Consider the following 142,872-nt stretch of genomic DNA (forward strand, 5'->3'; position numbering starts at 1 on the left):
TTGGACAACCAGGAGGTCAAATCACTCAATTCTTAAAATCATTAATTCACCAGAAAGTGAAATACTGAAGCTGAAGCTTAAATATTTTGGCCACATAATGAGAAGATGGAATTAACTGGAAAAAGACCTTGATGTTGGGAAAGATTGAAAGCAAAAGGGGAAGGAGAAAGGAACAGAAGAGTATGAGATGGATAGATAGTATCATGGGAAGCAGTAAACATGAAGCTATACAGATTTCAAAAGTGAGTGGAAGAAAAAAGTGTCTGTCATGCTAAAGTCCTGAGTTTATGAAGAATCAGACTTGATTGAATGAATCAACAACTGAAAAACATGAGTCCAAGAGTGGGCCTTTTATGGTAGAAAAGTTCCATAATTTGTCTTATCATATTGTCTCCCTCTGAATGGCTAGAACTTTAGAGAGCTCAAGAAAAGCATACAAATAAAACAAGATTTTATTGGGTTATATATAGATGAAGAAACAAGCCCAGAGATAAATGGGTAAGCTACTTATAGAATCCAGGTCTTCTGACTCTCAGCCTTGAAGTAGTATAAAAATGCAAATATTTATTATATTAGCACAAACTGCCTAATTAACAGAGTTCATAAACTCATTGGGTCTCAGATATAGAGGCAGAAGAGACCTCAGACTTCATCTAACCCAAACTTTTCATTTTATGGGTGGGGAAACTGAGACCTGAGGAATTTAGGTGACCAAACAAAGATCGCCTAGTAAGTTTTAGATGTCATACTTGAATCCAGGTTCTCTCACTCCAGAGCAATAGCTCTTTCCACTCTACATACAACTCTTCCCTTTTTAATAAAAATGAAATGGGCAGCTTTTATAGGTAATGAAATTCCCATCACTGGAGATCTTCATAAAAAAAAGCAATTAATTCATACTTCAATTAATGTTGGATTACATGACTTTTTAGATTCTTTACTACACTAAGCCCTATGACAAGATTAATTTTTTTTCCTAACAGTCACTGACAATGGGAAAGTGCTCTCTACCTCTTGACTTAAGATCTTTATATTCCTTGTATGAAAAATGTATGCCCCTGGAAGATATTAATTAATTAGCATGAGTTTCTAAACATGGTTTGAGTGCAAAATTGAAAGATATTACTGAAGTCTGGCTCACTTCTCTCTTAGAGAGACTGTGCCTTCTCACTCACTTAGGGTTTCTTTGTCTCTCCTATACCCTTCCTGAGACCATTCTTATACTCCCTAATTGGTGCTCTATACCTTTTGACTATACAGTATAGTTAATAATTGACCAAGGAAGATAAGTAGTATAGTGATGGAATGGAGTGTTAGAACTGAAGCCTGGAAACTTTCTGTATATTCCAGCTGTAACATTTACTAGCTATATTGCCATGATTTTGTTACTTAAAGTCTCTAGGTCATAATTTCCTCATCTTCAATTTAAAGATGATAATATCTGTACTACCTCTTTCTCAGGCATTTACTAAATTTTAGACTACTATAGAACTATTTCATATGCACACACATAACATATATATATGTATATGTATATGTATATGTATATGTATATGTATATGTATGTATGTGTGTACTAAGCATATCTTATATCTACCATATAGTTATAAAATATATACATACAAATAAACATACATATGTATGTATAGATGATAAAATGGAGATTGGATTAAGGGAAGCAGTGGTAAGAAGCAAAACAGACTTCTGAGGAGGTACAGGATAAAAAGTTAGAGAAGGATAAATAGAAAAAAGATGGTGGAAAACATAATCATAACTGGAAATGAGATGTGGTCATTCATACAATGGAAGTGAATAGAAGAATAGATTAGAAACCAGAATCCAACAATATGTTGTGTTTAAGAGACATTTTGAAGCAGAAAGAGAAACACAGTTAAAATGCTGGATCTACTGTGTTCCAGTAAAATAAAAAAGACAAAGGTAGAAATCATGATCTTTGACATAACAAAAGCAAAAATAGTCCTAATTAAGAGACAATCAAGAAAACTATATTTTGCTAACGGGTACCATAGATGATGAAGTGATATCAAAAAAAATTTGAACTAAGTTTCTCTGCTAAAGGCCTAATTTCTCAAATATATGGAGAACTGAATCAAATATATAAAAAAGCTATTTCCCAATTGAAATTTTCAGAAGAAGAAATCAAAGCTATCAACTGTCTTATGAAGAAAATGCTTTAAATCACTATTGATCGGAGCAAAGTAATTGAAAACAGCTTCGAGATATCACATAACACTTATCAGAAATTTAAAAAATGCTAGGAAAGATGAGATAAAATTGGTAGACATAAATTGTTGATGTAATTGTGAACTATTGCAACCATTCTGGAGAACAATTTGGAAATATACCCAAGGATTATAAAACTGTATATGCCCTTTGACCCAGAAATGCCATTATTAGAGAGCTGTATCCCAAAGATATCAAAAGAAAAAGAAAAGGACCCATTCATACAAACATTTATAACAACTCTTTTTGTAATGGTCAAGAACTAGCAATTAACAAGATGATTGTCAATTGGGGAATGGATAAACAAATTGTGTTCTATGAATGTGATGAAGTATAAGTCCTAATAAGAAATGAAGAGGAAGATAGTTTCAGGTAAAACTGGGGAAATCCCTATATTAATTGAAGCAAAGTGAAGTGAAGAAGAACTGGGAGATTATGTAACTACATGTAATAATCTGCAAATGAAAGACTTGTCCATTCTGATCAATACAGTGAACCAAGACAATTTCAAAGGACTCATGAGAGAGAACTGATGGACTCTGAGTGTAAATTGAAGTATCATTTTCTCACTTTATTTTTCTTGCTTAAAGAAACATAAATCATGGTTAATACAGAAATATATTTTACATGATTTTACAAATATGATTAATATTTTGCTTGCCTTCTCAGTGGGTGGAAAAGTGGTAGGAGGGAGGAAGAGGATTTTAAACTCAATTTTAAAATAAAAACTGTTTAAAATTTTTAAAAAACTTCTTTTTCCTCCAAAAAAGAATAAATTGCAGGTCATTAATTTCATAAGATATATATATATATATCTTTATATATATATATATAGTAGTTTCTGTGACAAACTATTCAGTCAGGACCCTGGAGAGAAATGGCTATCAAATTGTCCAACAGTCAACCCCCCACTGGGCTTAAAAGGATCTGAGATTGAGTAAACAAAGTATAAATCATTCAATTAACAGTTTATTCCACCATCCAATTTACAACCCTGCTTTCCTTGTTATTGTTCTTCAGTGGTGTCAGACTGTGACCCCATTTGGGTTTTTCATGGCAAAGATATTAGAGTGTTTTGTTTTCTTCTCTAGCTCATTTTATAGATGAAGAAACCAAGCCAATAGGGTTAAATGATCTGCTAGTATGTGTCTGAGGTCAGATTGGAACTCAGATCTTGCTGATTCCAGATCTGGCTCTCTATGTACTGCATCAATCTCCTGTCCCGTGCTTTCATTCCTTTCCAACTTATTATATCAATCAAAAACACTGTGCAAAGATCTTATTATCAGTAATCATTTTAACAAGGAATTAAGGTGTAGTAAAATGTAAAGTAACACACATACATCACAGAAGCTTAAAGCATCACAACTTCCCTGACATTCCTTATGTTGGATTTTCACTGGAGCCATTTCACATTTCTGGTGAAAGAGAAAAGTAGTGTGTAAAGCAAATCTCCTGTCATCCATACATGCTAAGGACAGATTCTGTCACTATTCATGATAGAGTTGTAGCAGTTCCTTAGAAACTGTGTAGTGGTATCTCAGTTTCTTAATTTGCATTTCTCTGATCAATAGTGATTTGGAGTACCTTTTCATATGATTAGAAATAGTTTCAATATTTCATCTGAAAATCACCTGTTCATATCCTTTGACCATTTATCAATTGGAAAATGGCTTGATTTCTTATAAATTTGAATTAATTCTCTATATATTTTAGAAATGAGGCCTTTATCAGAATCTTTGAATGTAAAAATGTTTTCCCAATTTATTGCTTCCCTTCTCATCTTGTCTGCATTAGTTTTGTTTGCATAAAAATTTTTAAACTCAATATAATCAAAATTATCTATTTTGTGATCAATAATGATCTCCAGTCCTTTGATTACCTCAGTTTTTTCATTTGCAAAATGAGGTTAATAATAGCATCTTCCTCCTAGGGTAGCTGTGAGGATAAAATGGAGTAATATTTAAAACATGCATTGCAACCCTTAAGGCACTTTATAAATGTTATGTTGTTACATTTATTTATTTATTTTATGTTATTATTTTTATAACCATAGAGTGCTCCATTATATTGATAGATCACAATTACCTTAACCAATTTTTATTGTTATATTGGGCACTTTAACTATTTCCAGTTTGTTTGTTTATTAAGCAACAGCAGAAATACTTTGCAATAACTAGTATTTTCATCTTTTATATTAATTCCTCAGTATATATTTTCCTCAGTTGGAAAATAATGAGATCAAAGGATATGACCATTTTTATAGCCTCCATTGGATATTGCCAAATTGTTTTTTGGAGAAATTGTACCAGATTTCAGTAATCACTAGCAATATTCAACTCTATCTCCTAAAATCTCCAGTCACATCATATTTTACCATTTCTATTTTTTTTTAAATCAATTGATGAGTAGGCAATGTGGACTCACAGTCACTTCAATGTATACTTCTTTAAATATTAGTGAGGCTCAACCATTTTTAATTGTTTATTCACTGCTTTGTCTTTTATTCACTTTCTCTTCATATCTTTTTATTTGTCTGTAGGAACTAGGTAATAAATGCCCTTGTAGAGTTGTAGCAGTTCCTTATAAATTCTGGCAGTCATGATTTCATCTGAAGAAATGACAGAAACTTCTCTACCACTTTATGCATTTCCCTTTTCATTATCCTTTTAACACTTTTCTTACTTAAAAAGTTCAAGAGAGACTCAGGCAAAGACTAGTTTCTGTATTTTCTTCCAATGTCTCATACTATCTAAGCAAAAAACCAAATCCCCAAATTTTCTACATTGTGTTTAGGATTAAATCTGTTTAGAATCAGAATTTCATTGTATATATAACACAGTTTGCAAGAGAGTGATCTCCAAAATTGGACATATTAACACCATGCAATCAGAGAGAGCTCTGAGTAATAAACATGAATTAGTAGTTTTTATATATTCAGAGTATTCTAGAGAGTTCTTTCTGGCTTATCACTTATGTAAAATGTTACAGATTAGGACAGACTGTTTATTTCAAGAAAGCACTTTCTTTTTTCCCCCCTTAAAATAATAGTTTATTGAAAAGAGGAAAACAGAGCTTTCTGAATAAATGCATGTATATAGGTAATTCACTTGGGACTAAAAAAAAAGATAATTATAGCTGATATATATAGTAATGATTGTTCAATTATCTTGCAATATTCTAAAAATTTTACATGAGATTTTTGCTATTATAAAATATATGCATATACAAATCATACAATTACATACAAAATATTATAAACATAATATATGCTTATGTTATTCTAAAATGTTAAATTCATAACTTGTATGTAACATGATCTGCAGCATTTTAAATAGTAGTAATCTGTAAATCACATACACATATATATCATATTGGTGAGGCCTCAGTCAAACTGAGAGCTTTTGAAGTTCTTAGCTTAAAAAGTCCAGGGTCTCCCATTGCATCCAGGGCCATCTCCAGTCATCTCGATCTATATCTTGCCACTGGATCCAGAAAGTTCTGGAGGGAAAAATAAGGCATGTAACCTTGCACAGCCCTCCCTCACTTAAATTCAATTCACTTGCATGTCATGGAATCACCTCCCTGATGACATGGTCCTCTTCGAGAACAAAGGATAAACAACAATAATTTCCATCTGAGGAAGAAGGGAAAAAATTCAAATCAAACTATTATAAAAGTAAATGTTGAAAACCAATAATACATTTAAAAAAAAGAAAATGCTCTTCTATCATCTTTACATGTAATTGAAAAATATGATACAATTAAGTGGAAATTAAAATTGAAATAAAAAAGAAATTGTGTAGTATTTTTACTCATTTGGGGAGAGGATGAGGAATCTACTCTTTCTCCCTCCTCCCTCAGATGTCAATCAATATGATACAGGTTATATACATAGAATCATATTAAACATTTCCACATTAGACATGTTGTAAAAGAATTAGAACAAAAGGGAAAAACAATAACAACAAAAAAGAAAAAACAACATAAAATGAAAAAAGTATGTTTCAATCTGAATTCAGACTCCGTAATTCTTTCTCTGGATGTGAATGGCATTTTCTATCATAAATTTTTTGGAATTTCCTTAGCTCATTTTATTGTTGAGAAGAAGTCTCTCAAAGTTGATCATCCACACAATGTTGCTGTTATTGTATACAGTATTCTCCTGTTTCTGTTCACTTCACTCAATAGCAGTTCATGTAAGTCTTTCCAGGTTTTTCTAAAATTTGCCTGCTCATCATTTCTTATAGAACAGTAGTATTCCATTACATTCATATACCACAATTTCGTTCAGCCATTCCTCAATTAATAGTTATTCCCTCCATTTCCAATTCTTTGTTACAACAAATACAGCTGTTATAAACATTTTTGTATAGGTGGGTCCTTAGAAAAGTATTTTTAAAAACGAAATGAACAATTTTCAGATGATAAAATTAAAACTATTTCCATATGAAAGAGTGTTCCACTATTGATCAGAGAAATGCAAATTAAGACAACTCTGTATACCACTACACACTTGTCAGATTGGCTAAGATGACAAGAAAAAATAATGACGAATGATGGAGGGGATGCAGGAAAACTGGGACACTGATGCATTGTTGGTGGTACTGTGAATGGATCCAACCATTCTTGAGAGCAATCTGGAATTATGCCCAAAAAGTTATCAAATTGTGCATACCCTTTGATCCAGCAGTGTTTCTATTGGGCTTATATCCCAAAGAGATACTAAAAAAGGGAAAGGGACCTGTATGTGCCAAAATGTTTGTGGCAGCCCTGGTTGTAGGGGCCAGAAACTGGAAAATGAATGGATGCCCATCAATTGGAGAATGGTTGGGTAAATTGTGGTATATCAATGTTATGGAATATTATTGTTCTGTAAGAAATGACCAGCAGGATGAATACAGAGAAGCTTGGAGAGACTTACATGAACTGATGCTAAGTGAAATAAGCAGAACCAGGAGATCATTATATACTTCAACAATGATACTATATGAGGATATATTCTGATGGACGTGGATTTCTTCAACAAAGAGAAGATCTAATTCAGTTTTAATTGATCAATGATGGACAAAAGCAGCTACACCCAAAGAAAGAACACTGGGAAATGAATGTAAACTGTTTTCATTTTTGTTTTTCTTCCCAGGTTATTTTTTACCTTCTGAATCCAATTCTTCCTGTGCAACAAGAGAACTGTTCGGTTCTGCACACATATATTTTATTTAGGATATACTATAACATATTTAAGATGTATAGTACTGCTTGCCATCTGGGGGAGGGGGTGAAAAGAGGGAGGGGAAAAATTGGAACAGAAGTGAGTGCAAGGGACAATATTGTAAAAAAATTACCCAGGCATGGGTTCTGTCAATAAAAAATTATAATTATTTAAAAAAAGAAACTAGGCATGGACTCACACTTAACACCGTATACCAAGATAAGATCAAAATGGATTCATGACCTAGGCATAAAGAATAAGATTATAAATAAATTAGGAGAACATAGGATAGTTTACCTCTCAGACCTGTGGAGGAGAAAGGAATTTGTGAACAAAGAAGAACTAGAGATTATTGATCACAAAATAGAAAATTTTTATTATATCAAGTTTAAAAGTTTTTGTACAAACAAAACTAATGCAGACAAGATTAGAAGGGAAGCAATAAACTGGGAAAACATCTTTACAAGGTTCTGATAAAAGCCTCATTTCCAAAATATATAGAGTATTGACTCAAATTTATAAGAAATCAAGCTATTTTCCAATTGATAAATGGTCAAAGGATATGAACAATTTTCAGATCAAAAATCTGAAACTATTTCTAATCATATGAAAAGGTGCTCCAAATCAGTATTGATCAGAGAAATGCAAATTAAGAAACTCTGAGATACCACTATTCACCTCTCAGATTGGCTAAGATGACCAATGGAGGAGGGGATGTGGGGAAAACTGGGACGCTAATACATTGTTGGTGGAGTTGTTCTCTATTCTGGAGAGCAATTAGGAACTATGCTCAAAAAGTTGTCAAACTACATAACTTTGATCCAGCAGTGTTGCTACTGGTGTTGTATTTCCAAGAGATATTAAAGAAGGGAAAGGGACCTGTGTGTGCCAAAATGTTTGTGGCAGCCTTGTTTGTAGTGGCTAGAAGCTGGAAAATGAATGGATGTCCATCAATTGGAGAATGGCTGGGTAAATTGTGGTATATGAATGTTATGGAATATTATTGTTCTGTAAGAAATGACCAGCAGGATGAATACAGAGAGGCTTGGAGAGACTTACATGAACTGATGCTAAGTGAAATTAGTAGAATCAGGAGATCATTATATATTTCATTCAACAACAATACTATATGATGATCAATTCTGATTGAAGTGGCTCTCTTCAACAATGAGAGTATCCAAATCAGTTCCAACTGATCAGTAATGAACAGAACCAGCTATACCCAGCGAAAGAACACTGGGAACAAGTGTGGACTACAACAGCATTTACACTCTTTCTGTTATTGTTTGTTTGCATTTTTGTTTTTCTTCCCAGGTTATTTTTACCTTCTTTCTAAATCCGTTGTTTCTTGTGTAACAAGACAACTGTGTATATATATATATATAGTATTTAACATATACTTTAACACATTTAACATGTATGGGACTGCCTGCCATCTAGGAGAGGGAGTAGAGGGAAGGAGGAGAAAAGTTGGAACAGAAGTTTTCGCAAAGGTCAATATTGAAAAATTATCCATGCATATGTTTTGTCAATAAAAAGTTATAATAGTAAAAAAAAAACCTAATGCATATATCACCTTTTAAAAAAGTTATTGACGCCTTTTGTTTTTATATCATAGTCACTTGCTGGTACAGTTTCCCCTGAACAAATTGAATCACCCCTTGTAACAAATAAAATGTTAAATAAAATCAATCATCAGAGCAACCATGTCTGAACATAATATATGCAACATTCCATACTCATCCTCTCTCTAGACAAGAGGGAGGAGAGATTCATCACTTGTTCTCTAAGAATGACATTTCTTCAACCTTCATCTTGTGAAGAGGATAAAGAAATTCTTAAGAAGAGATTTTGTTTCCTACCTTGAGTCAACTGAATGGTTGCACCATTCATGTTCCAGAAATAAGATATAGTTACAATGATGGTTAGAGGTCTCTATGTGATTTTTCTCACAGCTGAAATATTATAGATAATTATGTATCATGTTTATTAAGACACTGTAGGAGATGCCATTTGAAATAAGAGTTAAAGTTGGGTAGAGTTTTTTTTTGTATTTATGTTTTTACTGATTATGTTGCTAACAAATTTAATTAGTAACTCTAATACTGAGTTAATCCTAGGAGATTAGGAATTCATAAAAAATTGCAATATATCTATGTATATACATATACATATATAACACACACCCACATATGTGTGTGTGTGGGGCGGGGCTGGGAGGGTGTGTGCATAAGGATTAGGATTAGGGTTAGGATTAGAACAATGGATAGAGCCCTAGGATTGAATTCAGGAAGACTCACCTTCCTAAATTCAAATTTGGCCTCAGATACTTAAATAGCTATGTTACTCTTGTTAGCTTCAGTTTCCTTATCTATAAAATGAGTTGGAGAAGGAAATGACAAACATATCCAGTATCTTTACCAAGAAAATCTCAAATGGGGTCACAAAGAGTCAGATGGGACTGAAATAGTTGAACAACAAAAATATATGTGCATATGCACACATATTAATTGGTTGGTTGGTTGATGTCCTTTGTTCTCAAACAGGGCCAAAATGACAACACTGTGTTGCAGTCAAAGTAGTGTGTCTGGCTGTGGCTGATTGAACCACTATGAACTTGGAAGGCTCTGCCACAAGTCAGGCAAAAATAGTCCCTATGAACATTTAGGTGGATTCTCTAATTTTGTGCATCTCGTGTTTCTTCTGAGCTAATTCAATTCTGCTTTGTTCATAAAGCATAGCACCTTCTCTAATGAGGTCATACCATGCTGGGTGCTCTTCTTATGCCAGTGTCTTCTAAGTCATACAATCAATTCTAAAGATCTTCAGAGAGACCTTGAGGGTATCCTTGTATCACTTTTTCCGATCGCCTTGTGAATGCTTGTGCTGTATGAATTTTCCATAATATAGTCTTTTTGGAAAGCATACATTTGGCATTTGAATAATGTGGCTAGCCCAATGGAGTTGTGCTCTCTATGGTAGTGTTTGAATGCTTGGCAATTTAATTTGGGAAAGGACCTCAGTGTTTGATATCTTCTCCTGCCATGTGATTTTCAGAATCTTAATCAGACAATTCACATGAAAGCACTTCAATTTCCTGGCCTGGAGATGGTGTACTGTCTAGGTTTCATAGGCAGACCACAAGGAGGTCAGCACAGCAGCTTTGAGGATCTTCAGTTTGGCTGTCAGTCTGATACTTCTCTCCTCTCACACTTTCCTTCAGAGTCTCTCAAACACTGAGCTACCACTGGCAATGCATGTGCCAACCTCATTATCAATATGTACATCCTTGGAAAGTATAATGCCAAGATAATTGAACTTATCCATAATATTCAGAACTTCTCCATTTACTGCAACTGATGATTCCACCTATGGATGGTGTGGTGCTGGCTAATGGAATATCAGTGCTTTTATGTTAGATCAAAATTAGTACAAGCAGCAGAGAATCAATCTATACTTGTTGCATCTTAACTTCCGAGGCTGCATTGAGTACACAATCATTTGCAAACAAAAAATTATGTACCAATACTTCCTCCACTTTCAGCAATAAAGTGAAACAAGACTCCATGCTGATGATTACAAGCATGTTGTTAGACACCTTCAATGAGGACAAACATGGAAATCAAAGTCAGCAGCTGCACTGTTGGTAAAGTTTGAGAGCATGAGCCATCGTCCAGAATTCTGGCAAAGCAGGTCATCACAAAATTAATGTAATATAAACTTCTTTGGGCAATTAAATTTCGATATGTTCTATAATCCCTCATCACTAATAGTATCCAAGGCCTTGATCAGATCTATAAATGTTGTATACAGACCTCTATTCTGATCTTGGCATTTCTCCCAGCAATGTCAGGCAGCCAATACCATATCAACTGTTCCTTGGCCCCTTCTGAAGTCACACTGGCTCTGTAGTAGATGATCTTCTTCCAGATTAGGATCAACCTATTAAGGAGAACTCTGGCAAAAATCTTGCCAGCAGTCACAGAGATCTGTCACTCTGCCTTCCCTTAACCTCCCCCTGAGCCAGGATTCTCACAGGACAATCCATTTCCTTTATCTTAACAGAGATGTACAATGGAGGTATTCTTGTACTCTGAGGCATAATCTTTTTTTGCTGTAAAATCTAAAAAAATTTCAGTTAGCTTTTGTATGAAAAGTGGACACCCCTCCAACTTACTTTGTAAATCTCAGCTGTAATAGAATCAGCACCAGGTGCTTTGCCATACAAAAGTATACTAATAGCATTCAAAACCTCTTTTTCAGTTGAATTTCAACCTGAAATCAATGACTGCAGCATTGATTGATGATAGTCTGTTGAACACTATGAAGTATTTAGCCCATCTTTCTAGGATCATGTGCTTATCTTTAATCAAAGGGGCTCCATCAGCATTGCATAGTTGAGATGTACCATAGGTCTTTTGGCCCTAAATAGTCTTCAGTGCCTCATAAAAGCACTTTGGATTGTTACTATCAGTTTGAAACTGAATTTCATTTTTCTTCTTACTGAGCCAAGAATCCTGAATCTCTCTAAGTTTTGATTGTACTTTACTTTTAGTGGAACTGAATGCTACCTTTTTAGAGATGGATGAACTATCTTGCTGATATACTCTATGTAGTATATTCTCATTTTTGATTTAGTAGCTTCTGAATTTCCCCATCATTTTTGTCAGGTCAATTTTGATTTTTCTTTTTCTTTTTTTTTTTTTAGACTTTTTATTGACAGAACCCATGCCAGGATAATTTTTTACAACAGTATCCCTTGCACTCACTTCTGTTCTGATTTTTCCCCTCCCTTCCTCTATCCCCTCCCTGAGATGGCAAGCAGTCCTATATATGTTAAATAGGTTGCAGTATATCCTAGATACAATATAAGTGTGCAGAACCGAACAGTTCTCTTGTTGCACAGGGAGAATTGAATTCAGAAGGTAGCAAGAATCCGGGAAGAAAAACAAAAATGCAAACAGTTTACATTCATTTTCCCAGTGTTCTTTCTTTGGGTATAGTTGCTTCTGTCCATCATTGATCATCAATTTTGATTTTTCAAGTATTTTGACCCATATGAGCAAATGAAGTGCTGTACGCCAAACCTCTGAAAGCCTTCCACTCCTTTTCTGCTCCACTGTGTGTTGAGTCAACTTACCTTCCAAATTAGTTCCTTTTCAGAGATGCTCTAATCTCTAATCTGTTGACATTAATTCTTCTAGTAGTCTTTTTTCACTGGGTTGCTGGCTTTTGTTGACAGCAAATATTCATCTAGGAAAGGATGTTTACGATTGTCCAGCACTCTGCACCTCACATTGCTTTCATCAGTCTTATATCCTGTATTTCTCTTCTCCTTACAATCACATAGTCTTTTAAATGCCAGTGTTTGCTGCAAGGGAGCAACCATGAAGTTTTGTTGCATTTAGGTAAAAAGGAAGACAATATTGGTGATGAGAAGGTCATGAGATACATAAGTCTTCAGAGGTAAATGACCATTGCTGCTGCTGTTTCCAACTCCATTCCTCCCAAGGATTCCCTTATATATTTGGCAGCCGGAGCCGACTCCAGCATTAAAGTCGCTCAGAATTATAAGCCTGCTCTGTTTTGGCACATTGATAATAAAGGTCTCCGGGTCTTCACAAAATTTTTCTCTGATTGTATCTTTATGGTGGAAGCTTAGGTGCTGATGATGGTGACATGACATTTTCTTGCAAATGACAATCACATTGTCATAAGCCTGTCATTCGCTCCATTGGGAAGTTGTGTAATGGGCCAGAAGTCTGTACTTGAAACCAGGATTCTTACAAGGTGCTAACTCAGTGGAATTGATGAGACAATGGTTATCTAGTTTAGCCTGGTGATTAATAGTTCTCTAGTTCAGTACATGTGCTTGTACTTAATATAGCCCTACAAGATTCACATCTATGATAATGTAATTAGAATAGAGTGTATAACAGCCAGCGGGGACTGAGAGCCAGATTCATTCCGTCGTCCACCTTTGTGGTGGCTGGAGGCTGGAGCACAAGCCCTGGGACTCAGAACCAGGTTCCTTCACTTCATCTCACATCACTGTGGTGGCCGGTCTCCTGCTCTTCCCCCACTGAGACCAAGGCCGGTCTGAAGGGCCTCCAGAAAGCTGCCCAGCCCAGGCAAGGAGACAATAAAGAATTTGGACTTTATCCCTGGCTATTCTGGTGGTGATTACTCTACTGAAACTAAGGCTGGTCCAGGGACCTCCGGAAAACCAACAACAACATTACAGATGAATTTTAATTGCAAAACCTACACCAGCTTCACAGCATTCCTCTTCATTACAGCTACTTCAGAAAAATGTTTATCTGATTTTAATTTCAATAAGCTGGCCTTCATTCACCAACCTTGCTTCATTTAGGGTTGCTCTTTGGATGCGATACCTGTTGAGTTTTCTTGCAATAAGAGTGGTTCATTTTTCAGGTCTATTGGATTTTGCGTTCTCTATGTGTGAGCACATATTCCAAGTATTGATGAGTAGAATTAATTTTGGAGGAGTTTTTGTACCTTTTTAGTGTCTTGACCATGGGTGGGATTCTGTTTACCATAGTAACCAGGCCAAGATTGGATAAGCAAACACTTTTAAACGCATCTTTTGTAGCTCCTTCCTTACATTTGGAAGTGAGCAGTGCAGTCCTTAAAAGTCTTCTGAGACACCCAAGGGGCTGCTGGATCCTACTGCTGTTTCCGATGAAAAGAAGGCCATGTGGCCCGGGCCACCTGTTTGCAGGGTGGTGATCACAACTCCCTGCTACTCTTTCACTTGCCTGTTGCCACTGGATTTTCAGGTGGGAAGAAATGGTAAGATAGTATGGTGGTGTCTTTTGATTTGAATTCAAATGAGGCAGAGTTAGATGAAGATTCATTAACCTCACTCTCTCAGAATCATCACTGTCCAGTGACAGAACAGAGTCAAGATGACTGAGGATGACCCTTTATGGGGAATAAGGTTTCTCCAGTTTATTGAATAATATCTAATACATTTGGTTGGTGGTTCTGAGCTAACTTGATTAACTAATGATAAAATGTTAGTGATTTTGTTAATTAATTAGAAAATATTTTTTAAAACCTACAAAAAAGATATTTGAAATAAAAAAATTATTGATGTTAGAAAAAAAAGAAATCAAATTACTTAATGTTATAGTTTCATTAATTAGCTTTGTGTGATTAATTATTTTTCATGTATAAAAGTCCATCTCCCCTGATATTCAAGTTCTAGACCTAAGATGAAGAGTTCTGGTTAGTGTTCCTTTCTTAGGAAATTGGCATATGTTGCTTAATAAATCAATATCAGAAAATTGGAAAAAAAATATCCAAACATTCATCTGGATTACCCTAGAATTCGGGATAATGAAAATGACCATGGAAGTGTATCAAGTAGTAAGCTGAGAAGTAATAATTAAGTAGATTTGTGAGGTTTGTCAACTCATGTAATCTACAAAAAATATATTATATGGATATACATGCACATGTGAATAGCATTATTTCAGAATAATAATAATAATAATAATATAAGAAGTTGTTTGTTTCTTTTACTAAATTTTTTTTTAAAGAAATAGGTATATCAGATTTCATAAAATAATGTAAGGATGGGGCTCTGCTGAGTAAATCAATCAAATCACTCCCAATCACATCTAGACTTTGGGAAAGTCTAGAAAACTGTGGAAAGTACTTGGAATTAAAGTGTTCAGATCCAGGGGTCATATATAAAATATCAAGCTACTTGAAGAATTCTTCCAGAGATGACATAGAGTGTGGCATGGTTATAAAATCCCTATTGGAGAAATTATTTGGGATATATCTGGACTGGGGCCTCGGCTTTGTTGTGTACCTTGATCTTTTTTTTTTCTTCCTCTCGTTTTGGCCAGAAGAGGACCTTGAGAGTTTCAGAGTGTGAAGGATTTTGGATTTCCCATCTGTTTCCTCGTGTCATCCTTAGATCAGTTGAGAGTATTGTTTACATTGGAAGACAAAAAACCCTCACAGATTTGAAGCTCCACAAGGAGACCAGCAAACTACATAATAACTCATTCGAATACTCTGCAATGTAAAGAAAAGGACAGTTTTCCTTGGACTCTGTATGCATTGATGGAAATGTGTCACAGACTTGTGATGGGAAATTCTTTGTACCAGTTGTTCTTACTGGTACATCTTCATAAATACTGTTTTCTAAAAGCTACTTCAGGCTGGCTGACTAAAATGATTCCTAGCTGACCATCTTGAGGAGAAGCATGCTAATGGGGATGCATGAGTTTTAGAAGATATATTTCACAGAACCTAAGCCCCTCAAGCTAACTCTAGAACCTGATAGGATATAGTTCCAGAGACTTAACTCATCAGCATTAGTTGGATTTTAAATACCTCAGAGCATTCACTGCTTATAGTAGCAAAATTCCTTAGATTTCCTACTACAATCTTGAGCATTTTTATTGATGTTGGGAGAGACTTAGCTCCCACCAGCCAGGATATAGCCTGGAGGTACAGATCTTGATGAGATAAGTCAAAAGCTCAAGATTTTGGGAAATTAAAAGCAAATTCTTCCAAGATTCTAGTAAAAACTGATGATGGTAGTATTAATGGCATGTATAACACAGTTCCTGAAAAAAAGCTGCCATTTCATAAATGTTGTGTAAACTTAGCAATAACTGAACACAGACTGAATGGTTTCAATTTTGGAGACTTATCACTAGCTTCCCAGTTAAATCTAGAAATACCAAAAATTAGCTCCCTCAAAGAAAAAAAATAATAATAAAGTTAGGTCCCTTCTGAATCATTCAATTTTATTTTCCTGATAGCAACCAAATACTAAGCTTAGCATTTAAAAATATATTTTTTATTACAAAAAGAGATAAAGTATTATATGGGACTCAGATGCAATCTAGTAACAAGAAACAATTTCCCCAGCAATAAAGATGTTCCTACAGTGTGGATGAAATTTGGAAGTGTGCTAAAGCTAGCTGGTAATTGTTAAATTTTCAGCATGAGCATTTACACCTTAGAAATGAGCAAACTATACATCAAGGCTTAATTTATTGTTTTGTATCTTAAAAATAATGGGGAAATATTAGTAATGAGGGTTAAATTTAAAAGTGTGTCTGTATACATTTTCCCCTGGAGGCCTAGTTGTTGAACATTTACTAGCATTTACTCATTTTTTAGGTGAAGGTATTCCTTCTTGTATGTGATCCTCCCTGTATCTTCTGATTTCCCTTTGCAGTCTCACTTGAGTTAGTCTAAGATCTTAGAGAAACTAAGTCATTTCTCTTCTTTTTCATTGGCTTATGACTTCTTCCAGATAAATCTTAGAACACCAGAAATATTCCAAGAAAAAATGTGAAAAAAGAGAAAAAAAAATCAGTGAAACCAATAAATACATTGAAAAAAAATCTGAAAAAATATATAACATCTGTACCCATGAATTTCCACCTCCTTATTTTCATTGTGGCATATGAATATACTATGATTGTGTCATAAGAAATGATGAATAAAATAAATATAGAGAAGCATGAGAAAACATGTGAATGGACAATGAGTGAAGTAAGCAGAACAAAAGAAAAAATACATGACTGTAATAATAAAAATAACAATAAGAAAAAGTGCACTCAAACTGAATGTTGTATAATTATAATGACCCAGTTTGATCCTAAGAAGAAAATTCTGAGGTGGTATAAAATGTGGAATATTGTATCTGTCAAATTTTATTGCTGCATTTGATTTTACTGAACTGCTTTTTCTTTTCTTTCTTTCTTTCTTTTTTTTTTTTTGCTTCTAATCAAACAGAGTTTATTGTATTAAATACTGTACTTCACAAGGATTCTGAACACTTTACTACTGAAAAAAGCCATTTCTCTCTCTCTTTAAAGCCACCAATATTCTTATAGTATTGCTTTTTGTATTTAAATCATGGTCATTAAACCATGATCTCAAAACAATTACTATTATAAATGACCCTCAAAGCAATAGAAAGATGCATCATGAAAATAAGTAGATTATTGCATATTACTAACAAAAACTAGCATGCAAGGAATGGTATAAAAAACATAGTTGAGACTATGGATGACCAAAAAAGAAGTGGGATAGTCATCTGAATTGTGGAGAAAAGACTCCATTCAGTCAGAATGCCAGACTTTAATTATTAGTTCTCTTCCCACTTACTAAGTTACCAGTGTGAAATGGAGTTAGGAAGTCACCTTCCTTCTCTGGGACTCAGTTTCTTCACTTGTAAAATAGTGGGGCTGGATTAGATAACATGCAAAGATTTAAGCCCTAAATCTTTGAACATATGCAAATAGATAAATGACTTGATACACTTGTGGCCCTTCAAAATATAAAAGATAAAAATGCCTCATATGCTTTGGGTAGATCTTCAAAGCAAGACCTAAAAGAGCACATGAAGAAGAATTTTACAAGATGGGATGACATCGAAGAGTTAACAATCTGATTGTATTCATGCACACACTAATAAAATCACAGATTTTTCAAAGTATCAAAGAACCTGTATTATGATAAGCATTGTGAATTACATATTTCTTCACTCTCAAACTTGTGTCACTGACCTCTTATTGTCATATGTTTAATCTTATAAATTCCAAAATCCAAGATGGGGTGCATTGACTATGCAAATAGGAAAAGAGACAATCTTTACTCTCAAGGAGCTCACAATCTAATTGGATGAAACTATGCATATAATAGAGTTCAATTGAGGGGCAAAAAAAAGCCTAAAAAATCTCCCATAAGGTTTTAGTGGTTAAATGAACGTTAAGGCTCAAGGATCCTTTTTGGTAGGCCAAAAGATTAGATGGCAATGCCAGGGAACAATGACAAAACAGATGAGAAGGGCCTCATTTAAAAAAACAAACAAACAAACATATTTCCACAATGTAAGATAATCAGAACAAAAGGGAAAAACCATGAGAAAGAAAAAAACCCAACAAGATAGTAAAAATGCTTCAATCTACTTTCAGACTCCATTGTTCTTTCTTTAGAGGTGGATAGCATTTTCTATCATGAGTCCTTTTGGAACTAGCTTAGATCACTGTACTGTTGAGAAGGGCAAAGTTTCTCACAATGTTGTTGTTACTCTTACAATGTTCTTCTGGTGCTGCTCACTTCACTCAGCATCAGTTGTCGTTCCCCTCCTTTTTTATTCTTCATTACAAAGGAATATATATTGAGAAATAAAAGCAATATAAAGACAAAATAAATCACAACCATTGTTTAAAGGATCGGGTCATTTCAGATTAATATCTTTACCTCATTTGTTATTTTGACAATCTGGAGAGGATTTAGAGGACAGCAAACACAATGATGGAAGAACTAAATAATATTGGATACAAAAATTTGTTGAAGGAACTTGGAGACATTTAACCATTTAACATAGGGTAGGTAGAAGCTGGAGACATGGTAGTCTCATTTGCTAGAGAACAATTGGATCAAGGAATGGAAGTAGTAGAGAGGAATATTTCAGCTTTATATTTTATTTTTCTTTATATTAGAAAAACTTCCTCATCATCCACCCAAAAGACTGGGTTATCAACAAGAAAGAGTACCTTCCTTAGAATCAGGAGAAGTGGGGGCAGCTAAATGATGCAGTAGATAGAATACCAGCCCTTAAGTCAGAAGGCCCTGAGTTCAAATCTATCCTCAGACACAACACTCTATCTTTGTGACTCTAGACAAGTCACTTACTCCCAAATGCCTCACCAAAAACAAACAAATAAACAAGTAAATAACAGCAATCAGAAATTTAGCATAGAATCTAGCCTCTGAAGTATTTGCCAAAAGTATTTAGCCCGGTCAAGTCACTTCATCTCATCAGGTAATACCCTAAATTTTTTTTTTAAATGATTGGATTTCAATTTACTAAATTGAACAAGTTTCTACTCAGTCAATGAAATCTTTGCATCATGAATCTAGAGCTGGTTAATATCCGCTAGTGAGGAAAGGGAGGGAGTTGGCACTGGATTATCCCCACCCTGAGTTTTTAGCCAAAACAGGGACCTGTGCATGAAGATGATGAACACTCATTCAAGGTTTTGACTGGGGGTTGAGGGCCGTACAATCCTTCTCTCTCAACATCTTCTTCTCCCCCAAGTTTCTCTCACTTGTCATAAGTTCAAGCCTTCAAAATCCAACCATTGTAGCCATACTCTCTCTTCTCCCAGACTCTTCCCTCACTACACCCCCATTTCTTCCAATGACCAAAGGGTTTTTCCCCAACTCCTTTTCACCCTTGCAAATAGTTCTTGTGTATGCCAAATAATCAATGATTATGTACCAACAGTTTTCAGAGGAAGAAATCCAAGCCAACAATAGCCATATGGGGAGAAGGGGGAATGATTAAATCGCTAATATTTAGAGAAGTGTAAATTAAAACCACCAGGTGGTTCTGCCTAGCATCCTTCAAATTGACAAAATTGATTTTTTTTTTAAATGGAAAGTGACATGTTGGTGTGACCGTGGGAAAATAGATAGTTAAAGCAGTTTGTTGGTGGACCTGTGAATTGGTCCAGTCATTCTGGAAAGCAATTTCTGCCTTAAACCTCTCTGACCCAGGGATATGATACTAAGAATTCAAAGAAAGAAGAAAAAGACTCATGTTACAAAAACGTTTATAGAAGTAGTATTGGGGATTGTGTTGACAAAGAACTGGAAAACAAGAGGTTGGCGGGCATCAATTGGGAAATGGATGAACAAGTTTTTGTATACTATTTATTGTATAAGAAATGATTAAGTGGACAATTTCAAAAAATCTAAGAAGACTCATATGAACTGATGCAATATGGGGAACAGAACCAGGAGAATATTTTATGCAATAACAAAAACATTTTACAAGTTTGAAAGACTCATCAATTCGGATCATCAGTATGATTGATTACCATTGTACCATTGATTACCATATGATTGATAATCAGTCCAATTCCAGAGGCATAAAATGTCATGGACATGCTGTCTCCCAATAAGGAGGAAATAGTCCCATGTTAGGGACATTCCTCTCTCTCTCTCCAAGGTGCCACATAGACTGCATGCCACCTCAGCTGGTAGGGCAGACCCAGGAGGTCTCTGAGGCAGGAGGGTGTGTCTGGCAGGAGAAGGAATGCTAATAGGTTCCTTGAGGTGGCCAGGGGTGTGTCCTCTTGTGAGCTCTCCGGGGATGCAATGTTAACTCCAGGTGTCTCCCTCCTGTGGCTCCACCTACACAGTACCAACTGGGCTGGGCACAGGGTAATCCTGGAAGAGAGGAAGCATAAATAGCCAGCTTTGAGCCAGACACACACATGCATAGGCACACACATACAAATACACTTGTCCCTTGCTCTTGCTTCCTGCTAACCTCTGCTGAGATAATTACTAAATAAAGATAGGCTGTTTGCCCCTCTGGATCAGCTCTTCTCCATGTGTATCTGGGTGGGCTTCAAAGACTGGTGAGTATGGTTCTGGCAGCCTACGATAGTGCTCTGACAGTTCGGCAGAGTTTCAGAATTTCTGAGGCAGTTTTTGGGACAATGGGACAGTATGTCTTTTTTTTTTTTTTTTTTTTTTGCATATTTGTAATGGGTTTTCTTATTTTTCTTTGGGGAGAGAGTAAATTGGAAGAAGATAAAGTAGATTTTCACGAAAATAAATACAATTTAATTTTTAAAAATCTTTCAGGGGCAGTTAGGTGGTGCAGTAGATAGAGCACCAGCCCCGAGTTCAAATTTGACCTCAGACACTTAACACTTCCTAGTTGTGTAACCCTGGGCAAGTCACTTAACCCCAATTGCTTCAGAAAAAAAAAAAAAAAATCTTTCAGACTGCCCAAGAAAGCCTGATCTACAATCTAGAGCTTTTAGCTAAGGGAAGCCAAGAAATTGAGGGCTATGTAGGGAAAAGGATAGGGAAGTGGGGGTGGAAGAAGGAAGAGACAGTGTTAGGAAAGAGTTTTTTTTTTTTTTTAAGATGAATTCTTTGGACAATTAGTATCCTCTTTTATTTCCATAGAAATATTACTTTACAATAAAAATAAGTAAAAGAAATAAAGCCAGCTTAGCTAGATCTCATTTGTATGGGAGAGTCTTCATCAGTTCTTTTTCCTGAGGAATAAACAAGTTCTTTTTTTTTCTTTTTTTTTTTTAGGAAAGAGTTTAAAAGGATAATGGAAAGGTGAATAAATGCCTCACAACACTGTTTGGTAGCGTAATTATTATGATTCCTATTTTACAGTTGACAAAATTGAGACTTAAAAAGGTGAAGTGATTTATTTAAGATCACATAGCAAGTAAATGACAAAAACTAGAATGTTAATCCAAGTTCCCAGCAGATGTTCCCAATACAGCATATTTCCAACACTTAACTTGAGCAACCTCTCTGAGCCTCAATTTTTATCAGCTACAAAATGGAAGAAAACAAATGCTTATTAAAGGCATTGTAAATATTATTATTTTTAATGTAACATCACCTTGACTTTTCAGTTCATATGAGCTTCCTAAGGTTTCTTTGAAATTATTTACATCATCCTTTCTTATAACCCAATAGTATACTATAATTTATTCAACCATTTCCCAATTGATAACCCTCCAGTTTCTGATTTTTTTGCCACTACAAAAAGACCTGCTTATTGATAATAATTAAATGCTTATTAAATATTATTAAATGCCTACTATATGCGTGGCATTATGCTAAGCACTTTACAAATATCTCATTTGATCCTGACAATATCCTTAGGAGGTAGGTGTCATTATTATCCCTATTTTACAATTTAGGAAACTGAGCCAGATAGAAGTTAAGTGACACAGCTAATGCATTTCTAAAGCAGAATTTCATCATTCCTGATTCCATGCCCATGTTCTGTACAATGTACTAACTACCTCATTAGAGATAATACTTGTCCTTCCCTCCCACCCTTGCAATGCGCTATAAAAATTAAAGTCAAACTCCACAAGGGGGGAGGCTATATCAAATACATTCCCCTTCTCACCCCATCTCCACCTCCACGGCTATCAATCAGCATAAACATAAGTTCATAATTAAAAATATTTAACCAAAGCAGGGGTGGAAGGGAGGAAGTGACAAGATTCCCCCAAACATGTAGGATCCTCTCATATAAAGAAGTTAGGGAAGGCACAGAGATAGGAACCCAGGTGGTCAGGGACAGATCACTGGAGGCATATTTCAACAGAGGTTAGATGAATTTGAAGATGTTGCAGATCTATTTGATCAGATCTGATTTAGATTTCTTTTATTGTCACAAGATCTTTCATATACATTATCTCATTTAATCCTCTTCCCAGTTCTCTGAAATAACTAGGCTATGTATTACAATAGCAATAAAATATTACAATATTGTTTATTACAATAAACAAACCACTGTGACTTTCCTAAAGTTCCCTCACTATAGGACTCAACCCTAGGTTTTCTGAGAAAGTTTCTGAGAACTTTTTCTTATACCACGGGTGCTTCTTATTTTTATCATGTTGTAATCCAACATATGAATGACTGAATGCAAAGACAGAAAGGAATTTTTACAAAACAAAATGGAGTACAAATGTCAGGGTAAAGATTAGCTTCCTGAAGGCAGGAACTATGCCTTTCTTTTACTTGCTTATTTCTCCTTCACAGTACTTTGTATGTGTTGAAAATTATTTAAAAGTCTTAAATCTTAATTATTAAACAATCTTAAGGATCTTAAGATTCACTATTTATAAATATGAGACAACGAGATGACTCAGTGGATAGAGGGCTTGACCTGGAGTCAAGCCCACAGGGTCAGGAAGAGCCAGACTGAAAAAGTATAACAACAATACATGCACAGTGCTAGATTGGGACTGAGAGTAGAGTTCTGGAGAGAATATAAAGATAAAAAAAAAAAAAGCAACAAACTCCAACTCTCAAGGGAAGATAGGAGAATACATCATGGCTGTTTAATAAGTATTTTGGATGAAGGAATGAGAGTTTAGAGTTTAGTAAGGTGAAAAGACAAAAATTTGCTGACAAATACTTCACATCTTCAATAGCTCGTCTGTGACTATAGAGGTGAATATTTTGAAAGGATGACTAGGTTAGGTGTAAGGTTAAATAGAGGTTGCCTAGTGATCTGTGTGATGGAGGTAATCAATCATTTCCTCTCCATTGAACCCACTGACAAGCCTTGTAACAGTTGAGCAAATTCAACATTAAACTCCACTTATGCTTTTCTCTGAGTCTGGATTTTCTATCTAACAGGGAGCAGCGAGGTGGCAATGGATAGAGTGCTAGGTCTGGAATCAGGAAGACCTGATTTCAAAACCAGCCCCAAACATTTAAAAGCTGTGTAATAGTGGGCAATGTTAACTGATATTTGCCTCAGTTTCCTTATTTATAAAATGGAAATGATAATAATAGCACCTGCCTCCCAGGGTTGTTGAGTATAAAAATAAAATTATAATTGAAATATAAAATTGAAAGTTATACTGGAAAAGTATCGCTTAGTACAATGAATGACATAAATATTAGCTATTAATTACTATTATGAAAATGAAAGGTGATGTAAAATTCAATTCACATTCAGATAAACAATTGATGGATTCTGGAGGCAGATCAAAGCCTCCAGTGTGTGTGTGTGTGTGTGTGTGTGAGAGAGAGACAGAGAGAATGTGTATATAACCAAGTGGGTATGTGTGGATGGGGGTGTGGATGGGGGGTGGGGGAAGTGACCTGTGGTTTTCCTCCTTTATCCACATGACCATTGTGAAAATGTTAACCTGACTGCACGTGTATAACCTGTATCTGACTTGCTTGCACTCTTATTTTAAAAAATGAAGGTTGGGGGCAAAAAGAAAATTTAAAGGTTGGGATTAATTAGGTGGCTATGAAGAATAGCTCTACTAACCTACGAGTCAGTGACCTCACAAAGCCTTCCCGTAATTGAATCTAATTTGCAACTAAAGGCAACTTTAGGATCGCACCTAGCGATCCGAGATCAGGATTCGGACAGAATTCCATTTCTGCCTCTCGGGACCATTGACCTTGGGATGTCACCCTATTCCCGGCGGTCTCCGACAAGTAAGGGTCAATTCGGGATCTCCCAGAGCTGGGAAATGCACATCTGCCCGCCCCGATGATAAAACCACGGCTTTTCTTGGTCTTTGCTCAGACAGCTGGAGCCGTTCCCCGCCGCCCCGGGGTGGGTGGGACGGCGGCGCACCTTTCTATGGCCGCTTTCGGCCCGCCCGCGGGGCCTTCCTAAGAGTGCGCATGCACTACAAAGCCGGCGGTTGCGCTGGGGGAGGGGGAGCAGTATGCAGAGGTTGGGGCGGAGGAGGAGGGAGCTACAGTGGCAGCAGGTGAGAGAGAGAGTGAGCAAGAGTGGTTCCTAATGGAAAATAGTCCCCTAGAAAAGCGGAGAGAGAAACTATTTTACAGATCTAGAAAAAATAACAAGATTCATCTGGAAAAACAAAAGGCAAGAATTTCAAGGGAATTCATAAAAAAAAAAAAAAAGCAGCGATCATCTGAACCATTTGGTACTGGCTAAGAAATAGAGAAGTCCGATTCCTGGAATAGGTTAGGATCACAGGACAAAATAGGCAAAAATTATAGCAATCTAGTGTTTGACAAACCCAAAGACCCCAGCTTTTGGGATAAGAATTCACTATTTGACAAAAGCTGCTGAGAAAATTAGAAATTAGTATGGAAGAAATTAGGGCTCCACCCACACCTAACACCACATACCAAGATAAGATCTAAATGGGTTCATGATTTAGACATAAAGAGTGATATAAGCAAATTAGAGAATCATAGGATAGTTTATCTCTCAGATCTGTTGAGAAGGAAATTTGTGTCCAAAGAAGAACCTCATAATTGAATACCAGATAGATAATTTTGAATATATTAAGTTAAAAAGGTTTTGTACAAACAAAACTAATGCAGAAGGGGATTAATAAATTGGGAAATCCTTACATTTAAGGGTTCTGATAAAGGCCTCATTTCTAAAATAGATAGGGAATTGACTCAAATTTATAAGAATTCAAGCCATTCTCCAATTGATAAATAATCAAATGATATGAACAGACAATTTTCAGATGAAGAAATTAACACTATTTCTAATCATATGAGAAGGTGCTCTAAATCATTATTGATCAGAGAAATGCAAATAAAGACAACTCTTAAAACACTACTACACATCTCTCAGATTGGCTAAGATGGCAGGAAAAGGCAGGGAGGCATATGGGAGAGGATGTGGGAAAACTGGGACACTAATACATTGTTGGTGGAGTTGTGAATGGATCCAACTATTCTGGAGAGCAATTTGGAACTATGCTCAAAAAGTTATCAAACTGTGCATAAGCAATGTTTCTACTGGGCTTATATATCAAAGAGATCTTAAAGGAAAGGGACATGTGCAAAAATGTTTGTTACAGCCCTTTTTGTAGTGGCAAGAAACTGGAAACTGAGTGGATGCCCATCAATTGGAGAATGGCTGAATAAGTTATGGCATATGCATGTTATGGAATATTATTGTTCTATGAAGAAATGCTCAGCAGGTGATTTTCAGAGAGGCTTGGAGAGACTTACATGATTTTAAGTGAAATGAGCAGAACTAGAAGATCATTGTACATGGCAACATCAATATTACACGGTGACCAATTCTAAGATGAATGTGACTTTCCAACAATAAGATGATTGATGCCAGTTCCAATGATCTTGTGATGAAGAGAGCCATCTACATCCAGAGAGAGGACTGTGGGAACTGGTGGATGACAAATAACATTCTCTTTATTATTCGTTTGTATTTTGTTTTCTTACTCATTTACTTTCTTTTTTTGGTCTGAATTTTTTTCTGCAACGAGAGAATTGTATGAATGTTTGTACATATTGGATTTAACATATTTTAACATGTTTAACATATATTGGGTTGCTTGCCATCTAGGAGGAGGAGAAAATCTGAAACACAAGGCTATGGTAGGGGTGAAGGTTGTCAAACTATCTATGCACATGTTTTGAAAATAAAAAGCTTAATAAGGCGGGGGGAGGCAGAAAAGAAAGAAAATCCGCAGGAGAATTCGGTAGGAAATAAGAGAGGGCGAGCTCTCTTCCTCTTGGGGGAGGGGAGACTAGCCAGGGACATACAGTGATTGGTATAGAGGTAGAGGCGGGATCTGTAATTGGCCACAAGCTGTTGGTGGTGTTTAATTGGCTGGAGACTCGCAGATTTGAATTTAAAAGCGTCTGGAGGCTCCGAGAGCCTCTTACTGTACCCGAGACTGGGAAGTTATGTACTTTTGGTAAGCCAGACTGTATTTTTGGTGGGGCAACCCTCACCGCTCCAGCCGCGCAGCCCTACCTTGCTACCCTATTTCCCCTCCGGTGCTTTCCTTCTTCCGCGCTGGGACTTGATGGAACCGGAGCCTGAGCCGCAGGTGAGTAAATGGACCCGCGACGCGCGATTTCCGGCCTCCGTGTCCACTGGGGCTCGCCGCAGCCTCTCCCCGGGCCTGCCCTGAGCCCGCCTGCCCCTTCCTTTCCCACGTCCCAGCTCCTTTCTTCCTCTTTCCTTCCCCAACTTGCCCAGACATTCCGAGATTAGGTGGGTGTCCGAGACTCCACCCGGCCCTAGAGTGGGTGTGGAGGAGGCAGTCTGGTCCCAGGTGGTCTCGGAGCTGTCGGGTTGCTTTCCCCACGGCGCGCGCGCGCGCGTACACGTACACTGTGTCCTTGGTAGAAAGGAAAGATCGTTTTCTTTCCCCTCACAACACACCTTTTTTGGGGTAAGAAACTGAAACTGGAATCGGAGAATGATTTTTGAGTTTAAAAAGTGGGGAGGAAGGGATGCTTTGTAGCTTTAGTGTTGAGCTCCGTGCTGGCACATAGTAGTGCCAGTAAGTAAGTAGTAGTGCTTAATCCTTGTTGGTTTCCCTTGTGAATCCAGGGCTCGCTTTTCTGGTACCAGCGTGTGGCTCCAGGCAAGACTAGGCTGCCCTCTTTGCTGTTGGAGGGAGGTGGACGAGATAGCCTCCGGGATTTTTTCCAATTCTAAATCAAAGGTCCTCTTTTGTGGTCTTGAAGGTGGTACCTCACACTATAAACCTCAGTTTGTCTAGACTCTTAATGGACATGATAAAATTAAGTGACTTGCCTGAGATCTTACCGGAGGCAAACATCCAGATCAGGATATGCCCTTAGGGGCTCTGGCGCCTAATTTAGAGCTCCCTTCTCTCTGACTAGGAATGGAGGAGAGGGGACTGTTACCATGAGGATATATATGGTACTAGGACATATGCTCTAGCACAAATTTCCTTACTAGAGCAGGACCAAGGTGTCCTGAATACAGGACAAGCCAGGTTTCAATAAATGGGGTTCATTTCTGTTGTGGGGAACATAAGTTACCTGATACATGATGGAAACATGGGTGTCCAGCTTTACAGCTTTTGGAGAAATCTCTAATAGTGTCCATAATGTCTTAAGGCAGCACATTTCATTGTTGAGTAGCTGAACTCTGCTTCTCTAATTTTTGCAGGATATTTCTTCCTCTAATCAGCCTTTCATTTATTTACTTCTTTTTCTTTCTTTCTGAGGCAATTGGGGTTAAGTGACTTTCCCAGGGTCACACAGCTAGGAAGTGTTGAGTGTCTGAGGTCAAATTCGAACTCAGGTCCTCCTGACGTCAGGGCTGGTGCTCTATTCACTGAGCTACCTACCTGCCCCAGCCTTTTATATATTTTTAAAATGTCTTAGCTTCTCATCTTTTCTTCTCTAGATAAAATACCACAAATAACTTCAACTGGAACTCATGATTTCTAGATTTTAGGATCTGGTTCCCCTCTTAGTTTTTAATAAAAGTCCTAGCAAACATCAAGTAGGATATGTATTGTCTTATCGAGGCCCTCAGAAATCTAAAGGAAAATGGTTTTATGCAAGGTTTCTTAAAGATCCTTTTCCAACTTAAGATAAAGGGAATGAAGAGTGGGAGAGTAGTGACTGTATCCTGAATTTATAATGGGAAGAATAACTCTTTAGCTCCTTTAATAACAGTATCATTTCTAATATAGATTTTATCATTCTACAAAATACTTTACATACACATGCAAAATAAACCCACTACTGTTCAGTTTAAATTTGGGCTGTATTGAACTCTTCCTGCAGATTGAGGGCAGGGTGTTTGGATCCAGAAACAAGGTGGATGGTTTGGAGAAGCCAACTATATATGGATTACAAATTTGTTCCAGTTAACTTTGATCAAGGAATAAGAGATTGTCTTAATATTTTGGAGATCATTTATCTTTTATTATCATGGGAAAATATCTTGCCTTGTGGTGTTTTTCATTGGCCCCTTCTCTATGAGCCCTAAATCTAGAAAAGGGGCTTTGGAGGAAGAGAGCCAATCAAATGAGACATAGGTAAATCAATTAGCACAATGTCTCTGTTCATTGATCATTTTCTTTCCCCTCACAACACACATATTTTGGGGGGAAGACAACTGAAACTGGAATCGGAGAATGATTTTTGAATTTAAAAAAAGGGGGGAGGAGGGGAGTGCTGGGGTGTCTTTTAATAAATATTCTTGCTTTCCTTCCCTTCTGTTTTCTTACTGTTAACTTTTAAGTCTAGCCCCTTTATTTTATACCTGAATTATGAGTTGGTTCCTAGCAGTCTTCTCTCCCTCTAATCCATGATACTATTAAGTTAGCCATATTAGAATATTCTTTGGTAAATATTGGCCTTACACAAAAACCTTTAAAAGATTGCCGTTATCTGGTGGATAAAAACCCAACTTTCCAGCCTTATATTCAGTGCCTTGCAAATAATCTGGTTCTGTCTGCTTGGGAAGAGGTGGGGTGTTTTAGCAGCCTGCCAGTTCAATGACATTTACTGGGTATTATTGCAAGGGAAAAAAGACTAATGTGGATGTAGACTGCATCAGTAGATGTGTAAACATTGAGAACAATTCATTTAAGTGTAAGAGATTTCAGAGAAGATACTATTCGAACCATACCTAAACAAGAATTATTATCTAGCCTGTAGTGCTCTAGGTACTTTAATAAAAGGAAATCTATCTCCCAAGGCAGCCCATTTAATTAGATTTGTTAGGAAATTTTGTCTTATATCAAGCATGAATGTACTTCTGCACTTTTAAGCCATTGCGTCCACATAGTACTCTGCCCTAATTAGTCTATATTTGGAGTTTGGTTTCTAATTAAGGAGGCTACATTTGGGGATGTAAGACAAATTCAGATTTACCCAGAGAAAGGCAATAAGAATGGTGAAAATATGGTAGGCCATTACATGTAATGATTAGTTGAAACAGGAATGTTTAACCAGGAGAGGAAAAGATTTGGGGGTGAACATTTAACAACCATTTAATGAATTGTGAAGGATTGTCACACAGGAGAGATTAAGGCTTTTTTTGTTTTAACCCCAGAGAACAAAAATAAGAATGTTCATTAAACATTACAAAATAAAACTATTTTTGAAAAGCTTTCTTAGTCCTTAGAATAGGCTGCCCAGAGGTAGTTTCTTTTCATACATCCCATTACTTGAAATGGGTGATCAAGAGACCACTTGGTAGGGATGTTGTAGGGGGAATTTCTATTCATTTATTAGGTTAGCCTACTTGATCTTAAATCTATTCCAACTCTGTAGATTCATACCTCAACGATCTTATTTAAAGCTACTACACTCCAAACTGTTTTACCCATTTCTGTTTTATGGAGTTTATTTTTATCTCTTACATTTGAACCTTACCTGAAATACCCTCCAAGGCCCAACTCAAGTCTTGTTTTCTTTAGGTCTTCCTTAAGTGTTCTCAAGCTTGATGATTCTTCCTTCTGAATTCTTATAGAACTTATTATCTATACTATTTGTTTACTAAAGGATATGAAGGTGTGTGTTATGATATCTGCAGAGAACAGAGTACCTGAATTAAAGAGAATACATTTATAAAAAGGAAAAGAATATCAGAATATATTTCAATATCTGTCCTACTTCCCTAAGTAGATCATAAGCTCTTAGAAGACAGTGTCTCTCATTTTTATTTCCCAGTACATTATTTTTCTTGTAGTAAGCTTTCAGTAGACATTTGCTGCCAATAACAAAAGAGTTGCAGGGAGGCAGTTAAGAAAAATGTGAGACAGGAAATAAAAATGTAAGAGTGGTGGGGTACCCAGGAGGTTTGAGTGGCTTTTTTATTGTAGAAGTTATCACCAATGGAAAAAGGAAGCATGGAATTGAAGATGCCTTCAGACAAAGCCTCATCTTCTCGACTGCCTGTCCTAGGCCTTGGTAGAAAGAGAAGGCTAGATAAAGAGAATGCCCTGGAACCTGAGAAGGTGAGAATGGATTATAGATAACATGGGAGTCTGGGCAGAGAGAATAGAGGCCTGGATTAGTTGGAGAAAATGGAGAGGCTGAAGAATTTCTTTTCTAAAATTATTCTCTTTAAAAAATATATTTTATTGCCTCCCAAATTAAATACAATTTTTAACATTCATTCTGTAAAACTTCTGAGTTCCAAATTTTCCTTCCCTTCCCTAATTCCCCCTTTCTTGAGATAATACATTAAGCAATTTGATATAAGTTATACATGAAAACTATTCTTTCTCTTTTCTCAGAAGCGGATTCGAGGAACTGGAACAACTATACCTATGTCTTGTCTTAAGGTCCCCACTGTGGCCACTATGCCCAGGACAAAAAAACAGGTAACAGGTAAATAAACATCTGTAGGTTTGACGAATGAGAAAAGAATCCAAAGTTTCATCTTTTCTATTTCCTGTCATTATGTGGCCAGAGTGAATCTTGTCTTAGGTTTTATGTGCAGAAGGAGATGACCAAATCTGAGAGGAATTGAGTACATTTTCTCTTCAGAACATGAAGTCAGCCCTCAGCTAGCTCCCTTATCTCTTCCAACTGCATAGAAACTGACCTGAGGATCCTCCCTATTATCTTCTTCTTTACCTCCTCACAGCCCAGAAGGCTCCCCTGAAATCTAGACCCTGGCATACTACAGCTGCCAGCACAGGTGAGTAGGCATCACCAGCTAGAATTCAGGGACAGGAGCATGAGTTGGAAAGGGAAGAATAATGGAGGCATTTAGCTCCTTGTGAATTTGGGCCTGATACCAGCTCTGCAGTTTATGCCTTAGGCAAGGTACTTAAACTTCTGGATCTTAGTTTTCTTTGTAATATGAGGGAAATCATTACCAGGTTCAGATTCATTGTTAATTACTGAATATTATATTATTTCTTATCTTTGTATAGATGTGAAGAGCAGGAAGCCAATATCTACCATCCCCGCACCCAAACCTGGTAAGTGACTAGGATTAAGGAATATACCATGTGTATTGGGAAAAGAAGATTTACTGAGTATTCTACTATAGTAACTCATTTCTGTCCCCTTTGAAAAGGGGATAAGCAGGAGGGAATAGGAGGCAATGGTGTTTGTTACTGATTGAAAGGACAAGAGAATGGAGCTAGAGTTTTCACTCATCTTGTTCCTTTTTCCCATTCCTAATTTCAGCAGTATCATCTACAACAGCAAGGAAGGGAGCTGGAAAACGTCCAGCCTGGGATGTGAAGGGACAGCTGTGTGACTTACGTGAGGAGTTCAGTGCCTGCCAGGTACAGGCTGAGGTTTTAACCAGGGAGAATTTGGAATTAAGAAGCCGGCTTGGACCAGCTGAACAACAAGCCAGAACTCTGGAGGCTGAGAACAAATCGCTGATTAGGGAGCTGACTGAGGCTCAGGCCCAAACTAAGGAAGATCAGTTGGAGCTGGTGAAGCTGGGTGCCCGGGTTCAGGAGCTAGAGGAATTTCTTCATACTCAGGAAAGCCTAATTCAATCAATGCAAGAAAAGCAGTTACAATTGCAAGAGGATCGAAAGGACCTTACCACTCGGCTAGAGATACAAGAGGTGAGTGACCCTGGAGTGGGCAAAGCCTCATCCTATATGCATTTGTATACAGTTCTTCCTCTTTTCTTGGGGATGTTTGAAGCTTGTAGCTTGGATGTGTGTCCCCCTCCCCTCACATTTTTCCCATAGCCCTCATCAGAGCTGAGGACTCCTCTCCTCAGTTTTGACCCTGCATCTTTCAAGAAATTTCTGTGCATAATTAATTTTCCTTGCCTCATGCAGTTTTCTTGCAATTTGATTTTGATTTCATTTTCTCCTCTCTTGCCATCATCTCCTTTCTTCCATTCTACCTACATCTTTCCATTTCTCCTTCTGCATCTCTTTCTCATTCTAATTTCCATTTGGCTCCCTTTCCACCAGTAACTGTGTTCCCTATCACACTGGCCAGTCTCAATTCTTCCCTCCACATTTCTGTTTTGTCTCTATCTCATGCCAGAAACAACTTCAAGAATCAGTGGCAGCCCTGGCCAAGAGTCAGGCAGAGATCACAGCCCAGGCAGCCTTGTTGGCTGAGAGGACAGAGAATCTGCACTGTCTTGAGATGGAGAGGCGGCATCTGCTCAATCAACTGCAAGAGCTCAAGGGTAACATCCGGGTTTTTTGCCGAGTCCGCCCTGTCCTGCCTGGAGAGCCTGCACCACCTCCTGGCCTCATCTTCTTTCCTCCTGGGCCTCATGGAGACTCTCAGCCTTCTACTCAACTCAGCCTTACTCGGCCATCTGATGACCGGTGTAGCATCATAGGAAAGCTCCCAAGTCCTCCTATCCGCTATGATTTCTCCTTTGATCAAGTGTTCCTTCCAGACAGCAGACAGAATGAAGTGTTTGAAGAAGTCTCTCTGCTTGTGCAATCAGCCCTGGATGGTTACCCTGTGTGCATTTTTGCTTATGGCCAGACAGGCAGTGGCAAGACATTCACAATGGAAGGAGGGCCAGGGGGAGACCCTCAGCTTGAGGGACTGATCCCAAGAGCTGTAAGGCATCTTTTTTCAGTAGCCAAGAAGCTGGAGGCCCACGGCTGGAGCTATACCTTTGTGGCTAGCTATGTGGAGATCTATAATGAAACCATCAGGGACCTGTTAGTCCGGGCGGGTGGGGCTCAAAAGTGCCAGGGGGGTGAGTGTGAGATTCGACTGGCTGGCCCTGGAAGTAAGGATCTCATTGTCACCAATGCCCAATATGTCCCAGTTTCCTGTGAAGAAGAGGTAAGGCTTTGAAACTGATAGGTGGGAGATAAGATTGAGAGATAGAGAGACTGGAAAGTGGGAAAATGAAGTTGGGGGTGGGTGGAGGCAACAGAGGGTGGTGGTTATAGGAAAAATTTGAGGCTATGGGAAATTGTTGGAATTAGGTATAAGAGATTGGGAGCAGGGGATTATTTGTTCTACAGAAATCAAGAGTTGGGGAAAGAGTGTATATGTGTGTCCCTTGAACAGATGTTGACAATGACAGTCTTGCTGTCCCAAATCAGGTGAAGTCCCTGCTTCATCTGGCCCGGCAGAATCGGGCAGTAGCTCGAACAACACAAAATGAACAGTCATCCCGAAGCCATAGTGTATTCCAGCTGCAGATTTCAGGGAAGCACATGGGGCAGAACTTACACTGTACAGCTCCTCTCAATCTAGTGGACTTGGCTGGGAGTGAAAGACTGGACCCTGGTTTGTCCACTGGCCCTGCAGATAGAGAAAGACTAAAGGAGACCCAGGCCATCAACAGCAGCCTCTCTACTCTGGGCCTTGTCATCATGGCCCTGAGCAATAAGGTAGGGACCAGGGAGATTATAGCTGAACCATTTGTTCTGAAATTTGAAAATGCTGACCTGTCCCTTTTAATGCCATCTTCCCCACAATTTAGGAGTCACATGTGCCCTACCGGAACAGCAAGCTCACCTACCTCCTGCAGAATTCTCTGAGGGGCAATGCTAAAATGTGAGTGGGTCTGGCACTAGTGGGAACAGCAGCTGATACACTGTTGTTAAAGGGCCTTGGGGGCTGGTTATGAGTAACACTAATAGGTATGGACAAGGGAGAGATAAATGGCTTGGGAATTTTGTCCTTGTGCTTACTGACCCACATCTCCCCACCTAGGTTGATGTTTGTGAATATCTCCCCATTGGAAGAAAACTTCTCAGAATCCCTTAATTCACTGCGATTTGCCTCCAAGGTATGTCCCCTTCCCACTTCTGACACCGGCAGTTAGATTTTGACTTTTGTCCTATGGGTCATTGGCTCTTTGAAAGGCTGGGCGGGCCCCTTCATTTTTGCCCAGATTGCCCATCAGGACTTCCCATAGCTCCTTTCTCTCCCAGGGCTTGACCAAGCTTGAGCACCTACTTCCAGATTTCCTTTGAAGGAGTTGTAGAACGATTGCCTCCATGCCAAAGGAATTGTTCTGGGCCTGACAGAGGCATCTTTCTCTACTTTTCCCCTTCCAGGTAAACCAGTGTGTCATTGGCACTGCCCGAGCCAACAAGAAGTAAGAGGGCCAGTCTTTATGTCTTGTGTCTCTGGTTTTTATGTCTGTATAAAAGGTGGTATTTTAACGCATAATCATAAATCGCAAAATAAATATCTTCTCACATGCTGTCACAGTACTTCCATGTGTTGGTTACTTTTGTTAAATTGCCCTTCTCCCCCACCCATCTCCACCTTGTTTTTCAGAAAGTGGATGGCCGAGTAGGGGATATTTAGAAATGAAGGTGATGTAGAGAACAAAGCAAAGATCTTTCTAGAAACTGCTGTCTTCCACAGCTTTCTCGGGAAAACTGGGGTGAGGGTCCGATCGTCTAGACAGGGATTCCCCTTTGCTGAAAGCCTCGAAGTGTCTTGGAAAGCTGCCTGGAGAAGCCATCCCGCCCTTCGGCTCCGGTGGAATTTGTCAGGAAATCTGGAGCGTCGGTGGCTCCGCGGCGTGTGCTGGCTTGGGCAGGTCCGGCTGTAGCCGGTGCGGATGGGCTGTTAGGACTCCCAAAGCAGCCCCGTCGACCGCCCGCGAGCTCCTCGTTGGAGCACCTCATTCAAACGACCCGGGCCCCGCCCCGCTTCCTTTTCATTGGCTTTCTCTGCGTTAACGCCCCCGACTCTGGCAATTGTCCAACTGCTCCTCTTCTACCCTCGGCCCTCCTCCTTCCTCTTTGCCCCGCGCCTCCCGCCCTTCGGGGACTTAGGGGAGCTGAGTAAGGGAACACTGCGCCGACCCCCAACGGCCAGGATCCGGCAGGGCGAAGGGGGCGCGCTACCTCCGCGGATATCGCGCAAGGGTTCGGAGCGGAGAGGTGGATCTGCGCATGCGCCTTAGTCGGAGAGGCTGGATGGCAAAAGCGGAGGGGGAAGGGGGCGGACCTCGGGGCAATTAGAGGAGGGTGGGGCACGGGCAGTAGTGAGGTGGCCCTAAGGTGCGGGAATGGCCTGGTGGGGACGGTGCCAGGACAGTTTCGGGTTGTGGCGCGAGGCTCCGAGGTCTCGGCGGGGGCGGTGCCGGGGCGGGAGCAGAGCAGGGATTCCCTGCTGCCGGGGGCGGGCCGGGGCCACTCGGAGGGATTCCCCGTCGGCCTCGGCTGTCAGGTCCTGAGAGATGGGCGGGCACCCAGCTCCACCCCACCCCGCTTGGCCTTCCCGAGCAGCGTAGAGGGTAGAGTGAGATTTCCGCCTCCCACCTCCCAGCTCCTCCCTCCTTCTTAGGCCTCCCCTCCTCACTAGTCGGTCCCTCCCCTGTTTTCCTCCCTCTTTCCCTCCCTTCCTCTGCCCCTCCCTCCTCCTCCTCTTGCTGCTGCTGCTGCCGCGCCGCCGCCGCCGCCACTGCTTTGACTGCTGCGTCATACGCCCCATAACAGCCGGGCTGAGGGGCAGGGCCTGGGGACCCCTCCAGCCTCTGTCTGCCCCCTCCTCCGGACGCCTGGACACCTCGGCTCCCTTCCCGTTCCCCCCAGTGCTTCTCCCTCCCCAGCTCCCGGGCGGCTGCAGCTGTCACCGGTAAGGAGAAGGGCGCGGGGCAGGGAGGCAGAGAGGGGAGAGGGAGTCCGGTCCGAGGTGCCCCCCCAGGGGAGAGGCGTTGGTCCTAGGTGGGGGTAAGAGGCTCCCCTTGGCTCCCATCCCACCCCACCCCCTTATCTTCCCCACCCAACCTCTCTTATCACCTGCATCCTGAAACCCCCTTGCTGATGGAGGTTGTCTCATATTACCTCCAGGTTTGCCCTATCTCGGGGAGTAGAGATTGGGACCGGGACACACCCCCCTCCCTAGGTACTCGGGGAAGTTATTTACCCTACCCTACCTACCCCCGCCTTAGAGAACCTCATTTTAGGGGGACTTAGGAATAGGAAGATTCTTTAGAATGGATTGGAGGGAATTTCATTAGAGGACCGACCCTCCCCCCCCCCCCCCCCCCCGAAAAAGCAGGTTGTCCGAACTCTGACATTTCAAATCAAGAGAAATTCGGAGATTAAGCCATCTAGAATATAGGGATGGGACAAGGGCCTGAGGGGAGGCCTCTCTTTCTCCAATTCATCATTCTCTTAAAATCCTTGCACCCAAGTGAGAAACTGCCTGGGAGAACCAATCCCTTTGGGAATCATGGGAATGAAAGACTAGAAAATCAGGTGTCTGTATATTCTCTCTCTAGAATCTTAAATCTTGGTCGCTGGGTTGGAGGAACTAAAAAAGAAGAATATGTAGTTTTGTGATGTCCAACTGGGGGACAATAATGAGAAGTCTGGAATCTTGATTACTTGCATACTTTTGAAGAGGCCAAACAGGGAATGGTGATTAGAGGTGGGAGGAGGTAACTCTTCCCCAATTGTCGTGCCAGGCTCCCCAGGATGCAATGGCGCAGCCCTCCCGGCTGAGCCGATCTGCTGCCCCACAACCCTGGGAAACCACTCCCCCAGCCCCTTCCCCAGGTACCAGACCACGGCTTTGGGAGGGGCAAGATGTTCTGGCCAGATGGACTGATGGACTGCTATACCTGGGAACTATCAAGAAGGTGAAATCTAAACTTCTGACCTCAACCTCAATTACACTTTTCTCGTGCAATATTAACTCCTTTCCATCTTCTTGATTTATTTCAAGCCTGTCCCTTTCTCAGCATTCATTCTTTCTCTCTTCTCTCAGGTGGATAGTGCTCGAGAGGTGTGTCTAGTCCAGTTTGAAGATGATTCCCAGTTTCTGGTTCTATGGAAAGACATTAGTCCTGGTGAGATGCAAGGGAGTTTGGTCCCTAAAAGAAAGCAGGGACTGGGGACCAGAAGCCTTAATTTTAAGCATAATGAATGGGGCCAGAGTCAGAAAGCCTTTGTTTTTTCATCTTTAGCTGCCCTCCCTGGAGAAGAACTCTTGTGCTGTGTCTGTCGATCTGAATCTGTTGTCCCTGGGAATCGGTTGATCAGCTGTGAGAAATGTAGACATGGTAAGGAATGACCTTTGACCGCTCTGAATCTGTTTTGGGATAACATCTCCATAGCATATTTCTATGATTTTCTTTCCATCATTCCCTTTTTCCTCCATTTCTTATGCCTATAATCCTAAATCTTTTCCCCTAGTCATTCTTCTTAATACTTTAACCTCAGCCCTCCATGATTCTTCTTCTTGCTCCTCAGCATATCACCAGGATTGCCACATTCCAAGAGCCCCAGCACCAGGAGAAGGAGATGGCCCATCCCCTTGGGTCTGCAGACAGTGTGTCTTTGCAATTGCCACCAAGGTACAGGGATCACTCCTCTCCATGGTAGATAACACTGACTTTTGTCTATAGTGACCTCTCACCTCATCCCCAAGCTGTTCTCTTTTAGTGCCACCAAATTATCTCGATATATCTGTCTCTGCAGAGGGGAGGTGCCCTGAAGAAGGGTCCTTATGCACGGGCAATGCTGGGCATGAAGTTGTCTCTACCGTATGGGCTGAAAGGGCTGGACTGGGATGCAGGACATCTGAGCAACCGGCAGCAGAGCTACTGTTACTGCGGGGGTCCTGGGGAGTGAGTCAGAAAAAGGAAGAAAGGAATGGGGAGGGTTTCTGGAGGGGCGGTAATAGCATTGAGTCAAAGTGGGTGCTAGGAAGAGATTTTGGGGAAGGGGACCTAGCTGTAATAACAGAAGCAATATGGCAGGTGATCAGCCATGGAGGTAGAATAACTTCAGGCCTCACTTTGTATTTTCTTCCAGGTGGAATCTAAAGATGCTACAATGTCGGAGTTGCCTCCAATGGTTTCATGAGGCCTGCACTCAATGTCTAAGCAAACCTCTCTTATATGGGGACAGGTGAGCTGCAGGGAACAGATGGAGATGGGGCACATGTGGGCTGAAAGGCACTGGGTCTCCCCAGCACGACTGCAGGTCGGCTGCAAGTCACTAGGGAGACAGAGCACATGTGAGTTTCAGGGCAAGTTGTAAAGCAATGGAGGGACAAAGGGGGGCTAATTCTTTAATGTTTATCATTGATCCAGGCTACATCTTCTCTTTTCTTCCTTACTTCCAACTACTTTATCTCCCTTGTCCCCATCTCTTTCCCCTATTTTTATTAACTCCTCCACTTCTTTATTCACTACTCATTTCCAGGTTTTACGAGTTTGAGTGTTGTGTCTGCAGAGGGGGACCTGAAAGTGTCAAGAGACTTCAGCTTCGATGGTGAGCTAGATCTGGGGGATAATCTTTGAGGTTTCCTTGTCTATTACCAACCTTCATGTCAACAAATTCATCAAGTAATTTCTCTGGGCCTGCAGGCTCTGGGCTGCCAGTACAAAGAGTCTGTGTCCTCAAGGAGCTTATGGTCCAAAGGGGAAGGCAATATGCAAACCACCATGGATGAATCAGATAAAGGCTGGATAAACTGGAGATAATCTCAGGAGATAATAGCATTAAACTGAGCACAGAAGGTGAAATTTATTCCTCACAACCACTTAACTGTGGTCCTATATTTTTCTGTAGGGTGGATGTTGCACATCTTGTCCTCTATCACCTTAGTGTTTGCTGTAAAAAGAAATATTTTGACTTTGACCGTGAGATCCTGCCATTCACTTCAGAGAACTGGGACAGCTTACTCCTTGGGGAGGTAAAGTGGGAAGGGGAGGGTGTTTTTGAGTGGGAAAAGGGGGGAGGAAAAGCTAGGAGAGGATTTATTATAGCTATTAACTTGCTCCCTTCTCCAGCTCTCAGATACTCCTAAGGGAGAGCGTTCCTCCCAACTTCTCTCTGCTCTAAACAGCCACAAAGACCGGTAAGTGATAGCAGTGTGGGGTGGTGTAGTACATCTGGAGTCCACAGAATGAGATAGAGGTTTGGAGCTGAGAAGATATTTAGCTACAAATGGAGAGAAGTTTTTGTCTCTGGAAGGGACAGGCTAATATGTCTTTTCTGGTCTGCTATTTTCCCCATATAGGTTTATCTCTGGGAAAGAGATTAAAAAACGAAAATGTCTGTTTGGGCTTCATGCTCGGGCTCCTCCCCCTGTGGAATCCCCTACTGGAGATGGAGCACATACCAGGTCACTGGCCCAGGGAGGGAGGGGGAACATTCTCTGGGATTTATTTGGGGAAAATATATCTCTGGCGGTGTTCAGGCGGGAGCTGGGGGGGTAAGGAGGCCTCTTACAGCTTCCCTTCAGGGCAGGGCCCGGGGGTGGGTGTCTCATGCCCCCTGGGGAAGCGTCAGCGACTGGAGCCTCGGAAGAAGAAATCACCAAAGGGGAAGGAAGAAGAATTGGGGGAATCCCAGGAGAGCCGGCATCGGCCAGAGCCCAGGGAGCAGAGGGAGCGGGCTCGTCTTCGGAGGGCGCTGCAGGTAAAAAGGATGTGGGACACTAAAATGGAATTAGGAAAGAGGTAGCATACTTGTGTGCTAGATTTGGGTCAGGATTTTGATTTGACTTCTGATAACTTTCTAAGTATGTGACTATGGGCTTAATACCTCTATGACCTTCAGTGTCCTTTTCTGTAAAATACTAACTCTAGCACATTCACAGTAGGGTTATTGTAAGGCTCAAATGAAATCAATGAAAATTATTTTGAAAATGTAATGTCAAAATTATTTTAAAAAAAAAAAAAAAAACCGGGTTGAGAATCTCTCCCTACCGTTACCCCTCCAACTTCTTTGCAGGCTTCAGTGTCTCCACCTCCTCCCAGCCCTAACCAGAGCTACCAGGGCAGCAGTGGCTACAATTTCCGGCCCACGGATGCCCGCTGCCTGCCCAGGTGAGTTGTTCCTTTTCCTCAATTACAACTCCCTGGAACCTTACCCAAGCACATACCACTCCCCATCATTTCCATAGAGGGAGACTTTCAGCAGCTTCCTCACCTATCCATATTGATTGGGAGGAGGGCAGTGTTTGGGCTCTAGTTTTCCCTTTGAATATTTTGCTATGGGGAGGTTGAGCCCATCCTACCCAAGTGACCCTACCCCACACAACTTCAGCAGCCCCATCCGGATGTTCGCCTCCTTCCATCCCTCGGCCAGCACTGCAGGAACCCCTGGGGATGGAGAGCCCCCAGACAGGTGAGGACCCCCCCCCAATCCTATGTGCTTGTGATTCCCCCTTCCCTCAAATTCTCGGGTATCTTCCCATTTCTTTTCCTATATACTTGAATCCCTGAATATATATGCCCATGATTTCATTGTTTGTTTTTTTCTGTAACAAAAACCATATTCTCTGTTTGAAGTAGGATAAATCTGCTTTTACCCTTTCCCCATAGGTCACCCTTGGACCTTCAAGTTGCTGGTTTTCCTTCAGATTCCCCAAGGAGTGTTCCCCACTCAACATCATCTTCGTCCCCAGATCCCTCCCCCGTTCCCTCGCGAAGATCAGTTCCCCAGGGTCCTTCCCCTCTATGTCGTGGCTTATCTCCTGGAGCTAGTGTGGGCACTCGGGTAGGGGCTGGGTACTTGTCTCGGGGAGACCCTGTCCGTGTGCTTGCCCGGAGGGTTCGACCAGATGGCTCAGTGCAGTACCTTGTAGAGTGGGGTGGGGGAGGTATCTTCTGAAAGGAGGAGCTGTTTGTTCCTCCTCTCCTTGACCCTTAATTCACATACATCCAACAGGCACTTTCACATCCTGACTTCTGACCTCACCTGCAGCTGGGATGTACCTGGGGGGTGGTCTGGAGTAGGAATCCTTCCCTACTAGTCAGACTGGAGTCAGGTGGGGAGGGGCCCCTTTCTTCCTCAACCACCCTTCCATATTCCTGACCTTACAGCCTTTTTCCCATTTCTCATATTTTGTTACAGCTTTTTTTATATTTTTAAAAGTTATTTAACCCCGAAGGGGAGAGGGAACAGAATAGGGAATCCTAGGCTCTGTATGGTTGGAAATAAAGATAAATATATACCCCTTCAGAAACTTGAATTATATTGATACAGAAGATGGAAGGAATGGGTTGGGGCTTATTATTATACCCTCACTTTATACTAATAGCAAATAAGGAAAAGGTCAAGAGGCATCTGGGGATAGGGTTTATTTAAAGAAAGTGAAAATGTAAAAGTTATCAGGTATCAGTAGGCTCAGAAGTCCATCAAAATAGTCATCATTGATGAGTGGTGGTGCTATCTTTTACCCAGTGAAGGTATGGGAGATTGCCCTGTTGCACAGGCAATGTAATGACTTCAACCACTTCATATGGGTGAACAGTACTAGAGGAAGAGGAAAGATCAAGAGTTGAACAGTATTTTCTCATCCACCTGGAAATACACCCAGGATTCATGTCTAATTCCCACAAAAAACTATTGATATACTCACCGAATAAATTCTGTCAAGGATGGAGCCAAGGCAGTTTGAGTCTTCATCATCTGGAATATATAGAGGACTAGATCAGTAAACTGGATGAGAACAGGAGCTAAAATATTGGGAAAAGAGCTGGAAGATGAAAGATCTTACCATCATCACCTCACTGTCTTCCTCAATCTTCCCTTTCCATTCATAGCTGAAAGACAACAGGACGAATTACTGGGGGGTGAAGGGAGGGGGAATTATGCACACTCTCTAGGAAATCTCTCCACACCTTCCCAATGACTTACACAGATGTAATCTGAGGTACTAGATTGACACAGGCAGCCAGTCGCTTTTCCACCACAGACCTGGAAATGAAGTCCAGTTTATATCGGATCCCTCGTCTCCAACTTTCCTCCTTCCCCCTAAATGTCAGACCCCTTACCTCCAGCCCGCTCCGCGCCCCTCCCCCCCCACCTGGCAATATTCTTGGCGATCTTGTCATTGGGGCAGGTGACAAAGACGACAGAGACGGAGCCAGCGATGTAGTCCGAGCCAGTGGGGACCGAGGCTTCGGGCGACCCTGTGGCCATGGAGAGAGCTCGGGAGAGCAGGCGGAGACAGGGGTGCGTGGAGAGCAGAGAGTGCATCCACAGAAAGGCCAGAAACGCTGCCTGTAAGTGGGGGGCGCGTTGAAAGGAGGAACCCCACCTCCGGGTCCCCAGCTCTGGCCTGAGAACACCGAAACTGATAAGCGCCCTGTCCCTCCACAACCCGGATTATTTCCTAGGCTGGTAAACAAGCCACAGATTCTTGCCCAAAAGGGGACGGTGAGATCGATTTTGAGGCTGGATGGGCAAGTTCAGTTATCTTCGAAAAGGGGTGGGGATCATCACTCACCACTCCGCCGAGCCAGACAAGGGGTCCCCGCCCCACTAACATGCAGCCTAGGCCCACCTAAGATAGACGGGGTTAAAGGTCACGTCGCAGAAAAGGAGTAAAACGTCCCAGAGGCTGGTCCAGAAAAAAAAAAGAAACCGTTCCTGTAAGGCGGCCACGTGACAGGAAAGCCCGAATCTTCACCACACAATGTGACGAAGGAAGCGTCTAGTTCACTGCTCCACCCCAATCCCAGAAGTCCCTGTTTCTCGATTTTCCTCCGCTCTCAAGAGGAGGAAAACCATGAGAGGAAAGAGCAAGAATTAGCCAATCAGGAGATGAATGCATTGACACGTGCCATCCCCTCCTCCGCCTCTGAATGACCGTTAAAAATCATTTGCCCGAGAGCCAAACTCGTTGCGGGCTTCTCTCGTCACGTGATGTAGGAGGCCGGAGAGTGACGAAAACAGTCCTAGGGGAGGGAAGAGGAGGGACTGATAGTTATTTCCAGCCAAAGTAGGGCTTCTGCGTGAGATGGGAGCCAGCTAATCCTAAACCAAGTCCTCATGCCACGTGACATTGGTTGGGGCGGAGGAATAGGAGCAGGAAACTCCTCCCAGTTCCTGCGTCACTATTGGGTGGACCGTCGTGACATCCAGTATGGATTAGAACTGGCTGGTACTAACTTTTTCCACTAACAATTAGTAAAACTGGCCAGAGAGTGATAAGATCTGAAGGAATAAGGAGAAGTCGCATAGTTGCAAGGGAGATGTTACACCTTTGGTGAAGAGAAGGTTGCAGCGTTCCTTGCAGTTCAGGACCTCGATTTATGGGCTAGAGGCAGGGAGGCTCTGGCCTCATTTTCCTAATCTGCAAACTGAAAGGATCGAGTTCTGAATACTTGTGATATTGTAACCGTAGGTGTGACCCAGGAGAAACTCAAATGGCTAAATGCTAGGGAGAAAATATTAGGGTGGAGTCCAGAGCGAATTTTGGGGATCGGGAGTGTGAAAAGAGAGGAGAGGGCTTTGCATGCATTCGGAGCTCGAGATCACTGAATTATTCGTGAGACGGGGTTTGTGCCTCCTTTCCCCCATAGTCAGATTTCAGAATTCTTTGAAGACTAACATTTTAAAATTATGTATCGGAGGGTAGAAGGAACAAGACGTGAACCCAAAAGGCTTGAGTCCTGAATGTTGCCTGTCATTTTTTGTAACCTTTAACAAGTCAACCTCTTTGAGTCTTACTTTCCTTAGCTATAAAAAGCTAACATTTATATTACTCACCTCTCAGGGTTACTGTGGACAAACACATTAACTCTTAAATATAAGCCGAAGGTGCAGTGGACAGTATCTTGAGTCAGGAAGACAGTTCAAATTCTACCTGACATTTACTGCATGAACATGGACAAATCACTTAACTTCTTTCAGCTTCAGTATCCTTATCTGTAAGATGAAAAGGTAGTGGTAATAGTTGAGGTACTGCAAATCTTGAATAACTATGGTGATGATACAAATGGCATATAGAAGCAACATGTTAATAGTGAAATTTGAACCTGAGTTCAAATATAGCTAATGACATTAGCTGTGTGACACTGGGCAAGTCACTTGCCCTGAGGGTCATAAAACTCTCTAAAACTTATCCCCAGAGGCAGCTAGATGGTGAAATGGATAGAGCTGTGGCCCTGGAGTTAGATTGCCTTAGTTAAAATGCAGTCTCAGACTTAATACTTCCTAGCTGTGTGACTCTGGACAAGTCACTTAACCCTAATTGCCTGCAAAAATAAAATTAAAAATTAAAATTAATGAAACTTATCCCCTAAGAAAATTTCTCCCTAAGGTTTCTTGGCATGCTGTAAATACTGGTAGCACCTTTGTGGTAAAATTACTGGTAGGCACAGAGAATAAAAAATAATCTTCACATTTCCTGATTTTAAGGAGCTTACAGTCTAATAAGAGATAGGTGTGCCATAAATACAATTTAGGTGAAATTAAATTCAGCTAATATTAAAGACCAGCTGTGATGTTATGCAATTGGGTATTATGGAAAGAAAGATGAAGAATCACACTCATTGTACTCAAGTTTAAATCTAGTAGAGGGGAATAAGATGCACAAAAAAAAGATACAAGGTTATATGATAAGAGACAAGAGGAAGAATTAAGACAATTTAAGAAAACAAATAAATGGAGCATTGGGCCTGTGACTCCAAGAGAACCAGGAAGCCTGAGTTCAAATCCAGTCTCATATACTTCCTACAGATGTGACCCTTGGCAAATCACTTGACCCTTAACTGCTGCATGGATTATTGCCTTATCTTGGTGATAGTCCTAGCTGACAAAAGATTATCCACTGGAGAAAGAAATGAAGGCAAGCAACTCCAATATCTTTACCAAGAAAATTCTCATGGATTGTCATGGGGTCATAAATCATTGGACATAACTGAACAAGTCACTGTGCCTCATTTTCTTCATCTGAAATTTCCAGCTCTGATATATTGGAAACTTTGTGGTCTATAGTGGGTTGGGAAAGCATAGAGATGGTGGCATTTGAGCTAGACCACAACTTTGTGAAGATTGCTGGAAAAGGAAAGGGAAAATATTGGACAGATCACATAGGGAAACTTGGGTGATAATGGTGCTTCAGGACATCCTTCAACTCCATCCTTCCTGAACTCCACCTATTCCAGCTACCCTCTCCTTCCCCCACTTAAGATCTTTAACCTACCATATTCCACATGGATCCAAGGACTGCCCTACATTCTTTCCCTGGGACTCGGGCACATCTCATGACCCCAAAATTGAGAGGGAATCGAGATAGATGAGAGGTGGAGGCAGGAGAGAAGCTTCTTACCCCCAAATAACAGTCTAATATATCATTGGTCTCTAGTCGTTATCTTTAAAAACTCTTTGGGATCTGGGATCTCTCTTGGATTAAGTAGCTCTCTTAATAAGGTCTCCTTGTTTGAGAGGGATCTGTGTCAGGGGAATCCAACTCATCCTAAATCTGGAATCTAGAATGTCTGAGATTTCTCTTTGCATCTGAGGGGCTTAGTTTCTTAGATCTTTCACAGATCTCCCCTTGGGTCTAGAGTTTCAGTTTTGGAGATCTGTCTCTGAAATCTCTGGGTCTGATGTCTCAGATCTTTTTTCACTGGGTCTGAAATCTCTCCTAATTCCCTCCTCTGAGTCTCTGTCATTAGTCTCTCCAGATCTGGTTTCTCTTTTCTTCAGGTTTCTATCTTTCTCTGGGCCTGGGGTCTCTTTATTTGGCATCTCTTATTTCTGAGTCAGGGGTCCCTGTCTTTGATTCTCTCTGGGTAGGGGTGGGGGCTGCAGTGCATCTCCACCTCCTCCTGCTCTCTCCTCTCTGTTCCCCCGCCCCCCTCTCTCTCTGCTGCTGCCGCTGCTGTTGGCTCCTTTTCTCCTCCTCCTCCTCCTCTCTCCTCCTCTCTGCTCCTCTCTGCTCCTCTCTCCTCCTCTCCTCCTCCTCCTTCTCCCCCTCTTTCTTTCTCTCCCCCTCTCTCTTCTCTTTCTCCCCTGTTTCCCCCCCCCGCCCCCTCCCCCCAGGCCTGATGAGCAGGTCTCGAGCCTCCATCCATCGGGGGAGCATCCCTGCGATGTCCTATGCTCCCTTCAGAGGTACGAGGTGGGGGGAGGGGAGAGAATCAAAAGAGGGAGGGGGAGAGGGGGAGGGGCAGGGGGCGGAGGAGAGGAGAGGCCGGGGGTGAGGGGGAAAGGGGAGAGGGTGAAAGAAAAGAGGCCGGAGAGCCTGGCGTGGGGGGAAATAGGGAAAGGAGGTATAAATGGAGACTGGAGCAATAAGGGAATCAGGGGGATACGAGAAGCAGGCCTTGAGAAGAAATATTGAGAATTAGATAAAGGGATAAAGAGGAAACACTGAAGGGAAAGGTATAAAGGAGAACAGATATAGGATATGAGGGTATTAAGGGGAGGGACATGGAGAGGGAAGAGAGAAGGGGAGAAATAGGAAGGTAGGGGTGGAGGAAAAGGATAGTATGATGAAGGGGTAGAGGGATGAAAATGAAGAGGGGTAAAAGAACCAGGTAGATGGAGAAAGGGCTGGAGGATGGAGGAAGAGAAGAGGTGGCCAGATGGAGGAGGGGGAGGGGAGAAAGGGAATGATGGAGGGGCCAGATGGGAGGAAAGAGTGGGGAGGGAAGGTGGGCTGGGGGAGGGGGGGAGACCAGGGCAGAGGGAGGGCCAGATGGGGGGGAGGGAGAAAACTAGACTGGGAGGTGGGGAACTGGGCCTCCCCCTGCTCCCCAAGTCCCTAACCAATGAGATAGAACGAGAGTCCTACCTTCATTTTCATCTCACCATCCCTCCTCCCCTCATTTCCCTATATTCAAACCCCATCCCACCTTTACTGTCCATCACCTATGTTTCACACACACACATATGGTGTACATCTCTTATATTAGTCCCCTTTTATGTCCATCCCCTATATCTGTCCCCTCTCCTGGTGTCCGTTCCTTATATCCCTCCTCCACCTGGTGTCTCCTTTATATCTGTCCCATCCTCTCAATCCCCTCTTCTCCCCCTCTTCTTTCCCTGGACCCTCCTCCCTTATCATGTTTATTTTTCTGGTCCATATCCAGTTATCTCAAGCTATTTCTTCTTTTCCCAAGGGTACTTGTTAAGTCTGTCTCCCTAAGTCTTTCTTATATGCCCCATTCCATAACAGGTTCCATTCTTTACCCCAGTCTTCTATTCCAAGGCCTAGCTGTGCCTTACCTCCCCTCCCCTCTAATGGCCTTTTCTTTATCTCATTTCCTTCCTTCCTAACTCCTTAGGTTATTTTGTAAGTTTGGGGTTAGTGGTGGTGAGATTAAAGGTATTTTTCATGTCTGTAAAGTATCGAGATATTAGTATTAGTAGATGAGTGGCCAGTATTAGGATATTCCATGTGAGCAGTCAGAGAGATTACACCACTGTAGGCCCTTCCCCTTATCCCTCCATCCCCACAAACATACACATTTGCTTCAACTAGTCTTGTCCTGCCCATCTATTTTCAAGCCTAGACACATGGCCAGGGACTATGGGGGAGAGGAAGGGAAGATGGGAGAGATAGGAATCCTAATTAGGCAGATGAGTATACATGTCTTCCCTCACTTCTCCCAAAAGGAAGTTTTTCTTGAGGTTTAATTTTCATCCTTTTTGCTGCAATCAGCCCCTCCCTAAGTGGCATGATAAGATCTCACTTTGGATACTGAAGTGCTCATGCTGGTATTAGGATGTGTACTATCTAGAACATTAATATGTTTTTGATAAGTGAGATTTTCATGTCTGGAAAGTATTATGGTATTAGTAGATGAGACTATTAGGTTATTTAGACACTATAGAGTGTCTGTAGTTGAGGAGGGTTTATCTTTAACCCTGACTCATCTTTTTTTTCCTTATCCATGCCAGCAAACCAGAGAAGCCAAGTAGAAGACAGGAGGAAAGGGGAACATTTTTTGAGTGTGTGAATTAAGAGGCCGTGAAGGAAATTAGGTTTTGGAAAGATCACCAGACCAAGTGCCCTATATCACATGGAGTCTAAAACTTGTTTTTCACTCCACTATACCTATAATTTTATTTCCCTGAGGCTCCAAAATTTGCTTTTCTTCCTCTAACACCCTCAAAACTTCATTTTTTCTTTTTTTTCACTCAGGTGCCCCTAATCTGATTTTAGTCTTACCACACAGTAGCCTCATTTTTTTCACTAAAACATGCAGACTGATTTCCCACACTGATATATCTCCATAGTCTCATTAACCTGTTTTAGCCTCAATTTCAGCTGTAAAATGGGGACAATACATGCACTACAAACTTCAGGATTGTTTCAAGGTTCAGATGTGATAATCTAAAGTGTTTTATAGCCCTTATAGCAATATGTAAACCATAGCTGATAATACTACTACTAATACTAAGGATAACTTCCTTGCCATAATTTGTTGGGGTTAGGTTTCACTTAAAAGGCAATGAAACTAAGAGAATGGGATAAAGGGGTATCTCAGGGTATCAAGTATAGATTCTCGGATTTTCATAATTTCCCCAGATGTCCTAATCCCAGATTTACAGAGTTCCCCATTTCTTTCATGAGAGATGGTATCCCTGTTACCTTTCCCTTTTCCATTCTTCCACACTGTGTCCTGGGGAATATTCTGTACTAAAGGCTTGCTTCTCCTACCTTTTGGGAGGGAGAAACCATAGATATATACAGGGGCAGTTTCCTGGGTGCATGTTATGATTTTTTGAGGGGTAGTGTTAAGAGGCCAATTTGATCTCTCCTCCTTCCCTAAACAAGGACCTGAACTTTCTGGGCCAGTTGCTGATAAGAGCTTTCCCCTCCTCCCTTCCGCTCCCCAAGAAACAAAACTGTCCCTAGGGACCTGGGAAGGCTAAGGAAGCCATGGAAGGGATGGCTTCCATCTTTTCTGAGACTTACAGGTATCTCCCTCCTTCTTTTCCCAGAAATTTGTTTTTCACAACACAGTTGTTTGGGACACCTTCACTCTTCCTAAATGTGCACTCTTTCCCCACCTCATGTTACTGTACTTCCCAATGTTTCACCATCTTCACTGTCCCTTGAATATGTTTCTGTTAATTCTATATTGTTTCCAAAAGCACAATCCTTTTTTTTATTAGTTATCCCCATCACTTAGCACATTGCTTTGCACATAGTAAGCATTGTTTTTTCATACATTCAGATTAGCCTTTGTTTCCCTCAATCCCTCCCTCTGCCCACTCCAGACCACTTTCTCTGTTTCCCCCACTCAGTTATTCTTTTGAAATACTGACACTTTGTATATACCCTGACTAAATTCTTATCTCCTATATTCACCTAGACATGTAGGATGTCTTTTACCCTCCCTGTTTTCCTAGATGATCAGGTTCACCTTGTATTCCTCCAGATTTTTCAGATATCCCATTATCTGTGTCCCTCAAAATGTGTAGCATCCTTACCAATCATGTCCCTTTCCATCTATCTACAAGGCTATTATCCTTTAAATATTTAAACTTCCCCTTATTCCATATTTGTCTCCCAGATGTGTGGGGCCCCTTGACCCTTCTCTTTATCTATTTCTCAGATGTACGGGGACCCCCTATGCACCGAACCCAGTACGTTCATTCCCCATATGAACGTCCTGGCTGGAACCCCCGATTCTGCATCATCTCGGGGAATCAACTACTCATGCTGGACGAAGAAGAGGTGAGAGAGAGGAAGGGAGGTTGCACAGAGGACCTTTCTTTATATGGGAAGGAAATAGAGTTGGGAAAGAGAGTTTATGACTTAAGAAGAGAAAGAAAATAAGGTGTAGAAAGAGAAAGGAGACAAATGAAGATGGAGAAAGAAGGAATGAAGCATGAGACAGGAGAGAGGCAAGAGAGATGTCCATTCAACCTGAACAATTTCCTTCTGTTGGGAAAAAGAGATTCCAATTTAGAAATGAACCTTCATATCTCATCTCTTCATCATCATAGTGCAGATAAGCTAAATATAATGGGGAAGGTGTGTTAGGTAAAATGGGGAAGGACTGGTGGGATAGGGTGAGAAATTAAGTTGTCTAACTGGATAGAAGATAATCCACTAATCCAAACACCTTTATTTCTACTCCTTAATCTAATCCGAGTATTTAGGCTGAGTATTTAGGACTGAAATTAACAGAAAAGGGAAGTTGAAAGGATAATGGTGGGTTAAATCAGGGTGAATGCAAAGAACTTTATGTGTTTAGGGCATTAGGGAAAACAAGGAGAGAGAGAATAAAGTAAAATAGTAGATTGCAAGGGCTAGATAAATCAGGGATCTGAGGAATTATGGGTGGCTGTGAAACAGTAAAGAAGGTAGTGACCTAATAATTTAGAGGATAAGGGATTATTAATAATTAGAGATTAAATTGTGAGGCCAGGAAAGTAAAAGTGCAGATGGGAGCAAGAGGTGGAAACCTGGGAGACAGTAGGGAGTTGGGAGTGACAGATGTTTAGAGAATTTGGAACCCCAAGAGTGGAGAGGGATGATTTGGGAGCTAGAGAGGTGAATGAATAGTTTGGGGGAGTAAAATAGGACTGTGGGACAAATGTAAAGGATAGTAAGAGAGTGGTGTATTGATAATTCAAATGAATGGAGGGAAACATTAAAAGGGTATGAGAGACCAGATAAATGTCAGAGTATAATATAGGTAACCAGAAAAGTCAGAAGTGGTTGGGAAAGTCACTAAGCGAAAGAGTAGACAAAACAAAACAAAACAAAACCCTGTGAGAGATAGATAAGAGGATAAAGAAGTAGTTGCTAGAGGAATAGAGGGAAACTTAGGGGCCAGGAATTTGAATTGAAAAAAAATGAAGGGTAAGGGAAGAAAAGATTGATTTGGGAGCTGAAGGGTTAAAGAGTGGATTATGTGGAGTGATTGGCAGTTATCAGGGGTTAGAGCTGCATCGAAAGAACTGGGGGCATTAATAGTGAAGAGAAAAGTTGAGTACGATTCAGTGAGGGAGAGCAGTCTAATGAGAGGTGACCAGATGTTTTTGTAAAATGATGGTAGTATAGTGTTAAAGATAATGGGAGGATAAATAGAGGAATGTGAGTTGATATTTCAAAGGATATCCAGGTTGCTCAAGGGCTGTTTAAAATGACCCTTCAAGAGGTTGATGAGGGAATTGAGAAACTTCAGGTGAGGGTTAGTGGATTGAGAAAATGTGTGCAGTGACCAAGGGAAGCCTATTGGAGATTGGAAGATAGTTGGAAAGTGACACTGGCCTCTAGTGGTGGAGAGAAGAGATGATTAGGGAAGGGGGTTTGTGGAAGAATATAATGGAGATAAGGGCTCCAAAGCCTGAGGTTGTCACAAGGAATGGAAAATGTTAGGGATAAGAGTGAGAGAGGTTTTGGAGGATATCTAGGGACAGGTTTGGGAATAATAACAAGACATAATGGAGGCTGGGGGAAGAGGTTAGAGGGGGAATCAGGTGGATAGTAGAGTGGAAGTAGGGAGAGGTGACTGGGGCCTTTGGGGAAAGGGAGGGTTGGGTCCCAGTCTGGCCGAGTGCCTGGCTGTGGGAGGGAAACAAGCTGTGATCCTGATTATAAATGCAGCTTCTGCTGTCCCCGGTGACAGGCAGTAAAGGGGGCTGGGGAAGGGAACACTAGAAAATGAGGGAAACTGAAGGTCAAGGGGAAACTGGACAAGGTGAACATAAAATCCTAGATGAATTGGAAAAGAAACAAATCTTTAAGATGTATGGAAGGAGATGGAGAGCAGTGACAGGATAGGTGTGAGGAATAAAAAATAGGAAAGGAATATACCCATCCACAGACAAACACGGGATAAATCAGGAGGAAGAGATATAAGAGGGGAAACAGTTATCATTTTGAACATCTTTATGAAATGTTAGTTTTCCTGGTGGGGAAAGGGACGGAGAGTGTGGGCTTCTAAAATTTGACCATATTCCCTATCCCATAGATACACCCCCTTCTGATTCGAGACCGGAGGAGTGAGTCCAGTCGAAACAAACTACTGAGACGAACAGTCTCTGTGCCTGTGGAGGGTCGGCCCCATGGCGAACATGGTATGGGGCTTTGGAAGAGAAAACTCTTATGCCCCTAGGAGAGGGAACTGTGTGAGAGAAGGCTAAACGGTGGATCGGGGTGTGTAGATCAGTGGGAGGGTGGCCTGAGGAAGATGGTTTTCAGACCAGGGGAGAGGTCATGGGAAAGAAGATTCTTATACTTCAAAGGGCTTCAAAGAAGGTAACTATTCTTGATTTGGGGTAGGGTAGAGGATAAAAGGCCTATGTCTTGGCTCCACCTTCCCTTTTCCACCCAACTGTGAGGTTTGCCTGGTTTCCGGGTGCTTATAAAAATAGTCTTCCCAGATCTTATGCTTCCTGTCCTGAAAATCCTTTTCTTCCCCCACCTCCCTTTGGTTCTGATCATCAATGCTCCCCTACTGACACTGACCTAGTTCCTTCATTACTCCTTTTATCAACATTCTCTTTTGTTTCCCTCCCAGCCCTTTGACCCTGTCCTACCTTCCCTCCCTCTCCTCCAAACTGGCCACTGGGGTGGCTATTGGTTTGTGGATTAATCTATTTTCTCTTTTTATTTTCTTTTCTCTCACTTTCCTTTGCACTTTTAATATCCTCTTCCTGATTCTTCTTCCATATATCTTCCCCTCCCTTCTCCCAACCCATTTGTCCCTTTCCTTATTTCATCTCTCATCTTGCCCTCCCATCAAATCTCAATTCAATCACCCTTCTGTCTCTGTAATGCCTGTCACTCTATACCTCTGCCTCTATCTCGGTTTCTCCAACTCTCTCCTTTCCATCTGTCTCTTTCCCTCCCTCTCCCCTCTCTCTTTCCCCCTCCACCCCCCTCTTTAGTTATTTAAAAAAAGATTTTTGTCTTCCTGAGAAGTTCGCTTAAAAGGTTTCCATGGGAACAGTGAGGGGAGATGAAGGCATAGAACATAGATCCTGCCGCCAAGGTGCAGAGAGACGCCCTCAGCCCGCGGAAACCACCCTCCACCTCCATAACTGCCCCCACCTCCACCTCCATCACTACCCCCTCTCTTACCATTTCTAGGGCCTAGGCATTTAATATCCAGCTATTTGGTCATTCTTTTTCCCCCCACTCACCGTCCCCACTCACTCTAGCATCCATGCATGCTAGACCCTTTCATTTTTAAAAACCCCACAGGTTCAGACTCTTAGCCCTGCAGCTTATCCCTTCCCCTCCTTCCATGGACTTGATACACTAATCATGTTGATTTGGATCTATCTATATGCCTTCAAAGCCTCTGCCCATGAAGGGATCTAGGGTGTGTGGGTAGCAATCTGTGTATGGCATATTCCTTGCATGTATGTCTCAAAAATATGTGAGGTTTGTCATGGATATATGTGTGGTATGTCGATGTGAATTTTGCCTTATGTGCATAGTGTGTCCAAAATATCCACACAAGAAGCATCTTCATGTATGTGTGAACTGTACATTCATCATCTACTGTAAATCATAAAGCCCTTATCCCCTCCCTTGTCCACCTGCTTTTCACTTACTCTACCCCTCCTCAATCATCCTTTACCCCAGATCCTCTCCTTACCCTGTCCTCAGGACTTGGGGGTCTCTGATCTTGGTCTTTCTGAGAGGTGTTTGGAGTTGGGAATACATCCATAAAGGTGTATGTATGTGTGTGTATTGTGAGATCTGTGGGGGAAGGGCTGTGTTGGAAGCTGTTTTTATATATGGGTCTTTGGGAGCGGGTATATCCACCCATTAGGAGAAAGTCTTTCTGTATGAGACAAGGCAGGCGAAAGGTTGAAGCTATCAACTTAGGGGGGAGGGTTGCCTTTCTACAAAGGGAAGGTCCATGTGGGGGATCCACCCAAGGTGTATATGTATGGGGAGGGGGTCCTGTGGACTAGTGATGTCTATTCAAGCACATAGGAATATATGTTGGGAAAGGTGTCTTGAGTGAGGGGGAGACTGTGGGAGCCAGTGCCTGTGGAGGAGTGTCCACCCACGAGCGTGATGTGAAGGGAGGCCATAGGGGGAGAAATTCTTTGGACCTTTGAGGGCGTGGAGGTTAATGTTTGGGGACTCCACCTCTTTGGGGCGGAGCTGTGGCCCCACGTTTCTCTCAGTGTTTGGGGGTCCTTACGGTGGGGGGAACTGTGGGGGTCCCTAGTTCGTTTTGGGGGTCCCCCTCCCCCTAACTACTCTCGCGCCGTCTCCGGGCGACGGGGCTCGTGACAGAGGCGGCCACGGCAGCAGCGGTCGCCTAGCAACGGCGGCGGGGCCCGGGCAACGGCGGCAGCGGCGGGAGCGGCGGCGGTTAGTACCGTTACCCGCGGCTGTCCCCGTAGCGGCCGTTCCCCCCAGCGGCCCTTCCCGGCACCCCCGCCCCCATCCTGGGCCGAGGGAGCCGAGCCGAGCCGAGCCTGGCCAGACTGTCCCCTTGCCCTCCGTGCCCCCCACCCCCGCCCCATCTCGGGGCGGGGGGGCCCCTACCCCCCTTCAGGAACCCCCACTCCTTCCTTTTCCTCCTCCCCTACTGACCCCCCACTGGGGAGGGGAACGGTACGAGGTAAGGGCGGGCCTGGGGCGTGCAGGCGGGGCGGGGGCGCGTGGCGTTTGGGAAAAGCGGCGTGCTGGGGGGAGGGCCCCGCGGGGGCGCGCTTGTGCGTGGGCGCGCGCGGGGGAGGGGGGAGAAGAGGGGTAGGCCGTGAGGCCGCGCGGCGGCGGCGGCGGCGGCGGCGGTGGCGGCGGCGGCGGCGGCGGGAGCTGCTCCCTCCGCATGTTCTCGCTGCATCTTCCGAGTGGGGGGAGTTATGGTAACGGGGGTGGGGGGGTGAGTGCTGGGCTTTTTTTTTTGCGGGGGGCGGGAGTCGGGGTCGGGTTACTTGGTACTTTGTCGGGGGTGGGGGGTGGGGGGCAGAGTCAGATGTAGTAGGAGACTGGTTGGAGGTCCTGACAGCCGAGGATGGAGGAGATAGTATGTTCGTTGTCTGGATGTGTATTTCTGTTTTTTTCCCACCCGTGTGTTCAAGCCTATGTGTGCTCGTATCTCTCCTTTAATGCACATATCCTTGTGTGTGCAAGCATGTTCACTGGTCTGATGCTTATTGAATCCCTTTACATGTCCAGCTCACTTGTCATCTCTGACCCCATGTGCACATGTATCCCTGCTTGCTGTGTGTTCCATGTCAAGGGTTTATCAGTGTGCCTCCTGTCACACATACGCCTGTGTATATATGCATGAGCCAGTGTTGTTGGCCTGGGTCTCTGTGGCGGTACTGTTACAGTGGTCCAGGGTGTGCCTGGATGCAGGCAAGGGGGTTGAGGATAGGGGGAATGGGTTAAGTGTGCGAGCATGTTGCCTAATTAAGGTACTTTTTTATATACAAAGCATCTTGGGCCCACGACAGTATATAGATAGATAGATAGATAGATAGATAGGCAAAATCTTGGGAAATGGAAAAGCAAGTTGAGAGCAGAAAAAAAAATCTGGACAGAAAGGAGGAAGAGAGAAAAAGCTTGGGGCAAAAATCAAGGAAAGAAGAGAGAAAGCTGGGAGAAAAAAGAGTCAAGAGAATAGAGCTGGAAAGGAAGAAGATATCCAGAGAAAAGTGGAAAACGGGAGAGGGAAGGAAGAAAAGAGTCAAAGGAGGGGCAGCTAGGTGGCGCAGTGGGACAGAGCACCAGCCCTGAAGTCAGGAGGACCTGAGTTCAAATGTGACCTCAGACACTTAACACTTCCTAGCTATGTGACCCTGGGCAAATCACTTAACCCCAATTGCCTCAGCAAAAAGAAATTAAATAAAATAAAACAAAAATAAAAAAAGAGTCAAAGGAGAGGCATGGTGCTGGGGGAGGAGAGGTTAGAACTAGAGCTAGAAGAAGGAAAGAAAAAGCCTGAAGGATGAAGCTAAATTTTGGGGAGAAGGGATGAAGGGACTAAAAGAGGAAAGGAAAGGGAAGGAGAAAAGAGCAGGGATCTCTTAGGTCTTAGGGAAAAAAAGATATTTGAAGGAGGTGAGGAAGAAAGATGGCAATTTGTCTACTGTTGGACCAATGGGAAGCAATGGGGAGTACTAGATTACTGTAGGCCTTCCAGGAATGGGATCTGTATTAGTGTGGGATCTGTCATAACAGAGACTGTCAGTATAGGTCTGTCAGCTCCTCCCTTTCCTGTCCCCAGCACAGATGTTGTTCCCAATAACCTTATTTCTCCTCTGCCCCCAAATCCCACTACTTCTGGCAGGCTAATATAAACAGTATAGTGTTCATCCTTTTCCGGTGCCTTTTCCATCTCTTCCATCGGCAAGTAACTTAGTGGCAAAGAGCTGTGTAGGGAGAAGGGAAGAAAGAAGGTTAAAGGCTTTGGAATTGGAGAACTGAACAGGGGAAAGAACTTCTGAGAAAATGATGAGATTAAGAAGGCTGGTTGGTTGGTAGAGTGGTAACTCAGGTGCTTGCTCTATATGTGAATGCAGTTGTGTGTGCATGAGGTTTATACATGTGTGGGTGTCTGCACAATGCCTGTGTTACAAGTCTCTGTAGTTGGTGTGTATATGTAATTGTGTATAGGGATAAAGTGTGAAGATAAGGAATTATGTATGCCTATAAGCAAATTTGCTTTTATACATACATAAATATATATGTATGTACTGGATTTTTTCACTTGGTATCATTGTTCTTAAATCTGTGTTTTTGTCCCATCTTCCCCATGTCTTGTGTATCTTTCTGGGTATCTTATTTATTACTACATGTGTCTTCTCTGCATACTTGTGACCTGTGTTTGAGTTCACAGATACATGTTTCTGGTGATTCCTATATGGATATGATACATTCTAATGCCTTGTGAATTATTAGCAAATTGATTAATTCTTCTGATTATCTTTAATTTCCAAAAACGATACATTCATCTGTTTGAAGTTTTATGTTTTGATTAGAAATGTTTAAGACAAAAGTATTGACCGAGTTGGTTTTAGAATACTAATGATTTAGTCTAACATTTATAGAATGACTTTTTTTTTTTAGTAATGGTTATTGACTTTTAATATACTTAGTACTTAAGTTTTTTTTTAAGTTTAACTGAGTATAAACAGAAGAATAATGAATTTGCTAATTGTTCTTGACCCTTTTAAAACAGTAACTATGAAATAAGAGATAGGAAGAAACACATGGGACCAGTGGAATATCAGCAGTGTAAATGGAAGATATGTACATTCTGTTTGTAGGAACATGTGTTAGAGGTTACAGTGTATTTGCATACCAGATAATACTGTATTTGCATGGTGTTAAATGTCTCACCATATCATGCTCACATTTGTAGCTAAAGAGCTAAGTATGTATTCCCCACGTTATTCACACAATTAAGCACATATTCCCACATTAGCACTTCTTATGTGTCTGAGTTTAAGCATGTATTCCCATACTGTGTATGGTCACCTAATGTTTCTGGGTCTAAGCATGTATTCCAGTGTTTAAGGCTGTCTGTAGGCTTGATATACATACATAATATATTCTTCCATATTTTCTGTGTTCTCCCTACACATGTGCCTGTACAGCTGTGTCTCCATGATATATACATCTGCTCCCAAAGACCAACCCTATGTCCCTTGTCATGGTGTTAATATGTTAGTGCAGGCCTCTTCCACTGGTATTTTAAAGGTGCGTGGAAGCTATATATCCCAGTCTGGACCAATTCTCAACCACGAAGGCAGATCTTTGTGAAAAGATAGAGAAGGCCTTCTCTGCTCCCCCTCTCCCTGTTTTGGAATACATAGAGTTAACAAATGGTTGTTCCTGCTCTTTCCCCCACCCCTCCAGCCTGTAGCTTCTTGTTGCTGTGGTGATGTTGGCCCCACCCCTGATGCAGCACCTGCCCCACCATTGGCTGCAGTGGTGACTGTGGGGCTGGGTGGGGGGAGCCTGGGCCTGGGCAGCCATTCTGGAGCAGGAGCCGGAGCTTTAGCATCCCCCCTTAAATCCCTCAGCATTTCTTCAACCCCCACCTCTACCCCCTCCAAATTCTTTGGGATTCATTAGCTTCAATATCCATTCCTCCAAACCATCCTTCAGTAACCCCTAGAGATCAGAACCTTATCGGCATTCAACCTACCTCCTCTGCCCTTCCCCCTACTTGGGAGCCCCAATATCCAATCAACCTCAGTTTCTTCTCCCCTTCCCCTTCTTTGTCCATCTTTTTTCTCCAACCCCTCCCCCCCCTCCAGAATCCCAGCTACTGCAATAGAGGTGGAATCAGTCTTACCCACTACCCATCCTACTTCCAATCATTTTTTCCTTTTCTTAGCATTTTTCCATTTCTGTATTTCCTCATCTAGCCCGTATACCCCCACCAACCTAGTGACAGCGCCTCCCACCCCTTCCCAGGCCAAGGAGGGGGGAAATGGGGAGCTGCCTTGGCATTCTGAGCAAGCAAGGCCCCCAGGAAGGAGGAGCAGGTTGATGAAGTCCCTAGCTGTGGAGGTTCAAGCTGCTTAAGGGGACTGACATTTGACCTATCTCCTCTCCAGCTATGTCCCCTGAAGGAGTAGGAGAAAGGGTATTTGAGAGAAAGCCTGCCTACTCAGCAGATAGATTTCGGTATCTACGGTTTCTCTGACCCTACTAGCTATGTCCCTTTACTGACTGCAGACCAAAATGATGGGAATAGGACCTCCTACCCCTTCCTTATCTGGGGGCTCCGGCTCTAGCTCCTTACCCCCACCTTCTCGCTGTCATCACTGCTGCTGTTTCTGCTGCTTTCCGGGGGGTAGGTGAGGCTGGGGTGGAAGGAGGGGGAAAGGGAGAATTTAGGGGCAAGGGTACAGACCTGGGGTGATATCTCTCCCCTTCTTCTCTCCTTTCCCTTGCCCTCAATCCTACCTCCCCTTCAGAATACCACCTGGGCCGCTCCAGGAGGAAGAGCGTTCCTGGAGGGAAGCAATACAGCATGGAGGCCGCCCCCGCAGCCCCTTTCCGGCCCTCGGTGAGTGAGTGACTGCACCCCTGCCAGATGTGGTTCCAACTAGTCTCTCCTTCCCCCTCAGTCTTAGCTGGTATCTGTGGTTTCTGGAAAAGGGGGCAGGGAAAAGTGTGTGTCTGTCTTGTCTTGTGTCTCCACCTCTTCCACATCCCTTCTTTTCAACTCTGTCCCGTGCTTCTTTGACCAGCCTTGCCATTTTCTCTTGGCTGTTATATGTGAATAGGAACTGTGAGCAGACATGATGTTCTTTTCCTTTTAAGGTTCCGATTCATTCCCAAGATTTCTCTCCCTAGTTGTTGAAATGGGCGGGCTCTGCTGACCTTGCCTTTCTCTCCCCTCCCCTTTCAATCCCAATCTCTGCATCCCCCCACCCCACCCCCAGCAAGGCTTCCTGAGTCGAAGGCTGAAAAGCTCCATTAAACGCACAAAATCGCAGCCCAAACTTGACCGGACTAGCAGCTTTCGACAGATCCTGCCTCGATTCCGAAGCGCTGACCATGACCGGTACAGTGGCTAGGGTTCATGATATTGTGGGAGGGGGCAGATTGTGGAGGCAGATGGTTGAGATTCTAAGGAAAATCAAGTTAACAGTTATAGGGGAAGATTACTATGGGTCAAAAGGAATGGAGAAAATACTAAAGGTATACATAGCAAAAGTGGGGTGTTTAGTTACATAGGTAGACAGTGATCTGGGAGATAGTGGTGGTAATATATGTTGTCAGATGGGAAGAGAAATCTAATTTGTCTATATAGGTTTCAGAAGAACAGAAGTGAGGCTAAACAGAATATACAGGTTGTAGAAGGAAGGTATGAAATAGAGTGGATGAGATGGGCTGGGGTGTCATACAGATGGTTAAAAGGGAAGGGGGAGACTGAATTTGTGAGGAATCTATATGGGGACAGAAAAGAATGAAGATGAGATGGAAAATTCACAGAAGGGGCTGGACAAGGTAAGGCCAGTAGATATGATTTTTTTTTTTGGCTAAATTTTCTGGGGGGATGTTTAGATAGAAGAGATAAGACTGAGACGATATAGGTTAACAGGGAAGGGACGGAATTTAGAGATAAATATATAGATGAATAGGGCTACTTTTGACAAAGTTGGGAGAGGGGATAATCTACCAGTGTATGTCTCCATTCCTTGGAATCTCTCTTCCTACCTTGCTTCCTTCCCCACAACCCCTCCTACCCTCTATGAGAGAGCCCTATCTTACCCTTCCCCCATGTCTAGCCACCCCCAGGGTTGGTCAAATAGAGATTTGGATAAAGTGAGTCATACTCTCCCCTCCCCCTTAGGCTGAAAAGGGTGGATTTAGGGCCAATGGGGGGTGAGGGCATGGTATTCCTGGCCGCGGGGGCGGGGTGGGGGGGCCGGGGGAGCTTGATGCTGACGGCAGCCAGACCCGAGATGACGAGGCTGCTATAAATAGTCTCAAGGAGGCTCCCACACCCGAGTTCCCCCCTCCCTCTTCTCTGACTCTCCACTCTTTCCCTTTCCATCCACAGTCCTCATGTTCTAGTATCTGGAGTCTTTTTATTATTTGCCATTTTCAGGAGGAACATGGAATATGAATTTGTCCTATCTCTCCATTTCTTTCTTCTCTTCTCTCATCTTCTATTTCTGAATCTCCATCATTCCATTGTTCTTCTATGTCTCCATTTCTCTTTTCAAATTAATCTCTTCTATAGCCTTTGTTTTTTATTCTTTCTTTCCATTCTTCATTTTTGTTACCTGTCTGTCTTACTATTTTTTAAATTTTCTTCCTTTTATTTGCCCATTTTCCCTCTTTCATCTTTTCTTCCCATCTCTCTTTTTTCTCTCCTATTTTTTTCTCCAAATTAATTTTCATCCAAGAAAAGAACTTCTGAATTCTTCATTGCCCAGATGTCAGCTCTTTTTTGTTGGCTTGTCAGTCTCCTTCCTCTTTTTTCCTGTATCTTCTTAGCACCCTTTCCCTTAATTTCTCTAGCTCTTAACTCTTCCTGAATTGAAATTTTGTTTCTAAGATCACAATACCTTTGGTCCATTCTCATCCCCAATTTGGTCCATTCTCACCCCCAATTCTCTTTTAAACAAATATTATCTTGTTCTCTTTTCTACCAGTGTCCAGCTATGTATTTAAGACAGTGTATATATAATGGCATGTTTTGAGACACCCTCCCCCTTCAGATCTCAAAGATTCTCATGATATAGGGATTTTTATAACATCTCAAGAGTTTCACCCTTCCTCCATCCTTCCCATCTCCATTTCCCAAAGACTAGATGAAACTGAGACTAATCTCTTATCTATGTTCTTGAGTATCTATATCTCTTAGTAAGGAATAGGGATAACATATATAAGTAGAGAGTTAGTTGAAAAAAGAAATTATTGTGTGTTTCAATTCTATATCCCTTCCCACTGCTTATCTAGGGCCCGGTTGATGCAAAGCTTTAAAGAATCCCACTCCCATGAGTCCTTGCTGAGTCCTAGCAGTGCAGCTGAAGCCTTGGAGCTCAACCTAGATGAAGACTCTATCATCAAGCCTGTGCACAGCTCTATCCTGGGCCAAGAGTTCTGCTTTGAGGTGGTAGTCAAAAAATGGGTTGTGGAAGGGAACCAAAAAAGAAGATATAGGGTTATATTAGAGAATCAGAGGAAAAACAGTAGAAAGCTGCTGTGGCCTCTCTTCCATTTGAAATCTTACCTGTCTATACTGTGTGCTCTTCCAGGTGACAACATCATCAGGGACTAAGTGTTTTGCCTGTCGCTCTGCAGCGGAGAGAGACAAATGGATAGAAAATCTGCAGAGGGCCGTGAAACCCAACAAGGTATTGAGAAGAAAATTAGAGTACTAGGTAGGAAGAAAAATAAATACAGGAGAAGAGGAGAAATCAAGGATGTTGGAAAAGAATATCATTTTTCTCTGGATCTTCTATCTCTTTTTCCTATGTCCTTGTCTCCAGTCAATACTCCTCCTCCGCCCCCAGCCTTTGTTTAACTATAGTCTCTTAGACCTCATAGTCCTTGTAGTTTAACTTTCCTCCTAATGCAGAAATTGGTTCTGCAACAAAAGTAGGATCCATAGATATAGAGCTGAAATGTATCTTATGATCTATTTAGCCCAAACCCTTTATTTTACCGATGAAGAAACTGAGGTCCAAAGAGGTTAAATTATTTGTCACAGGATCACACAGGTGTAAATAACAGATAGGATTAGACCAAAGTCCCTTGACTTTAAAGCTATTGGCCTTTTCACTGTATCACATCAAGTAGATGAATGATCTAGCTTCTGCTTGAACACTCTTTAGTTGTGGATAATCACTTTGATGTTAATACATTTATTATAAGGCAACTATAATTATTTTTTTAAATCTATGTCTTCTATGTTAAATAAAAAAAAAAATCTATGTCCTTGTAACTTTTGTCCTTGTTCTGCCATTTGGAACAACAGATAGAATGACAGAATGATTTTACTCCATTTTTTGAATGAGTCTTTCAAATTTTTGAAGATACCATGCTGCACAATATAATAAAAAGAGCACTGGCCTGCAATGTAGGAAACCTGGAGCCCAAACTATGGCTACCAAGAACTTTGACTTTGGATGAGACAATTCAGTTCTTTGGCCTCACAGTTTGTTCATCTGTAAAATGAGAGAGTTGGACTTACTGAACCTTAGGGTTCCTTCCAGCTCAAAAATTTAATATTTGTGTCTTTTTTTATTCAGCTTAAATATATTTAATTCCCCAACTGTTTTATCATTGTAATACATAATACACTATTTGTCAATTCCAGATTACCCTTTTTTGGAAGCTCTAGTCAGTAATATCAACCAGACTGAACAGGAATATTCTAGGAATGTTCTGATCAATACTTCCTTTAATCTGACAAACTGGCTAACATCATAATAGTTTCTTATTAAATACTTGTGTCATAAGTATGACTTTTACTGAAATAAGACTTAACTAAAACTTCAGGTTTTTGCTTGTCTATTTTTTTTAATATGAATTGTTGTCAAATCTATCCTACATTTATATAACTGATTCTTTTTTTTTTTTTTTCTTGAAGCAATCGGGGTTAAGTGACTTGCCCAGGGTCACACAGCTAGAAAGTGTTAAATGTCTGAGGTCAAATTTGAACTTAGGTCCTCCTGACTTCAGGGCTGATGTGCTATCCACTGCGCCACCTAGCTGCCCCTTTATAACTGATTCTTAAAAATCTAAATGTAGGATTTTACATTTTCCCATACTAAATTCTCTTTGGTTAGAGCCATAAGTTCTGCTTATCCTAGTTTTTCTAAATCCAGATTTTGTCATCAAGCAATATTAACTCCTCTTCCTAGCTTTGTGATTTGTCTTGCTATCTTTATCTTTCTTCCTGACCCTCTTTCTCTTTTGGTGTTTCTGACTCTTAATCCCATTTCTTTTGTCTCATATTTCTCTATCATCATGCCAGGACAATAGCCGGCGTGTAGACAATGTTTTGAAACTATGGATCATAGAAGCCCGGGAACTGCCCCCCAAGAAGCGTTATTATTGTGAACTGTGCCTGGATGATATGCTGTATGCTCGAACCACCTCCAAGCCTCGGGCAGCTGCTGGTGATACAGTCTTCTGGGGTGAACACTTTGAGTTCAACAACCTGCCAGCTGTGCGCTCACTTCGACTGCACCTCTATCGTGACTCAGACAAAAAACGCAAGAAAGACAAAGCAGGCTATGTGGGCCTGGTGTCCGTGCCTGTGGCCAGCTTGGCTGGCCGACATTTCACTGAGCAGTGGTTTCCTGTTAGCCAGCCAGCAGGCAGTGGTGGCTCTGGAGGGGCTGGAGGTGGTTCTGGTGGGGGAGGAGGTTCAGGAGGTGGCTCAGGGGGCAAAGGCAAAGGAGGCTGCCCTGCTGTTCGACTGAAAGCACGTTATCAGACAATGAGCATCCTACCCATGGAGCTGTATAAAGAATTTGCTGAGTATGTCACTAATCACTATCGAATGCTGTGTGCTGTACTAGAGCCTGCATTGGGTGTTAAGGGCAAAGAAGAGGTGGCCTGTGCCCTGGTGCACATTCTGCAGAGTACAGGCAAGGCTAAGGTAAGGATTGGGCCAAAATGGAAAGGGGAAGTGAGAAATTCTTAGGACATCTGGGAATAAAGAGAGTAGAAAAGGAGAGGCTGGTATTAAGGGAAAGGAGGCTTTTGCCTTCACAAATGTCATTTTGCAGAGCTAGATTGAGGGATCAGAGATTGTATCATTTTTTCAGACTGACTTTTTATTTCTTTGGTACTCAGGATTTCCTTTCTGACATGGCCATGACAGAGGTGGACAGGTTCTTGGAACGAGAGCACCTCATATTCCGAGAGAACACACTTGCTACTAAAGCCATAGAAGAGTATCTGAGACTGATTGGACAGAAATACCTCAAGGATGCCATTGGTATGGTGTTTAGCTCCAAAACCCAGCCCATGACATATTTACTTAATTCCAGATCCTAAACCTTCTCTTTCACAGTCCTAATCTCCCAACTATAATCATTATAAGCTTTTGCTAGCTCAGATCCTCCAGGACCCCAGCCTCTAACCCATTTGACTTTTTGACCTATTTAGCCTTGATACTTTGCTCTATTCTCATCTTGGATATTGTGATCTTTCCTACATGGTGTGTCTCATAGGAGAGTTCATCCGAGCTCTGTATGAGTCTGAGGAGAACTGTGAGGTCGACCCCATTAAATGCACGGCATCTAGTCTGGCTGAGCATCAGGCCAACCTTCGTATGTGCTGTGAGTTGGCCCTCTGCAAGGTGGTCAACTCCCACTGGTGAGAGTTGGGGTACTGGTATGGGTGGGGAAGGGAGAAAATTTCATTTGGCACATATTGAGCAAATGAAGGAAACAAAGTTATATGAGAAATGATACCTGCCCCCCAAGAATTTTAAGGAAAATCCAAGTTCAGAAAATTTTATAAAACAAAGCAACAACAGTGTTTATGTGTATGGCACAAAGAAAATACTCTAGGAGTTCAGAGCCCACTTCTTGGATAGAGTGATAAGGAAAAGTTTCATGAAGGAAGTAGAATTTAACCTGGGTTTTGAAGAATGGTAATTTCCATAGATGGAGGTTGGGAAAGGCAAAGAGGTCTGCCTGGGGAGCAATAAGTAAACTTGTTGGGCTGGAGTATTAGAGAACACATCTGGAAGATAGCTGGAGCAGTGTGGAATGCCTTGACTTCCTGGAGAGAAGTTTGAACCTCACTCAGTAGGTAAAGTGGAGATATATTAATGAATTTTGAGCAGGCTAAGGACATGACCAAAGCACTGCATTATTAGCAAGATTAATCTGTCTTTGGTGCATAGATTCAGGTGGAATGGGGAGACATGAGGTAGTAAGAGCCAACTAAGAGACTATTGTAAAATTCACAAGACAATAAGGGTTTGAATTAAAGAGTATCATTGTGAATGGAAAAGAAGGAACAGATGTGAGATAGGTTATGAAGGAACTGAGATTTGGTGGCTGCTTATAGGAAATAGGTGGGAATCAAAGATTTATGGGTCTAAAACTTGAATGATTGGGAGAATGATTGTGCCATTAACAGAAATTGGGATATCAAGAAAAGAAGCTGCTGATTTGAATTTTTTTTTTAAGATGATTAATCTGGCTTTAGAAATGTTGATTTTGAAGTGTTCATGGAATGGGACAGGGTGGAGGAAAGAAAAAGCCTTGGTTTGTTTCAGAGCTTCGTAGATTAAACTTTGAGACTACTTATTCTTATTTCCTTGTAATCCAAAAGAGTTGGCTATCTAAGCACTTTGTATTTTATTAAGTGACTCCCCCTCTCTATTTCATTCTTGTCTCCATCTTGTGTTGTGTTTCTGTCCTCCCCATTTTCTCCCTTTGCTTTATCTCACATACTTTTCTGTCTCTCTTTTTCCTACTCACCTCTCTATACCTATCTCTTTTTCTCACTTCCATTTTTCCTCTTTCTTCTTTGTCCCACCCTATCTCTTTTTCTTCTGCACCCTATGCTTCTTTCTCCTTTCCCTCTCTGTCTTTCCCTCCTGTCTTTCCCCTTATTTGTCTCCCCCCCCTCAGCATGTTCCTTGGGACCTGAGGGGTCTCTGGGACTCAGTCCCGGTCTCTCTCTCTCTTTCTCTCTGTCTCCTCTCCCCTTCCCCAGTGTGTTCCCGAGGGAACTGAAAGAAGTCTTTGCATCATGGCGACTTCGATGTGCGGAGCGGGGCCGAGAAGATATTGCTGACAGGCTGATCAGTGCTTCACTTTTTCTACGCTTCTTGTGCCCAGCTGTCATGTCCCCCAGCCTCTTTGGCCTTATGCAGGAGTATCCTGACGAGCAGACGTCACGTACCCTTACCCTCATCGCCAAGGTCATACAAAACCTGGCTAACTTTACCAAGTGAGAGACATTTCACAAGGGAGGGAAAAGAAACCATGACCCATCAGGGAACCATTGGGGAAACCCAGATTCTGACAGATTCTGTACCTACAAAATCCCTGAGACAGATTATAGATTATAGGAGTGTGTGAGTATGTGTGTATAAATCCCCAACTCTTGACTTTTTGGCCAGGTTTGGCTCAAAGGAGGAGTATCTGGCATTTATGAATGAATTCCTGGAGCTAGAATGGGGATCCATGCAACAGTTCCTATATGAGATTTCCAATCTGGATACACTCACCAATAGCAGCAGCTTTGAAGGATACATTGACCTGGGTCGTGAGCTTTCCACATTGCATGCCTTGCTCTGGGAAGTGTTGCCGCAGCTGAGTAAGGTAAGAGACTTTCACCTCAAGGTTCCTTCCAGATATATTTGCTATCTCTAATACACCTTTAACTCCAGAGACTACCTAATCCTTAGGCACAGATTTTTTCTAAATCTCACTCCTATCCCCCATCCTCAATACCTATGTCTTGAGTCTTTTAAATATAAGCCAAAAAATAAGCCAAAGCTTATATGGTTATAGATGCTCCTTCCCAATCTAGGAGATACTCTTAAAACATGTTAACTTCTTCCCATTATCCTTTTAGGAGGCACTCCTGAAGTTGGGCCCCCTGCCACGCCTTTTGAATGATATAAGCTTAGCACTGAGGAATCCTCATATCCAAAGGCAGCCCAGTCGTCAAGGGGAGCGACTACAGGCTAAGCCTATGGTACTTCGTGGACCATCCGCTGAGCTACAGGGCTACATGATGAGGGACCTCAATAGGTGAGAAACTTAATCCTCTGTTGTTCATCTTCTACCTTCTAGGGATCCCTCCATCAAAGTCCTTTCTGGAGTACTGACTAAATGTACAACTAGGAAAGAGGGAAAACCCCTTCCTTCCCTGTATCCCAGATTCCTGTGCTTGATAGAGCTACTTTGTGTTAGAGAAAAAGATAAAGACTGATATACTCATTGATACAAAGAGCTTTCAGTGGTAGGAATCCTAAGTGATAAAGACTTAGAATGTGAGACTACCAAATTCTGGGGCATGGGTGGGAATCAACCCTAACTGGAGGGAGGAGTAAGCAGTCTATTTCTGATTTATCTCTCCCTCTGTCCATCCATACTTGTCCTTCTACCCATCACTTTCCTTCTGTCCATACATGCCCATCCCTTCATCCCTTCTCCCACTATGCATCTGTGCTCATTCCTCTCTCCCTCTCTCCATCTATGTCTTCCTCTATCCATCTCTCTCCAGCTCCATCGACCTTCAGTCCTTCATGGTTCGAGGCCTCAACAGGTGAGGGGCTCTCTCCTCCCTCCCCCTGTCCCTGTTCTCCTTTCCTCTTTCCTTCCTTCTGAAACCCCCTCATCTCCTCCATATCTACCCTTTGGTTCCTTTTCCTTTCCCTCAGATCTGCCCTTTTCTTCTTTTTTTCCCACTGTCCCCTCTCCCAGGTTCTATTTTCCCTATTCTCTCCCCATTTCTCTCCTTCTAGTGTCTTTTCCTTTAGTTCCTCATCCCCCTCTTCCCCATGTCCCTTTCCCTAACTCTACTTCTTTTCCCTAGATTTTCCCTTTTCTCCCCATGAGTATCCTTGCTTGGGTCATTTTGGGATGTCTCCTTCTGGTACCCTGGACTCACTATCTGTCTTGATCTTTCCCCGTCCCTTTCCCTATCTTTTTACAGCTCCATGGACATGGCCCGTCTCCCCTCCCCAACCAAGGAGAAACCCCCTCCACCAGCCCCTGGAGGGGGGAAGGACCTATTTTTTGTGAGCCGTCCACCTTTGGCTCGATCATCCCCAGCCTACTGCACAAGTAGCTCAGACATCACTGAGCCAGAACAGAAGATGCTAAGTGTCAACAAAAGTGTATCAATGCTGGATCTACAGGGTGATGGACCAGGTGGTCGCCTCAATAGCAGCAGTGTTTCCAACTTGGCTGCTGTTGGAGACCTTCTGCATTCTAGTCAGGCTTCCCTCACTGCTGCCCTTGGGCTTCGGCCTGCACCTGCTGGGCGCCTTTCCCAAGGCAGTGGCTCCTCTATTACAGCTGCTGGCCTTCGACTGAGCCAGATGGGTGTCACCACTGATGGTGTCCCTGCTCAGCAGTTGCGCATCCCACTGTCCTTCCAGAACCCACTCTTCCACATGGCAGCTGATGGTCCTGGCCCTCCAGGGGGCCATGGAGGAGGGAGTGGCCATGGTCCAGCCTCTTCTCATCACCACCACCATCATCATCACCAGCACCACCACCGAGGTGGGGAGCCCCCTGGGGACACCTTTGCTCCTTTCCATGGCTACAGCAAGAGTGAGGATCTCTCTTCTGGGGCTCCCAAGCCACCTGCTGCCTCTATCCTGCATAGCCACAGCTACAGTGATGAGTTTGGTCCTTCAGGCACTGATTTCACTCGACGGCAGCTCTCGCTCCAGGACAACCTCCAGCACATGTTGTCCCCACCCCAGATCACCATAGGTCCTCAGAGGCCAGCCCCTCCAGGTCCCGGAGGAGGGGGCTCTGGAGGAGGAGGAGGAGGAGGGGGACAGCAACCCCCACTGCAGAGGGGCAAATCCCAGCAGTTGACAGTCAGCGCTGCCCAGAAGCCCCGACCATCTAGTGGAAATTTATTGCAGTCACCAGAACCCAGTTATGGTCCTGCCCGTTCCCGACAACAGAGCCTCAGCAAGGAGGGAGGAGGAGGAGGGGGCAGTGGGGGCAGCAGCGGAGGGGGAGGGGGGCTTAAGCCCTCCATCACTAAACAGGTGAGGGCACAAAAGGGTAATTGGGTGAGTCAAATGTATGGGGCAAGGAGAAAGAGGGAAGGAAACAACTAAGACCAGGAAGTTAGAGCTGAGAGTATAGGTTTGAAAAAGGGTAGATTATTTGGAGAGTCTGGGGTTGTATTTGAAATCACATATTTATCTCATCTCTAATTAGCTGTGCTTCTTTTGCTATGTATTCTTGTTTTTTACTCATTTTTTGTTTCTTCCATATTTTCCCCTTGTGTTGTTCTCATTACACTCCAGCATTCTCAGACACCATCCACACTGAACCCCACGATGCCAGCCTCAGAACGGACAGTTGCTTGGGTCTCCAACATGCCTCACCTGTCAGCTGATATTGAGAGTGCACACATTGAACGAGAAGAGTACAAGCTGAAGGAATACTCCAAGTCTATGGATGAAAGCCGACTGGATAGGGTACGCCTCCTCCCCCATCTCAGATCTCTCTATTTTTGTGGACCTTTCTTTGAGCTTCCCACTAGCATTTCTTGTTATCTACTCTCTTAGCTGCTGCTGTCTTCCTGAACCAACACCATTATACACATCAGAAACTTATCATTTTTAGGCAGGACAAGGTTATATGTAACCTAAGGAGAGCTTTGGACTGAGTGTTTTAGGAGTTAAGTAAAGAAAAAAATAAAATCTTTTGCTTTCAGGACATTCCCAGCTTAAAGAGACACAGTTCTAATACTTGGGAAGTTTCTTGTTTGATGATAAAACATGATCCTTACATATAGGAAGTTCCCAATTTAGTAAGGGACCTATCTCCTACCTTTGAAGAGTGCCAAAGAAAGGAAGGAGGTGATAGGTGGAAGGACATGTAGGTAGAATAATATGGTAGCGGAAGCATTGAACTCAGGTAGACCTGGGTTCATTCAGATCCTACTTCTGACATTTATTATCTGTGTAACAGCAGACATATTATTTTATTCAGCCTCAAGTTTCTTCATCTGTAAAATTAGAAAGTCAGACTCCTTATCTTTTGGAGTCTCCACTTTAAACTGGTAATCTGTGTAAACAATTGAAAATATACAATCAAGTCTTGAGTTTTTTTATCTTGAAAATTATTAATTTTGTGGATTATCTTAGGTTTAATTTACAATTTAAAATCCTAGGTTTAAAATTTAAGTAAATTTGTGCTCAGGGAAGGAAATTTCTCCCACCTCTTAATATTTTTTAAGCATTCAAAATATACAATATATTTGAATTACCTTGTTCTATATTGTTACTGCTTCATATGGACAATGGAATTGATGTACGATAAATGACAGATATGTTTTTCATTTTAAAGGGCTGATGGGGTGTTGTCAAGGATTATGTTGAAAATTAGATAGCACTAATCAGGGAGGCTTCTGTAGGAAAAAGGCCCAGGAGAGTGAGGCTTGGGAGGTTGGGAAGGTGAGGGCTGGGAGAACTTCATAATAAAGAAGATTAACGAGAAGGAAGATTGTGGACTGAAGCAGAATGGAGAACAAGAGCAGAACAACAAGAATTAATCAGGAAGGTTTCCCTGAAACAATCTTGGCAGTCTCCAAGGGGGCAATTTGCAATTCTAACTCCTTCCAGTAAAGACAGGTCAAATGGTAGAAGTGTAACCCAAAATATTTTTTACATGTTAGAGAGAACTGAGATGAGGGGCAGTGAAGAAGGTCCTTCTTTGAGAAACAATATTTAGGGAACATTTTCAATATTGAGAAAAATTGAGCTATGTGAAAGCTTCATTTCCTAGCCTCAGACCTGATTTGAATGGAGGAATAATGGACTCCTAATTCCTGATATCTCTGGGGAAGGAGACAGCCCAGATAAGAGAGTCTATGTTTGACTTTTATCTTTTCCTATCTTCCAAGTATTCTGGGCCTAGGGCAATGAGGCAAGTTAGGAAAAATTGGGAATAGTCTTTGACTTCCTGGAAAAGGAGTTTAGATTAGATTGAAAGATTCTAAAATTCCAAATAAATCTAAAGGTACATTTCTGTTTCTCTAAGTATGTATACATATGTGTCTGAATGTATACATGTTTATGTTCCTTTATGTACATCTATGAGATCATTGCTGGGTATCTGTTTTCATTTACTAGATGTGTGACATCAGGGTGGTCAGGATCTTTCCCTAATAGGAGAAACAAGGGTATATGTGTATTTAGCAGATTAAGAAATGAGATCCTTGTTTCTGGATAATCAGTTTCTGGACTGAAAACAGTGGGTGTGGACTTTTTTCTAACTGTAGTGTAGCAGTGTTTAAATGATTTAGTGGGAGGGAAAAGGAATCCATGGTTGGGTCAGGGTCAGAGCTGTCCCTCACAGTGCGGGGTGGTGTGCCCGGCGGGCAGGTGAAGGAGTACGAGGAGGAGATCCATTCACTGAAGGAGCGACTGCACATGTCCAACCGAAAGCTGGAAGAGTATGAACGGAGGTTGCTGTCCCAGGAGGAACAGACTAGCAAGATTCTGCTGCAGTATCAGGCAAGGCTGGAGCAAAGTGAGAAGAGGTTGAGGCAGCAGCAAGTGGAGAAAGACTCACAGATTAAGAGCATCATTGGCAGGTGAGGGGCGGCCTGGGAAGGGAAGGGTCACAGGGAGTGTGATTGAAGAAAGGAATTAAATTTAGCCCTTTGAGAGGACAAAAAGTCATGTTCACACCAGAGGACAGAGATGTCCCAAACACAATTATCTCTCACACTTGGAAAAGAGTTACCTCTCTTTTCTAAAGGAAAACTACCGAACGTAAATGAAGAATTCTTCCTAGGGATGATCGTTCTTCCAGGAGAAAGATGTTTCCTAACTTCTCACCCCTATAGTATTATGGAATTTATTTTTGTACCTTTAGACAGTTTCCTAGTGTTGCCTAATCAAAACCTGTTCATTAATGTCTTCTCCCAGCCTTAGCAAGAATTCTCAAACCTCAGAAATCCCACCTTTCCCCGTTTCTGGGGAGTAAGACAATCCACTCTCAGAAAGGTTCTCCCAACCTCAAACAATGATTTCTTATCCTTAACAAGTATTTTCAGGCCAGAGGCACTGAACCTTGCTGTAGTAGATGCTCTCAGTAAAGAGAACCCTATGAACCTCAGATTATCTTTGGGAACCCTCGCCAGACTAGAAGAGTAGGAGTAGGAGCTGAGGTTTAAGAAATTAGAGAGGATATTCTTGGGGCAAGGTATTTTGATAATGGAGATGTGGGGAAAAAAATGCTTCTGGACAGGGGGTAGCGAAGCTGGCTTCAGTATAAGGGGTCTTTGAGAGGAGAGTAGTAGTTCCATTCAGAGGAAATCCTAGGTGAGTATAGTTATCTAAAGCTAGAGGAAAGATAATGGAGTGAATTGTAGTGAGTCAATAGTATAAAGTGATTACCAGAAGGGACATGCAAGGGATTATAGTTTCATAGCATATCAAGAGTTACAAAGGACCTAAGAAGTCATTTTCTCTGCCTGATATGAGTATTATGACATCCCAGATGAATAGTTATCTAGTCTTTGATTGTTTATAGTTAACAGGGAACTACTAGGAGATGGTTGTGAAATGTTTACAAATAATTATAGTTCTTGGGGAGGAATAATAAAGGTTGCATAAATGGTTTCTGAATGTTATTGAGGGCAATAGATATTTCTAAGGGAGTGGGAGGAAGTAAATATTTCTGAGGGAGGGATTTAGGTGGGATATGAGCACCCTGCCCCCCATTAACCCCACTGAAGCCCGTCCCTTCAGGCTGATGCTGGTGGAGGAGGAGCTGCGCCGGGACCACCCCGCCATGGTTGAACCACTGCCTGAGCCCAAGAAGAGGCTGCTCGACGCTCAGGTGGAAATTACAATGTCATTTATCTTCTCCGTGTCCCATCCCCATCCATCCCACTGTCCTCTGTGCTCCCAGTGCCACCTGTGAACTCATCCTAGTCATCCCACTTTCATCTGTGCCCAGTGCTCTTAATGAATTCTCCAGTTGACCCCATTCTCATTCCATTGTCTGTGCCCTAGTCACTTCCAGTAACATCTATCCACTATCAGTACTCTGACCCTTCCTGTCTTTCCTCTCCTTTTTTATATCCCAGACCCCTCTTTCATGTCCCTAATATTACTGTCCCCACCAGAGATGGAAAATTCTGCCTTCTTGGAGCTATTCTATGAAAAAGGGTTATAGAAATTATAATTCCCTGTAATAGGAGAGAATGTAGCAAATGATGCTTTGGAGTTAGAAGTTCTCTGTGGGATTAATAATCCCTCTCATAATTTGTTTGCCCTGGCTACCTGATGTCTCCCAATGTCTACATTCTCTTTCAGCTGCTCTGAAAGTAGCATTTAAATATAATCATACTCCTTTCCCAGAGTCTCTGAGAGTATAATGATGCCCTGGGATCATTCATCCCTTTGGCCCTAATTTATTACTGGCGGACTTTGCTATCTTTGCATTTGCTATCTTAGCTATTTGCTACTCATTGATCTCTCCAGCCTCTCCCCAGGCCTATTCAGGTTTTTCCCATTTACCCTCTAATCTTTCTTTCATCTTGACATTTTTACCTCCTCCCATCTCTACCTTATTCTCCCTGACTTTCCATCTTTCTACCCACTTGACTTCTGTCTGATTCCTGATACCTCTGCCCCCCAGGCCCAGCAGTTCAGGTTCCTAATCCCTGACCCCATGACCCCACTCTCTCCCCCTGCAGCTCCTCATCAGGTAATTCTCCTGGTTCCCCTTTGGCTACTGGCGGAGGACACAGGGGGAGGTGACTCCGGACCACAGCAGGTTGGTCATGAAGCCCACTTCTTTCCACTCCCACAGAGACCCTTCTCACTCACATAGCATACCTGCCCTCCACATAGAGGGCCTTCTCTCTAGATTTGTTCACATCCACAGAAATTTTTCCTCATGATATTTAACCCTCCTGAGATACTAAAAAGAATGCCCTTCACATTCCTCATTGATAAATCCAGATATCCAATCAAAAAAAATTCCAAAATGCTTTCCCAGAGATAATTCTCTAGTAGCATTCACAGAAATAAAACATCCATAAATACTTGCTTGACATATTCAGTAATCTTCCCCCTTTTCCCCCTACACAACCCTAGAGAGAATCCCCTTTCCCCACACAAAAGGTAGCCCTTCCCTTGCCACCTCATTTCTGAACCTAATTCCCTTTCCTTGCCTACCTCCCCCATTGACATCTGTCACCCCCCATTTCACCAGTGCAGATACTGAGGGGAGAATGTTATAGGGACTAGTACTGGAGGGGTAGAAGGTTCTTCATCATAGGGACCATGTCAATTGCAGCAGGTAGGTGAAGGGGGGGGGGGTGGCGTATATTTTCTCTCTTTACCTTTTCTATATGTGTCTTCCCAAACTCTTCTCTCTCTCTCTCTCACTTCTTCCTTCCCTCTCCTTCTTCTGTGTTCTTCCTTCCTTCCTTAAATGTGAGGGGTGGAAAGCATCTGAGATTTACAACTCAATTTCTCAGTGTAAGTGGAGTGTTAGAAGTTAAGAGTTAAATCAGGGAGCGTTCAAGCAATACAAGAGCAAAATAAAGTGTTGCTAGAAGTTATTTTGAAAGGGTGGTATAAGACAAATGTCTAGATAGGAAATTATTCACAGATACTAGAATGCTGAGATAGGCTTTGTAGGTATTTGTAGACATGAAGAAGGTCCCCTATGAGATCTTATTTATTCCTTGGTAGAAATACCTGGTAGAGAAAACTTTCTAAAAACCCAACCTCCCTTTTGCCTAGTGCATCCTGCCTTTAATGGTTGGTAGCCCTATTACTATTCTCTATATTTTGTATAAGAGACAAATAAATAGGTTTTGCACCTGAAAAGCCAGTGAAAAGAGTGATAGATCTGGTGTCAGAGGACCTGGGTTCAAATCCCAGCTCTGCTGCTTAATTTTTTGTGTGATAGCAATAGTCACTTCTCTCTGAGTTCAGGTTCCTCACCTATAAAATGGAGTTGAGCTAAATGGAACTTCTAAGTTCTCTTCTGAGATCTCTTTCCAACTTTAAAACAATGATTCTATGAAAACAAATGGGAACTTGTTCTGTTAACTTTTGGCCTTATGATAATTAAAATATTTTAATTTTTTATTTATCTACAGTAGATAGTGAGATTCTTATATTATTTTAACTTTTATCTGCCAGGTCCCCTTTTCTCTCAGGTAGTTACTAAATGATACATACATTCAACAGTGTGAAATAGGACCTCACTACTTAAAGAAAACTTGTGGTGATTTATCAAGTCAATAATCAGATCACTACCTCATTTATCTACTTTCCAAATTTGTGTGTATGGAAGTTTAGAGGGGGCATGCCTCTAGGATATTTCCTGCTGAATCTCCAGAGGAAAGATAGGGAAATTCTGATTCCTCCCTGCCCCATTCCCCAAACACCCAGAATTCCCTAAAATACTTTATTCTTTTCTTTTGACAACTCCTTCAAGAAAATGCATGCTAGACACAGAGCAAATTGAAGAGAGGACAACTCAGTTTAGAATGAAAGATTGGTGCCTTGTAAGAGATGGGCTATTTGTTCCTAGGGTACAAAAAGGAAAATTGATCTCCAGGTAGAAGGAGTAGTTAAATATATATCTTCACTTCAATTTTACGATTCCTCAGGAAATAGATAAGCTTCACATTCCAAATCTTACTCACCAAAGACAATCAGAAATAATTTTAGATTTAACTTGGACCACAGGGTTTGGATTATCTGTGATGGTTTTCCCTGTCATTAATGTGAGTCATTTTGTACTTCAGTTACGAAAAAAAAGGGAAGAATCAGAGAGGAAAATTTTGAGACAGCTCTTTCATTCTTTCAAAACAAAAAGAAATAGGAGCAGGAGGATAAAAGCAAGATTGGGAATTAGATGCCCCTCTTTGACTGAGAGTGTAGGCATTGAAGCCAGAAAGGCCTAGTGTTCAAATCCTACCTGACATCCAACTGAGTGTCTGACCCTGGGCAAGTCACTTGATGCCTTAGTGAGATAAGGATAGGCTCTTCATTCAGAACCTCCCTATATTAGTGAAATCACCTATCTAGTGTCTATTTCTTTTTAATTTTAAGACTAAGCAGAGTAACTGAAGGAAAGATGGACTTGAAAAGTATAAGTTCTATTCAGGTTCTGAAACTAGAGAGATTGTAGGGGAAGAAGTTACTGCCCAGGGCCCAAGTCATTTTGATGTAAGGATGAGGAGGAAACAGCTCCTCTTTCTTGTTATTTTAATATCATTTCTTTCAGATAGAACTGTACTCCTCAAATCCTTTTCACATAGTCTACCCTCCCTATTTTGGAATAAATGAGTGATAAATATTTAAAAGAAATGGAGTTATTTAAAACTAAAGCAACTAATTAAGGCTCTTAGGAAACCTGATTTAATGAATACACAGGAAAGAAAAGTTTGTTCTTCTTTATAGGTTAAATATCTCTCCTCTAGTCACATTTCTACCATTAATTTGCTCAGCACACCCTTTCTTCATGAAAAAAAAGTAAACTTCAGGATTTCTTCATATCACAAATCCCAGATCAGTGGGAATTCAAATTAATGAAATTTTTTTGGTATAACCTCCTCTATAACCTCTTCTCCCCCAATACTTCCCTTTTTCCCTAGTCACAAAATTCCTATCATAATTCAGGATGTCATCAGGCAAAGATAAGAGAAATAGGTGAGGATGGGGAGGTTAGGTTAGTTATTAAGGAGGTAGGATTAAAAAATAGCTTTATATAGTACTTTAAGGCTTTACAAATATTTAATCCTCACAACTATCTTGGGAGGTAGGTGCTATTATCATTGTTATTTTACAAATGAGGAAACTGAGGTAAGCCTGGAGAATAAATGACTTGCCCGGGGTCACACAGCTAGTATCTGAGGTGGTATTTAAATTCAGTTTTGTCTGGTCTCTAGATCTAGTATTCTATAAGCTACTTGGTGATTCCTAACTCTCTACATTAGATGGGAGTCCTTGATTAGTCCTTTATTCCTCTGAGCTAGTTTCTTTGCTTGACTCCTTGGTTTAAGTGCCCTCAACTTGCACAGGGGAATGTGGGTCTGAAGGAAAGGGAAAGGAAACCTTCCTATCCCCTCTCTACCCCCCAGAGGATGCAGCTTCTTTGATGAAGGTGAGAAATGAGATACATGGGGAGGGCTGAGGGAGGAACAGAGGGTGAGTACTGGGGTTGGGATGGAAGCCATAGTTGTTGGGGAAGGTTGGTTGGTGGGACAGAAATGAGAACCCCTTGAAGCGTCTCAATAAGTCCGCGCTCTCCCTCTTTGTTGTCTTGCAGGAGAGGCAGCTTCCCACCCTGGGTCCAGCAAACCCGCGTGTGACGCTGGCTCCCCCCTGGAATGGCCTGGCTCCCCCACCCCCACCACCCCCACCCCGGCTGCAGATCACAGAGAACGGCGAGTTCCGAAACACCACGGACCACTAGTCTACCCAGCCTCATTGACATCTCTCAACCCTACCGCTATCATCCTCAACCCTGGACCACAGAGACCAGATGTCGCTGAGGGACCAAGGGACTGACTTCTCTGTGGGAATGATTTCCACCCCTACCTATCATTCTTCTGGAGAGGGAGCTGGGGACCCTCAAACTCTTCTTCCCTTTCTGCTGGGGCAATGCCTCTTGTATGTCTCCCCAAGGCCCTCCTTTGAGGGCCCTCACCTCTCATTTCCCACTTTGGGGTGCTATCCCCATCTTCTGCCTCATTCCCATTCCCCTGAGCACTGGGGGACAGTTCCCACTCCCATCTTGGGGGATGTGACACCTCCAAACTCTCAACTTCAGGGTGATTTTTTAGCTGTACCAGAGCCGACAATCTAACTTCCCCCATCCCCCCATTTTGGCCTCCCCTGCCCCCCTTGTTTTGGGGAAAGGTCCCCAGATGGGGGTCCTACTCCCCTTTGATTTCTCAGGAGCGCCTGGGGGGGGCTCAGCACGCACAAACTCCCTTTCCTTCCACCACTCTTCTTAAACTTACTCCCTCTTGCCTTGACCCTAGATGGGGAGGAGGGGGCCTCTAGGGGCAGGGAAGGAGAGGTTGGGCAGGGGGGATGGGTGTCTCCTCCCCTTCCTCCTACACCTGATCTGCTCTTGGCTGGTCCCAGAGCGGGGTGAGGGGTCTTATGCCCCAGCCTCCCCTGGTGTGTGGGTGGGTGGGTGGGTGGGAGAATTGAGGCAACAGGGAGAATCTGGGGGTTCTGAGGGTGGTGTGTGTTTATGGGGACACCAATTTATCTGCCTCCCCTAAAATCTCTCCTCCTTCCTTCCTGCTCTGTCTCCCTCCCCTTGGTCTCTACTCTCAGGGGGAGGGGGGAAATTTAATCTAGGAAAAGCCATGTCTCTCTCCCCCAAGGGTAGGGTGGCATAGGGGGGCCCCTTCCAAGTCTCTGTCCCCTTGGGAGGTGGGACAGGGCTCGGCTTCCTTCTTCCCCTCCCCATTCCCCCTTCTCTTATCACTAGCTCCACAATTTTTCGGTGTTTCTCTCTGTACATATCTCTTTGGTGGGATGGGAAAGGTAGGATGGATGAGGTTTTGGGGGAGGTGGGCCATGGGGGAGGAGAGGAATCCCCTTTTTGGTATCCCTTTCCCCTGACTGCCATCCCCCCTCCCTGCCTTGCTCTTTTCTTCTTTTGTTTGGTATTGGGGCCCTTGCTCTACTGCCCTGCCCCATCTACCCATATTATTCTTTTGTATGGACAGTTCTCCCACAATTCCACTCTCCTCACATAACAAGCCGGGGCCGAATTTATAGTATATAGAAGTTGTAAATATGTGAAATTTTATCCCTGTGCCCTTATCTCCTTTGCTCTCCCTTACTTTAGGCCCCATTTCAGTGCCCCTTTTCCTGTCCCCTCTGGCTGTTGTAATTATCTAGGGTTTGTACTGTATATATCCAGGGTGTGTGTATGTATGTATGTGTGTGTGTGTGTATGTGCGCGCGCGCGTGTGCGCGCTTGTGTGTGTGCGCTTGTGTGTGTGTGTGTGCGTGCGCTGGGGGGGGGTGTGATTCCTCTGTACAAAATTTCCTGTGCTCCCCATTCACCCTTCTAAGGGTGGGAGACTTGCCCTACCTCCAGTTATTTTTTTTTCTCATTCTATGCCCCAAATCCATCCACAGCCATCTTACCACCTCCCCTCCACACACACCCCCACCCCCATCCCTGCCTTTAGCCTATTTTTTCCACTCCCAGCCCCATTTCCTTTTTTTCTGGAGTGTGTGGTGAAGCAGAAAATCATGTTTAATAAAAGGAGATTGTTCTTTTATTGCTGTGCTCCTGACTTTCTCCCTGCCCAACCCATGCAGGATCCCCATAGTAGTAGTGAGATCTCCTCAGTGAAAGCAAGACTGGGAGCCATTGGCTACATTATTTCACCTCTATAATGTCACAAGTTCTCTGACTTGACTACTCTTGATTAATTTTAATGTTATTAAGGGCTGGCATTCTGGGAGAAGGATCCTCCCTTTTCACCCAGAAGAGTCTCTTTTTAGGCTGTCTCCCTGCCCTAAATTTGAAACTCGCCTTACCTCTAATGGAACTTCTTGTCTTTGCCCTGTATATATCAGGGCAAATGCCAAGGATGGCCAGACTGACCAAGAGGTAGGGGTCTAGGAATGACTGATATTTGGATAAAGGGCTGCAATAAATTTATTTTTCAAAAACATTACCCCCACGTTTTTTTTTCTCTATTGTTGGGTAAGGGCAGCTAGGTGGGAAAGTGGATAGGATGCCTGATCTGGAGTCAGGAAGACTCATCTTCCTGAGTTCAAATGTGACCCAGACATGTGCTGTCACTAAGACTGGACAAATCACTTTATCCTGTTTACCTGTCTCCTCATCTGTCAAAATGAGCTGGAGAAGGAAATAGTAAACCAATATCTTTGCCAAAAAAAACTCAAATGGGGTCATGAAGTCAAACATGACTAATATCAAGTAGTTGGCACTTTTGTGTCTCAGGTTCTTGCATTTTGTATCTTGGTGTTGGTAGTTGTGAAGGCAATCCTCAAGGTTCCCAAAAGATGGGTTCCCTATACTTTTAATGACAGACTAATATAATTCATAATGGTAATTTTTATTGCAGTTGTTTCAAGATTGATAAAAATTAAAGCCTTGGCTTTAGGATCAGAATTTGACTATCTTTGGAACAAGTTGATTTATCTGCTGAAGATAATAAAGGACATCTCCCTTCTCATTTCTTCTCCTCTTCCCAGCTCATCTCCCCCATAATGGTTAAGTCTTACTGTCCCTTCTCTTAAATGGGTACTAAGAGCCAATGTCCTTTTCCCCCTAACACTTGGTGAACCCTGATAAAGATGGCCTTTTAAATTTTTTAAAAATTTTATTCCCTTAACAGTATTTTTTTTTTCAATTACAATATATAGTTTTCAACATTCATTTTTATGAGATTTGGAGTTCCAAATTTTTCTTTCTAAGAAAACAATTTTGATACATGTATAATCATGTTAAAACATTTTCACCTTAGTCAATATTGTGAAAGAAGAAAAGGGGGGGGGGAAGCAAGTGAAAATAGTTTGAGTTATATTCAGACCCTATGGTTTTATTTTTGTTTTTCTGGATGTGAATAGCATTTTCCATACTGAATCTTTTGGAAAGTCTTGGATCACTATCGCTGAGAAGAGCTAAGTATCATAATTGATCATCGAACAATGTTGCTGTTGATGTTACTGTGCACAATGTTCTCCTGGTTCTGCTCACTTTACTCAGCATCAGCCTATATATGCCTTTAAAAGGATTATTTTTCTGAAATCATTTCTTAAAGCACAATACATTCAAATAGTAAATTGTTCAGTCTTTCCCCAATTGATGGGCATCACCTCAATTTCCAATTCTTTGCCAGAAGGTGGCCAATCCTAAAGAGGCTTGTATATTGTATACTCTGCAAAAACTGATTAATGATTGGTCGCCATGCTAGGCCCCGCCCAATCGTGTTCAAGCTGGTTTTCTGGCGTGGAGGTGGTGGTGCGTTTCCTGCTCGCTGAGAGCTTTGAGTGCTTGCCTGGAGGTATAGTTGGGGACGGGAGGAGGGGTTTGCAGGCTCCAGGTAACGGGAGGCTGGGGAAGGGGCGGCCCGAGAGCCCCACGAAAGCCTGAGAGTAAGCTCGGGATGGCGCGGGTGGGGTTCCCGTTTCCGGAACCGGAGGGCGGCCACTTGGGGACAGCCGAGGCATTACTGGCCGAGGCCGGGGTCCGAGGCTAGGACGCTGTGCCGGGAGTGGAGTCCGAATCGGCCGTCCACCCCCAGACCAAGAGCCACACCCAGGAAGCCGGTGGGCGGCAGCGGAGGGGAGGAGAGAGAGGGTCCGGGGGACTGAAAGTTGGGCAAATCAAGGTAAAGCCGTGGGGAACGCAGAGTTGTCCCGGCCGTTGGCATCTTTGACTCCCTGTCTTTCCTCCACAGCCTCTGTCTGGGCGTGAAAAGCCTTTCCTCATCGGTTTCCTGTAGCGCCACTTCCCCTCTACCGGCCCCTCCTCTCTGCCCATCCCTGACCCTCCTGGGGACACCATGGATCCCCCAACCCCTTTGGCTCCGGTTCCCCCTCCCCCAGTGTGTGCCCCGGCTCCCTCAGGAGTTTTGACCCCCCGGACAATTCAGATCGAGTTTCCTCAGCATAGCTCTTCACTTCTGGAGGCCCTAAACCGCCACCGTTTGGAAGGGAAGTTCTGCGATGTGTCCCTCCAAGTTCAGGGCCGGGAGCTCCGGGCCCACAAGGCAGTGCTGGCTGCTGCATCTCCCTATTTTCATGACAAGTTACTTCTGGGAGATGCCCCAAAGCTCACTCTGCCAAATGTCATAGAAGCGGACGCCTTCGAGGGGCTACTTCAGCTGATCTACTCCGGGCGCCTACGCCTGCCGCTCGAGGCGCTGCCGTCTCACCTCCTGGTGGCCAGCGGGCTCCAGATGTGGCAGGTTGTGGATCAGTGCTCTGAGATCCTCAGAGAGCTCAGCGGAGGAACGACCAACCACACCCTCTTCCTCTCTTCCTCTTCTCCCCGAGTCTGGTGTTCCCGCCCGGCTCCTCCGCAGCCTCCTGTACAACCCCCGGCACCAACCGAGAACCCTGGGGGAGCAATGGGGGGGGAGCTGGGAGAAGTGCTGAAAATTCAGGTAGAGGAAGAAGAGGAAGAAGAGGAGGAGGAAGAAGATGAAGAAGAACAAAAAATGTTATCAGTTGTCCCTCAAGTCCCACAAAGAGTGGGAGGAGGGACCCCTCGTCCTCGTGCCCACAATTCACTGCCTATACCTAACACTACCCGAAGGTTACCAGATGGTGAAGGAGTTCCAGCTGAACCTCCCATCTTTTCTACACCTCTGCCTCCCAAAATTTTTTACATTAAGCAAGAGAAGCTTGACCGTGAGGAAGAAGTGGTTGGGGGTGGGGGCCAACCTGAGAGAGATTTGGAGGAGTCCAGAGAAGCATTTTCTGGTGGGACAGGAGGAGGGGAGCTTGGATTTCTGCTGCCCCCCGGTGCAGAGGGAGCTTCCAGTGGAGGTGGCCCATCATGGAAACCAGTAGATCTGCATGGGAATGAAATCTTATCTGGGGGTGGTGGACCAGGAGGGACCGGACAAGCTGTGCATGGACCAGTAAAGCTAGGGGGAGCACCTCCCCCTGATGGCAAGCGATTTGGCTGCCTGTGTGGGAAGCGGTTTGCAGTGAAGCCAAAACGAGACCGACACATAATGCTGACTTTTAGTCTCAGGCCTTTTGGCTGTGGTGTCTGCAACAAACGATTCAAACTCAAACACCATCTGACTGAGCACATGAAGACACATGCTGTAGCCCTGCATGCCTGCCCCCACTGTGGTCGAAGATTCCGTGTCCATGCCTGTTTCCTTCGGCACCGAGAGCTCTGCAAAGGCCAAGGTTGGGCTACTGCTCATTGGACATACAAGTGATAGCTAAGGTTAGACACAGACTCCCCTTAAAATAAGTGGGCAACTTTATGATGATCTTTATGGTCCCCCAACTTTGCAAATCTTTAAAACAATCCACTTAGATTGTCTGGCAGATGATCTAAGTCAGGCCAAGGGAAATTGATTCTTGTAAACCAGAATACCTATTTAATTGAAGAATTTATAAGAATGCCCACTCAGGAAGCTAAATTTCAGTTGAGAAAATTTGTACAACAAAGGAATGGTCTTAAAAATCTGTTTAACTTGTTTTATATTGGATGTTAGAAGATTCCTACTTTCCAGATCTGTTGAAGGAATTAAATTCAGGCACTCAAAAACTAATAGGCCAATTTGGTGACTGTTGTACAGAAAAACCAAGGCTTGCCTTCTAACTATTTTATAGCAGATTTGCGTGTTTACATGATTCTTTGACACTGTGACCCACTTTAGGAATTAGAGTTTTTTATAACTGAGATGGACTGGTTCCTACTCATGTCACCTATGATCTTGTTCCATTGCCGAAGGCTTATTTTCTATAACACCTGTGTATTCCAGTAGTCTGGAGAATGTAGTTATAGTAACAAGTGGTCACACTTACTGCAATGTGTCAACCACTGACCCCAGGACACTCGTTTTTTTCCTGTCCCTAATCACTGCATACAGAACATAAAAAGGTGACTGTGTTTAGAAAGACTCCAGGGCTGGGATCATATGACTGAATTTGAAGAGAGATTTGACAGAAGTGCCCAGTCTCAGGATATAACATAGTGACACTATCCCCATCTTCACACAACTTTTACTATTTCAAACAAATACAGTTCTGAACTCCTACTAGTAAATATGAGTTGATCATATGTCTGGATATGAGAGTAGATCTGGGATGACTAGTGGTGTGTGAGATTTAGAATTAAGAATGTTAAATAGTTTAGAGGTAGAGATATTATGTGAGTTTATGTCTGCTTGCTTTCCATGCCTTACATAGGGATTATATGTACTAACACTCTTATGTGCTTCTACTGCATTTATTCTATCTGAATGCTTAGGAAAATGTCATTTAAATAAATGAGGACATGTTTATTTCTCAGTAAAATGAAGGGATTGGACTAGATCAGATTAGAAAAATGGTTCCATAATTAAAAAAAAATTTTTTTTTTACTAGTATATAAACTTTTTGCTAATGGGCTCTTAAAATTTGTAAGTTTAAAAAACTGTTCTCCCTTCTTGTTGTTCTTAGCTATTCCTTCAAGTCCTTGACTCTGAACCATGGAAATCATTATGCTAAATCTGTTAGAAAATTCTGTCACTGAATTTGATTTGGGACACACTGAATTACCAGAATTCTAAGGTCCCTTGTTCTAACATTAAGTCCTAGAATCACTGCCTGAAGAGGTAAATAAAGTAAGGTGAAAATTCTATTTAGTCCCACCACTCACTTCAGCAGTCTAAAGATACATTTAAGAAGTGAAAAGATGGACTATATTAACATTTTCACCAGAAGGTGAGCAAAGGCCAGAAGAGTAGACAAGATACACTCAATTTTGTCATTGTATCACCTAATGAGGGAAAGCAGAATAAAAATAATCTGGATTCTTATCAACAGATTCTATTCATCTTTTACTCTTCTATTTTAATTCAAAATCCTTTGTAAAGGTATGCTTTATAAAAATTGCTTTTGAAGCTTGTAAAGATTCATGTCTTACTCAAGTTTGGGCACTTCACTGATACATATTGTAGGCCTTCCATAACTTGTTCATTGTTAATTTTGACTATCATTAACCAAAAATGCTCCACAGATGATCTATGTTAAACTACTACTAGAAGAAATTGAAATTTACAAAACATTAAATAAACCCTTACCCCAACCTCCTACTAGTGCTTTTATGTCCTGATTTAAGTTACATCTGGATGACCAGTATACAGGTTACCCTAGGAGTAAGAAATAAGAGTGCTTCCAGCCTAGGCAGTGATGAACCGATACTAATAGGATCCTTCAGCAATTATGGAAAATATAACCTGAAAGCCAAACACCTGCCCAGGTATGGCTGTATAAATGAAACCTATACAAAATCAATTTATAGCCTCTACACACCCAATGAACCCATCTTAAAATTTGGTTACAGCTCTAAAACAATTCATCTGATACCTAAAAATCTTGATATCTGAAGGTAATACAAGTATGGACCTATAAGAAGTATAACATTTTATCAAGGTCAAGCAATTTTGAGTTATTTCTGTTTTTCTAATTCTGAATTAAAAAGAGCTGTCCAAAACAGCAATGAGCTATATCAGGAGATGAATATCTTGGGTGTGAAGCAAAGTCTTTAAAAAGAGCTTGGAACACCATTTATCAGGGATGCTACAAAGGGAACTCTTGTGCAAATATAGGTTGGATTAACCAGATGGCCTCGAACATCTCTTCCAACTCAGAATTTATGATTTTCAACATTAAACAAAGCAGTTAATAGGGAGCTCCATTATAACAGACTTACAAGAGTATCCCAAAACAAATGGATGTGTATATGAACTAAACAATAACACCATCTAAGGCAAAATCTGGGTACTAGCAACTTCCCAAAGTATGGTCCCAGCAAGAGCATTCAGTGCTTGAGAGGAGGCAACAGATGGAGGAAACTGTATAGTAGCCTTAAAATCAGGGCTTCGCTTTTTCCAACAAATTTGTATAAAACAAGTATAGGTTTAATTAATAGAGGGTGTTTTGTTTTTGGAATGAAGTTTTTGAAAAAAATGGGTTATTTTAGCTAGATCAATGAAAAACTTAAACCATTAGGTTATATAGCTAACTCAGTTTTCAACTTCCTTTTAGCTATTAGAGGATAGGACCAGGGAGCAGCCATGAACCTTCATCATCCCATGAGTCAAGGGAATTGTAAGGGTGGTCCGAACTTGGAAGCTGATCTGGGTGGGGTCCCTTCCTTTTTCCTTTCTACAGCTTGTTTTCCTATCCAGAGTCCTCTTCCCTCTCCTGTTTCCAAGTTCCAAGGAACCTTTCTCATTTAGGGCATTTCCTAGAAGGCTTCTCTGTATTACCATCCTATCTTTTTTTCCCCTTCCATCTTCCTTTAGAAACCTTACCTAGTTGGCAGGGGAAAAATGCCAGCTAATAGTCTTGGATTCTACTTTGGAACTATCCTGTAGAATAAAAGTATTGTAAAGGCAATATGACATAGTGTGGTAAACACTGGATTTGGAGTCAGAAGACCCATGATTAAATTCTTGCTTTTGTTTCTTACCACCTATATGACTCCCTCAGTTTTCTCCTCTGTAAAATGAGAAAGTTGAAATGGTTTCTAATAATATCCAATATTTACATAGCATTTTTAAGGTCTGCAAAGCACTTTACAAATATTGTCTCTTTTGAGCTTCACAACAACCCTAGGATGTAAGTGCTTTTATTATCATCATTTTACAGATGAAACTGAAGTAGAGGTGAAGTGGCTTGCCTGGATCACATGACTATCTGAAACTGGATTTGAACTTGGGTCTTCCTTACTTCCTTACTCCAGATCTAGCACTCTGTCCATTGTGTCACCTAAATTTACCTTTATAAATCTGTTTAGCCTCTCAGTTTGTTAATTTAATGGAGATGTGCCAGCCCTTTCCCACAAGAATTTTCTTATTATTTTTAGAGTCTATTAAGGTGCACAAGATTTAACAAACACTTTGACTCATTCTACCAATTGGAAATCAGTCAACAGAAATCACTTTGATCTCATTGTAATACAAGCAGTTTGATTAGGTTTTGGAGAAGGAATGTTAAGATCACTGCCCAAAGTTACTTTCCAAGCCAAAGTTTTATCACACCTCCTCACAGGAATAACGAGATAACTAGAAGCTTAAGAGTACTCAAGTCCAGCTACTATTTCAGATCTAGCTACTATTCATAGTAGATTTCAGCTACTATTTTGATCTAGTGGAAATCATTAAATTGAGGGAGGTAGGTCTTGTCACAGATAATGATCACCAAAACAGTATCTTACAAATTAGGTCTTCAGAATTACTTGGCACTGAAATACTGGACTGGGTGACCCTGCAGAGAAGGGTGAGGTATAAGAGGCTGCAGATCAACCTGGCTTAGTCAATCAGATTTGAAGTTTCATTCAGCTGAAATGTGGCTGATACAAGAAAGATTACTGTATATTTTGGGGTCTGGGAAGATCACTATTTAACTATATTCAATTTTTTGTCTTTAGCTACTACCTCCATTCTCAGTACTTTATTAACTTCTTTGGGCAACTGAATTTTGACACAATTTTCCATAAACCTTCATGACTATCAAAGGCCTGATAATATCAATTCTCTGCTACTCGTGGCTAATTTTGGCCTAACAAATAACATCAATTAACATGGGTCTTTCATCAGCCAGCACACCATATGTGAAACCATGTTACAGTGAAATTTTGAATACTTTGGATAAGTTCACTTACTTTGGCAGTATACTTTCCAGGGATATCCACATTAATAATAAGATTGACATGCATTGCCAGAGCTAGTTTAGAATTTGGGAGGCTCTGAAGAATAGTGTGGGAGAGGAGAAGTATTTGACTACCACAGTGAAGGTCTACAGAGGCATTGTGCTGACTTCATTGTTGTATGCCAGTGAAACCTGAACAGCATACCAATGCCAAGCTACTGGTCTTTCTGATTCCATAGGATCATGAAAGCTTTGTTGTCATTCAGTCATTTCAGTTATGTCCAACCCTTTGTGAACTCATGTGGGATTTTCTTATCAAAGATATTGGCATGGTTTGTCATTTCCTTTTCCAACTCCTTTATAGCTGAGGAAACTGAGGCAAAGAGGGTAAACTGATTTGCCCATGGTCCCTTAGCTAGTGTCTTCCTGACATCGAGGTTAGTGCTCTAGCTACTGTACCATCTTGAAAGACATTTCCATGGAAAAACTACTTATCCCAAGGAAGGAGGAGGAGACAGCATTGCCTTGGGACTGCATCTGACAGACCAAGCAAGGAGCAGAAATAACCTGCAGCTATTGCTCACCTGACAATCACAAGGAGAAGGCAATAGGGAGAAAACTCAGTGGATCCATATGCTGATTGAGTAGAACTAGAGAAATAGAAAACAAGGCAGGTGGAAACATTGTATGCATAATCAGTGAGATGCTCAGAAACTAGTCTACAACCTCTGGAAACCTCAACCTGTGCAAGCATTTCACTTTCCTTCTGACCAATGAGAATATGAGTGTGTGTGTGTGTGTGTGTGTATGTGTATTTGTATATACATATGCACACATATATAATTACATCCCTTTAGCTATAATCATTGCAGCCTAAATTTCAAAACCTTATTCCTCTGCTTATTTGGATCTCTATGTTCTTGGGAGCTACCTCAAAAATATATAGCCATGACTTTTATTTGCTTATATATACATGCTTTGAAATCTAGAATAAGGAAGGTAACCCAAAATATTTTTCTGGAAGGATTGGAAGGAAGGAAGGAAGGAAAGGGGGGGCAGCCTGAGCCAGAAGAGAGACCTGGAGAAATACAGAGAGATATCCAGAGAGATATAGATAGAGAGAGACAGAAAGTTTCGAAAAATTTATTGATATTCAGATCATATCTTTGAGTTTCTGTTAACTTTTTAAAAAAAGACTTAGCAAGCCGATGATCTAGAAAACTGAACAGTGAAGCAGTTTGATATTTATGTGGTGTTAGACAATTCCTGGTAGCTTTTGAAGACGTCCAACTTATAGAAGCAAGATAAGAATTAAGCAGCTCTTCCTTGTATAGTCACACATTGTCTGATCTCTAAAGTATTCATCCTTCTCAATTTTTTGATCATCTTCTTTTCCCCAATATAGCTTAAGCAAAAAGGAAGAAACCAAGCCTACTTTTGGTTGTCCTTTTTGTCATCCTTAGTTTCCTTTACCAACCACAGCTCATTCTTGACTTTACCGCTCATGACATTTTTTCTTTTTTCATAATCATACTTAATTTTAACATTCTTTTTTTTTTGAATTCCAAATTCTCTTCCTTCTTTGAGTTCCTCTCACTGATTGTGAAGGCAAGCAATGTTATCACCACCACAATTATATATGTGAAATCATGCAAAATATATTTCCATTTTAGTCATGTTGGGGAAGAAAAGGTCTTTCACAGTTGATCATACAACAAGAATTGTATAAACAGGAATTATCCGGAGGTTCCAATATGAATATGCAATAGATTGAGATTTTTTAAAAAACAAAATAAATAAAATATATTTAATTAAATCTTATTAAGTGAAAGTCATGTAACTATTTAAAACCTCTGCAATTATTAGTTTATTAATGTAATTCAGGATTCAGATGTTTAATATTCCTCCTGAAATTATACATAAAGAAATGCAAAACTGAAATTAGAATTTGAAAGTCAAAATTGCATAACAAAACAGTACTCCATCACAAAAGCATGTAAAATTACAAGAATGCTTATTTTTAAAACATTGGCACTTGAGAATGATAATTTCAAAACAACAAAACTGCCAAATTGTCCCCCAAAATGGTGAGTAGGTAAACATATATAAATGTTCCGTTTTAGTGAATATACTATTAGCTTTGGTTTTGTAAAAGAAAGAAATTTGATCAAATAAAGACATTTGGTCTACATCTTGCCATGAAAAAAACAACAATACTAATTTTTTAAAAATCGTATTTACTTAGAAGCATTCAGAATGTCAACAAAACAGCTGCAACTTTTTTTTTATTTTTACAATTACAAAGTGGTTTTCAATTAACAGGACAACAATTATTTCATATGCTGAATCAAATACAACTGAAGATGAAAATGAACTACATCCTCATATGTAACTAATTTGTGCTATGCACCAACAAGAACCTGCTTTAAATTTCCATGCCAATTTACAATCCCCATATTGTACCGGGCAAGATTAGTAGCCATTGAAAATACCATTAAAGGACAAGGCTATCTAAAGACACATTTAGTAGCATGTTAATTATACAAAAACAAAGAAACCAAGCCAAACCGCCCCCCCCCCCAAAAAAAAAAAAAAAAAAAACAAAAAAACAGACATTATACAGTTTAAAAAATGTTACACAGCTTTATATTTCAATTTTTTTTTCTTTAAAAGAAGTGAGTTGTGTAGAGTGAGATTAAATGCTATATAGACAAGAAAAAAACTTCTCTATAACCAACTTATTCATTATCATCATCTTCCTTCTCCTCCTCATCTTCATCTTCCTCCTTCTCTTTATCTTCCTCATCTTCTTCCTCCTTCTTTTTCTTGCTCTTCTCATTCTTGACAATTCCTCCCTTTTTTCCCACATCAGGTTTTCCTTTAGCCCGGGATGAAGCAATATCCTTTTCATCCTTTTCCTTCAGTTTAGCTGCTTTCTCTTCATAAGGTCGCTTATCATCTGCAATAGTATTATTCCACGTTTCTCCCAAATTTTTAGCCACATCTCCAGTAGAAAGCAAAGATGCTCCCCCTTTGATTTTTGAATAATATTCAGTAGAACAGAATAAGAAAAATGCGATGCCTTTTCAGTGCATTGGGATCCTTAAACTTCTTTTTTGTTTCTCCTTTAGGTGATAAGTTAGTTTTCATTTCTCTTTCAAAATAAACTTTATCAGCTTTTGCCATGTTCTCAAATTTTCCTTTCTTTTTAGCAGGCATTGTCTTCCACTTTTCTGAGCATTTTTTAGAAAATTCTGAGAAGTTCACAGAAGCATCTGGGTATTTCTTGTGTATCTCCTGGCAGGTTTGCATAAAAAAGGTATATGAAGGCATTTTACTTCTCAGCTTCTTAGGATCAACTTTGCCCATTTTTTATTACTTTCCCTTAGTACTATACAGAAGTAGCCCAGTGCCTATCTGGCTCTTACTTGTCCTGGCGCTGCCTCTATGGAGCTCAATGTACTGCAATCTGATTCAGATTAAAAAAAATTTTTAATAGTATTTTATTTTTCCAAATACATACAAAGATAGTTTTCAACATTCACCTTTGCAAAATCTTGCGTTCCATATTTTTTCCCCTCTTTTCCTCCTTCCCTCCTCCCCAAAATAACAAGCAATCTGATATAGGTTAAGCATGTGCAGTTCTTCTAAATGTATTTCCATATTCGTCATGCTGCACGAGAAATGATTTTTAAGAGCTGTATAGAGAATATGGGTGCAAGGGTAAATAAATAAAGGAGGATGAATATGAGAGCATGATGTAGTTACTCTTTGAAAAATGTCAGGTAAAAAATTGATGAGACCTGAAAATTTAAGAAAAACCTGGAAAAATAAGTTTTTCTATTACTTCCTACTGCATGCTAAGATAAGTATGTACATTAATGCAAAGTGAAGTAAGCACAACCAGGAGAACCTTCTATACAGTAACAGCAATATTTTAAGGATTATTAACTATGAAAGACAGCCTCTCTAATCAATATAATAATTTAAGATAATTTCAAAAGATTTACAATGAAAAATAAACTACTGAATTTTCAATGCAGATTGAAGAATTCTTTTTTCACTATTTTTTTTTTTTTGCCTCTTTTTATGTCCCTGGACCAGCAATATTTAGGTGGAAAAATGGATTTAACTTTAGTGTGGTACCCCTTTCTCAGAGAAGAAGAGAGATGACAGCCTCATGGTCTCTTCTCCTACTCCCCCCAAGGCATGAATCACCTTCGATGAGGAACTGACAAGATTCCAGAAATATTTATGTCTTTTGCAAGCTGAATTTAGAGGATGTCAGTTCTCTTGATTTAAAAGAAAAAGAAAAAAAAAATCTGTTTTCCTAGCCATTGTTCCTTACAAGGGGAAGGATTTCTCCAATCTTACATCTACCAGTTTGGCCCCTTCCTGCCAAACACTAGTTATACAAAAAACAGATTTAGTAAATATTATTCCCCCTCATGGACTCTATATTCCAGTCAAAGCAATTTACTTATTTTTCCTCCTACGGGACATTCCATCTCTAATCTCTGTGTTTTTGTATTGGCTATTCTCCAAACCTAGATTATACCTATGCCTCTGAATAAAAGCTCTGCTCAATGGCTACTTCCAAAAGAAAGCTTTTGCTTCTCTTCTACCACAGCCTACCCCCTTAATGTTCCACTAGTTGCTTTGTATTTACTTTTGTGAGTATTAGATCCCTTGATCTTATGCAAGTTTCTTGAAGGTAGATATTGTTTCACTTTTGTCTTTTTATTGCCAGTCCTTACATAATCCCTGGTTTATTTAGGGTTTACAAAGAGCTTTTTATACATTATCTGGGATATAGTTCTTCCCTAATTCAAAGAAATGACTAGGTTAGATATTCTGGCTCACAAGGGGTTGAACTAACTCAACAATCATTGCTTGCAGTGTTTTATCTTTGACTTGGAAGAGCTGGACTTTGACTACGATATTCCTGAGAGCTTTCTTTTATTTAGACATTTCTGTGTTTTCTTTCCCCCTTGGGTTTTGTGTTTCTTCACTTTAGCACAAGTATCTGAATGAATAGCAATTCTGAAATAAGATACTAGTTTTGACTCTCCTCATGTTTTTCCAGTGTTTTTCCAAAGACAAGATCATCTAGGCACATCAAGATTCCAGATAATTCATTTTTCTGACTACTTTCTTCACCTGCTTTTGGAACTGGTTGAGCATCCCCAGAATGTTTGGAGACATAATCCAACTGGTTAAATCCAATTTTGAAGATGAAAACCAGTCTATTTTTTTTCCCCCTTAACTCTAATAAACTGCTAATACCTTCTACTTAACTATAAGATTGAGAGCTAAGGACCCAGAGCAGTAGATAAAAATTTGTTTGACCTAACCCAGTAGTGAACTGAACTATTCAGCTAAGATAATAATACCTCCTATTAGGAAAAAGCCTAACTAAGTCACCAACCAACCAAAATTTTGTGCACCGTGAGGAGCCTGACCAGTGACCAGTGGAGTGACTTGACCAAATTCTGATACCATACTCTATCATAGACTTCTATAAGGACCCTCACGAAAAAGAAAGAACTTCAAGGTCAGAAGTAGTTCTGAAGTTGTGAATTGCTTGGCCATGTGTCTTCCCTATAGGTGTGATACCACAATACCACAATATTTTAGATGCATTTCCACTCTTCCTTCGGTAAACTCTATTTATAATTTGTAGAAGAGTACACCTGTAGTTTGGAGTGAAATGCTTTGTACATACTATTTTTGTCATTTGTGTAAATGTTTTTGCTAAAAGAACTAATTAAGTCTACTGGCTAATTGTTAAAGAGACAACGTACTGGTAGGAGCTTACAAGCTCATGTTAAGAGGTTAGTCACTCAGAGAGCTACTACTAGAATCCTGAAAATAACAGCAATCACCTTTGGGGAAAGAGAAAGTATTCCAATGAGGAGCAATTACCTAAAAAGATAAATGTGAATGCACAAAGAATCCGTAAATTATTTTGGAGTATGTAAGGAAGATAAAATAAGAGTATATAATAGAGGATTAGCAAAAATGTATGGCAAAGTTATATGAAGATAGTGTCAGGAATGCCATAGCTCAGGTTGAGGTAGGTCTGATGAGAAAAGCTAAGAACAAGACTTTTTAAAGTTATAGTGGGGTGGAATGGCTGGGGAGGGGGGGGAAGGGAAGGGGAAGGGGAGGGCTGGAGACAGCTAGGTGGCAGCTGGTGCTGCAGTGGAGACAGAGCACCAGCCCTGAAGTCAGGAGGACCTGAGTTCAAATCCGACCTCAGACACTTAACACTTCCTAGCTGTGTGACCCTGGGCAAGTCATTTAACCCCAATTGCCTCAGCAAAAAAACAAAACAAAACAAAACAAAAAAAACAAACCAAAAAAACTATAATGGAGAAAGAGGATGAAAAAAGGGGCAAGACTACGGATTGGGTTAGATAGATAGATGGATGGGATGATGGGATGATAATTGTTAACGAAGAGAAAGCAGAATTACCCAACTCTAGTTTGATCTCTAGTTTCTCTTCTAAAAAGTATAATATTTGTACAGGAAAGAATAGCTTTCTTTTTGAATATTGAATTCAATTGTTGAATTTGAAATATTGAAATTCAGTGTTGAATTGTTGAAAATATCGAAAATGTTGAAAAAATTTGGTAAGGAAGAAAATAGAGAGCACCTAATTACTCTTTTAGCATTCAAGAAACTAGATCCAGATAGACATTTTCCTGAGACACTAAAAAAATTGGCAAGGAATTTTCTACAATACTCACAGAGAAGCAGAAAGCAGTGGCTACTTGCCCAAGTTTATGCACATGAGCTTGCTCTATTCCATTCCCCTTTCCCTTCTCATTCCTCCTTTTAAAAATACAATCATAGTTAAATATTACCACAAAACAATAGCAAGTAGTGCATATGTTAAGATGATGCTATTCTTTTGTTAGTCTTCTATTACCTCTCCAACATCCCAAACAACAGGCTCCTGGCCTGGAGTGGCTTATATGAACTGATGCTAAGTGAAATGAGTAGAACCAGGAGAACATAGTATACAGAAAAAACAAGATTATATGATGATCAACTCTGATAGACTTGGATCTTTTCAACAATGAGGTGATTCAGGACTGTGAGGATTGGATGTGGATCACAACATAATATTTTTACCTTTTTGTTGTTATTGTTTACTCCTTTTGTTTTCTTTCTCATTTTTTCCCTTTTTGATCTGATTTTTCTTTTGCACTATGATAAATATGGGAATATATATATAGAAGAATTACGCATGTTTAACATATATTGGATTACTTACTATTTAGGGGAGAAGGGAGGAAGAAAAATTTGGAACACAAGATCTTGGCACATTTTTTTAAAAAATAATTTTTTATTGATAGAACCCATGCCAGGGTAATTTTTTTACAGCATTATTCCTTGCACTCACTTCTGTTCTGATTTTTCCCCTCCCTCCCTCCACCTCCTCCCCCAGATGACAAGCAGTCCTTTACATGTTGAATAGGTTACAGTATATCCTAGATACAATATACGTGTGCAGAACCAAACAGTTTTCTTGTTGCACAGGGTGAATTGGATTCAGAAGGTATAAATAACCCAGGAAGAAAAACAAAAATGCAAGCAGTTTATATTCATTTCCCAGTGTTCTTTCTTTGGGTGTAGCTGCTTCTGTCCATCCTTGATCAATTGAAACTGAATTAGCTCTCTTTAACAAAGAAATCCACTTCCATCAGAATACATCCTCAAACAGTATCGTTGTTGAGGTATGTAATGATCTCCTGGTTTCTGCTCATTTCACTTAGCATCAGTCATGTAAGTCTCCTTGGCACATAGTTTGAAAATAAAAAGCTACTTTTTATTATTGTTCATCAGTTGTCAGTCATCTTAGAATGTATGTATATGTATATATATATGTATGTATGTGTATATATATATATATATATATATATATATATATAAATATATATATATAAAATAGAGGCAGCTAGATGGCACAGCGGATAGTGCCCGTCCTGAAGTCAGGAGGATGTGAGTTCAAATCAGTTCAAATCCCGCCTCAGATATTTAATACTTTCTACCTGTGTAACTCTGGGAAGTCACTTAACCCCAATCACTTAACCTCAGCAAAGAGAGAGAGAGAGAGAGAGAAAGAGAGAGAAGAAAAATAAAATGCATATAATGAAGCTACAAGAAAACTGGCTTTGCAAAAGGATACAAATTGTCATCAACATGAAGGATGAGTTGATAAGAAAAGCACTGTTGCAGAGGGACTGGAATGCAAATAAAAATTCATCCTTTAGGACCTGGAATGGTTCAGCAAATTCAATCAGTTTACATGGAATGCCAAATGCCAAGGGCATAAGCAATGAATCATCTCTTAAGGTAGATATAAAAGTTGCAATGGGCAAGGAAAATTGTTTATTGTATTGACAAGGGCACGAAAAATGGTCAGAAGATAATAATATTCCATGGTGAATGTGACCAGGAGCCAGAAGATATTATTGTTTTGGATCAAAAAGATAGTACTATATTTATACAATAAGGTGAGGACTTTTTCATGAATATGGATATCTAGTTGGTGGAAGTATTGTATGGTTTTCAGAAGCTAATATCAACTTCTGACAATAGTATCCAAAGTCACTATGTCTTATTTTGGTGAGATTGTCAAATATGGAGATACCAAATGTGCATTGAATGGAATAATTTTTCCAACTTGTCATTGATCTTCTGGAAAAGAGATTCTAATAATTTAATTTAATCTTCCCAAAGATAAGCTTATCAAATAAGCTATCTTTGTTGGAAAAGTGACTGCTTGAAAGAAAAAAAAATAGAAAAGACTGAAGAAATAGATGGAGGAGAGCTGATAGATTTTGACTTGTCTCAAGAGAGAAGAAAAACTCATATGTATAATAAACATTTTCTTTGAGGCAATATTCTATATCATAACTCTTTATCAGGGCCAGTGAATACTCTCTATTATAATGCTGGCTTTTGTATGCAATAGTGAATGAGTAAAGAACTTCAATCGTCTTAACATACTACTTTTTATTGCTTTTGGTGTAATAATCAACATTTTTGTTGTTCAGTCCTGTCTCATGACCCCATTTGGGGGTTTTCTTGGCAAAATTACTGGAGTGGTTTGCCATAATATTTCCAGGTCATTTTACAGATGAGGAGCTGAAGCAAATATGGCTAAGTGACTTGCCCAGGGTCATACAGCTAATAGATATCTGAGGTCAAATTTAAAGTCAGGAAGATGATTTCAAGTCCAATGCTCTATCCACTGCACTGAGTAGCTACCCATATTGAACAGTAGTTGCATTTTAAAAAGCTAATTGATGGGGGTGAACCCTGAAACTGTCCAAACTCTCCTCTGGAAGAGGTCCAAAGGGGGGAATGACATAAACTGAGATCTTTTAGGGGATTGGATATGTATCCTCTTCAGGGAACTTCCAAACCCTGAGAAAAGTCTGCAAACTCCCAGTTAAGTAGTTTCATTCAATTGGAGATCTTGGCCAATAACCCTCCATTGCCATAAATAACTCTCAGTGGCTCAAACTCCCAGTTAAGGAATATCATTCAATTTTAAATTGAATTGAAAATCAATCTCTCGGTAGTTGGCCCCCTCTCCAGGCCAAAGATCAAAGCAAGCTCTAATATATCTAGGTCTACATGCCCAGATATTTTTTGCATACATCTTAATAGACCATGCCCACTGGTGAAAATATTCTCTTCTCAGTGTTAATCTTTGCTATACAGGACTTTTTGCCCACTAAAGAAGTCTGTCTTCCTAGCAGGCTGGCTTCTCAGTGCCAATAAATCCCTTTTTGCCACAGATTTTGGGTTTTCAAATTCTTTTTGCATAAGATCTTCGCCTCCAACCAAAGGGGATTTCCCACTCAATTCTCACACCTCTTCCCTCCCACTAACCTCATCATTTGCACCTTATCAGAATGGATCAAATTAGTAAAATAAAATTTTGTGTTGTTTTTGCCATTTATGATGTTTAATGTTTAAGACAGTCTAACATTGTTAATTATTTCCTTATGGTAAGGAAGCATTTTTTTTTCAATATAATCCAATATAATCACCAGGTGATGTGGAGAAATCCAGAAAGTAGTGAATGGAAGGGACCAAATAGGTTAACTGCTTTTATCTCTACAGATGGAGAAGGAATTAAATGAGTTCCAACGAGCTGTATCCACCTTGTCCATTGGAGAGAGAGAGACAGAAAAAGAGAAGACCCTCTAAATGAAGAAGACCCAAGAAACATCAGATGGTTCCATCTCTGACTACATGTGCCACTAAAAGAGCATGCCAATGTGTATGGCATTTGACTCATGAACATCAAAAATTGTTAAGAAGATTATTGCAGGACTTTAAAACCAGCAGGAAAAAGACTGATGCAGGATTTCAAAACCTGAAGGAATCATTGTATTTCTTGACACGTGAAGTGATGGACAATAGATTGGTTTGAACTATCTCTTGGCTGCTGAAGGAGGTGTTATGTATGATTGTTATTTATATACCCTCTTTCTAGAACTCATGGAAATCTTTTATAATATCATGTTGATTCATATTATTTGTTATATCACTACTTTCCTGTGTGATTCCTCTCATGCTGATTCATATTGTTTGTTACATCACTACTAGTCTGTATTGTATTACTACTTGCTTGTGTGATATGTCCCATGCTGATAGATATATGTATACCTGTTTCAACTAAAACAAAAGAAAGTGGGAGATGTAGAGGGCCGCAGATAGTGGGGAACTCTGGGTAAGGTATAAGACCTTTCAGCCCAGAGGGAACCTGCTAACAATGTCTGGTTCAGCTACCCATCTCTCTTTGGTGCTCTCACCCTTCCTGAGAAGTCAAGGAGGGCATGAACATCTGTGTTCTACTTGAAGTAAGAGATACTTACAATAAAGCGGCATTTACATATCAATAGCAGGGTGCTTATAGCTAACACTTGTGCAGTGTGCTGTGGTGATGCAATGGTACTATAGTTAGCACATGCTCAGTGTGCTGTAGTGGTGTAATTGTACTTAGGTATTTAGGGGCTGAGAGGACTTGAAATAAATAGACTCCATCTTTGACCAGCCTCGTGGTCTTCTACTTCATCACTGCTCCATTAAGACCAAGGACTCGGGCTCTGAGATCCTCCAGAGAGCTATCCAGACAGTACATTTTGGCACCCCAATTTTGGGGCTCTAGAAAGCACACTACACCCTTCCAATTCAATCAAAGAACTTTCTTTTTTAAGAATGACTTTGTTAGCCCAAAGACCATGGTGACTTTGAGCAAGTTAGGCCTCAGTTTCCTCATTTATATTAAAAAGAAGGATTTGGAAGACATTTCTTCCATCATGTGTACCATCAATGCTCACATCATTTACCCATGGGAAGGGAGGGGAGGAATTCAGTGAGCAGATAATCCTCCCACTATGCATGTAACTGATAGGAAAACAAGAGAAGGGATTCCAGTATGTTGGATAGATAATTTATTTCAGATAGACAAGAAGACATAAAAGTTGCACAGAATGGACAAGCATAAATATATTGCAATCTGCAGTGTTGGAGGGAGAGCCCACTTCCAAGAATTCACAGATAGAACATAATTTCTTTCACACTTAAGTCATGAGATGGATAGAATGGCTACAATAGGATGATAGTGGAACATGGAATAGCATGGGCTATTGGAAAAGTCACCTCTGGACCCGAGTTTCCTCATTTGTCAGACATGAAAAGGTTGTATTAGATGGTCTTGGACGTTCTAGTCTGAAATTCTATGAATGAAATGGTTATGGAATATAATGATAGCAGCCTCTTCCCTCCCCCATTTCATGATTTCTCCTTTCTCATTCCTTATTGGCCCAATTGTAATGCCGGAGAAACTGAGGCAAGATGGAGATTAGAGAGTTTTTAACATAATGGAATATAATGGGATGGAATGGAATGGGCTAGGATGAAATGGATTTGAATAGTGGGAAAATTTAGGGCTGTCAGCTTAATAACCAAGATTGGGGAGGGGTTAACCTTGAATAGCCCCTTTCTCTTTTTTTACCCACAAAGCTTGCAAATAAGGCTGAGGAGTGAGGGAAAGAAAGGTGAGAAGTGCAAAGAGATATATTATGGTGATGATATTTAAGAAAGGACAGAGGGTTAGAAGGGAGGCGGGAAGAATCTGATGGTGACTTGAAAAAAGACTTAAAGTATAATAAATAACAAAAGAATTGGAGCAAGGCATTCTGGGTGCCAGTCCTAGCTCTGCCACTTATTTCTCTAGTAACTTTGAGCAAATCACTTTTTTCCCTAATCTATAAAAAAGGGTTTTGGAAGAAGTTTCTTCTAGCTTCTATTTCTGCATATATTCATATCAACACTAGAGGGCAGCAAAGGCCAGGGAATCCCAAATCCACTATGCTACTGTGGAAGAGGGGGCATTCCAGAAAGCAGGATTTGGACTTAATTTTGCTCTAGTTTCTATATCTCTTCCGAAATTAGGGTGGGGTTCCTTCTCTGAAGCATGGATTTGACATGGATTTGAATAGGAAATTTTGAATGGGTTGAATGAGGCCCTGCCCCCATTCCTCAATGTGAGACATCTGACTGGAAATAGCAAAAAAAGAATCTTTATCTTTCCTAAAAGTGTATTGAAATAAGCACAAATCAACTCACTCAGAGATAACTATTAAATTTCAGTGTGAACATTTATGCATCACTATAAATCAAATTTAATTTATTATTTTATTGTCTAGACTTAAAAAAGTGATGGAAAAAATGTTAATAATGCAGATTAAACCTTTTTTATTCATTTTTATTTCATTAACTCTTTCCCAGTTACATGTAAATTTTTTTAACATCCATTTTTTAAAAATTCTGATTTCCAAATTCTCTCCCTTTTCCTCTCTCTTTCTCCTCTTTGAGAAGCCACGCAATATGATATTGAGTATATATATGAAGTCATGAAAAACATTTCCATATTGGCTATGAAAGCAGTCAACTTTTTAAAAATGTATTTTTATTTATTTCATCAAATTTTTCCCAGTTACATGTAAATTTTTTAACATTCATTTTTGAAAATTCTGGTTTCCAAATTTCTTCCCTCCCTCCCTTTTCTTCTCCTCAAGAAGGCAACCCATATGATATTGATAATTCATATAAAGACATGAAAAACATATTTCCATATTAGCCATGTTTTCAGATTAAATTTAAAAGTGTGTTATATGCATATTCCCTTTGCCTCTAGAAATCTGAATGTTAAACCTTTAATACCCTTCTAATCTCAAGATTTTCTCCTTTCCAGAAAAATGGGGAGGAGTCTGCAGTAAAAGAGAGCTGACCTGATTGCTCCCTCCCCTCCCTTATCCAGCACAGAGAGGACCCGAGAGAGGTAAAAACAAAAACAATCTAGAGAAGATACCAAACTAGGGCCCCCTGAACAGAGGATAGATGGAGCTGGGTAGATTTTTTTGTCTGTGGCAATCTAATGTGGGTTGGGGCTGCCTATTAATAACAAATCCCTGGTCACCTTGCCTCCTCACCTTCTACACTCTAGGATCTGCACATTGTTCTTTTTCAAATGTTCCCTTCTAAATCAGGATCTCATGACTTAACATTGGCTGTCCACCATAACCTGGAATATATTTCCAACTCAACTTAGTCTTTTGGAATCCCTTGTTTCCTTCAAAACTTATCAATATCAACAACATGAAACCTTTATTTGGTCCCTTTCCCAATTAGAGCCTTTCATTCTGACTAGGATTACTTTGTATCTGTAATATATGTTTTATAAGTATTTATATATGTGCACCTTGTCTCTCATTGAAAATATAAGCTCTTTGAAGGTAGGGGCTGTATTCCAGGCCCTAGCAAAATACCAGGCACGTACAGGTGCTGACAGAATGTTTTTTGACTGGTTGATCCTTTTCTGTGTAATGATGCTCCTGTTGTCCATCTAAAGCATATTTCATCTGCACAAATTGCCCTTTGCGTATACATAGTAGGTATAAATAAATTAATTTACAGCAATTAATAAATACATAATTAAATCCCCTATACCTCCTTTTAACTATTGTTACATCTCACTTCTGTGACACTGCTCCTTCTAATTTCTCCTTCTATTCCACTCAGTCTTCTTTGCTTGTCCATCCTTCTCCTAAGTATGGATGTCTCCTATACCTGTGTCCTCACCTCTCTTTTCATCTCTTTTTTGGCAATCCCATTCACTTTGAGAGTACCTGTGATTGCCTTTATGCAATAACTTCCAAGTCAGTCTGAATTTCTCCTGAATACAATTCAATTCATGAATTTCTAACTGCTTTCTGGACATTTCCATCTTAGTATCTTCCTGGCATCTCTCAGAGAATATGTCCAAAAAGGGATTCATCATCTCCCTGCTACTCATCCTGTATTATTTCTGTGATGGCACCACCAAAAATGTTTATCTATCCTCCTAATAGATTCTTTGTGGTCAGCGAGTGTCAGTTTTATATTTGTATCTCTGATGCTTGGCCAAAAAAAAAAAAAAAAAAAAAAAAAAAAAAAAGTAGACATTTAATAAATATTTGCTGATTGATTTATTGAGTCTTATTCTGTTATGCCTGTTTCCCTAAATTATTATGCCTCAATTTCCCAGAATTAGTATGTCCTGAATAAAATTATTATGGCTACTTCCCCCTTCCTGACCATTAGGACAGAGAGAATTAAAATCTCAAAGCTCTGACCACTTTACATTTCAAAGAGTCATAAAACTTCGGGTGGCTTGTCCCAAATACCTGCTGGGATGTGTCCCTCCAACTCCCTATAAAAGTCTCTGGAATTAATTGCTGGATGCTTTGAGACAAGAGTCCCATTCAGCTGGCTAGGGGTCGGACATCTTTTGGACATGAGTCCTGTTCGACTGCTTGCTCAAGTTCTTCACTATTAAAATATTAAAAACTAAGCTCTGTCTTGCCTCAGTTTCTTTGAAATTACAATTCAACTTTCTTTGTTTCTTCAGATTTTCCTTAACTTTCTAGCTGGTCAACATCTTTTTGAATCTTAATTTTAAATGAATTTCAATTTAATGAATCATAACATTATCTACCTCCTTTTGAAAAACATATAAGTTATGTTTGCTAACCAAGTTCCCTTGAAATTATTCCAGAATCTCTTAGGAGTTTGTAGCCAGAAATAGAGCTCATATCTTCTTCTCACTAAGCTATAGCACCATGGTTTTTCAGCTACCCTTTGAGATTCTATCTTTTTTTTTCATTGCATAGGAAAATCCTGAAAAGAAAACTTTCTATAATGCTTCAGATCATTATTGATTTTGTGGCAGCTAGATGGCATAGAACTCATCTTCATGAGTTCCAATGTAGCCTCAGACACTTAATAACTGTGTGACTCTGGCTAAGGCACTTAATCCTGTTTGCCTCAGTTTCTCATCTGTAAAAAGAATCTGTCACAAAATAGAAAATTTTGATTATATCAAATTGAAAAGCTTTTGTACAAACAAAACTAATGCAGAAAGATTAGAAGGGAAACAATAAACTGGGAAAACATTTTCACAGTCAAAGGTTCTGATAAAGGCCTCATTTCCAAAATATATAGAGAATTGATTCTAATTTATAAGAAATCAAGTCATTCTCCAATTAATAAATAGTCAAAAGATATGAACAGACAATTTTCAGATAAAGAAATTGAAACTATTTCTAGCCATATGAAAAGATGCTCCAAATCATTATTAATCAGAGAAATGCAAATTAAGACAACTCTGAGATACTACTACAGACTTCTCAGATTGGCTAGGATGACCAGTAAAGATAATGCTGAATGTTGGAGGGGATATGGGAAAACTGGGACACTGATACATTGTTGGTGGAATTGTGAACAGATCCAGCCATTCTGGAGAGCAATTTGGAACTATGCTCTAAAAGTTATCAAACTGTGCATACCTTTTGATCCAGCAGTGTTACTACTGGACTTATATACCAAAGAGATCTTAAAGGAGGGAAAGGGACCTATATGTGCAAAAATGTTTGTGGCAGCCCTGTTTGTAGTGGCTAGAAATTGGAAACTGAGTGGATTCCCATCAATTGGAGAATGGCTGAAAAAATTGTGGTATATGAATATTATGGAATATTATTGTTCTGTAAGAAATGACCAACAGGAAAATTTCAGAAAGACCTGGAGAGACTTACATGAACTGATGCTGAGTGAAATGAGCAGAACCAGGAGATCGTTATATACTTCAACAACAATACTATATGATGATCAATTCTGATGGACATGGCTCTCTTCAACAATGAGATGAACCAAATCAGTTCCATTTGTTCAATAATGAATAGAACCAGCTACACCCAGTGAAAGAACTCTGGGAAATGAGTGTGAACCACTATATAGCATTTCCAGTCCCTCTGTTTTTGTCTTCATGCATTTTTTATTTCCTTTTCAGGTTAATTTTACCTTATTTCAAAGTCCGATTCTTCTTGTCCAGCAAAATAACTGTATGTATATGTATATATATAGTATTTAACATATACTTTTACATATTTAACATGTATTGGTCTACCTGCTATCTGGGGGAGGGGGTGGGGGAAAGGAGAGGAAAAATTGGGACAAAAGGTTTTGCAGGGGTCAATGCTGAAAAATTACCCATGCATATATCTTGTAAATAAAAAGCTATAATTGAAAAAAAGGAAAGAAAAATAATCTGGAGAAGGAAATAGCAAACCAGTCCAGTATCTTTTCTGAGAAAACCCCCAAAACGAAATCATGAAAAATTGGATATGATTGAATAACTATTCTGCAATTTATGTGGTCTTTGAGAATCAGTACTAAAAGGTTAACTTTCCTGGGGATCAGTATCAGAGGTAAGACATGAACCTATATTCTCCTGACTCTGAGACCAGCTTTGTATCCATGCCATACTGCTTCCACTAGTTATCAGAATTTTTCTGCAGAATGAGTTCAAAGAGTTCCAAAATGGTATTAATTTTCTTGTGTTTAACTATTAGATAAGGAAGAAGTGCATGGTATGGAGAATGCCTGTGGGAAAACATGGAGGGCAGTGGTACATAGGTGAAACAGAGGAATGTGATATAAGATTAGAAAGACAGTCTGGAGTCAAAATTGACTTTAAGTGGCAGGTCAAGGACATAAGTGGCACAGTAGATGGAGTACTGGAAACAGAGTAAAGAGAACTTTAATTCAAATCCAGCTTTAGACACTTCCTAGCTCTGTTATCCTGGGCAATTTGCTTAACCTCTTATCTGCCTCAGTTTCCTTATCTGTAAAATGGAGGTAATAATAGCACCTATTTCCCAGGGATGTTGTGAAGTGAGATAATCTGTATTTTTTTATTTTTGTCAATTTTTTATTCATTTTAAACTTAAATAAAAATGAGAAAAGAAAAAAAAAAGAATACTTCCATGTACACAGCAGAATGTGAGAGGATTCAATATAAAATAATAAATTTCCATTTCAAGAAAAACTACATAATAAATAATACATATTGTTTTCAAAGCTATCCAGCTTTTCTTTGCTTCCTTCTAGGTTTTTTTTTTTTTTTTTTGTGGTTCTTTATTGTGCACTTTTTACTTTTTTTTCTACCTACCTCCTTCTTTGTCCACCTCCAACTCAAACTAAAGAAGGCTAAAATGAAACTGGGGTATATTTGTTCATTGATTTTCAGTCTTTCAAATTTGGAATATATCAAACCTGAAAACACATTGCCACAATGTATTGCATTTTTATATAAAAATACAGGTTAAAGACTTTCCATTTTAGAAAACAAAGCCCATATGAAGAACTACATGAATGTTAGCTGTGTTAGTTTGTAGGCAAGAGAAATCCATTATAGTTTTTGAGCTAGGCAAGAAAGATTATTTTGACAGTTTTTCTTAATAATTACAAATAATTTCAAAAGCTTTCATTTTCATATATTAAGTTGTGAATTCAAGAGTTTCACACTTAGCATGTTCATAAGGCTTTTCTCCTACAGTGAAATCTCTGATACAGATTACAGATTAACATATTTAAATGCCTTTTCACAATCATAATACTTAATTAAGATCTCAACTGTTCTTAGAGACTTTCCCACATGTCTTTCTATAATGTCCAGCAGGCTAGCTCCCTAGAGGGCCTCTGGATCAGTCAGAGTCAGGATCAATCAAAGTTCTTGATCTTTAGGGGGAGAAGTGAAGAAGGCAGGCAGACTTGCCAAAGATGTATCCTGGATTCTGAAATTCTGAGTCTCCATCCTCTCTCCTCCTTGTCCTGCAGCCAAGTGACTCTGACTTCTCTCCCTCAGCCCTCCAATCCTTGCCTATGATGACCTCACCACCAAACATTCAGTAAGCACCAATGGTGAGGAGAGCTATCGTATCACTATCTCATCTAAGTATATGTATATAGAACCATTATCTCACATAGAATAGGTAATTAGCCTTAAGTAGTCTGTTATCTGATTCAAGTACATCTTTTCAGAGTTTCAGCCCTCTACATCTCTTGCTTTCTTTTGTTTTAGAACACAGGTTGTCATGCCCCCCTGACTTTTCAGGAAAGGAGGTGAAAACACTGGAAAGGAGGTGATCGCGCCCTCCTGACTTCTCAGGAAGGGAGGTAAAAGCACTAAAAAGTAGATGATCACACCCTCCCTGATATCTCAGGAAGGGAGATGAAAAATACCAAAGGGAAATGGGGAGTCAAGCCAGATATTGTTAGCGGGTTTCTGGGCTGAAGGATCTTACTAGAAACAGGTATGCACAAACCCATCAGCATTACACAAGCACATAGCAATAAAGCACAGGCCAGCAGTGATGACTCTCCCCACAATTGGTGCAGGCTCAATGTTGTGTGACAAACATGAATTGTACATGCAAGTAGTGATATAACTAAGAATATGAATCAACATGGTGTTGTAAAAGATTTTCAGAAGTCCTGGAAGGAGGGTATGTAAATAACAATCAAACATATGCCTCCTTCAGCAGCCAAGAGATAGTCCAAAACCAATCTATTGCCTATCCCTTCACATGTCAGGGAAGCCAATGATCCCCACAAGTTTTTGAAGTCCTGCAATAGTCTCATCATGTCTCAGGGAATCCAATGATTCCTGAGGGTTTTGAAGCCCTGAATCACTCTTATTAACAATTTTTAATGTCCATGAGTCAGTTGCCACTATCTCACATAGAATAGGTAATTAGCCTTAAGTACTGTGCCATACTCTTTCAATGGTGAGCACAATCAGCAAAGGAACCACCTGATGTTTCTTGGGTCTTCTCCTTTGTTTCAAGGGTCTGCTCCATCTCTCTCCAATGGACAAGGTGAATGTGGCTTATTTGGCACCTGTCTGATTCCTTCTCCATTTGTGGAGATACAAGCAAACCCTCCCCCCCAAGCAGTTAACCTATCTGGTCCCTTCCATTCACCACTTTTTAGATCTCTCCACATCACCTGGTGATTATCTAAAGATAGTGGAGCTGCTCGCATTGGAAGCTGCCCTTCTGGTGGGTTATAAAACCTGTCTGCCGGAGCTAGTGCATCTTTGTCAAAAATCAAGAAATTAATTGCATAAAGAGCTAAATTTAGAAGTTCTCTAGGGTTACCTGTGGCTCCCCCTTTCTTTTGTTTTTGGAGGAGTGTCTTGATATCTCTGTTTCTCCTCTCTACTATTGCCTGTCCTTGAGGAGTAAAGGGTATGCCAGTGGTGTTTAAAATCTGATACTTTGCAAAAAAGTGTGCAAAATGTTTAGAAGTATATGCAGGTCCATTATCTGTTTTTATTGCTTGTGGCACACCCACAATTGCAAATGCTTGTATAAGGAATTCAGTGACCCCTTGGGCTGTCTCTTTTGCTGCTGGTATTGTAAAAGTAAACCCTGAAACCGTGTCTACTACAACATGGATAAAAGATAGACAACCAAAAGATTTATAATGGGTCACATCCATTTTCCAAGTTTCATTGAATCTCAAATCACCAGGGCTCTTCTCTGAAGAGAGCATAGGAGTGTGGAAAGGAAGGCAAACTGTACAGGCTTTTACTATGCTGCTAGCTTCCTCTTTTGTTGTCCCAAATTGCAAATGTAAAGCTCAAGCAGCCTGATGGTATTTAGAATGAGATTCTTGTGCTACCTGAAATAAAGGAGTATTGGCTAACATGGTGAGAAGGCTATCTGCCTTTGAATTATCATCAAAAATAGGACCTGGAAGTCCACTGGTAGGAAATCTTACCTGGATGCTTTCTCACTTGCTCTTGAAGTTCCTTAAAGAGCTGATATATATTAGAAGCTACAGATCTTATTTGGCCTGTGGTAATTCTTTGTACCACACCTACTGAATAGGCTGAATTAGATACTATATTTACATCTCCTGGATAATAAATAAAAGCTAGCATAATTGCATACAATTCATTCTGCTGAGTGGACTGAAAAGAAGTTTTGTTTACTCTCTTTATAGTTAAATCATGAGAGTATACAGCCCAAATGTTATGTTTGGATGCATCTTAAAGAGTTGGTCCTTTAAGAAGAACTTTAGAAACCTTTTCTTCAAGAATCCATCACTAGTTATATAATAGTTGGGTTACCTTAATCTTTGGCCAGTGACTGGGCCAGTTGGCACCTCTAATGACTGTACGATCTGCACTCGTGTCTATCAACCTTTCAATGGAATACCACTTACACAGATAGTGAGCATAGGTTGATCAGCTGTCATAGCTGCAGTCCAGAATATTCCTGGATTCTGTTGTCAGGAGTCAAAATCTGGGTAACTATCACCAAATTGCCTATTAGGAGTCTGTATCAGTAAACCTGATGGAGCATCGGCTGCCATCATGCCCCAAGAATTTTTTTGCTTTGGGCCCTGGGGCTGGGCTTCCCATCCCATTTCCCTGATTCAATCTACATTCTGTTGCATTATGGACATGGAGTTTAGGGTCTTGTTCTCCCCCCTGTTTTCTCTCTCTATCTCTATGCCTACATTGAGCTTTCAGATGCCCTACTTTACCACATTGAAAGCATTGACAAGTCTCTCTGGAAATCCCTTGCCAAGAGGGACCCTGTCTTCCCTTGTTCGGATCCTGGGAAATCTGCATCATAGCCTGGGTATAAAAGGTATTTGTGCCCACTGTGGCACAGCATCTTATGATCTCCTCTGAAGGAGCATCCTTATGTAGTCCTAGTATAATTTTCCTACAAAGCTCATTAGCATTTTCTTTAGCAAGTTGTCTTATCATAATTTCTGTTGCTGCATTTTCACCAATAGTTCATATGACAGCTGTGTGCAGATCTCCCACAAAATCAGCAAAGGGTTCATTTGGACCTTGCTCTATTTTTGTGAAGGCTTCCCCTCTATTTTGCCTTCCTTGGAGGATGCCCCATGCCTTGATAGTAGCAGAAGTAATTTGCTCATATGCTGCTGTGGGGTAATTAATCTGTGCTGAAGTGTCTGTAAAAGGACCTACACCTGTTATTTGGTCACAGGTGATTGGTATATTAACTCCACTTTGCCTGTTTCATTGGGCTTATATCCTACAGAACTCACTATATTCAGAAAGCCACAAGTTTTGTCCAGGTTCTAACCATTTCCTTGCTATAGATTTCCAATCACTAGGGGTTACAATTTCATAAGCCAAATTCTATAATAACATCTTAACATAAGATGATGTGATCCATAAAGAGTGCAAGTCTTTTTCAGATCTTTGATAATTTTTAGATTAAAAGGAGTGTATCTTCTCCTTTCTTGACCTGAAGAGTTAAGCTGTTCAATCACAGGATACATTTCTATTCTCAAATTAGTATAATAAGAACAGTACAAAATATTTTTCTCTGTATCAGGAGCACACACACACACACACAAACACACACACACCGGGTCCCTGGTAGATCAGACTCAGACATAGAAGACACATGTAACCAAAGAATAACTCATAGTACTTAGTTATCGAAAACCTATTTCTTCCTTAGGAAAGTCCTCATGGGGTTCTCCTTGGGTGTAGTTTTCTGCTGGGCTCTGAGAGTTAGTGCCCCTGTGGAGCCCAGAGGTTCTTTACTTCAGTGTATCTGATTTGTACTTGGCATATCTCAGGTACAGATGCAGATACTGCCATCAGCCACAGATGTTATAGGGACCCTACTTCTGACAGTGACAGTTCAAATCTTCAAATTTTTAATTCACAAAGTTGTCACCTGATCAATAATGAAGAATGAAAGGGAGGGAAGAAATTTAATCCTTTCTTCCTCAGCTCCAGAACAAATCTTTCTGTCAAAATTTGATTCATCATCTGGGGAATGGCTGAATAAGTTTTAGTATATGAAGGTAATGGAATATAATCGTTCTACAAGAAATGATGAGCAGGCTGATTTCAGAAAAGCCTGGAAACATGAACTGATGTCAAGTGAACAGAGCAGAACCAAAAAAACATTGTATACAGCAACAAGAAGATTATGTGATGATCAACTGTGATACACTTGGTTCTTTTCTACAATGAAGTGAATCAAGACAATTCCAATAGACTTAAGATGGAAAGTCCTATCTAGAGAGAGAACTACAGAGACTGAATGTAGATCAAAGCATTGTATTCTCATCTTTTTGTTGTTGTGGTGGTTTATTTGCTTGGTTTTTTGTTTCCCTTTTTTCCCCTTTTGATCTGATTTTTCTTGCACAGCATGACGATTATGGAAATATGTTTAGAAGAATTGCATATGTTTAATCTGTATTGGATTGCTTGCTGTCTTGGGGATGGTGGAGGTGGGGAGGGAGAAAAGTTTGGAACACAAGATTTTGCAAAGGTGAATGTTGAAAATTATCTTTGAATGTATTTGGAAAAATAAAATACTATTAAAAAGAACTTGATCTCGTATGGTTTAGTGTTAGAATCCTTACAAGGTGTTGTCATTAGAATTGATAGAAACAATGCTTATGTTTACACCTTTGAGAGTTCACACTTTAGCTCACACATTAATTCACAAGTTTGGGAGATTCACAAGTCAGGATTCAATATGAGATTCACAAGTTTACACCTCTCACAATCCCACTCTCGGAGGAGGAGTCAACCTTTGAGTTTACACCTCTAAAAGAGCTGAGTCAGTGGAGTCAGTCAGTTGAGGAGATTGAGAAGCTAGAGAGTGTAGTCAGGCAGAATTGGAGATTCAGAAGGGGAGAGGCTGAAGCTGGCAGAGGCAAAGGACTAGCAACAAGAGCTCTGGAACCAAGGAAAGCTTACCAGGCTATTTTGAAGGAGACAATAAAGATGTGGATTTTAATTCCTGGCTGCATTTGAGGTGATTATTACTCTGAACTGAAACTAAGGCTGCCTCCAGAACCTCCCCGAGAAACCAGCTCCCGGAGAACCATCACATTTTTAAAAAGAAGAGAACACTACAGTTTAGCCGTACTATATTACAAATGAAATCTAACTATATTATAAACCACTAAAACTATATTATAAAGCTGTGGTTATCAAAACCATTTGATACTGGCTAAGAAATTAAATGGTAAATTGTGGTGTTTTTCTTCTTTTAAAATAATAGTTCTTTCTGGGAGAAAGCAGGTTTCTCAAGGAGGTTTTCTGAAGGCAGACTTAGTTGCAGTTAAGAGTAATAATCACCCAAAATGCAGCCAGCTGGTAAAAATGCAAACGTTTATTTTCTCCTTCTAAAATAACCCAGTTAGTTGAGGCCTATCCCTCTGCTTGGTTCCAAGAGCTCTTGCAGCTTTGTCCTTTGCTTCTGCCTCTGCTTTCTCCAGCCTCCAGCCAGCCAAGTGGAAAATGGAATGAATCTCTTTTGCCTCTGAGAGAGGGCTTCTGGCTGAATTCACTTGACACTCCCCTCTCAATGTAATTCAGCTGAACTCTCCTGACTGGGCTCACTGAAGCTCTATTTATGCTCCTTTGAGAGAGAGGGATTGTGGCGAGAGAGAGGGATTATGGGTTTTCTCCCATAGTGCTCTCTGGCCCTAAGAGCTCTAAGGGAGGTGTGAATTCACAAAGTTACACAGTTAACTTTATGAATCTCCCATACTTGTGAACTCCAATGAGTAAAGGTGTGAACACAAGCATTGCATCAATTACTTCTACTTAGTACCTTGTTTCAGGTTCTAGCCCAAAACATCTCCTTGTAAGATCAGATCAATAATCTATGAACTCTAATGAGTTAGTAGTTTGAAAAGATTCCAACAGTAAATCAGTGGAATAGTTTAGTTACACAAGACATGAAAGTTGGTGACTATAGTAATCTAGTCTTGACAAACCCAAAGACTCAAGTTTCTGGAATAAGAACTTGACAAAAATTGCTGGGAAAACTGGAAAATAACGTGGCAGAAAATGGGCATAGACCAACTTCTCACGCCCTATGCCAAAATGATTTATTGATACTATAAGCAAAATAGTAGAGTACGGGATAATCTACCTGTCAGATCTCTAGAGAATGGAGGAATTTCTGGCCAAAGAAGAACTAGAGAACATTATGAAATGCAAAATGCATAATTTTGATTATATTACATTAAAAAGTTTTTGTAGAAAAAAAACCAATGCAGCCAAGATTTGGAGGGAAACAAAAAGGTGGGAAATAATTTTTACAGCCAGTATTTCTGATGAAGGCCTCATTTCTAACATATATAGAGAACTAAGTCAAATTTATAAGAATACAAGTCATTTCTCAATTGATAAATGGTAAAAGGATATGAACAGACAATATTCAGATGACAAAATTAAAGCCATCTCTAGTCACATAAAAATACTCTAAATCACTATTGGTTAGAGAAATGCAAATTAAAATAACCCTGAAATATCACTTTATATCTATCAGATTGGCTAAGATGATAAGAAAAGGTAATGGTGAATGTTGGAAGGGATGTGGGAAAACTGGAACACTAATGCATTGTTGGTAGAGTTGTGAACTTACCAGCCATCCTAGAGAACAATTTGGAACCATTTCCAAAGAATTATAAAACTGTGCATATCTTTTGATCCAATAGTATTACTACTGAGTCTGTTTCCCAAAGAGATGATAAAAAAGGGAAAAGGACCCATATGTATAAAATGTTTGTAGCAGGTCTTTTTTGTGGTGGCAAATAATTAGAAATTGGGGAATAGCTGAATAAATTATGATATTTGAATATAATGAAATATTATTGTTCTAGAAGAAATGATGAACAGAATGATTTCAGAAAAACCTACAAAGACTTACATGAACTTGATAGGGTGAAGTTTCTGGGAGAAATACATCACTAATCCTGAGGCCCTGGCCTTAGGAGTGCTATTGTTCTAACAATCTGTTGTTTATCAATGATCCTAAAATCTCCTGGCTTTAGTAATATTATAGTATCCTAGAAACTTTTCTGATTGCCAGAAAACAATCTGTTAGTCAGTGATAAAAGGGTTTCTGAGACAAATTGTGTGGTGCATCCCAGACCACTCCTCAGGGCCATAAAATTAGCATCTTAAAGACATGAAGAACTAGATCTCTCTGTTTTATATTTTTCTTATTTTCTTATAAATTTATCTTCTTGCACCTGATTCTTTGCTAAAATTCTTTTGGAACTTAACCCACTTTAATTGACTATACAATTACAATAAACTTTAACCCTTGACTTGGAGATGGGTTCAAGCCTGCATATTCTTTTGAGATACCTCGCAACACTGGTCTGTGACCCCCAACCTTTTGGGGTCTCCCTTTTTTACCTTAACAAACTTTTGCTTTGTTAAGTGAGCAGAACCAGGTGCACCTTATGCATTGTAACAGCAAGATTATGTGATGATCAACTATGATAAACTTAGTTCTTCTCAGCAATGTGGAGGGCTGTCTAGAAAGAGAACTATGAAGATTGTAGATATGCATATTGCTTTCATCATTTTTGTTTGTTTGCTTGCTTTTTCTTCCTCATTTTTTCCCTTTTGGCCTAATGTTTCTTATATAACATAACAAATATGGAAATATACTGGGGAGAATTCTGGGAAAATGTCAGAGTAGGTTGATAAATTTCAACCTCTCCAGATTTCCTCCATAAATATTACATAGACTGGTAAAAAAAAAAAAAAATCAAGAAGGCTTGGGGCAGAACAGGGGTCCTTGGTATACAATCTTAGAAGATCTGAAGAAAGACCTGGGGTGGGGATTAATCCAGATGAAGTGGAACCACCTCTGAGTATCTCCAAAGAAACACTAAATGAGGAGCCCCAAGTTAGCTGGGTGTGTGTAGAATCTCAGCAGGAACCACAAAAACTTTCACTTCTGGTGAACTTCCTGCATTGCTTGTAGAATCTGGGTCTGAGTCCAGGAAACCTGAGGGAACCTTGGGTGATTGGGAATGCCAGGCCCACTTGTACTGCAAGGACATGGCCTGGGTGAGAAGGAACTAGCACACCTATGAGTATTGAGGCAGTGGAGTAAGGATGCTGCTGACTGCAAGCACTTGCTGGAAGGTGGAACTCTTGGTTTGGAGTTTCTGGTCAGAGGGGAGAGTGAAGCCAGAGTCACCATCCCCTCCACCCACATTATGTTGAAATATAAGAAAAATGACAACTGTGGAGACTAGATCAAGAAGAGAAAATATAAGAATAATTAGACTACCCGAAAAAATTAGACCTTTGCCAAGGTCCAAAAAAAGGATCTTGACACAATAATGCAAGAAATAATCCAAAAAAATTGTCCTGGAATGATAGAACATGAGGAGAAAGTAGAAATAATAAAAAAAACCAACCCACTGATCACCATCTCAAAGAGATCGTTTGTGGAAAACACTTAGGAACATTATTGCCAAATTTCGAAACCTCCAGATCAAAGAGAACATTTTGCAAAAAATAAGAAAAAAAAAAAACAATTCAAGCATGCTGGAGCTAAAATTAGAATTATTCAGGAATTATCAGCAGCCACAATAAAAGACCACAGATCCTAGAATCATATCTATTTTCAATCAAAAGAACTAGGCCTGTGGCCAAAAATATCATATCCAGCAAAGTTATCTACAATATTGAATGAGAAAAAATGGATATTCAATGAACTTGCAGATTTTCAGGACTTTCTATCAATCAACCAAACCTGAAATTAATAGAAAATTGAACATATAAGAGCCAATATCAAAGATCAATTTCAAGGAACTCAACATGGATAAATTGTGTTTTTTAACATGTGAAATTTATAGCATATATTTAAGATTGACATCAATAATATGACAGCTCAAAAGTAAGATTGGGGCAGAGTTAAGGTAAAAATAAAAAAAAATTCATACAAATGAGGTGCAGAGAAAGAACAAACACAGAAGCATTAGAAGGGGAGGAGTGCTCATAGTTCTGAAAACCTACTCATGTTGGGATTGGGTTAAATAGGCAACACTACATATATACCATGAAAAGTTTAGCACCCTCGAAAATCTATATAGAAATAAGGGGGAATAGGGATGGATAGGGAAGAAAAGGGTGAAGAAAGAAGACAAAGGAGAGATGTATGGGTGGGGGGAGGTTAAGTAATAAGACAAGTTAGGAGCAGAATTAAAGGTTCAGTAGGGATAGGAAAGATATGTATGTATCTATGTGTGAAGGTATGTGTATGTATATAACTATATATGTATATAGAAATATATCCTTTCTTAACTATAGACTGCTTGGGCTTAAGGGAGATTAAAGGGGAAAAAAGAATAAAGTAAAAATGGTCTGCAGCAGATAGCAAAAGAACAATTTACAAGAAAGTAAAGAAAAGATGGACATTCATGAATATGATTTCTTCTACTAATATACATTCTTGCATTGGTATTTGTTATTAGATGTTTTGAATCATCCCTGATGTTCTGATGAGCGCATAACGATGTTCTCTTTTGTTTTGTTTAATTTTATTTTGTATTCCTTTTCTGTTTTTCTTTTTTCTTATTCTGTTCTTTTAATAAAATAATTTTTTTAAAAAAAAAGGAAATATACTTAAAAGGATTGCACATGTTTAACCTATATCAAATTGCTTGCTGTCTTGGGAAGGGGGAGGGAGGGAAGAAGAAAAAATTTGGAACTCAAAATCTTATAAAAATTAATGTTGAAAACTATTTCTACATGTAATGGGAAATATAAAATACTGAATTAAAAAAATTTAAGCTTAAGCTATTTACTACCAGAATCTTTAGGTAGAAAGTTTTGATGGAATTTCCTACTGGACTCTGAATTTATAATATAAATAAGCCCAGTGGTGGGTCCAATTACTTCAACTGTTTTCCAATATATTACTTGTGCTGTTACCCAGTAATCAAAGTACTTTCCAAAAAAATAAAGAAATATTCATATTTAGTTTTCATTTTTGGTTTTGATTGATTTAGTAGAAGTGTCTAAGCCAAGTTCACACCTAGTTTATATGTTTAAGTGATTAATTAAATGGAGTCCCCTAGGTCTCCTTTCTTTACATTAATTGGAAGCACTCCTTCCTTCTTACACATGGTTTATATAGTATCTTAGCAGAGAATACTGAGTCTGAGGAAACAGAAGTGTTTTTCATCTGGCCACATTTGCAGAATTGTCAGGAATTTTTTTTAAATTTTTTAATAACTTTTTATTGATAGAACGCATGCCAGAGTAATTTTTTACAGCATTATCCCTTGCATTCACTTCTGTTCTGATTTTTCCCCTTCCTCTCTCTACCCCTTCCCCCAGATGGCAAGAGTCCTTTACATGTTGAATGGGTTGCAGTATGTCCTAGATACAATATATGTGTGCAGAACCGAACCGTTTTCTTGTTGCATAGGGAGAATTGGATTCAGAAGGTATAAATAACCCGGGAAGAAAAACAAAAATGCAAGCAGTTTATATTCATTTCCTAGTGTTCTTTCTCTGGGTGTAGCTGCTTCTGTCCATCTTTGATCAATTAAGGCTCTCTTTATCGAAGAGGTCCACTTCCATCAGAATACATCCTCAAACAGTATCGTTGTTGAGGTATATAATGATCTCCTGGTTCTGCTCATTTCACTCAGAATCAGTTCATGTAAGTCTCGCCAGTCCTCTCTGTATTCATCCTGCTGGTCATTTCTTACAGAACAATAATAGAATTGTCAGGAATTGAAGATGTTTCTGGAGTTTGATGGTACCTGAAATTTTTTTAAATTTAAAAAATCAATCAATTAATCAATCAACCAATCCCTTCCACTCTCCTACTTTCCTCTACTCTTAATTAAGAAGAAAAACAAAATTCATTAAAATATTTCCACATTGGTTGAGTAAAACAAGTTTCATTCTGCACTGTGAGCTCTTCATCTCTATCAGAAAGTGGGTAACATGTTTCAACATCATTCCCCTGATGAGTTCAGCACTGTAAATATTCTCTCACATTTATATGCTACAACTTGTTAATCCATTCCTCAATTTATAAGTACCCTCTTAGATTTCCATTCTTTACCATTTCAAAGAGAGGAAAGCTACATGCTTAGAATTTGTTTTATTTAAAACTAATCCCTCTCACTAATCAATAATAATATTAATAGAACTTCTTTCTCTAATTCTGCCTTTCTTCTCCCCTTTCCCATCCATGCACCCTGTTGAGTGCAATGTATTTCTGCATCTGAGTGTGTACATATATATGCATATTCTTCTTTCTTTTGACAGTTCTAATTACAATGACCTTTAAATATGGGTCATTCCCCCCATTCTCTTATGTGATGGGCACCCTGATTATGTGAAATAATTTTCCTTGACTTTCTTCCTCATCCCACTTTCATCCCCATTCCCTCTTCCTTTCTCTTTCCATTCTTTTCTTAAGATCACTAAGATATAACAGAACTACTCCTTTGTCTAACTGGACTCCCTTCATGAATTCTGATGAGAGGGTTTTGAGAGGACACAGGTACCATCTCCCCATAGTTTGCCTTTGTTTGGTCCTTCATCACTGTTCATTCATGGTAAACCTTTTTATGTTTCTCAACTGTCTTGCTTGAGCCTCAGAGTTTCTACACAGCTCTGGTCTTTTCATCAGGAATGCTTGAAAGTACTGACCTCCCTGGCTTCCTTTAAATCCCAACTAAAATCCCACTTCCTACTGAAAGTCTTTCCTTATCCCACTTCATTCTAATGCCTTCCTCCTGTTAATTATTTTCTATTTCTCCTGTGTATAGTTTGCTTTGTATATATTTGTTTGCAGGTTGTCTTCCCTATTAGAGTCTAAATTCCTTGAGATTGGGTACTATCTTTCTCCTTTTTTTGTATTCCCAGGGTTTAGCATAGTGTTTGGCACATAGTAGGCACTTAATGTTTATTGATTGACTAAAAGTCTTTTATTTCATTAAAGATGTTTCTTCACTTATAGCATTATAATCATTTTTTCTCGGTAAATTAGTGTTGCTTATAATCCTATAATCTTCTAGAATTGCATATTCCAAGTTCTCTTCTTTATAATGATGGCTGCAAAATCATGTGTGATCCTAAATATGGCATATTGGTTCTTGAATTCTTTCTTCCTGCTTGCAAGTATTTTTTGTTTGACCTAGAAATTCTGAGTTTTTGTGAGTTTCCTTTCATTTTGGAATTTCAGGAGGTTACAGGTATATTCTTTCTACTTCTACTTTGCCGTTTGGTTCTAAGAGATTTGAGCAATTAAAAAAAAAGATTTCTTGAAATATGATTGAATAGGCTTTTTTTGGTCAGATTGTCTGATGATTTAAAATTTTTTTTCTCCTTGAGCTGTTTTCCAGACCAGTTATTTCTGCTATGAGACACTACATTTTCTTTGCTTTCCTGATACTCTCAATCTTTGACTTTGTTTTAACATTTTTTATTGCCTCCTAGAGTAATTGGCATCTATTTGGTCCATTCTAATTTTCAGGAAATTTGTTGCTTGAACAAGGTTTTGTATTTCTTGTGCTAAGTTATTAATTCCCTTTTAAAGTTTTTTTAAATTAATTTCTTTTCAATTTTTTCACTTACGTGTTCTTATTTCATTAATAACAATTGTAACTCTTAAAAACTCTTGTTTCATTTCTTCTAGGAATTCTAGTTGAATTTGTCCCCTTATTGTGTTTTTCCTCTTAGGCTTTATAGTAGATATTTTGGAGTTGCTTTCTTCAGTGTTTAACTCTTAAGCATATTTATCACCATAATAACTCATTACAATGTAGTTCTTTTTTTGTTTGCTCATTTTTCCAGCCTATTTTCTGACTTTGGATTGGATGTTAGGGCCAGGTTTTGTCACATTTCTGGGGGGAAGGTCTGGACTGGTCTTGTGAAGCTTTCTTAGAATATGGAGTGTCGTTATTTCAAAAGTGCAAGAGGGAAGCTATGGAACTACAAGCTTTCAAGGCTCCCAAAGTGGCCTGCTCTAGGGTAAAGTCTGCTCTCCCTATCTCTTTGTCAGTTTGAGCTCTGTTAATTCATGAGTTGGTTTGAGTTTATGCAAGAATACACAAGAATAGATTTGTTTAGATTTGTTAGTAGATAGTAGATGGTTAACAAATATACAATACAATAGCAATGAGGCATAGGGTTCCATTCATGAGTTGGAGTTCTTGACAATCACTAAATTTCAAAATTATGTGTAGGGAACTTTATTTCAAGCACTGATGCACAACAATCATTGAGACATACATATATAAGTACATATATGTATATGTATTTGTATATAGGTGTATATCTATTTAGATTTATATCTACATGTGACATTTAAAAAGGTTCAAGAGACATCATTTCTGGGTAATTTAATCATTTTATGAATAAAGCCTGGAGATTATTAATAAAAGGATGGTAATTTGGTCATCCCTCTTATATCAAAGATCCCTAGTGCCACAGGGTCACAGTTTATATTCTCTTGATTCAAAGAAGTAGAATTCCTGAGGGGTGGCATTTAACTTGGATTAATTAACACAAAGACAGGTGTGAGCTATCTTAAAATGAAGGTCTTGGGGTATGTGATTTAGGTCACTCAAATCTTGGTCAAAGAGACATCAATTTCCACATCACCTGTCTTGATATTAGGGAGAATCAAACTCAAGCCTGTGTGAGGAAACACAATGAGTTAGGAATACACACATTAGCCCATACTAGAATTTTTCTGATTAAATCTTGGCCTGGGTAAATTTCTATGAGAAATTCCCCACTTGGTTTCTAGATGAACAAGTGAAAAAGAGGAAAAGAGCAAAAACCTTGGTCCTTATACAAATATATGAGAGAAATGAATATGTCTTGAGTAACCCTCTGTGATATGCCACCAACAAAAAATGGTAGTTGTATTCCATCATGAGATCTGCATGCATTATTGACTATGGAGAGCCAATATCAATGCAGATACCCAATTCCTTAGGTCTCTGATATCAAAAATCATGATGATCCCCCTCAGAAGATGAAGGCAATCTGTGACACAAAAGGCACAGAATCATTAACATAAAAATATAAAAAAGTACAAAGTCACTAATATAAACACAGCCAAGAGTCTGGGGCTTCCTAGAGAAATCAGGCCATCTGTGGAAATGGTTTTTGTAGCTTAGAGCCAATCTTTCCTGCCTGAATTATTGGCAACAAGCCAATCTAGCTAGTCGAAGTAGTATTAGCCAAGAGAAAGAATTGACCCTCAGGAGTAAAACTTACCTCTTCTAAAGAGACACTATTGATTGAGGGAGTGGCAAAAGTTGGGTTTCTACCATGGAATTCTGTACTGAACTATAATTGATCCAGCCTAAGGTATGAGAGGAAAGTAGTAATTTCCATAATAATTGCAAAAGTCCATCTTGATGAATCTGTACCTGGATCAAGGGCAGGCTCTGGAGCTGAGGTAGAAAAGACCTGGAATGACAGGAGGTACATATTAGAAGTTTGAGATCTGTGACTGATTTATTCAAGGGAAGATACTACTGATTTTTGTAATAATAAAAAATTAGAAGGAAAGTGGATAGCCAGTGAGTGAACCATGTAATGTAAATATCATTATTATATAGTGCCTGATATGTGCCTGGTATTACCTTAGAGAGTAAATGCTTGTTGACTTGATGCTGAAAGAGATGAAGACTGTGAAGAATTCAGAGAAACTCAGGAAGATTTGTATAAATTGGGGGAGAGGACATGAGGGACATAAATAAAAAAGAAAAAGAAAAGATAGAAAAAAGAAAAAAACAACACTGAAAGATTTCAAAATTCTGATCAATGCATAGTAATTATGAATTTAGAAGATGGATGGTGAAGTATTCTTAGCAGTTAAAATTAGGTATATGTATTCAGACATGGCCAATGTTTTAGATTGCTTAACAGTAGCTTTTTTTGGCTTTGTTTTTAAAATTTGACCATATTCCCTCTCCAGAAAACCCAGGTCCCCTTCTCAGTCCACTCTGAATCGGTGACCTTGAATCTGGTGGCTCCTATCTCCATTGCAATGGCTTGGTATGAGTCTAGGTTATGATTCAATATTGAGAGAGAGAGACAGAGACAGACGAGCAGACAGACAGACACAGAGATTCAGAGACAGAGAAAGAGAAAGAAACAGAGAGACAGACACAGAGACAGAGACACAAAGACACAGAGAGAGACAGCGAGAGACAGAGACAGACACAGAATCCCTGCCCTCAAAAAGTATACATTCTTTTGGGGGAAATCTCATATAGAAGAAAATAGATAGTGGTAAAAGTTTTATAAGAGTGATAAGTGCTTTATAAATATCATCTTGTTATATCCTTTCAACAGTCTTGGGAGATAGGTGCTATTTATTATTCTCATTTTACATTTGAGTAAATTGAGACAAATAGCAATTAAGTGACTTGCCAGTCACATAGCTACTTTATGTCTAAGTTTGGATTTAACCTGAATTACTTCATATTATTTGGCTAGGAGACTTGATAAATTGTCATTCTATCAAATAGCCCCACAGAATGTTTTGGGTCTTTTACAGACAATGAGTCACAATCATGTTCCCCACTGGGAGTTAATCAGAATCCTCCATGAACAGATTAGGGACAATGAAGAATCAAGAGGCCTCAGACACTTAACACTTTGGATGTGTGACTCTGGGCAAGTCACTTAACCCCAACTGCCTCAGCAAAAAAAAAAAAAATGTTGACTAGACGCAACTGTATGGTGGTTCCAGCAGATGGCCCTCATGGGAGGGATCCATGTTAAAAACCAAATGAAGAGGGATTCCTCTGAGGGATGAGGAAGGACTCCAAGAGTGCCACAGTGTCATAACCTGATGGAAACCTCTGTTTAGATATCAGGGAGGGACTGTGTGGGTGGTAGACACTTCCCTCCCCCCTTTTATCCAAATTGACTACTTAGAGACATCTCCAGATAAAAACAGAAAGTTTTAATTCAGTTTTTGCAAGAAGTGAGCCATCATTACTATCTGGGCAGTCCAAAATAGAGTGGCACATGGCAGAAACAGAAAATAGATTATATAGCAGAAAAGATGCCAGTACCTTCTCCCTTCCTGGTGATTTTTAAATTCATTAGATACATTGAAAAGGAAGTAACCACTAACCAATGGTCAGCAATTCTGTCTACTTCCTGTGATTCATGTGACTTTCTGAAGCTTAGACCTAGGGTTTGACCTTTTTTGCCCTACAGCCCTCTGAGAATAAGTGACTTCCTGAAACTTAGGCCTAAGGTCCTACAGCCTGAGAAATCTTCACCTAGTTCCATTCAGTCCTTCCTCTTTGTCTTTGAAGATTTCTCACACCAGTCCTGATACATTTCTTCCACTAGAACATTCTCATTATCTGGGCCTTCAGGCTTTCTTCAGTTCGATTGTAACCCACCCTCTCCCATTCAGAACCAGCACCCGCACATCAGTGGAAGCTTTTAATGAGACCATCTTAGCTAAGAAATCTTAAACTATTTAAAAAAATTTTTTATTATAGCTTTTTATTTACAAGACATATGCATGGGTAATTTTTCAGCATTGACCCTTGCAAAACCTGTTCCAACTTTTCCCTCCTTCCCTCCACTCCCTCCCCTAGATGGCAGGTAGTCCCATTCATGTTAAATATGTTATAGTATATGTTAAACACAATATATGTATACATACCCATACAGTTATTTTGTGCACAAGAAAAATTGGACTTAGAAATAAGGTAAAAATAACCTGAGAAGGAAATCAAAAAGGCAAGTGGACAAAAAAAGGAGCAGAAATGCTATGTTGTGGTCCACACTAATTTCCCACAGTTCTTTTGCTGGGTGTAGCTGATTCTCTTCATTATTGAACAAATGGAGCTGGAAATCTTGAATTATTGCAAAGATTAAGTGCATCATGCAAGGTAAGCAAGTGCATGATAGGACATTGATGCTTAAAGCTATGAGCAAGAACCAGCAGAGACCCTGCTTCCACCCACTCCCACCATTTATCTTGGAAACCCTGTCATCATAGACCAATAGATTGGCATCTGGCAGCCAGCTTTATCAATGGAACTACAGCACTGTTGAGGCCCAGTGGCCTCAGGGCCATTATCCCATCATCATCCCTGTAAAGGATGGAAACTCTGAGTAGGTACACTGGAATCAGACAGCCCACTTAAGCTAATTACCTATTGGACAATACTCTATTAGCATATGCTTGGAAAATGGTCCTTCCCACTATTCTGTGCTGGCTCAATCTTTCAGTGTGTACAAAGAATTGTAGGAGGAGCTAGGGAGTGGAGTAAGACTAGCCAGGGTCACTTTTGACAACGGATGAGGAGAAGGAAGGTTGTGGAGAGCCTGTGTCCATCCCCTCCACTTCTCCCCCTAAAGACCAGGAATAAAGACCAAGGACTTTTGCTTATCCTGACTCCCAGTTGATTCTAAAGTATCCAGGGTGCTAACCTGGACTTTGCAATTCCCACTCAAGCAGTAAAGACCCAAATTCATTTGGGACAAAGGGATGAAGGTCTCATCTTCTGGAGCTGCTTCATGCTGAGAAGAAATATAGAGTTGGCCCTGCCCAGTGGGGTCCAGACTGAGGAGGGGAGACAAGTGATTTGTAGGGAGTGTCAGCAGCATCTGGTGCTCAATGTCAGAATCGGTCTCAGGTGATTCAGGTTGACCAAGTAGTTGGAATTTCATGGCTTGGAGTCTGGAAGAAACAACTCTCACAAGTAGTTAAAAAAAAAAATGCAAGTGTAATGGGCCAGAAGTCTGTACTTGAAACCAGGATTCTTACAAGATGCTAAGTCAGTGGAATTGATGAGACAATGGTCATCTAGTTTAACACGGTGATTAGTAGTTCTCTAGTTCAGTACATGTCCTTTGTACTTAATGCAGTTGTACAAGACTCACACCTATGATGATGTAATTATAATAGAACATATAAGCTGGGACAAACTCAGCCAGGTACATTCATTCCATCTCCCACCTTTGTGGTGTCTGGAGGCTGGAGCACAAGCTCCCGGACTCAGGGAGACTTCAAGACAGAGACCATCGTGATCTTCCTGCCTCCCCCCACAGAAACCAAAACACATTCCGGAGGATCTCCAGAAAGCTGGCCCAGGCCCAGGCAAGGAGACAATAAAGATTTTCAGACTTTATCTCTGGCTATTCTTGTGGTGATTGTTCAGCTGAAAAGAGGCTGGTCCAATGACCTCCAGAAAGCTAATCAGAACACTACATGCAAGGACCAAATATGAGCAAAAAAAAAAGAATAAACAAAAGTGGGATTAGTATGGTAGTTACTAGGGAACCCCAGGAACCCCCACAGAGGAAGACTGGAAGGGAGAAGACGAGGCTGTCATGAATGTCTCTCATCTAGACATTTTTTTCTAGAATAAATACCAAAGAAAAATTTCCCCAAATTCCTGCTTTTATCTCCTGGAGAAGCAGGGACAATGGGTGGAATAGTGTGACCCTATACATAGTGAAAGGAGTGCTCAGATGGTCTAGGGTGCAAGCACTATAATGTTTAAGAAGAATTAACCATTGGCTAGAGAGGATGATATGCAAAGTGGAGGTAATAATTAATCTTAAGTGGGTATGATCTTTTTTTTTTTTTATAAGGGAAAGCTTTTACCCAACATAAACCAAAAGCAGTTTGAAGCTCTTGCCAGAGGGGCATATGGACAAAATTCATCTGCCAATCCTCCCTAAGTATGTATTCCTTTTCCAGATAGGCCTTTTTTTTTTTTTTTTTTTAATCAGTTCTTTCAGAATTTACTTGGGTACAAACTGGGCAGATCTAACAGATTTGTTTAATTGTTTCTCCTAGCTTGTGACCAGCGAAAATAAATTTCTCAAGGGATTGGAGAGCATTTATTTCCCAAATAAGTAGCTTGATGTAAGCCAAAGAGAAGTTTCCACTGGCTGGTCTCTGGGATTAGAAGTTGGCTTAAACATGTTTGAAACTACTTAGGAGGAAAAAGGGTGTTACCCCTCCCCCTTTTTTTTTTTTTTTTTTTTTTTTTAGCAAGGGAGTGTAGGAGTCAGGAGTTGGGAAATTAAAGGTGCCATGGTCAGGGACAAACAGGCAGCATCACAGGCAGCTGAATCTGCAGGTTTATTTCCCTTGACCTGAAGTGAATCCCTCTTCTGTTGTCCTTTACAAAATGTAACAGAAATCTCTCTAGGCCCAGAGACAGCTTGCAGTAATTGTTTCCCTGCATACTTAAAAGGGGAATATTTGGTTGTCAAAATAAATAAATAAAATAAATCCCCTTTCTTTTCATATATCCCCAAGAGCATGCAAAACATGAAAGACATATTTGAAGTCAGTATAGATATTCACTTTCATTCCTTTCCCCAGTTCTAAAACTCTGGTATAAGCAAAAATGCCCTGAATCTGGTGGGGAGTTAGAATCTCCAATGATTGGTCTGGGGTAAGCTTAGAGGCTTCCTCAATGAGAAAGACTGGAAGCCACTGCTCTAAGATGGGAGAGTCACCCCAAAGACATTAACTTTCTTTGAGAAGTAAACAAGGGATCTGGGATTGGGTTCCAGGGACTGAGTCAAGATCCCTATGACTGGCCCGGCCTTTCATCATCTTACAGATAAAAGGCTTTAGGGAGAGTTAAGACCAGGAGAGAGGTCAATTTAGTTTTCAAGGTCTTAAAAAGCCTTGGTCTGATCAGGGCCTTGGCAATAACCAAAGTTAGATATCCAGATTCTACAAAATCCAACCATGCCCAGGAAAGTTTCTTAGAGGTTTCATCTAGTTGTTTCTTAGAGGAAGGTTCAGGGAGTGATAAGATTGCTTCCTCTACCCAGTGAGCAAAATGGAGGTGAAAGTTAATTCATGGCCCAGATACTTAACAGACTTATAGGCAAAGTAAGCCTTCAGACAAAAACCTGAAAAAAAAAAAAAAAAACCTCATCCTAGGAAGCCAGAAAGTTAAGGATTTTTATGGCAGCCAGAGAAGCTTCCAGGGCTAGACTGAAGATCAAGATATCGTCTATATACTTGTATTTTGCTCATGGCTTCTACTGACCACTTGCTCTCATTACAGAAATTTGTTATAAGAGAAAAAATCAGGGACATGATTATAATAGTGTCAAAAATGATCCTTCAGGGCCTCAGGCTGAGAGCACATATATGACAGGATAAATCATCCTTAGTTCTGTTTGACAGCCAATCATGCAGTAATAAGTCCACCTCATAGCCAGACTCAGGAATAATCAGGTGGGAAACAAAGAAACAGAACTAGGAAACTGAGTCAGAAAGATCTTAGCTTAAGCAGAGGGTAAGTTTGTCCTCCCAGCTCTTGTCCCAGATAAGATATTCTTCTGTGATAGATCAGGAAGGCATCCCTCTGAGTAACTTATGCCATTTCTCCCAAATAATAGGTTACTGATTTAATGAGTCATCAGGAAACTATATGCAAATTTGAAACTCAAAACAATATTAGTTATAGTCTCAAGAGATTTCATTTCAATAGTAAGTTTCATCAATCAGAGACTTCAGGTCTATACATTAAAAAAAAACCAAACCCAAAAATCCCCCAAAACTTGTGCATAACCTGTCACATGAGCCTGTAAGACACAGTCAAAACTAGTATGGGGATATCAGGTTAAATTTCTGCTCTAAGTACTTCAAGAAAAGCTATAGATCATATTTGTTATATTCATTAAATAAGGAGGCATTATGCATTTAAAGACAGATGGAGACCTTGGTAGAAATAATCATTTTCAGAGAACTTGTAGTTCTAACAAACTTCTTAAAAGCTTCTTGCATTGCTAAGCAGTAGAATCTCTGATACAGCATCAAAAATGACTTTGCCTTAAAGCAGCCCCAACCCCCCCCCCAAATATTCAGTTATTAATATTGATAAGGTTTAGATTTGGGGAACCCAAATGAAATTAGGGTTTCTGGTGGTCAGGGAGTTAAATGAGATCTAGTGGCATGTTCAGGGTTCAGGGAATGAAATGGAGGGATTTGTCTTCCCTGCAATCCCTTAGGATTTGGTGCAAGGGTAGGGAGTTTTGGGGATTCCCTTCTGGCAGCCCAAGAAGTCCCCTGTAAAGGAATTTACAGACCCCAAAACCTAGATTGATAAAAGAGGTCTATTATGGGATTGGAAGTAAGGTTAAAGTCTGGTTAGGAAAATAGGTGAGGGTAAAGAGAGGATGGCACTAGAAAGAGTATTCCAGCGGACAGATCTATGGAAAATGGAGTTTTGCACTGAGAATGAGTGGGCAGAAAGACCTGATAGTAAAGGGAACTGCTGAGGTCCATCTGCAAAGACCTTAGTTGATGAAAGCTCATTATATTGCTTGTCTTGGTGGGGGTTGGGAAACCTGAGCAAATCATCAGCATAGGAGCTGGAAGAACCCAAGTTGGCTCAGATCCAATGGGGGCTAGGACAAGCCCGGATCTCCTATTGGAATTCAAAGGGATGTTTTTGACCAGGATTTGTGAATCAAAGGCCCTGGCTTCCTGGACTGAGGCATCTCAGTCCATCTGCCAGCAGGGGCTGGAAATAATCTGAATGGAATCACAAATCAATAGGAAATACAGTTTCTTAAAGGGACCACACCCACTTCATTCCCCCCTCAAGCAGTTAAAATTTAAATTAATTTAAGGGAAAAAGGACTTGGGGCAGGGTCTCTTATTGAGGCAGAATTGAAGGAGATTTTCTCCTTCAAGGATTTTCAGAGTTTTGGGGTCCCCTCTTCAATATCATGCAAACATAAACCATTCTGTTAAAGGATAGGAGGAATTGATGTTAAAGGAATCTCATTTAGCCCATAGGGGGTCCAGGACAGGAGATGTATTCTTAGAAACATTTCCCTTATTCTGTAAAGGATTAGAGAGGAATGGTTTAAGTCAGGGCATTCCATAATTATTCCCTCATATTCCAACTGATCCAAAGAAATATCATGAAATCATGCAATTTTCAATCCCCAAATCTAGATAACTTACAAAAAATTTAATCAAAAGTTTTTCAGAAGTGGTAGCCAAATTATCATTTGTATTTTCTTTCTTGTATGGAAATTTCATATTCTATATCAAGCTTATAATTTGATATATGTTAGTTACATTACTTTTGTTTTAAAATGTTAACTTCACAAAACAAAAACTTACAAATTCCATAGAAGACAATAGAACACCTTATGCAAACATGTGACCTCATTAGGTTGAATAAGTTATCAGAGAGAACCTTGCTTAAAGACAGATTTAAATTTCCAATAGTAGTGGTTCAATATTTGCATACAAATTTCTAAGATCTTGTGCTTAAAGTGAACAAATTCACAATTCTATCACATAGCAGTTAATAGTGATTGTTTTATATAATTGTAATAGTAAGAGATTCATCATATAAAATTTTCAACTCATTTTGCTATCTAAGGAGATGGTGTAAAAGCCAATCATTAAAAATTGTTCCTATTTAACAAAGTTGTAAATTATTAGTAAACTCATTCCTTCATTGGGACCTATGTAACTCAAACAAGTTATTTCTCAAGGAAAACAATCTTACTCACCAGTTTTAAGAAATCTAACAAACTTACAAGTTAAAAGGAATTCCAGAAAACACTTCCTGTCTGTTTACTTCCTTTGATTGACATCTGCTTTCTTTGCTCTCTTTTACATCCCCCCAATTCAGATTTGCATACTCTCAGGTGTCTAGGCTTTTAAAGTGCAAACCTGATCCAGATAAGGTTTGGGATTTTTTTTCCCCAGATACAAACTTTCAGTTTTAAGCCAAATTTCAGTTCTGCAATTTTAGAATCCATTACCTTTTGATTATTTTTTGCCAATCCACACAAATCCTTTTCTCTGTCCTCTATGAATCAGAAAAGATTAAGTGCCTGATAATGCAGAGTAGGCTGTTTGTCGACAGGTTTTAAAAGCAGCCTACTGCTTTTTTGCTTTTCCTAAAATTCCCAAACTCTTAAATTTTCTGTTAACAGAACAAAGAGATTACAATTTATGTATCTCTTTAGTGGACTTTGATTAGAACTCTTTTAAAACTGCTTTTACTATCATTATCTCAAATAACAAATTTCATGGAACTGAGTAAGTATATTTTCTTTCTTTCCCTAATGATGAAGGGACCCAGAAACTCTGAAGATCCTTGAAGGAAAAAATCTCCAAAAATCCTTGCTTGAACTCTGTCTCAATAAGAGACCCTACTCCAAGTCTTTTTTTTTTTTTTTTTTTCCCCTCTTAAATGAATTTAAGTTTTAACTGCTTGAGGGGGGAATGAAGTGGATTGTGGTCCCTTTAAGAAACTGTTCCTTTCTGATTCCCAATTCCTCCTGGCTGATGCATTATCAATCCAGTGTTGTGCCATAGTTCCCTTTTAATGTCCTGACCCAGTTTCTCCAATTGTCCTATTTAGTTACTCTGCCTCCAGTTATAACCTTTCCCTCTTAATGTTTGATGAGATAAAGGTTTTATATCTTTAGGCTATAATCATTCCTTCTTAATGTTTGACAAGATAAAGGTCTATCCATTTTAGACATCATTAGAATATCAGTAACCTCTCCAGTACCTCCCTCCATTGTGTCATCCTAGGTGCTTCACCCCATTAGGTTATCCCCATCCAGGTACCTCCCCCATTATGTCATTGTTCTTGTTATCCTATAAAAAAGCTTGCTCTCTGATACTTAGTGCTGGATTCTTTGAGACGATAGTCTCGTCCAGCCCTGGGACCACATGGATCCATTTGGTCCCAGTATATTTCTCCATTTAATAAACTATTAAATTGATTTCTAATCTCTGTCTTGCTCAGTTTCTCCGGCTTTACACCAGGATGCCAAGGCCTTTGATTCACAAATCCTGGTCAAAAGCATCCCTTTGAATTCCAATAGGAGATCCGGGCTTGTCCCAGCCCCCATTGGATCTGAGCCAACTTTGGCATCCCAGGCCCCATTCTAATGATCTGCTCAGGCTTCCAACTCCTACCAAGACAAGCAATATTATGAGCTTCCATAAACCAAGGCTTTGGCAGATGGACCTTGGCAGTGTCCTTTATAGCCAGGATCTTTCTGCCCACTGGAATACTGTTTCCAGTGCTATCCTCTCTTTACCCTCACCTGTTTCTTTTTTTTTTTTTTTAATTTAATTTTTATTTAATAATTACTTTATATTGACACTCGTTTCTGTTCCGATTTTTTTTTTCCCCTCCCTCCCTCCACCCCCTCCCCTAGATGGCAAGCAGTCCTTTATATGTTGGATATATTGCAGTATATCCTAGATACAATATATGTTTGCAGAACCGAACAGTTCTCTTGTTGCACAGGGAGAATTGGATTCAGAAGGTATAAATAACCCGGGAAGAAAAACAAAAATGCAGATAGTTCACATTCGTTTCCCAGTGTTCTTTCTTTGGGTGTAGCTGCTTTTGTCCGTCATTTATCAATTGAAACTCAGGTCTCTTTGTCAAAGAAATCCACTTCCATCAAAATATGTCCTCATACAATATCGTTGTCGAAGTATATAATGATCTCCTGGTTCTGCTCATTTCACTTAGCATCAGTTCATGTAAGTCTCGCCAGTCCTCTCTGTATTCATCCTGCTGGTCATTTCTTACAGAACAATAATATTCCATAACATTCATATACCACAATTTACCCAGCCATTCTCCAATTGATGGGCATCCATTCATTTTCCAGTTTCTAGCCACTACAAACAGGGCTGCTACAAACATTTTGGCACATACAGGTCCCTTTCCCTTATCTTTGGGATATAAGGCCAATAGCACTGCTGGATCAAAGGGTATGCACAATTTGATAACTTTTTGGGCATAATTCCAGATTGCTCTCCAGAATGGTTGGATTCGTTCACAACTCCACCAACAATGCATTAGTGTCCCAGTTTTCCCGCAACCCCTCCAACATTCATCATTATTTTTTCCTGTCATCTTAGCCAATCTGACAGGTGTGTAGCCTCACCTGTTTCTTTAACTAGACTTTAACCTTACTTACAATCCCCATAATAAACTTCTTTTATCAATCTAGGTTTTCGGGTCTGTAAATTCCTTTACAGAGAACCTCTGCACCACCAGAAGGGAGTTCCCCAAAACTCCCTATGCTTGCACCGAATCCAAAGGAGTTGCAGGGGAGCTCCATTTCACTCTCTGAACGCTGAACCTGCCACCAGCCTCATTTAACTACCTGACCACCAGTAACCATAATTTCATTTGGGTACCCCAAATCTAAATCTTATCACTTTCACCCTTTTGTCCATATATTCTTGCTGCAGTCGGAATGAGAGAAGGGGGAAGAAAGAGAAAGAGACTCTATACTCTATCCTCCTAGTTCTGGGGAGGCCTTAATTTAGTTGAATTTGCTTCCAAATTACTTTACTCACACACAAAAATCAACATCAGCATCGTATGTTGGTCGCATCTAAACATCCATATAAAGTTATCAAATATGAAGCAATTAAATGCAATAACGAAGTTAATACTCGCATAGCATTTGTTTTATGCTAAGCATTTTTGCAATCTTGAAATGAACAATTGCCCTACTCCCCAATCATTGCTCTCAAAAATTATCTAACTTAATTTCTGTAGCCCCAAGCTTGGCCAGAGCTGGGGTCTACAGGGAAAAGTCAGGCTTTTTTTTTTTTTTTTTTTTAAGGTAGGAGCCAAGGGTATTAAGAAATCTTTCCTAGTGTTCTGACTGAAGCATAGAAGTTTTTCTTTTTGCTGGCAGCATTTTTTTTTGTTTTGTTTTAAAAATGTTTTATTAATTGATTTTAAAAAATATATACCAATTTCCACCAATAATTCTTTCTCCTTCCTTCTTAGAAAGTTCATCCCAAATACAAAAGGTTTTTTTTTAAATCAGAGGAAAAATCAGCACAGTCCCAAAGAGAATTTTCCCACCATCAATATTCAAATAATTCTCTTCCTTTTTAAATCCATGCTCTAACAGCCCTTTTTACTTCTACATTCACATGAAGATGCTTCTAAGTATCATATTTCAATCACTTTCTTAATTCCCATGTTCTTTATTTCTGTGTGTACCTCAGCCACTCAAAAAGATGGCTGCACCTTAATTGGGTTCCAAACCCAAGACTGTTCTACCTAGGAGAGCTAGAACTCTGACAATTACTTTTTTGAGCCTCTTCTTATCTTCCTCATACTCTTGCATACATAAGTATAATGACATAGATGAGGGAAAAAATCAAGTGTTCTGCTTTCTACATTCAGGGTACTAAAATGGGAGATCAGGGGTTCCATCTTGTTGCAGCTGCAAGTCAGATATTATTCATTGGCTTGATTCTTCTTATTGATCAACATGGGGTTTGGACCTGTTCTATTGCCAAGCTGTACCGGTTCACTTACCCATAGACAATCTGTAGACTTGTTTGCTGGCAGCATTTTAAATCTTTCCAGGTAACAAAATCTAGCTCATAGAATAAACATGACTCAGATATTCTGCACAAAGACACAGACACAGACAAAAATGACATGGAAGGATTGTCCTGTCCCCACACAAAACAGTAATATCTCATCCTTTCTTTTTATCTTTCTCTTTATTCTTTGGTAATTCATATTTCAGATTTTTGCCCCAAAGATTGGGTTTGGACTGCTTCCTTCGCCATTTCCTTCTGGGAAGAACAGTTCCAATCTAATGACTTGTGAGCCTGTAAACCACAGATCTATCTTCTTGATCCCCATCCAGCAGTCACCCAGCATGCCCCTGCTCTGTGCCATTTACCAGAACTTCCTTCTAGCTCATTAGGTGCCACCTCTTTCCTTGGATTACCAAGCCTAAGAGTCCCATTCAGCCTAAGGGCAGACCAAGGGCACTGCTCTTACCCCTCTGGGTTATGCACGAACAAGTTACCTGACTGTCTTGTTCTTGGGCTTCTTCAGAGACTCTATGTCTGTTTTTTATCCAGGGCTTCTGTCTCTGGCCTATACTTCACATTCACAAAGAGGAAGGCTGAGAGTCTGATCTTAAGGATGGTTGCAGAAAGCTTAACCTGATGCCTGTCTTGTATTAGACCCCTGCAATCCTCTCTCTGAGTGTAGATGGCTCTCTGCATCACAAGACCATTGGAACTGGCCTGAATCATCTCATTGTTGAAGAGAGTCACAGACATCAGAATTGATCATTATATAATCTTGTTGTTGCAAATAGAATGATCTCCTAATTCTACTCATTTCACTTAGTGTTAGTTCATTTAAGTTTCTTCAGGCCTCTCTGAAATCATCCTGCTGATCATTTCTTATAGAACAATAATATTCTATAACACTCATATACCATAACTTGTTCAACCATTCTCTAACTGATGGGCATCCACTCAGTTTCTAGTTTTTTCCCCATTACAAACAGGGCTGCCACAAACATTTTTGCACATGTGGATCCCTTTCCCTTCTTTAAGATCTCTTTGGGGTATAAGCCCAGTAGAGACACTGCTGGATCAAAGGGTATGCACAGTTTGATAACCCTTTGGGCATAGTTCCAAATTGCTCTCCAGAAGGGTTGAATCAGTTCACAACTCCACCAATGATGTATTAGTGTCCCAGTTTTCCCACGTACCCTCCAACATTCCGCATTATCTTTTCCTGTTATCTTAGCCAATTTGAGGTAGTAGTACCTCAGCATGTTGTGCCACAGTTCCCTTTTAATGTCGGAACCTCTTCCTCTTAATGTTTGATGAGATAAAGGTTTTATATCTTTAGGCTATAATCATTCCTTCTTAAAGTTTGATAGGATAAAGGTCTATCCATTTTAGACATCATTAGAATATCAGGAACCTCTCTAGTACCTCCCCTCATTAGGTCATCCCCATCCAGGTACCTCCCCCATTATGTCATTGTTCTTATTATCCTATAAAAGAGTCTTGCTGTTGGATATTCAGGGCTGGATTCTTTGAGAGGATAGTCTCTTATCCTCTCAAATCTCAAATATAGATCATTTGGTCCCAGTAAATCTCTCCATTTAATAAACTACGAAATTGTTCTCTAATCTCTGTCTTGCTCAGTTTCTCCAGCATTACAAGAATTGTCTGAATTTTCATTTCTCTGATCAATATTTGATTTAGAGCATCTTTTCATATGACTAGAAATGGTTTCAATTTCATTTGAAAATTGTCTATTCAGATCATAATAAACTCTTTTTCTTTTTCTTACTCTGAGAGTTTTTGTTTTTGTGGATGGTACTGTCCACATAAACAAATTAGAGCCAAGGAGAGATCCTGACATAACCCTATGAAAACTGAGTGGAACACATCACTTACCTTGGGGATGAGGAGGGAAGGAGAAGTACTGTGAGTTTCTCAGTGAAGATTGTGGATATGAATAGTTGGAAAGGATGGACTTTGATGGTGATGAACTGGAGTGGGGATAGAGCAGTCATGCCCCAAATGATCCAGTGCAGAGAAGGCAGGAAGACTGGATTCCACAGAATATACCAATCCAGGTGAAATGGAAAGGAAATAAATTAAGATAAAGCTGGGCTCTCTGGGAGATTTAAATAAATTTAATTAAATCTCTGGGAGATTAAATAAATCTCTGGGATTTATCTTTAAAGAGAAATACACAAGCATAAATGAATTCGTGTGCTCAAAAGACCTTACAATCTTTTAGAAAATGACATATGCATGTAGAGGTATATACAAAATAAGTGTTGGGTCTTGGAGATGGAGGTGGGGTTTGAGGAGGGCAGTATCTAGAAACTCTGGCAGCTGGGGGGCAGGAGCGGAGCAGAGATCTGAAAAAGATTCAGCTAAAAAGCCTGATTACAAAGAGCTTTACTGGGCAGACTTTAAAAGTTGGCCTTTTTTTCAATAGGAAAAAAAGGGAACCATTGAAAGCTTTTGAGCATAAGTGACATGATTTGCAGCTTTTCACATCCAAGAGGTCAGCTCTTTCTTTCTTCCTAGTATTCCCCCCTACTCGTTTAATAGAGACTTGGGATATAGGATCTGGCTATGGGGAATGAGACAAATACATGAATACTTATTGTATAAGGAGAGCAGGATAAGGAGGAGTAGAATCAAAATGCTTTGTGTTTCTAGGGAGGCAGAGATCACTTTTAGTTCTGTCTGGCTCATCTTTTTATCCTGCAAGTACCTTGCAAAGTACTATCTTTGTATATTAAAAGCAATGAATAAATATCACTTGCACTTATTTCAATCCTTCAGGGCACTACTTTGAATCCTGGCTCCAGCCTATCTAGCAACAGATCATGCATATAGCTCTTGTTCAACAAATATTTATTAAATGTGTAAGAGAATGCCAGAGGTGAGAAACTAGGGAATCCCCAGCATTACTCTCTTCTAGCCCCCGGGAAGTTGTCCTGACCCAGCGACTGATCATGACCAGACTTCAAATAACTAGTCACTTTTTCTTAAAGAAAAAAGGAAGGGTAGGAATCTGGAAAAAGAGAAGGCAAATCTGGAACAAGAATCAGAGTACCGTAGAAACACCAGAGAGCTGGCACCCCAGGAAGCAGCCCCAGTAATCATTGTGTTACGCCAGTCTCCTTGAATTGTCCTACCTCAGTTATTCTGCCCCAACCCCCAGGCAACTCACCACCCTTCCTTCTTAATCATCAGGATGTTTGATAAGGAGAAAGACCTTCTATCTTAGACACCAAGACCCCAGTCGCTCCCTACTTATCTGAATGTTCCGTGCCTCCCCCCATTCTGTCAATTGTTCTTCTCCATCCGAATTTACCAGAATGTCCAGTGCCTCCCCCCACCCTGTCAGAACCGGATTGATAGTCTGATCTGCTTTCAGTGCTCTGACTCCACCCCTGCCTCGGTCTAACCCCTGGTAACTTGGAGCCATGGGCATATGTACTTCATGGGAAACTCACAGTCCCTGCTGGAAGATGGAGATTAGAGAGTTTTTAATATTTTATTTGAAAGGGAGAGATTGTGCTATGCCCCCAGCACAATCTCTCCCTTTCAAATAAAATATTAAAAACTCTCTAATCTCCATCTTGCCTCAGTTTCTCTGGCATTACAATTGGGCCAATAAGGAATGAGAAAGGAGAAATCATGAAATGGGGGGGGGGGGGAGGGAGGGGGAGAGACTGCTACCATTGATGAGGTTATTCCTGGTCTAGATTCCTGGTGGTCTAGAGGTTAGGGGCTATAAGAGAATTATTAAGAATCCCCTTTAAATCGGCTGCAGATTTTAGGAGTGAAAGAATTCACTCATTCCCGAATATTAGTTGCAAAATGAAAGTTTATTGTTGGACAGAAACTGATTTCTATAGTGGCAGATCTATGGAAAATGGAGTTTTGCTCTGAGAATGCAGTTCTCAGTGGACAGAAAGTCCTGGCAGTGAAGGGAGCTGCCAAGGTCCATCTGCAAAGACTGTACTTGATGGAAGCTATTATATTGGGTGTCGGGAAGCCCCAGCAGGTCAGAACCAGTGGGGTCTGGGCGGCCCAAGCAAGTCAGAATGGGGGCTGGGACAAGCCCACATCTATTGGAATTCAAAGGAATGCTTTTTGACCAGGATTTGTGGATCAAAGGCCCTGGCATCCTGGAAAGACAACTTGTCTGGGGAGGATAAGCCTCAGCCAGGAGGGGCTGGGAATCTGAAAGGAATCACAGATCAATAGGAAATACAGTTTCTTAAAGGGACCCCAACCTGCTTCACTATGAGGTCACTAGCACCAGATTCCAGGGCCAGGGAGGAGCAACTCTGTTTGTTGACTTCATTCAGAGGGTCAGACCCAGCACAGATGATTTCTCATTCCCTGCCTTTTTCTCCTGCCTCCCTGTCTCAGTAGACTTGGGTCTGTTGGGTAAATGTTTACCTTCCTGTTCTCCTTGTGAGCTGTGATTTTCTTTTTTCTTTTTTATGTTGAGGCAGTTGGGGTAAGTGACTTGCCCAGGGTCACACAGCTGGGACATGTTAAGTCAGTGGTTCTCAAACTTTTGTTTTCAGTATCTTTATCCTATTAAAAATTATTGAGGCTCTCTCCAAAGTGTTTTTGTTTATCTGGATTATATTTATAGACATTTACCATATTAGAAATAAAAACTATTTTTGAATTTGTAGACCCTCTAAAAGGGTTTCAGAGATCCCAGGATTCTTCAGGGGTCCTCAAACTACAGCCCTCAGGCCAGATGCAGCAGCTGAGGATGTTTATCCCCCTCACCCAGGGCTGTGAAGTTTCTTTATTTAAAGGCCCACAAAACAAAGGTTTTGTTTTTACTATAGTCCGGCCCTCCAACAGTCTGAGGGACAGTGAACTGGCCCCCTATTTTAAAAGTTTGAGAACCCCCGTGAGACCATACTTTGAGAACCACTGTGTTAAGTGTCTGAGGCCAGTTGTTGATCTCAGGTCCTCCTGACTTCAGGGCTGGTGCTCTACCCACTGCACCCCTAGCTGCCCAATGAGCTGTCATTTTCTAAGCTAAATGTGGTTAACCGTTGCTTTCTTGATCTATTTTTTCATTACCCAAGAGAGACAGAGACAAAGATAGAAAGAGTGAAAATTTTACAATTTTGATAAAGATTTACCTTGGCAGTTCTCAGGCTGACACTCAGAACTGTGAAAGGAATTTGTGATCCAATTTTACAGTTTCTCAGAATAAAGTCCAAAAACTTTGGTTGAGCAAAGCTGTGATGAACTGCAACTGATGTGAGAACTAGGCCTTGGTCACTTTCTCTTTCTGTCTTTATGAAGCTAGCTTGAAAGGAAAGCCATTCTGCAGGAGGTGGGAAGTGAGGGAATAGCTAGAAGAAACAGTCACAACCAATGGGAAGAATTGATGGAGTGACAGGGAAAGGGTAGTTGAACCACACAAACAATTGGTTCCTAAACCAATGAAAAGGAATGACAATTCTGTTCACCATCAGACTGTAGCATTACATTGTCATTATCATTGCTAGAAATCAATGAATTATTTTCTTTTACTTTTCTTCTCCATGCAGCAACAAATAGAATATCCTGTTATTGTCAGACTCATGTCTACAAAGTAGATTTATTTATTTATTCTTGATCATAGTGATTCTGCACTTAAAAATGTAGTTATGAAATGGTTCCTACTTTGACCCTCCCATACCTCACCCCCTTACATATCAAAATTCTCTAATAAGGTTTGGAAAGATATGCCTTTCTTAGACTTATATGAACTGATTCAAAGTGAAATGAGCAGAACCAGAAAAATACTGTGCAATAAGGTGGTAATTGATATAATAAACTATGAATAGCTTAGCTCTTCTTAGTACAATGATCCAAGACAATTCCAAATGACTCATGTTGAAAAATGCTATCCACATCTAGAGAAAGAACTGATAAGAGTCTCAATGAAGATTGAAGCATACTATTTTTACTTTTTTACTTTTTTTTTAAAATATTTTTTCCTTTTGGCCTTTTTACTTTCACAAGTGACTATAATGTTTTACAAGATTGTACAAGGAGAACCCATATCAAATTGCTTACCATTTTAGGAAGAGGGGAGGAGAGGGAAAGAGGAAGAAAAAATTGAAACTCAAAATTCTGTAAAAATGAATGCTAAAAAATATCTTTACATATAATTGGAAAAGATAAAATACTGTTTTTTTTAAAAAAATCTTTTTTTTTGTGACTCATCGTACCCTGATGTTACAACTTTTGATCTTCTTTGATCAGATTGAGTGCTTAATTGTTTTAAAAAAAAAGTCACAAACCTCAATAATATTTTGTCTAATTACATGTAAATGTAATTTTCAATATTTATTTTTGCAAGATTTTGAATTCCAAACTTTTTCTCCCTCCCTTTTTTACCTTTTATATAGGTTATATTATATATATTATAATTAATTCACAAACCTTCAAGCTTGTCCATTTAAAAGTCACCTCTCATGAGCTTGGAATTGGAAATTATAGATGGAACAAACAGTGATTGCTACCATGAAATGATTCCACCTCTTCTAAAAAAATCAAAAAATTCCCTCTTGACAGCTTATCTCATTAATGTTATCTTTTTTATTACTGGGAAGAATTGTAAATCTCAAGGATTTCCTGACCAGCCAACCCTGTGCCAGAGGCTCTTGTACAAATAATTTATTCTAGCGCTAAAAGGCAAACAGCATATCCTTCTATCAATATCGTAAACTACAATGAGGATTATCTTACTCTTCTCTTTGTATCTTTCCTAACCCCTTACCAAGGTCTTTATATACAGTAGATACTCAATGAACACTTAATAAATTGAACTAAATAGAAAAAGTGTAGTATAGAGAAAAGAATACTGAATTTAGTCAGAAGATCCGAGTTTGAATACCAATTCTGACATTTACTAGCACTGTGAAAAAAAAGCAAATCACTCCCCCAGGTTGAGTATCACTTAAACAATTTCTAAGGATCTTATATTTCTAATTCCTATGTGTTAAGCCTTAAAAAGGAGGCAAAACAAGGTGCTGTGTGAGATCTAAAGGGAAAGCTATATTACTAATAAAAGAATATGCTAAAGGGGCAGCTAGGTGGAGCAGTAGATAGAGCATCAGCCCTGAAGTCAGGAGGACCTGAGTTCAAATGTGGTCTCAGACACTTAACACTTCCTTGCAAGTGACCCTGGGCAAGTCACTTAGCCCCAATTGCCTCAGCAACAACAAAAATGCTAAGACTTCAAGGAGGAGACAACATTTGAACTGTTTTTTATTCTTTTTTAAATATTTAATATTTTTATTTTTCCACTACATATAAAACAATTTTTTACCTTTGTTTTTAAAACTTTGAATTCCATATGCCTAAAGACTTTCAAATTGTACATACCCTTCATGTGTTTCTACTGGGTCTGTATCCCAAAGAGATCATAAAATCTTCCTGCTGGTCATTTCTCACATGTGCAAAAATATTTGTGGCAGCCCTTTTTGTAGTGGCAAGAAACTGGAAATTGAATGGATGCCCATTAGTTGGAGACTAAATGAATTATAATAAATGAATGTAATGAAATGTTATAGTTCTGTAAGAAATGATGAGCAGGCTGATTTCAGAAAAGTCTGAAAAAGCTTACATAAACTGATGCTAAGTGAAGTGAGTAGAGCCAAGAGAAGGTTGTATATAGCAACAATAAGATTTTATGAGACCAACTGTGATGGACTTGGCTCTTTTTTTCAACAATGAGATGATTTAAGGCAATTCCAATAGACTTGTGATAGAAAGAACTATCCATACTCGGAGAGAGGACTACGGAGACTGAATGTGAATCACACCATAGTATTTTCACTTTTTTTGTTTTTGTTGTTTGCTTATTTTTTTTCCTTCTCATCTTTTCCCCTTTTGGTCTTATTTTTCTTGTGTAGCATGAAGAATATGGAAATATGTTTAGAAAAATTGCACATGTTTAACCTATATTGGATCGCTTGCAGTCTAAGGGAGGGGATTGGGGCAGAAGGAAGGAGAAAAATTTGGAACACAAGATTTTGCAAGGGAGAATGTTGAAAACTATCTTTGCATATATTTTGAAAAATAAAAAAAATTTAAAATCAAATTAAATGAATTTAATTTAATTAAAATGAATTTATTAAATTTATTTAAAATTAAAAAGAGCTTTGAGTTCAAGATTCTCCCCCTTCCTCCCCATCTCCACTCCACTTTAAAAAGACACATGTTAAATAATTCACATTTCCATAAAAACCATGTTGTGAAAGAAACCATAGATCTTCTCCCCCAAAAAAACCTGTTAAGAAAAATACAGTAAAAAATAAATATGCTTCAATTTATATTCAGACACAATCAGTTCTTTTTTTGGGTATGAACAGCATTTTTCATCATAAGTACTTTAGAGGAGTCTTGGATCAATTGTATTGCTGAAAATAGCAAAATCATTCACAACTGATCATCCCACAACATTGCTATTACTTTGTAACAATAAAATTTACTTTGCTTGAGTTCATAGAAAACTTTCCAAATTTTTCTGAGAGCATCCTGTTTATCATTTCTCAAAGAGCAATAATATTCTATCATAATCACATACCATAATTTATTCATCCATTCCCCAATTGATGGGCATCCCCTCAAATTCTTTGTCCTGAGAAGATAATTGCTATAAATATTTTTGTTCTTTTCCTTTAAAAACAAATCTTTTGGGGCAGCTAGGTGATGCAGTGAATAGAGTACCAGTCCTGAAGTCAGGAGAATCTGAGTTCAAATCCAGCCTCAGACATTTAACACTTCCTAGCTATATGACCCTGGGCAAGTCACTTAACCCTGATTGCCTCAAGCAAAAAAAAAAAAAAATCTGGGGGGGGGGATTCATGTGGTGTTGTTAAGTTAAAGGCTGTGCTTCATTTTATAGCCTTTTGGGCAGAGTTCATATCTTTTGCTCATTTATCCATCTTTCTTTCTCTCTCTCTCTCTATTTTACTCAGTTCCCTAAATATTTGAGAAATAAGGCCTTCATCAGAGAAACCAGCTTCAAAAATCTTTTCCAAATTATTATTGCTAACTGTATCCCCCATTTATTCTATTCTCTCTTGCTTTTCACTCTGACCTTCCTCAAAAGTGTTTTTTTGAGCCCCCTATTGGGAGCTCTCTCTTCCATCCTCCTCCTCCTTCCTTTATTCCCTTTCCATCTTATTTTCCTACCGTATAATATAGATTTCTATACCCATATTGAGTGTGTTATTTCTTTGTGTGTTATTTCTTCTTTGAGTCAATTCTGATCAGAGTAAGTTTCACTCACTTCCTTTCCCTTCACCCTGTTCCCCTCCACTATAAAAGCTTTATTCTTCCCTCTTTTAGGCAGATAATTTATTCCATTCCACTTCTCTGTTTCCCATTCTCCCAATATATTCTTCTCTCACTCCTTAATTTTATTTTTTAGATATTATCCTTCATATTCAACAAACACCTGTTCCCTCTCTCTATCTATACTTCTGCTAACTGCCATAATAATGAGAAGGTTCTAAAGAGTTATAAGTATGATCCTCCCATGTAAGAATGTAAACAAATAAACCTTATTAAGGCTTTATGATATCCCTTTTCTGATTACCTTCTTATACTTCCGAGTTCTATACATCTAAATTTTCTATTCAGCTCTGGTCTTTTTGTCAGGAATACTTGAAAGTCCTCTAATATATTGAATATTCATTTTTTCCCCCTCAAAGATTTGTGTTGATCAGGTGATTCTTGATTGTAATCCTAGCTCTTTTGCTCACCAGAATATCATGTTCCAAGTCCCCTGATTCTATAATGTGGAAGCTGCTAAATCGTGTGTTATTCTGATTGTAGATTCACCACACTTGAATTGTTTCTTTTTGGATGCTTGTTATATTTTCTCCTTGATCTGGAAGTTCCAGAATATAAAATAATAATATTCCTGGAAGTTTTCATTTTGGGGTCTCTTTAAGGAGGTAATAAATGGGTTCTTTTAATTTCTGTTTTACCTTCTTGTGCTGGAATATCAGAAAAATGGTCTTTGATAATTTCTTGAAAAATGATGTCTAGGCTCTTTTTTTGATCATGGTTTTCAGATAGAACAATAATTTTAACATTATTTTTCTTGTATTTATTTTTCAGGTCAGTTATTTTTCCAATATGATATTTCACATTGTTTTCTGCTTTTTCATTCTTTTGTATTTGTTTGATAGTTTCTTAATTTCTCATAAAGTATTTAGCTTCCATTTACTCAATTCTAATTTTCAAGGAATTATTTTCTTAAGTAAGCTTTTGTACTTCCTTTCCCATTTGGCCAGTTTTGCATTATTCTCCTCATTAACTTTTTGTATTTCCTTTTGTACCACTATCAATTCTC

At 40.1% G+C, this 142,872-nt stretch overlaps 5 protein-coding genes and 2 pseudogenes across 23 annotated transcripts; 5 read left to right on the plus strand and 2 right to left on the minus strand.

Moving 5' to 3' along the window:
• The first annotated feature begins 24,402 nt into the window (after nucleotides 1–24,402).
• Nucleotides 24,403–34,926, plus strand: KIFC1 (kinesin family member C1). 4 transcript variants are annotated; one of them, XM_051996381.1, is made up of 11 exons: nucleotides 24,403–24,490; nucleotides 30,619–30,753; nucleotides 31,036–31,129; nucleotides 31,389–31,442; nucleotides 31,681–31,728; nucleotides 31,940–32,334; nucleotides 32,771–33,538; nucleotides 33,805–34,095; nucleotides 34,188–34,261; nucleotides 34,421–34,496; nucleotides 34,768–34,926. In XM_051996381.1, exons 2-11 carry the CDS (start codon nucleotides 30,631–30,633, stop codon nucleotides 34,810–34,812), a joined length of 1,968 nt encoding a protein of 655 aa, XP_051852341.1. In that variant the 5' UTR covers nucleotides 24,403–24,490; nucleotides 30,619–30,630; the 3' UTR covers nucleotides 34,813–34,926. The 4 variants fall into 4 exon arrangements, with proteins under 4 accessions (XP_051852341.1, XP_051852342.1, XP_051852340.1 ...); XM_051996382.1 differs by lacking the exon at nucleotides 24,403–24,490 and adding an exon at nucleotides 24,738–24,771; XM_051996380.1 differs by lacking the exon at nucleotides 24,403–24,490 and adding an exon at nucleotides 26,646–26,847.
• An 870-nt stretch (nucleotides 34,927–35,796) lies between these two features.
• Nucleotides 35,797–41,656, plus strand: PHF1 (PHD finger protein 1). 3 transcript variants are annotated; one of them, XM_051996385.1, is made up of 15 exons: nucleotides 35,812–36,304; nucleotides 37,140–37,313; nucleotides 37,442–37,523; nucleotides 37,641–37,736; nucleotides 37,927–38,030; nucleotides 38,155–38,303; nucleotides 38,491–38,586; nucleotides 38,884–38,952; nucleotides 39,253–39,376; nucleotides 39,474–39,541; nucleotides 39,704–39,808; nucleotides 39,918–40,104; nucleotides 40,420–40,514; nucleotides 40,738–40,815; nucleotides 41,013–41,656. In XM_051996385.1, the coding sequence occupies exons 2-15, from the start codon at nucleotides 37,155–37,157 to the stop codon at nucleotides 41,299–41,301; spliced, it is 1,701 nt and encodes a 566-aa protein (XP_051852345.1). In that variant the 5' UTR covers nucleotides 35,812–36,304; nucleotides 37,140–37,154; the 3' UTR covers nucleotides 41,302–41,656. The 3 variants fall into 3 exon arrangements, with proteins under 3 accessions (XP_051852346.1, XP_051852345.1, XP_051852344.1); XM_051996384.1 differs by having other exon boundaries at nucleotides 35,822–36,304; nucleotides 40,735–40,815; XM_051996386.1 differs by lacking the exon at nucleotides 40,738–40,815 and having other exon boundaries at nucleotides 35,797–36,304.
• Nucleotides 41,657–41,756: 100 nt separating this feature from the next.
• Nucleotides 41,757–43,104, minus strand: CUTA (cutA divalent cation tolerance homolog). Of its 2 annotated transcripts, none has more exons than XM_051996387.1 (6): nucleotides 42,923–43,104; nucleotides 42,500–42,696; nucleotides 42,331–42,390; nucleotides 42,191–42,236; nucleotides 42,053–42,102; nucleotides 41,757–41,946 (listed from the first exon to the last, which is right to left on the minus strand). In XM_051996387.1, exons 1-6 carry the CDS (start codon nucleotides 42,962–42,964, stop codon nucleotides 41,841–41,843), a joined length of 501 nt encoding a protein of 166 aa, XP_051852347.1. In that variant the 5' UTR covers nucleotides 42,965–43,104; the 3' UTR covers nucleotides 41,757–41,840. The 2 variants fall into 2 exon arrangements, with proteins under 2 accessions (XP_051852347.1, XP_051852349.1); XM_051996389.1 differs by having other exon boundaries at nucleotides 42,980–43,099.
• A 3,254-nt stretch (nucleotides 43,105–46,358) lies between these two features.
• On the plus strand, nucleotides 46,359–79,819 carry SYNGAP1 (synaptic Ras GTPase activating protein 1). 12 transcript variants are annotated; one of them, XR_007953464.1, is made up of 20 exons: nucleotides 46,360–46,539; nucleotides 49,995–50,116; nucleotides 52,365–52,470; nucleotides 59,302–59,393; nucleotides 59,773–59,894; nucleotides 61,802–61,955; nucleotides 62,101–62,199; nucleotides 63,825–64,454; nucleotides 64,652–64,796; nucleotides 65,032–65,176; nucleotides 66,533–66,769; nucleotides 66,942–67,143; nucleotides 67,400–67,578; nucleotides 68,054–68,095; nucleotides 68,486–69,560; nucleotides 69,825–69,998; nucleotides 71,910–72,121; nucleotides 73,284–73,374; nucleotides 74,237–74,316; nucleotides 77,836–77,930. XR_007953464.1 is itself a non-coding variant. In XM_051996396.1 (19 exons), exons 1-18 carry the CDS (start codon nucleotides 46,473–46,475, stop codon nucleotides 73,332–73,334), a joined length of 3,861 nt encoding a protein of 1,286 aa, XP_051852356.1. In that variant the 5' UTR covers nucleotides 46,359–46,472; the 3' UTR covers nucleotides 73,335–73,374; nucleotides 77,836–77,934. The 12 variants fall into 12 exon arrangements, 11 of the variants coding, with proteins under 11 accessions (XP_051852356.1, XP_051852355.1, XP_051852358.1 ...); XM_051996396.1 differs by lacking the exon at nucleotides 74,237–74,316 and having other exon boundaries at nucleotides 46,359–46,539; nucleotides 71,916–72,121; nucleotides 73,271–73,374; nucleotides 77,836–77,934; XM_051996395.1 differs by lacking the exon at nucleotides 77,836–77,930 and having other exon boundaries at nucleotides 46,359–46,539; nucleotides 73,271–73,374.
• A 1,668-nt stretch (nucleotides 79,820–81,487) lies between these two features.
• Nucleotides 81,488–98,980, plus strand: ZBTB9 (zinc finger and BTB domain containing 9). Of its 2 annotated transcripts, XM_051996402.1 has the most exons (3): nucleotides 81,488–81,577; nucleotides 81,974–83,481; nucleotides 98,050–98,980. In XM_051996402.1, exon 2 carries the CDS (start codon nucleotides 82,079–82,081, stop codon nucleotides 83,471–83,473), a length of 1,395 nt encoding a protein of 464 aa, XP_051852362.1. In that variant the 5' UTR covers nucleotides 81,488–81,577; nucleotides 81,974–82,078; the 3' UTR covers nucleotides 83,474–83,481; nucleotides 98,050–98,980. The 2 variants fall into 2 exon arrangements, with proteins under 2 accessions (XP_051852362.1, XP_051852361.1); XM_051996401.1 differs by lacking the exon at nucleotides 98,050–98,980 and having other exon boundaries at nucleotides 81,974–85,339.
• Nucleotides 88,301–92,533, minus strand: LOC127561142 (high mobility group protein B1-like; annotated as a pseudogene).
• LOC127561141 (dnaJ homolog subfamily A member 1-like) lies at nucleotides 95,980–98,040 on the plus strand (annotated as a pseudogene).
• Nucleotides 98,981–142,872: the final 43,892 nt, after the last annotated feature.

Source organism: Antechinus flavipes, chromosome 4 (genome assembly GCF_016432865.1).
Source record: "Antechinus flavipes isolate AdamAnt ecotype Samford, QLD, Australia chromosome 4, AdamAnt_v2, whole genome shotgun sequence".
Lineage (NCBI taxonomy): Eukaryota > Metazoa > Chordata > Mammalia > Dasyuromorphia > Dasyuridae > Antechinus > Antechinus flavipes.

Bases quoted from the DNA above. Each gene is read 5' to 3' on its own strand.
- KIFC1 (XM_051996380.1), top strand. From the start codon at position 26,824: ATGGAACCGGAGCCTGAGCCGCAG. The intron at 31,130-31,388 runs GTAAATAAACAT...ACCTCCTCACAG, and splicing joins GACAAAAAAACAGGTAACAG to CCCAGAAGGCTCCCCTGAAA. The intron at 34,497-34,767 runs GTATGTCCCCTT...TTCCCCTTCCAG, and splicing joins CACTGCGATTTGCCTCCAAG to GTAAACCAGTGTGTCATTGG.
- CUTA (XM_051996387.1), bottom strand. From the start codon at position 42,964: ATGTTAGTGGGGCGGGGACCCCTTGTCTGGCTCGGCGGAGTG. The intron at 42,697-42,922 runs GTGAGTGATGAT...CCCCACTTACAG, and splicing joins TTGTCTGGCTCGGCGGAGTG to GCAGCGTTTCTGGCCTTTCT. The intron at 41,947-42,052 runs GTGAGTATATCA...CTCTTCCTCTAG, and splicing joins TCCTTGACAGAATTTATTCG to TACTGTTCACCCATATGAAG.
- ZBTB9 (XM_051996402.1), top strand. From the start codon at position 82,079: ATGGATCCCCCAACCCCTTTGGCTCCGGTTCCCCCTCCCCCAGTGTGT.
- SYNGAP1 (XM_051996390.1), top strand. From the start codon at position 46,473: ATGAGCAGGTCTCGAGCCTCCATCCATCGGGGGAGCATCCCTGCGATG. The intron at 69,999-71,909 runs GTACGCCTCCTC...CCCGGCGGGCAG, and splicing joins ATGAAAGCCGACTGGATAGG to GTGAAGGAGTACGAGGAGGA. The intron at 72,122-73,283 runs GTGAGGGGCGGC...CCGTCCCTTCAG, and splicing joins ATTAAGAGCATCATTGGCAG to GCTGATGCTGGTGGAGGAGG.
- PHF1 (XM_051996384.1), top strand. From the start codon at position 37,155: ATGGCGCAGCCCTCCCGGCTGAGCCGATCTGCTGCCCCACAACCCTGG. The intron at 38,031-38,154 runs GTACAGGGATCA...CTGTCTCTGCAG, and splicing joins TCTTTGCAATTGCCACCAAG to AGGGGAGGTGCCCTGAAGAA. The intron at 40,816-41,012 runs GTGAGGACCCCC...CTTTCCCCATAG, and splicing joins GATGGAGAGCCCCCAGACAG to GTCACCCTTGGACCTTCAAG.